Source organism: Anopheles ziemanni, chromosome 3 (assembly GCF_943734765.1).
Source record: "Anopheles ziemanni chromosome 3, idAnoZiCoDA_A2_x.2, whole genome shotgun sequence".
In the NCBI taxonomy this organism is placed as follows: domain Eukaryota; kingdom Metazoa; phylum Arthropoda; class Insecta; order Diptera; family Culicidae; genus Anopheles; species Anopheles ziemanni.
In genome coordinates, this window is record NC_080706.1 from 56,839,189 (window position 1) to 56,958,260 (window position 119,072).

The 119,072-nt window shown below is 40.5% G+C and overlaps 3 protein-coding genes across 3 annotated transcripts; all 3 read right to left on the reverse strand.

Annotated features, from left to right (window-relative positions):
- Positions 1–13,686: 13,686 nt before the first annotated feature.
- On the reverse strand, positions 13,687–33,662 carry LOC131285076 (homeotic protein proboscipedia). The gene is made up of 6 exons (XM_058313935.1): positions 33,131–33,662; positions 16,609–16,766; positions 16,283–16,376; positions 15,830–16,197; positions 14,590–15,763; positions 13,687–13,823 (listed from the first exon to the last, which is right to left on the reverse strand). Exons 1-6 carry the CDS (start codon positions 33,660–33,662, stop codon positions 13,687–13,689), a joined length of 2,463 nt encoding a protein of 820 aa, XP_058169918.1.
- Positions 33,663–53,142: 19,480 nt separating this feature from the next.
- Positions 53,143–56,536, reverse strand: LOC131285077 (homeotic protein proboscipedia-like). Its single transcript, XM_058313936.1, has 2 exons — positions 56,269–56,536; positions 53,143–54,434 (listed from the first exon to the last, which is right to left on the reverse strand). Exons 1-2 carry the CDS (start codon positions 56,534–56,536, stop codon positions 53,143–53,145), a joined length of 1,560 nt encoding a protein of 519 aa, XP_058169919.1.
- Positions 56,537–78,981: 22,445 nt separating this feature from the next.
- On the reverse strand, positions 78,982–93,517 carry LOC131288386 (homeotic protein deformed). Its single transcript, XM_058317516.1, has 5 exons — positions 92,866–93,517; positions 90,846–90,946; positions 90,549–90,732; positions 79,475–79,878; positions 78,982–79,374 (listed from the first exon to the last, which is right to left on the reverse strand). The coding sequence occupies exons 1-5, from the start codon at positions 93,515–93,517 to the stop codon at positions 78,982–78,984; spliced, it is 1,734 nt and encodes a 577-aa protein (XP_058173499.1).
- Positions 93,518–119,072: the final 25,555 nt, after the last annotated feature.

A 119,072-nucleotide genomic window follows, 5' to 3' on the forward strand; every position in this document is an offset into this window, starting at 1 on the left:
GAGCACCGGCAAGCATTTCATTCAATCGATGGTCCATTCCACTCCCCGCTCCCCATTCGTGCTTCACCCAGCTTTTGCTGTCATTGTGACGGCTACTACGTGTATTTGCCAATGTATCGAACAATAAATTGAGCTGAAGGGATCGATAGTGAGTGAACAAGTATTTATGTATATTGTGCGAATATAACAACTTTATTCGGCGCGCCAATGTAGAGCTGCTGCTTAAAACTCGGGAGAAACGAATATGATGGTGTAGGGCGAAATCCGAAGTGTAAAGAGGATGAGTTGGGATCGAGTGAGCCTGCGAGTAGAACACGTGAACGTGCGAGATATTGCAACCCCCTTGAAAACACGACCCATTCGGCTGTGTGTGGAATGTACGAATACTGAGACTAGTGGCAGATTGGAATAGAGGAAACTGCGTGATCTGCTGCCGGGCGTGGAGAAAGAACTACAGGGAAAGATGTCTACAGAGAGAATGAGAGCGAAACTGGGAACCAAACCTTAACAGCAACATGAATATGTACGCATTTTGAATATGAAGGTGACATGACAGCAAAAGATGGATTGGTGTTTTTCCTCCATTTTTTTGTCCGTTTCTTCCATCCAATGCCCGCTGAAAATGTCCATTTCAATCCTGCCAGTTGCCGGATGGAACGTTTCGTGCACAGTGGTGTCCCCGCGTAGCTTCAGAAGCAGAAGCACTAACAGAGACGCCAACTAGTGCCGCAATGGTAGCGGGCCTGTGTATCTGAACTCGATAGACGACAGAAGCGAGGGAGAGAGAGAGAGAGAGGGAAAGAGAGAAGGCTGTGAAAAGAGGGTTTTTGTCAGTATAGGCAGCCAGGAGAAAGATGGTAGTAAAAGTTGGAAAAGTTGGTAGTTCCTGAAGCAAATGTGGTGTGGTGAGGGGTAGGGAGCAGAAAGAATATGGTATTTACGGACGACGAATGTGCCGTATCCAATCTTATAATCTGCTTCTTCTATGATTCCGATTCTGACAATCATCGTAAGGATCCTAGCGGCAAGGAATAAGCGAAGGAGAGGCACCACGGTCTGATCTTGGCCATGTAGGACGAATCAGCTCAGGCGCTGAACCATTCGGGAAGAAAACTTCACCACCACGAGATTGGATGGTGAAAGAAACCTCCGAACATGGAGCTGGGACACAGATGGGAGTTTACGTCCACGGCACATGCCTGTGGTATAGTGTGGTTGTATTTTAGGCTGGCCAGAGCTCCGGTTGCAACTTCTCGCATGCCCAACACACCACGTCCCCCAAAGAAGCCCTGGCAAGAAGGGAATCGAATTAATATAGCTGTTACTGGGATCTCGCACTTTTTTGCCGCTTTAGTTGTTTTTGTTATTGCTGCTATAGTCCATGCTCGTGCAGCAGCAATCTTTCTTCTGGTGTTCTTTTCGCTGACAGCACTGACATGTTGTCGAAGAAATGTGTGCTCTCGAAGTGCGTACGGGTTATGGTTGATGATAGGTGAGTGAAAATTTTTCAGCTCGTGCTGAACGATGGAATGGAAAGAGTTTGTGGAAGCTACGAAATTATTTAAACGCAATCATGCAAATGGCTATGCGCTGATGTTTGGATAATTTTCTTTTTCAAAAATAAAACTTTTTCGGTTTTGAGAGTTTTACAAAAAAACATTACGCTGTACACGAAATGTACATTAGCGAATTGTAAAACAAAACAAATGTTTTAAATATATTATATATCAAATTGAAACGGCTTTTAAAAATTTTATGTCAGGGGCCGTACAAGGTACGTAGTTGGCTAGAAAAACAACAATTCCCCTATATTGTCAATAAAGTCATCAAGATTCATTGATAACGACAAAGTCTTTTTTTGTCCGTCCGATATGTAGTTTTTTTATTATTACAGTCGAACGTCGATTATCCGGGGCCGGATTAACCGGGAGGCGGATTATCTGGGTGTCTTGCAACTGACAACTGCACAACCGGGTTGAAATGTTTCCATGAATATCAGGTTGGTTCACAACATTTTTTTAGGAATAGTGCCAAATAAAATTTGTCGGATCAAAATTAGCAATAAAAATTACCATAAAAAAGAATTCAAACATTTTTATGATTAATCAACTAACTGAAACTGGTCAAAAGTGAACTAGCCGAGACAGGTATTATAAACGTATTTTAATATATGTTCGATTATCCGTGGAATTCGATTATTCGGGGACCTCCTGGTCCCGACACCCCCGGATAATCGGCGTTCACTTGTATTTATTAATAATTCAACGGACAACGCGGTCCCAGTGAATGTCTTACGAACTAATTTACAAAAATCATAACTTAATGTAACGAAAAATGCGGATCAGCAAGAAGTCTGGCTTTGAAAGTGTCAATAGATATGTGCAAAGGAATAACCCATATTAAACAAACAACCAGCCGTGATTATCATTCCACACACGATAATTAACTCGATAAGATTGAAAATAACATAAACCTTACAGATTGCTCAATGACACTAAATATTTCAAACTTTCCTCACTATTAATCTATACTTCTTAATGTGTGTCTATTAATTATAGATTTGTTTAATTTTCAAAATATATTGATTCAACATATATTGATAATAGATTACATAATTTTCCAGGACTGACTTTGTTTCAAACTTCTGGGTGCTGATATGTTTCTACCTGTGGAAGGTTGTAGAAAATGTTTGGATGTGCAATTGATTACCATTTTCGTTCAAGAAAGAATTCTTCTGAGTTGACATCCAAAAATCCGGAAATTGGTACCACGATGTCTTGACAGTTGGCAATTTGATGGACAGGTTCCTGCGTTTCTGATCCATCTATTTCCCGTATCTGACCAGGCAAGGGCTGTGTGTCTGTCCGTGATCTGTGTCTCTACAGAGATGATCCTAAATTCCCTAACGTATTCAATCTACATCCTCTTGGTATTTCAAGAGACTTACCTGAATTGATTGACTTATTTGTGGCTGTTTCACAATATGTTTCCTGTTAAATGGATATACAACGGGCAGAATGTTCTTTCTTGACAACGACCCTAATGTCCTCTCTCTTTCAATTCAATCGTTTTCTCATGTTATCACGGTATTGAGCTTTTCATAGTACTAAGTATTGTATGTTTTGGTGAGTATTTCTTCATTACAACAATCTAACACCGCTGGTATCGTGTATATAGTTGGCTAAGAGAGGTCGAAAGTCATGTCGTCATCGGATAATCCTTACGTTGTCCATCCTCAGGGGGCATTCGAAAAGGGTGTGTGCATGAAACGAGAAACAAGGTACGAAAGAACGTCACTAGCTTAGTTTTGTTGATAAATTTCACGGAAACCATAGAGTCAATCCTTTCCTGGTTTTCGCTTTTCCCAAATGGGCGTACGGAACGTGCGATTAGGGAATTGCTAGCAATTAGAGGCACGGTCAGCAGATTGAACCACATGTACAGCTGAAACGAAGGTCTCTCAACAAAGGAGAGTAGAAGCCAACAGGATAGTCAGAACATACCTACCAGCCTTTATTCTATGAGAAGTCAAGAGTGAGTCAAACGAAATGAGTAGGTGGTAAATGGGACGGAGTAAAGAGAAAAAAGGTAAGAAAAGATTGACGAAGATAATCTCTTAAACATATAAACACGTCAAGCTGTCGTACAACTGTCGAGACGATTGGCTTAAAATAAACAGTACGAGCACGAGGGACCGAGGAAGAAGAATGAGAATGGCAAGGGAACGTAGACGTGTTTTTCAGTGTGCATTTAACAGCATCCTCGGTATCGCACTCACTTGGTATGCTGTTGACTCCCCCGTATCAATGGATCAAGCACAGCGAATATGGAAAAAGAACCGTGGTAGAAAAGTTGTGCGATCGTAGTCTGTCGACGGATCTAATTTTTCCGAAAGTCATGTTCAAGTTATGAAAAAGTTTGTGTTTGCTCAGAACGAAAATACAAACTCAGGGATAGAAGCTATGGATTGATTGAGAAGATAATGGTCCCAAATCGGAAAAGTCTCAAAGCAGTAGTAGTTTTGGACCACATTGTTTGGGAAACATCCACAACTGATCTTGTGGTGTAAGATATTGACTGATAATGATACTGCTTATATTCGCTTAATTCTCTGGCGATTTTTTGCTTTTCAAATTCTGGAAATGTTCCATAAAATTGAAGTCCTTGCAATATAACTTAACTTCCTGTCCAACATTTCAAAGGAGGCATAATCATCACAGGTTCCGGTCATGCTTCAAGTTTCTTGTCGGTAGCTAAAGGCTACCCCGGTATGGACAGTAACACCGAGTTGATTGATCCTAATCGGATTATATCTACTAAGCCATGTAACCGTTACCTTGGACCTTACATTGTTTCTCGCATGTCCTTGACTAGAACTATCTGGCGGGTTTTATGCTTTCGGTTGAAATAGTCTCATACTTTCGGCACATTATTGAAATATTGCTTCCTGAAACATACTAATTGTCGAAAGACGGTGATGTGCGGAGGTGTTACCTTGCTGGTGTGTTCCTCCACGCCACGCCGGTATATCTAATTAACAGTCTAAGTGGTGTGTCAGCTGTCCAACGTGAGATGAAAACAGACGAAATTCAATTAAGAAGATATGAACGATAATAGGAATGATAATCCGTCGGTTACTCGCTGGTAGCTGGCCGTTCGGATGGCTATCGTGAAGATTGGCAGGCACGATGTCTTCGCCGAACTGGTTGACAAGGTGATGGACAAGAGAAAGGTTGGAAGTGGAACGGTGTGTTACGATGTGTTTGTATGCTTACGAAAGAAATAACGAAAGAACAAACGAACATAAAACAAATAAGTTTCTTCAGAACTTTTCTCGTAACTGATGTTGCGTTGCAACGAAGAAAAAATTAACCTTCCAGCTGAATGGGATCTGGAAGTGGTCAATTAGCGAAAATACAACGCCCATATTCAATGGTTGTGCAAGCAATAGAATGACGACTGAAAACAAAACCGGTACCACCGTAAACTCTACTGAAACCGGCAGCTTCCCAGTGCCTTACGAACGGAAGACTACCAGGAGAGTGATAGTAGGGCACCTCGATCCGTGGACTTAAAGAGGGTTGAGGGGACGAACAAGAAACTGTTAAAAAAACGAACTGGTTCTCCCGCTGTGTCTTGATTGCGTGTGATTAGCTGGTCCTTTTGGGAACGGTAGAATCGGTGGATACGTCCGCTTGTCCGGTGCGATAGCAATGGGTACATCACGTCATTCTCACGTCTCACCAGCGGACACAGAATCCAAAGTGACAAGTTGGAATATATGCGCGCACCCATCTTCGGTTTACACACTCGGTCGACACATTCAATTCGATTCCGTTCGACTCAGTTGGATTCATCGAATCTGTTGAACCGGTACCGGGGATGACGGTGTGTCTCTAACATCCAACCTTCTTCCGCACGTTTCTGCGATATCCATTCCTCCGGTATGTTGTTGTCTGATTCTGATGTATGTCATTTTCGTCTTTATCCAGCGTGCACTATGAGAATTACTAGATCACATGATTGGATTAAATTGTGGAAAAGTAAAATTCAAAATAATTTAAGAGTGGTATGTTGGTGTAAGCGACAAATTTGGTGATGGTAACATGCATGAATACTCTTGCACACATTTAGATTTTACAGACTACCAAACACGTGACCTTTGCACAAGCTCATTTTTGGTTTAGTCCACTGTCTTTCCCATTATGATGTATACGCTGGATGGCGTTAGATGGTATCAGGTGCACCTCCTGTTACAATCTTAACCTTAAGGTGGCGGTCTTGGAGGCGTTTGGTTGGCGCTGGCGACGGAGCTGGTCCAACCGGTTAAGAAAAGTGAAGAACAGATACAAGAATTGATATTCATTTATCTTTATCCAAGAATTAACTCGATACCCGGTAAGCTAAAAGTGATGTCGAGTGTATCGTCGACTGTCGATCTTCTGTGGCGTCGTAAGTACAGTGAGGTAAGGAATCTTCCTCCACCCGGTATCGGTAAGGGCAACAATGTGAGTTGGGTAGGCAAGGCAGGTGCCAGCAGCGGTGGATGTTCGAAGGAGAAGATGTTTTAAAGAATGTGTTTCAATACCCCGAGCTGAGGCACGGCTTAAGAATGAATTTTGTAGAGAAGCGGGATAACCGATGAATAAGAATGATGTTAAAATGAATGAGAAATAAAATATAACTATAACAGTCATTTGATTGTGTAACCAACTATGCTAAATTATGAATATATCAATTAAAGATACAAATCTTGTATGTAGATAATGGTTTTCTTTAGCAGCATAATTTGTATTTTTTGGCAATTTTTATTAATATTTCATCATTTCACTCACATTACAAAAAAGAATTAAATTCTGTATCAACTAAAATGTTTGACTGAAACAATAAACGAACCAACTAACATACACCCAAAGAATGGGAAGGTGGAAATGATTTGTCATATGCCATGGTGATCGTTAACAAATGTTCTCGAAATTTGGCGTATTGGTCAATAGTCGATTACGTGTAACCTTTAGACTCAACCACCTGATAAAGAAAAAAACCCCGTTGTATCCCATGGTTCCATCAACCCGTTTTCCTCCTCCCACTCTGACCCACCGAGTATGAACGTAGCCGAAGAAGGCCATTCAGTACAGTCCAGTAAGGTATTCAGTTCCGCCCTTTGGTGTACCATTTCTATGGCGAAGGTAGAAGAGTCCGGAGAAAAAAATGCTAGAAAACCGACGTAATGTAAAGTTGAAGTGATGGCAAACACACGCCCGTGTGGAAGAGCAAAGGTACGCAAGTGAAACAAATGAAGATGCATTTGACAAACTGATTGATTAGTTCACGCAAATCGACACGGCCTGTCAAGGTAAAAAAGTAAATGAACACCAAAAAACACACAAACGAATAAGTCACTGCGGGACCTGCAACGTCCGTTTGATGGACAAAGTGTGAACATAGATAAGCATTGCAAGGAATACAGGCTAGGGAGTGTGGGCTGAGTCGATTGTTGAGAAAAAAAAAAAAAATTCGGGTAAAGTACTGAGCTAACCCATGCAGTGCAGAGGAAACCCAGGTATACAGGGTGTGCAGGAATTCGGGATTGGATATCAGTCCGGTCGAATGTGCTTAATCATCTTCTTGTTAGCTTCTGCTGATAACAAAATACTACACGGTTAGTATTGTCAGTTCGCGCCTTCCAGGTTTGTTCGTACGCGAGGGGAACATGAAACCGCGTGGTGGACAGGATGTGTCTACACGTAACGCGTTAGGAGAGACCCAGTTAGGCGGAGGATCACGGCGTCCTGTTGTGGGGAGAGGAAAAAGATCCCCCGATTTATCAATTGATCGATTTTTTTACCTAAATCCGACAGCTTCGGCAAACCCCTATAGTAGGTTTCGACATGCGTCGAAAACGACTTACACTTACAATACCGTCTAAAGTGATTGCTTTTCTATTGCGTTCGCTTCTCGTCTCCTCGAATGATGTCGATACTGATTTTCTAGCAGTTTTATGCAAGACCCAAGAAGCTATCGTTCTTTTATTATTACACGAGCAACAATCCAAATTCCCGATATCTAGGTTAAGGAAACTGAACGGAGTTCAGTGACAAAACGGTACGAGACAACGCGGCTCGACACAGAGTCTATCAGGGCGCTGCTGTCTGTCTGAGCGCGTTCCTGATCGTCTCTCAAGAGCCATCTTTTCAAGGTAAGAAGCGTGAATTGGGTGGTCGCGCCACATTGGCTCAAGATGCTTGTCCATCGTTGATGACCAAGTTCTCCGGGACATTAAACAACAGATCTATTTTTTTGTGTGACACAATCTCGACCTACCCGTTATCATTTCTCTCACGTGCTTACTTATGTTTGCGCAAATCTTTCCTGAATAGCTTTTCTCGTGCTATCTGTTACGAGACCGATTTGTGCGTCCCATTGTTCTCGTCTTCGGGACACGGCAAGGGAAACGGTCGAGGTACTGTTTCGATCTGGCTGCTGCCTTACTGTCTCGTGCGCCATTTTTGTGCTGTATGTCAGCTTCCATGCAGATACGGCCGCTCCCTCCGCTCTCCATCAAGGGTCACTGGAAGATGAGGCATTTTTTCGGTCATATTTGTTTGAGCGAGAGAAAAGTGTGGCTAGTCCATGCGAGGCGGTAGCTTTTGCTACTTACTGGCTCTCCTATCGCGCTATTTTCTTCGTCAGCTTATGAATTCGCTTTTGGCTTTTCGTTCACTACCGTACGCCATTCGTCTCATACTTCCCTATGGGACCTGGGGTTTTCTGCAGTCATACACAATGGGGGCGAAAAATAATCAATCTTCGATTTTCATCGCTGTTGTCAAAATCAATAATTTTCGGGTATGTGTGCAAATGCCCGTAGAGTCTGGAGTGTATGATGTATGTGGCATTTTCTTCGTGCTACAATTTGGTGCGTTATGGCAGTTGTAACGTTATTTCGTTTCATATGTTCTTCTAAAAAGCATTCGAAAAACGCTCAATTTTATGATATTCCCTGTGAACGAGTAACGATGCGGAAACCTGAATTTGAACATACATTTTACCAGAAGCAGCAGAATGTTTTGAACTGAAATTCTCATACTATGTAAAAATTCCGAAAATCTACGAAATTCTCATACGTATTAAACGGACTCCCAAAAAAATTTATCAAAGTTTTTCGTTTTCCGCAGTTTCATATTTTTATTCGCTTCTCATTACCCATTTTTTAAAGCGTTTGATTTAGCATTCTCTTCTTGTCGTAACGACCTCTTGGTCATGCCGGCCCGTTAAGGGCTTACGAGACTTGTTTCCCTGTTGTACGTGGATAGTCAGTCCTCTCGTACAGGGGAGGGTCCGGTCTCGGTTGGGATTCGAACCCACGACGTCGAGGTTGTGAGCCCCGGCGCTCATGGGCCGATTTTCTAACCGGCGCTACCGCTCGGCTGTCGCGGACCCCCATTTTATATGTATATACGCTTTTTATACCCTGCTTGGCGATGAGTAGACAACTGCGATTATCTCAAAATTCCAAAATCTATTAGCTTGGGGATTAATGAAAAACCGTCTCAGTACGGAGCGTTGTTGTGGAAAGAACGACTGGAACTGTGAAGACCCTATCGTAGTTTAGCCTGGAAGATAGATATCAGTACGCTGGATACAGTACACAGGGATTAGTATGCACATTATTTACAATGTAAAATACTGCGTGGATGAAGAGGCCTGTGCTATAAGGCAGGGCTTCTAAGCTCACTGCGAGGCATATCCCGTGAGGCCAATAAGTTCACCAGCGAACCTTCGTGGGGGAAAGGTATAGATAAACATAATTGAGCGATTTGGAGTGCCCCGGGTTTTGCTTTAAACTTGTTATCACAACCGTACGGTAATGTTTGGGTTTTAGGATTAGGTATGTTTTCCAGGTTTGGATTAAATTTTGTTTTGTAGCTCAAACAGCAAATCTGAACAAGAGTACCAGATTATTGAGCTTCGGAGTGATTTGCGTTGATCACCCGATCGGTTGCAAGTATTTCAAATCATTGTTTGAGTTGGCTTTCAGTGATGGAAATAAAAGGATAAGTGATATTCACAGATAGTAAATTGTATAATTAATCGAAATGGATGAACATATTGGCTAGATACACTAGTAACGATTTAACGATGCTTCATTGGCATAATCGTTGGCATCAGCAAGTTGTAATGATGTAATATAAAGGATAATTAAATTAAAGCGAGTGTAGATAGCACACAACTCTTTTGCTATATTTAACATCAATTTCCACGCCTGATACCCGCTCATATTTTACATCTTTTGATGTCTAGATGGCGTATCATAATTAGACAAAAAGTTCTTACACGTAAGTTTTCATGTGATATAACTAAACATTTTTTTTTTCAGTACAAACAACAGCAGACAACTATTGTGTGCTCCACATTTTGCACGTATGTTTTGTATTTTTAGAAACTTTGTTTTATAAGGTTAAAAAATCTGAACACAGATATTATTTTATAGAACATTACATAAAACAATATTCAATGAACTTTTTATAATATGTTTTAATATTTCGTTTGTGAACTTCTTTAAGATTTCGAATGGTCTATTATGCGTAAGTAAAAACAATTATTGAGTAATTTGTTGGACTAAAACTACGCGCTAGCTTGAAAGCTCAACTTAGCAGAAGGATAAAGAGAGGAAAGAGTCAAATAGCGATTTTGCCATCACTCAAGTTGATACTACAATCAAGATTTTTGAGAACACTCATGTCTACGCGTTGTTTCAATCTGTGGGAGAAAATGAGGGGTATCCTCTTTCATTAAAGTTAGGGGGCCCCATTATTTTGAACTGGTATAAGCTGGGGCATATTACACCCGGAGGAGAATGATTAAATTTCTGTCACGCCAACCAGAATGAAGGGGTTGACTTTTATTCAATACTTGATGAGTCACATATTAAGGTACTTAATGAATGTTTGCTTGTTTACAAAATTTAAGTTCAACATTTGTTGTACTAGTATGTTACAGTATCACGAGGAAATCACATATTTATTAATTTTGTTTTCTTAATTTTGTTTTCTCTTTTCAATCTTAATGTAGGATCACGAAACTCATCCATTGTGCATTAACTAGCTCAACTAAACACATGCTGGGGCAATTTACGCCACCGTATTTTATAAACAATTAACATATAGACTGAGCTCCCCAAAGGATAATTTTATGAAACAAAAATATAGCCTACTTACTATGTTACTAAACCTCTTTATAGGTGTCGTTATCCCATCTGAGTTGGGTGATGGACGTTCAAAGTGTTAAATAGACAAATCTACAGATGATGGAAAATCATATCAAAGTCCAAAGTTTTATGCAACTTATTATGCAAGCTTGTTTACAACATATTTTCCTTCATGCAATCATCAAATAGTAGCAGACGTTACTACTAAAATAGTAGAATGTGTGTGTCAAAATTTGAATTGACGTTACATTTTCCTTGTGCTCTAATTTAGTAATTAATATATTGACAGACACATCACTGTGTTGTGGTGGCATTTGAGGCATACATACTGTGTTTCAAATTTTTCTCAACACAATTCATTGACAGCGGACAAGCGTTAGGGTAAGGCCCTCCAGTCATTTCCATTATGCTAAATGTGTATATACTAAAGACCACAGTTGAACGTATTTGTTTTATAAGAGCTTGTAATGCATTAGCCATACTTGCAGTATCGTCATATATCAAATAAATTTTAAAAGAAATATATAGATTCTAAAAAAATATTTAGGGAATAGCATGAAAAACATTTTAAAAACATTTTTTTTAAATAAGATCTTATAGGTAAGTCGCATTACCTTTTCCACTTTTGAATGTTGATGTAAAGTTTTTTTCTTTTTTCTTCTTTTTATTTATTTAAGAGATTTTGCGCCTCAACGGCGACATTCATCTCTATCTTAAATTAGGTTTACATTTTTGGGAAAGGTTTGGAATCATGGGATAGTTTAAGGAAAGGAAAGAGTGGGAAGTCGAACAATTTTGCGTTAATTTTAATTTAAGATTAGGTTTTTTTTCGTTTTTATTCATGTCTTTCATAAGCATTAGATTTCTTTATATATGTTAATTTCTTTCAAAAATGTGATAATGTTGTCTTCGCTTGTGGGGTCATTGATGAGGGCGGATTCGAAGTTTTGTGGGATGTTGAATTGCTGTCTAGCTGCAGCGTGGGCTCTGCATTCGGCTATGATGTGCTTGACGGTGAGCTGGCATCCACAGGTGATGCACATTGGTGGTGGGCTGTAAAAAGGTGGCTATGAGTCAGTCGGGTGTGTCCTATTCTGATGCGGGTGAGGATCCGTTGGTCGCGTGGTTTCGGTGTGTCATTCCATGGTAGTGTGGTTGGTTTGATGCTGTGAAGTTTGGCGTCGATGAGCGATCTCCATTTGCGTTCCCAGGATGCGCGTACTTCGTCCTGGGCCCAGCGAAGGAGGTCTCTCTTTGGGAAGGGTGTCTCGATGGTGTCCGGTTTCGCTCGACCTTCGTTCGCCAATCGGTCGGCGGCTTCGTTTCCAGCGATTCCCATGTGACTCGGTATCCAGCAAAGGGTGAGGTTCCGAGTGGCTAGGTGTTCGTCTATGGATTGGATGTAGGGATTAATTCGCTTATTTCGTGTGAATTTCATTATCTTTTCATCAATAAATATCGAAGAAAATGTATGATATCACTTTTTATTGAGAAAATTAGCAAGTACGTAATTTTTTACTTTTCAATAAAACTATTTATCAAATGTTTAAAGAAAAGGTTGATACATTTTTAAGCATTATTTCTATGTTTTGAAATGTGCAGGACACTTCTTTTGCTAAATCCACATGTGTCCATTGACGCAGACACTTCGAACAGAAAGATTGGACCAAAACAAGGCAAAAGAAAAAATATTGTACCAAGGCTTAAATTGTCAAAATTAACAATGATAAAGCAATATCAAAGTATAACGAATATATAACCTGAAAAAATATGTTTGATCCCGTTTGCTATTTATATTCAAAATTGAAAAATGTAAGTTGAAAATAATATCGGTGGTTTCTTAGGTTTTATGGCTTTGTTAGTTTAACAACTTTCAAAATTGATTGCAAGGTACATAAAAACGTTATCTAAACCACATCACACCTGAGAAATGGAACTACTTCAAATTACTTAAACACATTTAAGTCAATGTTTGTTGAACAAAAATATATAATAATAACAGAAAAATGGGTTTGTATTAGGATTACAATAAGTTAAACTTAAGCATTGCTGTCTCTAACCGTTGTGTTGATAATCATCAACTTTATTATGATCTCACAAGAACCACATCTTTTTTTAGTAATCATATTTGACGTGGCGAAAATTCACTATTTCCACACTAGACCATGCAGTTTTCATTTCTTTCATAAATCACATCAATTTTAAGGCTACTCACCTACAATTTCTGACTGAAAAGTGTAAAAAACATAAATTAGACTAATAAAGTATGGTTCCCGGAAAATGTGGGAAAAACAAGCATGAATCTACTGAAACATCTTAAGATATTTTTCGCGATGTTTTTTCATGTACATTTAAGTTTTTTATTTCAATAATATTGATTTAAGGTAATTTGTACACATACTGAATAGTAATCATAGTTTCACAATAGACCCATCGTAAAGATTGTGTTTTTTTTCGTTTTCAATATCTCATAGCTTAATTGAAATTACAGCCCTATAATATGTTGTTGCTTGTTATGTGTGCATTATTTATTAAACATTAGCAAAATACTAAGAATTTAGTTCTGTTATTATGGGTTGCTCTAGAGGTGTTATTCTAGTCTGGTATGTACAAAAGGTGAAGCTTCGAACGCAGGCATTTCGCAATGAATGGGAAAGCTTAACATAAACAAAAGATAAAATTCGTATTTTAAATTTCATACAATGGGCAGTATTTTGATTTTGTATATAATTCAACCGAACTTATGAAAACTGCTTCATTACGCCGTTCGATAGGTATTACATGGCTTGATACATTAGAAGTAGGTACAAACGATACGGATTCAATTGATAACACTTTCATGAAATAACTATAGTATTTAATTGCCTTCCAGCGGCGCTCCGTGTGTTTAAATGAATTCATAATTCACGGTGATTCTCCTTACTTTCTTATTTTGAAACAAATGCGATCAACGATTATGTTAGTTTGATTAAAAATTAACTTAACTGATAGTATTCTGGTGCAAAATCGTTCGCTAAATTGCTAAGAAAGTTGAAGTCCGATGACGAATTTGAGTTGTCCAAGTTGACTGTGCCTGCAGCACTAGCGGTACATATCTGCACTCCGGTATTACCTGGAAAAAAATAAAAACCCAATACATTAGCCCATTACAGATAAACAGATTATATACAGATATTAGCGGTTGAAATGTCCGTTTGCACGGGTTTTTCTCTTGTGATCGGACTTTTTGAGAATCATAAATTTTCTTTTGTTGTATCAGCGCAAATGAAAATCCGTTGCCGTCGCGGCAAATTCAAATTTCAAAATTAACCACATTGGTTGCGTTCCGGTTCCGCTAGAGGGCGAACCGGGAATGAACCGGGAAAATTATGGTTTACCGCTAGCGTCCTCTAGCTTGGCGCTTTGAAAGCATCGAACGAAAGCATTTTAATTTTTGAAATTGTTTTAAAAGGCAAGTTGTTCTAAATTAAATCTTTTAGATGTAAAATAATAAATAAATTCAGATAAATGAACTTTTGCGAGAGGCATAATATTGGAAATCGTGATTCTTCTTCGTATTAATGATAGGGAAGAAGAAACATAAAACATGTCAATGATATGAACGTTAACTTTTCGCTTAAGTAGACTAGTCTAATTCTCCGCATCATGCAGTTCCCGTTGGTTTTCGCAAAACCGCAACCATTTATAATGGAAAAGGGTCAACAAAATACAACTTTTACTAGTTTACAAAACCTAAACTAGGCACAGATTACGCTTGGCCCGGATATAGACGATACACGAGAGACCAGCGTCATTCACGATTGCACTAGCGGTTACGCTTTGTCTACCGTGCTCTTTATAGAAATAAACTCTGCTATTGCTACAACATCAGGTATTACCAGGCGTGGGAAACACGTGTGGCTCGCCGGCGTGATGCTGTTGTTGTTGGTGAAAAGGATGCAACTGTTGATGTGATTGCTGTTGGTGGTGATGATGCTGCTGATGATGATCGTGATGCTGCTGGTGGTGGTTGTGCTGCTCGTAGTACGCACCAGCACTCGGCGACGCTTGGTGAAAGGAATAGGTGTCGCAGCCTTCATTGGCGATGCCTGTCGGCACTACTGCACCCATGGTGCCCATGTAGGCAGCGTTGTTGCCCTGATAATCCATATTGCCACCTGCCCCCCCCACAACGGGTATCGATCCATTGTGATACGATCCCATTCCCTCGTAGTAGTGGCCCTGGGCACCGACTCCTGGTTTGGTGGGGTCATAGTAACCTCCTCCTACTCCACCTCCCCCAGTGCCTCCTCCTCCGAACTCGTGTTGGGGATCGTAGTCGTTAGGATAGTAATGTTGTCCAGTGGTCCCATATTGGCCGGCGCTGTTGAGACCTGTTTCACAGTTATTATAGTACAGCTGATTCTGATGGTGGAATGGCGCTTCGTGTAGTACGGGTTGCTGGTGCTGTTGCTGTTGCTGCAGCTTTGCAGCTGGATCTTGCAAGAGCGGCTTGTTGTTAAAACTCTTCATTCCAGGCGATGGACCAAATTCTCCCTTGTGCGTTCCCGGATAGCCTGCGTTGAGCGCATGTTGCGTACCACCTGCCACTGGTCCAGGTGGTATAATTGTCTTTTGATGATGCTGATAGGCTGCCTGATAGTGCACATTGGGGTCAGCCTTACCGAGGTATTCTACAGATTTTCCACCATAGTACATGCCACCACCTGTCGCGGGTCCTGTTGGAGTTGGCGATGCACCTTCGTGACTCAGTGGGCCATGGGGCAGTTTCTGCTTGATGACTCCGTACGGACCAGGCTGATTGTAGTACGCTTGAAGGTTATTGTTGTTGTTACTGTTCATCGAGTTATTGTTGATGTTTCCGTTGCTGCTCGGCGAGATGGCCGACGATGCCACAGGACTATGTGGTATGGGCGTCGGGGGCACCGCCGGTGGTCCCGTGGTGGATCCGCTATCTTTCTTGGGGTGGTACCCAACTCCTTCATAATTCTTGAACGGATGGCTACTGATCATCTTGGATGAACTGACCGTTTCCTTCTTGATAGATTGTCCCTGCAAAGGTAGCGTTTGAATTTTGAAGGAATGGTTTTCGAACCGAGTTCGGATTTTAGATCTTACGTCGGATTTTTTCTTCACTTTGGCATGAATCTCTTCCTCGTCCTCTAGACTGCCAGTTGAGGCAACGCTGGAATCAGCACTGACCGTGTTGGGGCCACCAGCACTACCGCCACTAGAGCTACCCCCACCTCCGCCGGTCGGTGTGCCAAGTTCGACGGTTGAGTTCGGAGTCATCGCTGTTGGTAAAGTGTCAGGAGAAAGTTCAGGGAAGCTGCCCATCGATTTCGCTGGTTGGCAATGTGTTTTGCGCCACGACGACTTACCGGCATTCGGGGTGCTGTTGTTCATCCCCCGCGAACTAGAAGTCGAGTCCGGTATGTCATCCGAGGGTAATTCACATCCTTGACATGATTTTTTCGAGTTGGAATCTGTAAAACAAACGTACAAAAAGGAGCAGAGTCATATGAAAGGGAAAATCAAACAGAAAGATTATGGGGAAATAGCTTCTCCTACCTTTAAGATCGTCTTTTCCTGACTCATCGTCATCCGTTTTGGAAAGCGTCTGACGCTTATGTTTCATGCGTCGGTTTTGAAACCACACTTTCACCTGTTACGTTCATCCATCCATAGACAGCATTGGCCAGTGTTGGAGAAACAAACCGCACAAATGGAATAGAAAGGAAAAATAGGCATGTAATGGACAGTTGGTGTTGCTTGGCGATGGCGGTAATTATTATGTTGGGAAACCGCTGGTGACATTAAACCCAGTAACCCGTGCGTATAACGGTGGAGAACAAAAACGGTTACAATAATGACGCGAGAAATTGTTTATTTTTTACCTGACGCTCGGTTAGGTCCAGACTCGCAGCAATTTCGATTCTCCGCGGTCGGCAAAGATACTTGTTGAAGTGGAACTCTTTCTCTAGTTCCAACAACTGTGTGTTGGTGTACGCTGTCCGTAATCGTCGCGGCAATCCATTTTCGGCGACAAATTCGGCTGCAGGGAAGACAAACAAAGGGTAAAACAAGAAGTACATAAATAACTGCAATGCATGAGAGTATACTTTTTTGATTTGATAGAAAAATCTAAGTCATAGCCAAGAGTGTGTAGGGTCAGGAATCTACTTATCGATATTTGCTTGGGAAAACCGCTTCCAAAGTTTCCGATGCCGAGAAGCTGACTACGTTGGTCATCGGGGAGGTTTGCGGCGATCGTTAAAGGGAAAGTGCGTTAATCGATTTTCGCCATTTTCACGCGACGCACGTAACACACACTGGAGGAAGCAGGAGCAAAGGGTAATAGCAAGGGGAGCATAAGCGCACTTTTGGGAAAATGTACCCCCGGGTTACGGAAGCCGCTATTGTTAAACGGTGGCAACAACAGTGGCGAGTGATAATTTATTATTCAATGGTAATTGATATTTTATTGTAATTTGATTTTCCCCGCTCGACCTCAAGGGTTATTTCCCTTGGCGCTGCCCCTAACGCTACTGGAGAGTTTTGATGACTGAACAGAGTCCGGGATGCGAATCATGCGGTGTAGCGGTTTCCAGTTTTAGTGTTGGTCAGTAAAACCCAATTGTCAATTTCCGACCGAGCATTAAAGCCATTTCGTAGTATTTGACGAGAAAAGTTACCGGGATGCTTTCAAGATTTTTACTATCCTCCAACATAGCACGCTGAACGTGAATATCTGCTGGACATGTGCTATTTGAATATTGCATCCCTGATGAGTTTCCGATCTTTGTAATTTTGTCATTTCAACATAATGCTTTATTGAACAAGTCTTGTAAGCCTGAAGACAATCGTTACGCCAGCGAAGAGCAAGGTGTTGCCTGTACGGCGAATAGCTTTTTTAACAAACTTTCCGAGTATTTCAACAATACGATTTTTTTTTAGTGTTTAGTTTCTAATTGCAAACTGATAAAATCATTTATGGGGTTTTAAAAGATTTATAAACGAAAAAATATTAGAAAATTAATACTTTATGTGCATTGAGAAAACTTTTAATTTTGTGATCTAATTACAGATTTTTGGTTAATTATACGATAATAAAAGGACACACGCAGTATTCATATCTCCAGCTCGAACAGCGACGATGTGGAGTTTTTGTTTTTGGTACAGTTACTGGAAGGATAAAAAATATGCAAACCATCACGCAGGGAAACAGATATGAAGATATTCTGCTTTTGCTGACAGCGTAATATTTTCATATCGTCAAGCAATGGTCTTTATTTAACTGTGGCACAATGACTGTGTATTATGAGTTGGCACCTTGCGTTATGTGAGTCAATCCCTTAGTTCAGCAGGGAGTTCAATCAAAACAAACAAACACACGGCCGCGAATGACCATGTAAATATGTCGGAAGTTTCATTGATCACAAATATGAGAAGTCTGGTGTCTGTCGCTTCTGAATCTATTCGAATGACTTTGCGGATTTTCAGATAGCTGCTGGGTATAGAGCATACACATCGGCCCAATTGTGACACGGAATCGGACAGAAACAAGCATAAAATGGAGATGAATCCTACCGTTTTCTGACGTACGTTGTAGTCGTAGCAAAACCCTAACGCTCTTGATAAAAAGAAAGTTTCATGTGGACTTTGCTGTTGATGTTGTCTACTCGTGTACTATCTCTTTATCTTCTGCCGATGGGGAGTCGAACCTTTAGGAATTTGTGCGCTATCATTGGGTCTGCTGAAATCATCGCTCAACATCGTTTCTGTAGCTCAGTTCGCTAGAAACAGGGCAATGTGAAAAGATGGAGAACCAGTAGCGACCACAAATCGGAGTAAATGAGTCATGATCATTGCAGGAGCGGTAGTGCCGCAAAAAGTACCGAAACTTCCTTAGGGAGCGTTTTGAAAGGAGATGCTGCTTTCCATCTGCCCATGCGGAGAAGTAAGTTTTTTCCTGAATATCATGCTTTACCATCCTGATGTAACCTTCGAACCAAAATATCATCAGGAACGAAATAATGTTCTGTGGAGGAACGCAGCATCAAGCAGTGGTTTAAACTTAGAATATAATCATATATTCTTATTAAGACTAGAATGACGAAATTAGATGCTTGGAAATGCATTTGTAGAGTATTAATGTTTTTTCGATTGAATTCGTAGGAGATTGCCAAAACTGTAATATGTAGTAGTAAATGAACCAATACAATGTGAGTTGTGTTGCATGATATGAGATTTTTTATTCGAATTGTTTCATAATGGTGTTCTCCTTATACTTCAGCGCTTGAGGAGTTGTGCATCATGAATAGGAGCTACTGTAGTACAATTTTACTGAAAGGATCATAAATAAATTATTCTGTTGTTTTTATATGCATGACTTAGAATACCTATTAAAATTCATGGATTACTTGTTTGTTATTTGCAGCCCTTAACTCAGATACCAATTGACCGATTGAATTGACTATGATTGTAAATGTTGACTTTGATTGTTTTTCCTAAATCTTTGTGTTGTGTCACACTTTGGGCGAGGGTAAGTTACAATTACCAGAAAATGGAAGGAAAGTTCTGTGGCCGTGCTTGACCTGAGCCGACTGTCATAGATATGTGAATTTTATAACGATTACAAAAAGTTCGGCATTCCCTTCACGGAGAGGAACGGTAATCTTGGCAAATTGTAACACTACCGTTTTTAAGGGTCATATACTTATCTGACAAGCGGTAGCGTAAGATTTATCGGCTTATTTTAAAATCAATCATTATCTGATCAGTATCCTGAAGCGGTGGTATGATAGCGTTCGCATCTAGCGAACCTTTACGAAATGGTGAAGAAGATGAATCGATACTTGGGTAGAAAGAACATTTCTTACGTTTACCCTGGTACTACATGCTGTCGATATTTTTATGCTTCGACGGAGGAACATGCAGGATCTTTACGTATGTGTGAAGATGCGATGTCAGTTGGAAGGCAGGAGCAGTTCGTCTTGAAAAATACATTGTGGAGCATGAGCAAGAAAAGGTAAAAAAAAGCAAAACTGTTTGTTGCGACAGTGATTCGCCAACAGCAATCCCGTCCTGAAAGACTGTCAGTCTGTGACGGTAAGTAACATTCACGGAATACGCATACATAAACACCCAAACACCGACTGTCATCAGATGACGGCGTGGAACACGGTGGCACACAGTAGCACACGGTTCGTAACGGTGGATGGAAATCGTTTTTCTAAAATGATTGATTGATCATCACATGTCAATTGTAAACAATTGATCCCCCTTCGGTCTGCATAGGACTCGGGTGGTGTGAAGCGCAAAAACGTTTACGAATGTGCATCGCTGCCTTTACGTATGTGTGTCTCACGTCGGGGCTCGATGAGGAGGATGTCTGTTTTTGTTTTTAGAAAGGAAGAGGACACCACGAGGCCGGACAACACAAGCTGACACCTGTGGTGGAAGGAGGACGATGTCACAGTGATTGGGCCCCTAGCTTATGGACCACGCCGGAAAATAGTTGAGAGAGTGAGTGTTTGATGGAAAAACATTTGGCCACTGAGATTCGGCATTAGTAGATCAGACATCGTTGCGCAGACATCGTGTTCGGCAATTCGATAACCCCCGCATGGAAGAAAGTCAGACCGAAGATCTGACCGGTGGTGACATGCAATTTGTCAAACTTCCCAGTAGTCGTGTAATGAAAGGGAAAACGGCAAAGTGGTTGAATTTGTAGAGCCGTTCAACAACGATGAAGGAATAGACGAACTTTTAGAATGCGCAACACAATCAAAACAGATTCAAGTCATTCAGATAATATGAAATTACACTCAAACACTTACAAGTCATTTTGTGTAGGGTGAAACGGATAGAAAAGGATGAGATCTAACGCCGACCCCGAGTCCCGGCCGCAACCGGCGTGTTATTTTTTAATCCGCTTGTGTCCCCAAGAAACTCCTCCTCGAATTGCAAGGAGCTGCTATGACCGTGTGGTGACCGGAAGGCAAATGTTTAAGGGCAACACAGATGCATAAATTTTAAATAAAAAGTATGTTTCCTTTCTGCTATCTGGTGGCTTAAAAGTTCTTGTCCTTTTTCCGGACTTGGGCACGGTGGTTGCCCCCGGGGGTAGCGGCGTGAAAGTGATTCGGAAAAGATTTTCCTCTATTTTTAAAAGTCATTTAATTTCTGTTGCTGTTGTTTCCTTTCCACCACGGTGCCCGCACATGATCTCTGAGGGGAAAACAGTCGTTTCTGTACCTCGGGTGTTTTTTGTTCCTTCGTTGGTATTGCTTCATTTCGTTTGCTTTCTCTACCAGAGGAAATAATGCATGGAAAACCCCTCCTCGGTGCATTCGCATGGGAGAAAATGTTTGTCAACCGTCGTAAAAATGCGGTTGCTAGCCAGTACCACCAGCACCAGCGGGAAGAATAAATTCAACCGATTGCAAAAACAATTACAGGACTGCGTTTAATATCTTTAATATGCTAAATAAACGCCAATAGTCGAAGGAGAATCAAATCGTGGTATGGAAAAATAGCGGTATGACAGTGACAGACAAAAAAAAGAAATTTTCAAAATATTGTTCTGCAATGAGGCCACCGGATTAATATGCCTAAAATAGTAATGTGCTTAAAATATTTATGCAGGATTGCTTAAAATGTTAATATTTTATAATTTATTGTTGGTTAAGAACAGCTTGTGTCCTTTGCTTGAATTAATCATAATTGTATAAATTATGCTTGAAGACCTTTTACATTTAGCAAATTTAACATCAATTTTATATTTCTGATAATTAATATCAGTTTTGAAAACTGGCTTGCCTAAGAGGGTAAGCTTAGTTCTCAATGTTTCCAATGGTGTCTTTAAGATAAGTAGAACTCCTTCGGTGGTCGGTTCCGTTCGTGAATATTTTTAAAACGCGGCTTACAGACCATTGAACGATGGCTGTCTCTCCCGCTATGGCAGAGGAAGTGACTACGCGTGAAAGGAAATCGCCGGGCATTGGGAGGGTTTCGTGGAAATGTTTTGTGGAGCCCTGGAACGCTATTGGGTGCGGCCAGAAATGCGAAATAGTAGGATAAGGCGAACGGAAGAATGACGATGAGAATCCGTGGTCGACGCGCGTGGTCGTTTCCGGGGAAAATGGGATTTTTGTTCGTTCCCCGTACTATGTTCTTCGTCTCATCATCCGCCCGCCACGGTTGGTAGGGATACTTCTCTCTCCGCAGGGCACAAAATTAGAGCATCCGGAAATGTTGAAAAAAAAAACCGATCACACACACACAAATGATTGAGAAAGACCGTGATGTTGTGAATGCTTAAGTCCTAGGTATAGTTTGCTTTACCATTTAAAACGAAAATGTACGAAAAATGCACGATAAAGTAAATTTTCATTTACATTTCAGTAAGACGTCCCCAATGTTACAAACTATCTGAACGAATAATTATATATCATCCAAACACAGGTTTAAACAAACCTATTTCTAAAACTTATTTTATTAACCAACTTCAAAGCATCCTTTGCTTGTGTAGTAAAGCATATTTTTGCAGTGATGATTATAAAATTTGGTTCAAAACTAAATGTGTTGAGTTATTACTTTTATTGCTTTGATAAGTTGCTTAAACTACACTGCTTGAGAAAAATTTAACATAATTCTATTTAGATCCATGAAAAAAAATCACTCCACTTTCCTTTAGCAAAAGGAACATTCTTGGCATTTATAAAATAAAATCTTATCGCTGCCGTTATACGACAGTTTAAAATACTTAGCGACTCAATGCTGCCAGCAATGGTAGGAGCGTCGGTTATAAAAAACAGAAGGGAAAAGCAAGGGAATTGTTATTTGAGGGTGTACGATAAGAGTCCATTTGTTTGGAAGCCGCTCGCGCTGGGCGGTAGTGAAAGCGGTTTCTTAAGTCGACGTCGTTCACTTTTTTGTGGTAATCTGCCAGCATACCTTTCGTTGGTTTTGCAAGCAATTAATGTCGGATTGATGGAAACCCTCGTCAAAAGTGCGACCAAAGATATGAAGGGAGCATTTTTCGCAGTCCGTGTAATCGTTCAAGATGGTGTACATCTGCTTTTAAAGAGCGGTTATTGGATTAAACAATTCCTCTCAAAAATTTCACCCAATTTAACGACAAAATCAAGAAAGGTGCAGTACGAAAAGGTAAAGACATACGTTTTTTCACCGTGAGTTATTAAAATTACACATGAGACGGTCTCGAAAGAGTAAGCAGCCATGCAGGACCAGGAAACATCTGCTCATCAACATATGGCGACGGAATGCAAAATCCCCAATGAATATTGTTTTTTGACCCAGGCCATTTGTTTCTACGCCAAGGCAACCCTAGCGAGTGTTAGTGTGTATAATTGATTAAGCACTTGTGGCCTCTCTTCATTCCTTGCCTAATTTTTGTTATGCCAATCATGCACGGTTTTATGACTTAAGCTACCACTAATAGAGGCTATAATCAACCGAGGTGAATTTTAATTTTCACGCCTATGCTGTTGCCTTGCGCTTTGACTCGTTTGTTGTACGGTTTGTGCCGACGGCGCTAGTGGTGGGATTGAAAAGTGTTTATCTTTCCTACGTTTTATTTCGTCTAGCTTCCAGCAAGCAAACCATGCAGTTTATACCTTGTCCGGCTAGGTAAATTGTAGGAAGATGTGCATTGGAACTGAACTTTTACTTCAACCGTCTGTGAGAGGGTATGAAGCGCGCCTCAGCAAGTGCTAAGGTGTCTAAGTCCCTTAAAAAAAATAAAACAAAAAATGTTAGGTAATTCATCAGTACTGGCGAACACCCCCCCGAGCGTTCCCTAAAGAAAAGGGCGCCGTCGGTGCAAAGGACTCGAGCCGCTTGCTCACTTGTGATCCTCCGTAGAAAGAAAAGCCGTGCGAGGGAACAAGCAGAACAAGAATCATGTTAGATCGTTAATCAAACTCATTCAAAACATTTCGTTCGTTGCTCCGATTCGGCTACACCGCAGGCAGACGTATTCAGGCCACAGTCTCTGGGAGGTACTGGGGTGCCCCGATGGTGCGATGGTGATGACGGCGCCTCCTGCCAATGTCTAGGAAGCCCTGGCGCCCTCATCGACGCTTGTGTGAGGCAGGTTTGTTTGTAAGCATTTTGTTACGATCAGCGCACCCGTGAGGAGCGGGACGGGGAGTTTCGCACTGCGGAGAGACTATTATCCCTTAATAAAAACACAACCTTATCAAATTTCAAACCGTTTAACTGTGGTGATTTTATTGATCCCCCGAGAAAACGGTCCACTGTGGGAGACAAATGATTGCTTGACCTGTCGACTTCGCACGGTGAACCTTTGATCCACCCCATTTAATACTGCGACAGCAATCGGACGATACAAATCCTCCCACAGCACTAGCATCGAGCCATGGCCATGGCCATACGGAATGATAACATAATATTTTTAAGCAGATTAGCACATCATGGTACATTTTTCTTCTGCTTCTTCCACTTCTTTTTCGACGCTTTCGTCCGATATCGAGCAAAATTGGAAGGTACTTCCCGCTGTTTTCTTCGCGTCTAGGCAATCCTCTTATCCTGATCCGGATAGCACGCGTCCTGAACAGGGAGTGGTCGCTCGTGGAAGGAATTTCCTGCCACGTGGGGTGTACGGTTATATTCTTGTTATTCATGTGTATTTATTTGATAAACACTCACTTTTTCCTGCCATAGCCAGTTGGGAGAGTATCCATTTCCTACAACTTCTGGAAGAACTTCCCTCCGAAGGGTGTGCCGTTGGTTTTGCCACGGCTTCGCGGTTTTGAATCTTGCGACTTTTTGTGCCGACGAACCGAGTTCTAGGAGAAAGCAGAATAGCAACTGTAGCGAAGGGTGGGTTGTCCAAGATGAACAGCAACCGCATCAACCACCGTAGGCACGGAAATTTAAAAAATGCTAAACCGAGCGAACAGAGCGATGATGACGACAATATAATTTATAGTAGTCATAAAATTACAATGTCAACCGCAAGAAGTGGCGATTCTGAGGCTTCACGTCTAGCTGGAGCGAAGTTTGCATAACGCACCACCATCAGAGGTTCATTTTTTTAGCATTCCAGTGTACGTAGGATAGGCAAGGAACATTTAACTTAATGCTTCACAACGCTGTTCTCGTGACGCACTCGATCTGATGTGGATAAATGTATGTTAATGGTTTGTATTTTGCATGTTAAACATAATTGTAAAACTTTTTGTTTCTAAGCAATGAATCGTACGTCTCGTAGATGAATTCACACTCCCATGGCGCAGGTTATTCGGTACTGGACTTTACGAGCATAATTTTTATCCATTACTTGGGCTTCATCACCGTCAATATGCTTTAGAATAGGGTATCCCGGGCAAAAGATAAGTGTTCTTGTTGATCTGATGGTGTAGAGGTTAGCGTTTTCTTTTGGCCACTGCCGTGAATACAGCATAGGTCGGAGAGATAATGTCGGTGGTTGCGGTTACATCCACTCCATCGAACATCGCCTTCGCTACGGACGATGGAAATGGATTCATTTTTCCGGACGATACAAGGGTTCAGCGAAATGGGAACACATCATGTCGGAAGGCGGCTAGGCGTTGAAGTTCAGAGTATCATTAATCTAGTTAAATAGAGCCAGTCAGTTGTTACCTTTTTCGTTATAGCTCGGTAGTACTGGAAGACAAATTGTTTTCGTTTTGTTTCTGCTCATCCGCTGATTCTATGCGTTCAGTTTCCGCGGGTTCTAGTTTTCTAAAGTCACATGCCCAATTACACGTTCGGTATGTGGAAGAACTATTTCATGCCTTTACGTTTGGTGTGGCTTGGAATGGATGAGAAAGAACTGGCCGAGGTGGATGGAGCGGATTGAAATGTATGGTTTCGTGCTTTTGAGTTAGCCGACAGGACCGATGTTTGTCGAAGCTTGAGGCCACAGAACTCGTCGTCCAAGAAAAACCCCAAAATGCTGTTGTAAACGCCGGTGGGTTGTTGGTTTCCATCATGCCTTAGTTTTGCTTTGGTTAACATGCCGCCTGTTGATCACGTGCAGGTCTCCATGCTTATTACTTGCTTCGCGTGTGTGTCTGTATCACGTTTGGCACAGGGACTTCGTGTCAATGTGGAGTACCAACAGACCTGAAAAATGGATTCTACAAGGCACCAGAAAATCTCTCAAGACGATTTCATGTTAGATGCCTTTTTGTGCTAAACTTCCTCCGGTACTAAGAAAACTGACCAACGGCCGCAATTATTTCATGTTTAAAAACATTATTTCAGAGAGTGGTAGCAGAGTTCCGCTCAGCAGATGATATGCTGAAGCCTATTATGATGAATTAAATGCCGTGCATGTGAAAAATCACCTCTCGGAAGCAAGTTTTTGCGGTCAAGCGGGTCTTTTTCGCTGTCTTTCACTCCACAGAATGAAACTTGTACCAGTCCAATGGCTGTTGAAAGCATCGCCGATCGCAAGTTGCGATGTGTTGAAGGGGTACATTGGGGGTAGATACTTCTCAAACGCTCAAGTTCACAGAAACGCAGTTGCGAGAGGACAAACGAACGTAAAAAATTAATAAATGGCATGTGTATGGAGGCCGTCACATGCACACATTTTCTGCCAGTTGTATGTGTGTAGCTTAGAAATCATCATTCTTTATGCAACCTGTTATTTTACTTCATTTGTCATGAGAGAACATTCCTGTCTTCAAAGCCGACATTTTTTCCATTTGCCTTTCCTGTCATGAGCTTGAGTTGGTTTTTTGCCGGTTCGGCTGCTCACAGTAACCTCATCCCGTTTCACCTTACCCCGTAGCCCAGCTTTTGGTCGACCTTTCCTGATTCTGTTATGAACTTGGCGTTTTTTCATCCAACTTCACGTTACGGTCGTGCTGGCGAGTCTTATAGATTTATTTAAAGTGTGTAAAATTCTTGAAACCAAACATCGTAACCAGAATGTCCTTTAATGTTGGAAAGGGAGTGGGAAGAATTTGAATATTGGTAAACGAATCGAATGTAGAAAATGGTTACTTAAGCTGAGCTATGTTATTTTTATTTTATAAGGTACAATAGAAATTATATTCAATAGTTTACAAGTATTTGTATTGAGAAATGTAATGAAATAACATGATTTTACGGAATGATAAAATCATCGCTGATTATAAGACAACACCCGATACGAGTTTGAATGTAAAACATGTGGATCTGTTGGGAAGAAAGAGTACATTGTGAGGGACTCCTGCAATACGTGTTACAGGAAATGTGCAAGTAGCCAATTAGCTAACATTGTGGCTTTACAGCTTTCTAGTATGGAAGAATATTATTTTGCATGTCTGAAATATTACTTTTCTGTCAACTGTAAGTTATTTGGTTAGTTGCAACACACTTCCTTAGCTTCTGGATGTTTTCTGGAATATACGATAGTATACAGTTAATTGCGTATTAATTTTGTTGAACTGTTTCTAGACAATATTCGATTTTACGGCATTTTGATTAGGTCATTCATTGTAAAGTCCTGAACATGAAAAATAAATGCAAACATAATAGCACTGTTTGCATGGAGGAAGTTCAGTTATTTAAATATAAAAATATCTATGAAGACAAGTGCATCAATTGACACCTGCGGTTTTTATTTGAGTTTCCCAGAATTGAATGCATTATTTTGGTGCATTTCTTTACAATACGAGCCAAGCCGGTTAGAATAATATACAGCGTACTACTGTGCGTGGTCTATATTGACGCCGCAGGTTGCGGAGAACGTCCGAATGAGATTGAAGAATACCTCGGTTCGCGTCAAAAGTGCACATCCAGGTTGAACGGAAGAGAGAAAAAAAGGAAAAGGTTGCCCAGCAGACGGTATATTTTTAAATGAAGACAATCATTAATCATGCTGATGCCAAATAAGAGGCTTAGAGACCGGCACAAGGTTTCCCGTTGGTTTCGGTTCTTCCTTCTTGGCGATCTCAGGGAAGATCGAAAGAACCCGTAGAATGTGCATCGTTTGGATGAGTGTGTCAGGCATTGACATTGACGTGTTGGATACGGGGCGACGTAGATGTGTCACAGGTCTGGCGAGTACGTGGCGCTGTGAGTAACATGTGTCACTAGCGTTACAAGTATTCTGCCTTATCTCGGTACCGGAATAAGTGTTCAGCGAGGTGATGCTTTGCTGTGGAATGGTGATTTAATTTTACTTTACGTTCTGATTTTTTTAGATGCTACCTTCATCATCGAATGGAGACGCGTGGTTGAAGTCAGATACAATTGTTAGGTAGATTATATCTTCCGATGAGTGATGAGTTCGTAACAATCGGGCCAATTGTCGCAGCAGCAACAATAACAGACCCAGTGAAGGCCGCGAACAGAGGCCGGATGGACGTTTGCGTATTGCTTGTATTTTCCCTTTACGTGATTGAAGTGTGCAATGCGACGACAGACATAAATGTGGTTTTATTCAAATTTTTCCTCACACAAACAAAAAGATTCCCGGATTTCACATGACCATTCCCTTCCGGTTGGCATATGAGGTAGGTTAACGTATTCCTCTCGTAGATGGTTGATCAATATAGGAAGAAGCCATGAAACAAAATTTTTGATACATAGCACGTGACCAGCTTCATTGATGAGCGCATTCGCGTATTGATTTCCTTATTGACGGAAATGAATTGTTTTTGTCGGTTTTTGGCACCCTTCTTCTGTGGTATGTGGTACCAGAGGTTTGCAAATATTTTCTACGTGTATATTCACATAGATAAAAAATGCACCTACATTCGTACTAAAACATACGACAAATTTGAAAATGACAAGACATTAAGGCATTTTGTAGATCGTATTATGCGTATCTGATAAGCATCATATGAATTTAAATTGTGACAATGTATGAAACTTAGTAAAATTTATTACTTTTTATCTCTTTTAGTTCGGGTGCAATTTTGATGATATTAGAGCTCAGTTAGTTATCTATTTTATGCAACATATAGAATGCATTGAAATCACGGATAGTATATTTCATGAGTTGACTGTTATATAGTTTCAACCCACATTAAGGAAAAAATTGAATAGGGTACCATTGATAGCAAACAAATCATGAGGGAAAAAGTATGTAGCTTTTGAACGAAACGTATGGTATTATTCTAATTATTGACAACCTGTTTTCTATACCAAGTGTCATTGAATGATGATTTTGATTTCGAAATCGTTCCTTAAACTGGTATTTTTTCCGTTCAAAACATAACAGATACGTTTTTATTGTAGGTTTTAAGATCAATGAGTGATCATATTGAAAGCATTTTCTATCTTTCAAACCTTCATGCCATGTGTTTTGAGATTGTTTTTATTGGCGATGTGACTATATCATACCAACATTAGCAAAATGTGCATACATGTATGGTAGGCTTACTTTCAATGTTAAACATATTGTTAATCTATATATTGATTGATTGAGTGAATGATTTTAACCAGTGCTATCAATAACTGAAATATAAGCTACATTTGGAGTGTCACGTAGGAAGGTTCCACAAATATCCCCTGTTAAAAATAGCTCGTCTGCACTTGCACAAGTTTAACATGCTTGATTAGACTAATACACGATGATACAACAGCTTTATTTTATTTTTGTGTTATCACTTTAAACAAGCCGTTCTTAAAGGTAGAAACCAATTCCAGTACATGATGTACTATATCTAGAAAACCTACAAAGGTCTAAAGCATAGGAAAGTGCAACAAATTTAGTGAACTCATGTTTATTGAACTGTAGCATACACACGTAGTAATTGCTGACATTTATATATTATTTTAGAAACTTTATTATTTTGTTGTGATTTTGTCAAAAACTGTAAAGTGACAATAAAATGATCGTGACGATGGAACGAGGTTTTTATGTCGAATTCCGAATTTACAGAAATGAAATCTTAATAAATTGTGAATCAATCCCGTCAAACTATACAAAATTTAACATCTTGAAATGTAAAACATATGCAAAAATACACATTATTTGAAGCATATTGGTGAATAGTGTTCAATCAATTCGAAAGTCGTAGTACATCATATTTGAAACGGATACTAGATGCCGAAAAACATTTATTGCTCTCATCATTTAGAATAGAAGAATAAAAAATCAATCTCATTTGTACTAAGTGGCATGTTATCCTTCCTGGCGAGAAAAATATTTCACGTGCTTCTCTAGTCCCAATCGCTTCAAACCGAAAGTGATATCTCAAATCATCCGGTTCTGCTACAAAACATGCGGCATTTACACGTTTATTCACACTTTAACTGCGCCTCCTGTTGTGTTTCCGAACGACGGGGGGTTGTCCTACATGCTGAGTTTCGCTCAACACGAGAGCCTTCTTCTGGTTCGGAAGCTATCGATGATACGCATTAGCGCCAAAGAAGGATAGGGGAAGCAGGTAGTAAATCATCAGCATCGGCATGGCCACAACATTTTCACACAAAAGGTTATGATGATGGCGCTATTGGAGTAGCTAAAGCGAAGCTACTTGCGAGGGAAGTAAAGACGGAAGCAACAACTTTCGTCTGGTCCGTTTCAACCATGACGCGTGAAGGTGGGTAATGTCATGTAAACAGCGCCTATTAAAACTATTACACATCTAATAAAATATTATCTACGCTATTGGACATGACAGGAATCATATGTGCTTTTCATACAGTGACCGCGAGCAGCAGTTCCAGCATCTGTATCAAATACAGAGAGTTGAATGTCTTGAATGTAGCTTTGAAACTTCACTTGAAGTATAAATTTAGAGTACTAGGGTGTAGGTCGGAATGAATGATGTGAAGATTACAAAGACAGGCAATTATTGGCCAGGGTTTGGGGTATTAGAAGAGATCCCATAGAAGAGAGAATGAAAAACCTGTCAGGGTAGGTGATTGGCAGCTCAAATCATCCATTTACTATTTATGTTGGTACCAGCATAAAGTGGTGTATTTTCCTTGCAGCGTATGGAAGTCACTCGCAGAAGGCTAGCCATAACCTTGCAAGATAATCTATGGTCAATGTTTGTTTTCATTTCATTTTCTCCACTGGTAGTGAGAGATGCTAATTTCAGGTGAAATGGGTTATTCTGAACCATCCTACGATGAATGAAACAATCAGCGTTTCTTGAAGCATATTTGAATCATTTGAGATACTTTTGTTACATTGATAGTTGTTCAATTTCAAGAATTATTTTGAAGTACTATTAAGTTTAGTTTGAAAGGCCAGGCCGGATTAATGCTACTTCAGCATTCTTGCTAGTCTTGCTCAGTACCTAATAAATAACCAGGTAACGACGCCCAACCGAGCAACGACGTATAACATTTAATGTATTTACTACTAATAGCGCGGGACAACAGACAAGGATTAACATACAATAATTGAAATTGATTGAATATGGAAGACTAACGGATAAAAGAAGTGCTAAGAGGAAAAGGTCAGGTGTGATTCCGAACTTCCTTGGAAAAAGCAAAGATAATTCAAGCATGCTTATAATCCTTCTATGCCAAGATGTTACGGATGGGGGTTACACAGATTCTTCCAGCCACCCGGACTGCGACAATATTTTGAATTACTTTTTATCCATACTAATCAATTAAAAAATCAACGTGTACTATCCTACGGATGTATACGACTAGCATATCTTGGCATGTCACGTACTTTGAATGAATTTAGAAAAAAACCGAACTGAAACCCGAATTTAAAGACTGTTTTGAGCGATAACAACTGGATTAGGGGTCAGAAAGGGTTTAAGGTGTAGAGCATAAGGTATATTTTTAGATTGAAGTATAATTTAGAAAAAATATCACAGAATAAAAAAATTAAAATAGCTGTTACATATAATTTTATTTTGTTCAATTTTACCCCTTAAACAACAATTAAATCTTGTAATGTTTTCCATGAAGTTGTGATTTCCAGGAACGGAACATTTGATTTTAAAACCTTTGAAACAGCGGACTTCAACATCACGTTTAATAACTAATATAACATGTTTTGTTGTAAGCCAGATCAGCAAAGACAACAAGTTAAACTCTCGAACGCCGGTTCAAATCTAGTTTCATAAGCACAAACCCGATCGGTGGTTTAAACTGAAGGAAAATAAAATACAAACATTGTGAAATCTTGTATAATGGACGTATATAAAACCAGATTATCAAGTAAATTTGTGGTTAGATACGGTGTTTTGAAGATTCAACTCTTTTATACAATCATTAAACACTACATACTCTGAAGGCATGCGGTTCTAATTTATTTTGTTAAAGCGGTAACACCATTTTGTATGCGTCAAATGTTCGAGGATCCTCAATTCAAGATAGTATGTAGCTTAATTTGTGAATTCTGTTTTTCGAAATAGTTATATGTTTTGTTTTACATATTGACGACTCTACGTTTGATCGCTCTAGTACTTTCTGCAAACTATTGTAAACTTTTGTAAAGCCACTATTGCAAAAACTTGTAAACTGTAACCGTTTTTATTACTGATCATTACGAGTAACAAATATACATAAAAAATAATTAAGTAGATATACTGATATTTATCAAACCTATAGTATAACTTGACGAAAGTTGATGTATTTTTGTTAAATCTTCATTTTTATAGCCCTAAGTTTTGGCAATTTTATGTGTGACTAGAATACTCCTATTATCTTCAGTTTATTAGCAAAATTGAGCTAACAGGTACTTTTCGTCATTTTTCAATCTATCTGTGCTTGCTAGGAGGAACACGGCAGGCCGGTTACGCCGGTTGAAAAATTGAATTCCACCTACGCATGAAGTGTAGTAACGGTAAGCATATGTCCGAAGAATGTCATTACACTAAGAAGGTAACCAAATCTTGTACAAAGAATTTCAGAAATAATTTTAAACGATAGATTGGTACGATTTAAGAATCGAATTCGAAAGTTTTGGAAGTGTATGTTATTTGTCATACAAAATAACCTTTACAGTTAATGATCCCATCATTTTTGAAACTGATTTCTAAGGATTTGTAAATGCATGTCATTATCTTATATAAGATAAGCCTTTTAGTCTTCAGGGTGTTCTTAGGAAGAGTATAGATTCGTATATGTCATAAGAAGTCGAGTAGCAATAATTATACCTGTATTATTTTCAAAAGAAGGACGAGTTCGTCTATATACCGATTATGAGTGCTAAAGAATTTTTGTTAAACAGCCCCCATTTTGTAATACAAAATAAGCTTGGGAGAATGATGATTCCAGGTAAAATGGTTTTGACAGTAATCCAGAGGTAATTTTCGCCATTTTATGAATTGTTAGACCATTCAGTAACATAGCAACGAAGTGGACACAACGAAAGCTACTCAACCGGAATTGTGGTGTCTACAATTATGGCTGCTAGTATTGTTGGTCAACCACTATTCGACGCTGTTCCTATATAATAAGGGTGTTCGTGTAAGGAGGACATACCTTGTGCTGTTGCTTTCCGAGCAGTTTTCTTCTCCTTCATCCAGGGGTACTCTGGTACGGACTCCAAGCTATCACTGGGGCCCATTGGGTAACCTTGCGAAATGAGTTTAGGGCTTTCGCTGTCGATATGTGTCAGAAACTCCGCCATGGAGGGTTGCGAGTTGATAAAGCCGCTTTCGTTTTGCATCCAATAGGATGTATCGGGGTGGGGTTGTTGCTGCTGTTGTTGTGGACCCTGCGGTCCCAGCTCAGCCGGTGTTCCTACGGAAAGTTGAGCCGCCGTACGCACAGTTTTATCACAGATCACTTGCTTTCGGCCGATCACCAGCTGGCCACCGCCGCCTCCGCCGGTGGTGATCGTCTGCAGCTGCTGCTGCGGATGGACTACGTGGACGCTTTGCTGGGGACCGTTGGCGATATCCGCTTCACCTCCAACTACCACCACCGCACCACTTTGTAGCGAACCGATCGCCGGAGATTCCGATTTAATTTGAGCTCCCATGTGATTTATAGAACTACACACTTCTTGCATTGCCACGTCGGAATGAAAAAGATCCACCATGAACAGGGTACTATTTGATAACACTGCACCTTTTTTTGCGCACTTTTATTTGATACGGTGTAGTTATTTTCTCGTTCGAAACATTAAAATCCTATCAAGCAGACTAAAACCATTTTGTGTGAAATTGAAATAGACAGATCACATTGTTAGCTAATGATCGACTTGTAACCGTTTAGCGGCGCGTGCAATTCGTATGGAGGACAACAATACCGATACATTTGAAAAGAACCTTCACATTATTCTATTATTTGTCACAAAACACCATTATTTCATTATCACACCATTGTCACCTATAATCGTATGAAGAACCGCTTAAATTGGATCAACTATTTCAAATTGTAATACACAAAAATAACACCATTGCCGACACTCATCCACTGACTGTGTTGATTTGTAACTGATATCTAATAAAAAAACACGGTTTTATCGCTTTAAAAACGATGTTGGCGCACAATTTACGACCCTAAGCCTCGACACAGAATACGACTCACAACAAAAGCCTCTTTGCTAGCTATGATATCACAAGGAATTTGGTTGCGACTCTGGCAGGAGCGAAATCAAATGTAACATCTTTCAACGACCGGGACACGTGTCAGCGACAACGACTTTATTATTCTACGTTACCGTCGAGAGATCTGGGGTTATGTTTCTCCTTGCGTTCACTGTCTAGCTTTTAGGGGTATGATGGTTTTCCAGCGCATTTCGCGCATTGATGTCACCAGCGATAGGAAGAGCACAGTAGAGATAAAGAACAAACATGGCCATGCAGAAGGAGGATGTTGGGCGCTACCGGAACTGTCGACACTTTTCACATCCGTAAATCATGAACTCAACTTTGGTCGTAAATAATTTTAAACTTCACAGCAAACCACACCACAAACATGGGCATATTTTTAATCCAGTGCAGATTTCCGAAGCCGTTTTTGCTCACAAGTTTTGACCTCCCTCCAAACTTTATGAAATCGATTGACAGCTATGTTTCAGTAAGAGAGGGAAGGAGTTTCTGGTGATGTTTCTTAACCCATAACTTTGTCACTGTCACTGCACACCATCACACAGCACTATATTTTATAATTTTCCGAAAACCCTGAACATCACTTCACGCTTATTCGATTTGGTTTCAAAATGATTTGGTAGCAATCAAACTTGTTGTTTACATCATATTAACAGTTGAACAAATGGTTCCACGTTTTTATTAATCAAAATTCACATGATTTTCAACCTTCTAGTTATGGTCGTTTTTAACTGTAGGCGTGAAAGTTTAACATGGCCTCAATAGATAGTAGTTTTAAAAATTAAGAATTCTCGCCGAGACGGAAGAAAGCGATTATCCAACCATGTTCCGATAGTAGAAAACGGGTAACCTCGAATTAACGTACCTCCGACAACGACCAAGGTGAGCCCTAACACGCGAACGGAACAAAAGGCTAACGTTACTGACCAATGGCGCAGGGAATACTAACATGATAACAACATGTGTTAACTTTTCCTCCGCGAGCTGCTGATCTAGTACTCGCATGACCGCGCAACTCGCAAACCACCGCACTCACAAACAGCAACAGAAGCGACCAGTAGAATACGTCTATAGACAGTTGTCTCGAGGAAGAGGGCGTTAACTAAACAGCGTTCGCTTTGCAGGAGCGAGTGAAACAAAACAAATAGCACAGCAGTCGGCCGCCAGAGTGAGTACGAACATCAAATGCATCCAAGCTTTTGACTTGGACACAGGGCTTTGAAAACAAAAAATTGGATAAACAATCTCAAAACATGAAAAATTACAGGAAAAACATGACCCACATCGTTCCTCACGCTAAGAAGAAAGCCCAGAGCAAGCTTAGATCGATACTAACTAATAGCAAACTTCATGTGAAAATGCATTGCTTGCAATAGCACACAAGCTCGCATATACACGTGCATACTCTACACGTGGTGCCAGAACAACGTCAGCAACAGCACAGCGAAACCTGGTGAAAACTGCGCAGATGCAATGGGAGGAGCTTGTCAAACGCAAATGTGTGTTAGTGATGTTTCTCTACACATGCCGGTGGATGATGGAATGTAGTGGATACTGAACGCTGGGTCCTTTTACGATTTTTTCAATAAAGAAAAGTATTAATATCTGCTTCATGTAACACTGTAATAATATTCATAAAAAGCTGTTTTGAATAAAATTTTATGAAGATAAGAAAAGTGTAAAAACTAAATTGCACAGTTTTTAAAGATTTCAATCTTAGTATTATTACACGTTACGGCATTAATTCACAAGGGTAATATTATGTTATGTTTGTTGACAATCTATCCATGATATAGAATATAACATGATTGTCGTTTCGTTTTAAAGGTCTGTTAAAACGTGGGAAATGTTTGTGGTACGACATCCCCTAGTGGGACAAGGCCGAAAGACGGTCTTTGACCGAAAGACAATTTGAATATAGATCGGATAGATTTTTAGTTAGTGTTTTTTAAAGTTTTTTTCTTAATGTATTTAGTGTATAATGTATTATATTTGGACTATTGAAAGCTAAGACTCCAGGTCAATAGAACGGTTATACTATGTAAGAGTTATTATGCACACACATTCACTATTAAGGCTTTATTAAACTTTTTTTTTTCGAAAGATCGTATAGAAATTTTTGATTTATTTTTAAGCTACAAGATTTTTCTCGAACAATTAAGAAAGGTGATTCGACATTTCCGAATTAATGTGAAAATTTGAATTCAACATTTAAAAGAACAAAGAATTTTAATGAACCCATCTCTACCATCTACCGGGACTCTATTATAAGCGGTCCCGGACGAATAGAAGTATGCATTGCTGTAGTATTAGTATCACAACTTCCAAACTGTTTTCTATTGGTAAAATTGGGCACACAAACACATATAACCGCGGTCCATGCAACATCTCGTAGCGACTCCCAAGTAAAGGCTTAAGAACATTGGCGATATCCAAATATCTTGGCAACCAACGACGTCTTTGTCGTCATTCATGCAGAAAAAAAATTGTTAAGAAAAAGCTACATAAAGTAGAAAGACAAAACCAGAATGGTAGAAATAAATCGTAAGAAAAAGGTACAGTAAAAACGTTAGAAAATGTAAGCAAAACCATAAAATGCCTTCCTTTTTCTGCTACCGGCAAGGAAGCCGACTATGAAGTTTGTGTACATTTTGAACATTCAGAGACACTCGGTCGGCGCATACTTTCTCTTTCTTGCTATCATTATCCATTTGTGGTTGAACGCCTTCATGGAACGCCGTTTTGTTTTGTTTCGTGGAACATCAAGGGATTTCGACACAAGTTTTCTGTTATGAGTTTTCCTTGTTGTGCATTGTTCTAATGTGCTTCAACAGCTTCCCAAGAGCTTAGATGTCTGTTGTCTTTTGTGTTAAGTGTTTGTAGGTTAAGTAACTGGAGCTAACAAATGTGTGGGAAAATCCACTGTTTTGGAACTAATGTATCTCAATCGGATGCAGGTTGTATCATCAATGTAGATTTGTTGAAACAGTTATATTTTGTTTGTTCGGACAGATTGGTTTGGAGCTTTTTAAAAGATTCTAAATTTTTAATCCTTCACTGAATGTTTCAAAACTTTAGCTGGTCTCCTAAGTTACTCTTAAATTCGTTGTAAAATATAAATTTATCTTTGAAAAGCATAGGCCTAGTATCGTATTTGAGAACAGCTGTTTTTTTTCTGGTAAATAAGATCAAATGTATGGATCTTATGCTAATGAGAATTTAGATTGTGGTATTTCGACTTAATAATTTTCATCTCAGATTGTAGAGCAAGGTTAGGTAAACTCAAATCGAAATAAAAAAGTAAGATTCACTTAGTTTTATGAAATTTTTGTTTTAAAAGTCTTATAGGCTGTCTACATATTTGTAGGCTTTCTACATTTGTATGACAGGTACTCAAGCTTTTTTCTTGCGTAACGACCTTGTTGGTCATGCCTCCCCGTTAAGTGCTTACGAGGCTTTTTATCCTATGTGTACGTAGTCCTCTCGTACAGGGGAGGGTCCGGTCTCGGATGGAATTCGAACCCACGCCGTCGAGGTGGTGAGCCTCTGTGCTCATTGGCCGATTTTCTAATGCCGATGGCTGTCGCGGACCTTTTTTAGCTTATGCTAGAAGAAAATTTTATAGTTTAGGTATTGTCTCATAGTATTTGAAACTCAAAAAGCTTTTCAACAACAAAACTGTTGAATGCTCTTCTCGTTTGGTGCAATGACCATATTCAATAATCTTCAAGCCTAGTACACGTTTAGTTCCTCGAACTTGGACAGTCAATCTTCTCAAAAAAGCGTGTTAGAGAAGAGGCTTGTTCGGGAAACGAACGCATGCCTCTGGAGGAGGATGTTTATGATACCCACAAATTATAAGGATAATTATTTAAAATATATATTGAAGATTTGGTTAATCAATACTTCATGGATAAATTAAGATTGTTTGTGAATAATAAATATACAATTTATAACTAAGCCTATAGGGATTTTTTTATCATTTTTCATTGATTTCATTTTTAATGTGATCAGTTTATATAATATAATAGTTTCAATGTAACAGCAGTGGCGTATTAACAAATTAGGAGGCCCCACCCGGGAAATCAAACGGGGCCTCCTTCGATCAATCTTTAGGTTTAGATTTTTACAAAAATTATATTTAAGCGATGCATCGGCCACCTAGTCCTTGTAAGTTTTTAATTTTTTTTGTACATTTATTCAAGATTGAGGTGTGTATGCAGGATTTAATTTCGTTATGTTGTTTTTTTTTCCGGGGGTCCGCGACAGCCGAGCGGTAGCGCCGGTTAGAAAATCGTCCCACGCCGAGGCTCACCACCGCCGTCGAGGTGGGTTCGAATCCCAACCGAGACCGGACCCTCCCCTGTACGTGAGGAATGACTATCTACGTACAACAGGGAAACAAGTCTCGTAAGCCCTTAACGGGCAGGCATGACCAAGAGGTCGTTACGCCAAGAAGAAGAAGAAGAAGAAGAAGTTGTTTCTTTTACTCAAAAAATTATGTGCTTTTTTTACAATTCGAGGAATAGTTAAGATTAACAAATTATTTTTAAAAGCTCTATTGATTTAAAATCATAAAATTAAAACTATGGTACAAGCAGAATGAAAATTCAGGTATTAATATATTCAAATAAACTGTACATTACTTGCTAGTACATCCTAAAGTTCTAAATAATTTTTTTTTCGGCATTTCTTATTGGCAAAGTCATCTATGATGTCTGTTGCATCAATATTATCCAAAAATTCCTGTTCGATATAAATTATTGCTAAACTAATTATAACTATTTCGTTTCATCCCTTTTTTACCCTTTTCAAAACAGAAAATAATTTTTCTCCTGAGGAATTCGAAATTGGTATTGGTAATAAGTTTTTAGAATTACCTCAATGTTTGGAAAATTGCAGGACATTTCTCTCACACGGTATAAATTTGTTAAAATTATATTATTTTAAGGAAGAAGCTCGTTTAATTTTTTTTGTAAATTTTGCAAACCAATTGCTACATTGTTTTCTTTAATAAACAATAAAAATTGTTCGATTTTATCCTCCCAACATTAATTATAATTTACATCAACGTCATTTGCTTAAACTTCTTTTAATTTTTCGCATCATTGTAATTTTTGTTCTTTTGATAAATTCAAGTCAACAACTATTTTAAACGGTTCATTGGTTTGTTCGTATTTGTCTGCTCTTTGAGTTATTTGGGCAGGTACATTATCGCAAATGCTGTAGAAGGCATTAACTCTGAAATCATTCAGATGTTTGTTTGTTCTTTTTCGAAATCGCTCTTTCGAATTCTTCTCGAAAATTCGAAAATTCTTGAAGCTTCCCTTTCGATTTCATCAACATTATTTCTGAAATTATTTACAAAATGTGTGAGAGATCGAAGTAGAATTAACCCTTTTATTATTTCGCATTCTACTGATTGTAGTGACTTATTGGTCGCATTCATTCTTTGCAAAATTATATTCCAGATTATGGTCATTAAATAAATTTCAAATTTCGACATTTTTATTAACAATGATTTTGCTTCCTGAATTGCACCCTGTTTTTCAATGTTGTCAGTAACTGTTTTATTTAACGCTTCCTTGATTTGATGAAATCCAGCTTTGAATGCTGCTATTATTTGTGTGATCCACATTGCCCACGGGGCCACCCTCGGCCGCTTAGTCTGCTTACCGTTAGAGCAGCTGCTGTCTAATTTTGGCAATGTGCGATTCGAAAACTTTTTATTGTTCAAAACAAGCAACAGTTTACCTAAGGATAAGTGAAACTCTCTAAACAGGCCCATGCTTTGTTTCAAAATTTATTTGAGGATTACCTCTTTTTAGTATCTGCCTCATGCTGTATTGACTCTATGAACGTGAATACGATTATCTTATATGAGAATTTTGAAAGTTGGATGTCAAACCTACACTCCAAGGGATGAGTTGTACATTACAACATAAATAGATAATATTCGTGCTTCCGTATGAGCCTAATATGTCGTGGAATGTTGATTTTCAAAAAATGTTCATTCGATAATATTGAATAAATGTAATTGCTCCTTAAAGCATTATTTGAACTATTAAAGTAATCCAGTTGTCTGTATCCAGTGTTCCAAGTTTAATTTTGGAAACTTTATCATTTATATTATACGCTTTGTGTTTATGTTACATACTTATATGTTTCCCACCTTGGATTTACGTATGGGTTGAAATAGAACGATGACTGAGCCGTTTGCACGACAAAACTATGGGAGCTTTCATGTATATTAAGCCAAAAAACTGAGCAACAAACCCTTTCACACATCCCCATTGATCCACATTTGCTTTCCACAGTTTGATTTTGCTAACTCTAGGTTAAGTGACGACCTGCATGAGCAATATTTCAAATATTGATTTTGCTCAAAAATCCTTGATTACAAAATAATCACTCGCGCTTGTGGGGAAAGAAAGCGTGTTCCTCTGCGTTGTACCACAGACCGAACAGAACATGTTTAATTACGTAATTTAATACTGTACAACCCGGTAGGAATCTATCCGTATGTTTCTGCTGTTTCAGGCAAGATTGTTGACGCAGCGTAGAGCAATTGATGGACGTTATCTGGGAGAAGAGGTGCGTGAAAAAAGGGTGTTAGTATCGATGACTGATGTCATCAGTAACGCACCCTAGCCGATTTAAAGTGCCATCCTTATGACGCCAGTCTGTAGTGAGTATTCGTCCGCAGAAACAAGTCCAGGAAGTGTGTGAAGAGTATGCCGTGGTCCACTGGTGTGGCAGTCTTAAATTCAATCTTCATCAAATACTCATCGTAACGTCTCCCCTTCGTATCGTTCCGAGACGCCCCACGACTTTCGCTTTTGCTGGAAACAGTCGAAAACTGTTGAAAGTCAATATTGAAGCATTTTGTGAAAAGTGATATATTTCTGTTTACTTTTCGTTAGGAAGGAAATTTAATTTGGTTTATTAATAAACCGTCGTTCGTCGGGTTAGTTCTTACTGGTAAAAAGAATTAAAGATGAAAGATTTTTCACGTGAAGTTGAAAAAATTGCTTAACTGATACTAGCCACATTTGTTTAAATTCGCAATAAAGCATATTTTTTCACGTTCATCTAAACAACATTACCAATAACTTTGAGACCCTGAAAGCTGTCACCGAAATAGTCTGATTGGATTCCAATTTCTGATTCGATTTAAGTAACCAGCATAATACGGGTTCTGTTTTAAACGAGTTTTTTGTTTTAAATTAACTTGAGTGCACGCATCCCTATCACGATTCAATTTCTGTTGGATTAGTCTACTTTTTTCGACTAGAACCAATTCCGGCAGGACTGCGAGTAATAAGCGGGATATTGAACGTAGATAAAGTATACCGATTAAATCGAAAAGGCATTTCTTGCCAGAAATCCCGGCTCAACCGCTGTTATGAGCGGAATCCACAAATTGATATTTAATTGAAGGAATCGCTACTTCTGGAGCTGTTTTCTTTTGTTTCCGGATCTTCACCGGAGTTTGGTTCATTGTTTCTGAGTTGCCAAGGCGATTGAAGGTGGATTAGATTTCATTAGTTTGCGGTTGATCCAGTCTTTACTACTTTGACCTTAAACATTATTTGAAAGTTTAACAGAATGGAATGGAAATGTTTCACAATGATGATGCCGTGGCCACTGAACTCATTTCTGTTTTACTCATAAGTTTGAGTGCGTTTAACTCCACTTCTTAACCCATCGCAGGTTGGAAGTCGGAACGACCACCCAGAGTAGATTGGCTTCATTTTTGAAGAGTATTTGGGCTTTCTGGAATGCATCCAGATGGGAAAAAATCATAATCACTCTATTCAAAAGATGTGTATACTTTTTCTCTGATTGTCGAGCATGTGAACAGCATGAATGAACGAAAGAATGAATGAAAGCATGAATGAGAAACTATGAATGAACGATTGGGTGAGCAATGGTCGAAGAGACGAATAACGACGGGCGGCCGTGAAGATCTGTAGCGAAATATGCCGAGCTGCGTCACGGTCATTGTAGTTCGGCCGAAAGAGGCCAAGAAGAGTTTCAATCTGTGTCCCATGCCGGTAAAACCGACAACAGCAAGTGGTGCAGTGTTTGCTCAATGAATTACGTATTAATTTTCGGATTGCGCTAAGACCTCACAGCACCAATGACACGCACATGACGAATGGTTTTCCATTGTTTGGCTAGTGTCGAATAGTTTATTGTTGTGGAAGCTGTGGACTGATCCACAGTCAGAATGGTCGCAAATAAATTTCAGACCTACGTTTACTTGCTCTACTTATTTTAACTGCTTGCTATTGCTACAACTATACCATATATGCGCTATACTAGTGCTATATACTAGTATATGCTGTAAAATAAATACTGGATAAGATGAAACGTTGGGTTTTTTTTCTAATTCATCTGTATCATGATAATATTCTTTTGGTGCAATGTTGTAGAAAAAAATATCTAGTATCAAAATATATTCACCTTCCTAAATGCGATTCCAAAAACCACAGCTAAGAGCTGCACAGAGTTTTTATTCATTTGATAATAGGTAATTTACTAACCGATAAATTCCTACTCACGGTCAGGGCATGGCTGGAATGAAAATTTGTTAAATGTTTAAAAAAGAAAAAGGCAGGGAGAATGTTCCAGACAGACTCTAATATGTACCTAACGAATTACCCATTGTAACGATCTGTAACGAGTTGCTAAAGAGTGCAAATGGGATTTACCGCATTTTTTTCTTCTGGCGTATTTATGCAAAAGGAATCGGGTTTCGGTCTGCGTGCGGATTGGAAGGTACGTGCAACCACATGTTTTGAATTACGGTGGACCATGTCCATTAAATTTCGTCTACCGATACGCTTCACCCTCGCGATGATCCTGTTGTTCCTTGCTGTCTTTTCCTACTCGTTGCTCAAGATGTGGGATGGGCGCGGTTCGGTTCGAATAGTCCCTTAAGAAATGGTTTACCGTCACGAGCAGCTACGAATGTCGACAGCATTCTCTCGAGGGGAATGCAAAGTAGTAACGTCAGCAAGGGAATTTGGAATCTAGGAATGGTGCGCCCGTTGGGAAAGTTTAGAAAGCATGTATAGGATCGGTTGGACGAAGAGTTTAAATGGTACACTCAGAATGGAAAGGGTTTTATCGTAATTCCGGCAATGAACACGTGTTGCCCTGGGACGTTAAGAAGGTTGGAAATATTTTAACACCACTACCACCACTAATGAATTATGGTCGAGATATGGAAGCCACTGAATGTCCAGTCGCAGGGAAACAATTTATCGTACTTAGTGTGCACGCAAAATGACCGCCTGGACCTTTATACGCCGTGCCAAACTGACCGGCTAGTGAACATTTGCGGTTTTTCTACAGCACGTTTAGATAATGAAACCCGGGCGGGATGAAACAGTCTAAAAATTATGTAGTTTAAAATTTATCTGCCCAAATCGTTGGAGCTACTTTTTCATTCCGAAGATTTCGGATTCGTTCCGTACGTTGGCCTGTGCCGAAATTCACAAACCGACAAGTGTCAACACCGGATTGTGAAAAAGATAAGTTTGTTGCGTAAAGGCGACGATACAACGAGCATGAACGAATGTTTCCGTTTCCTGTAGCACATGGAAAATGGTTCAACCAAGAAATACGAGTGGGAAAGTAGCATGGAAAGAAATATTCTTTAGTTGAATATAGAAAAAACAACCCCGGCCATCAGCAAACATCACCAAGATATACATTTTTTCTTGCGATCTGTGTAAAGATGTTGCACGCATCTCGCTAAGCGTTGATGGTGGATGTTTCGTTTTCTGTCAACTTCTGCACGGCACATGGGTTCGGGAGTGCTTCCTACCGCTCTGCCAGCCATGGAATCGGTTGCGTATCATTTCGACACGAAAAGAAATACAGCAAGATGACGCTGATGAGGAGAAATGATAAAACGGCTGCAGTTTTGCCGCTAACAATGATACCGTGGGTTGGAAAATTTCCCATGAAAATCACCGATCCCGGTTTGCAGGTCGTTCCATAGAGATTTTCTTTTCGTACTCGAAATAAATAGCGCCCCTCTCGTTTTTGGCTTCATTCTTCACTTTTCTTCCCTATAAGTATCACAGTACGCACCATAGAAGGATCGTTTTCCAACATCATGCCATAGCTATGGTAGCATAAGGTCTGTGAATCTAAGGTAAACTGTAGCGTGTTTGCGTCGGTTACCACTCTGAATGTTTAGCAAGGATCTTTTTTTAGTTGTTAGAAAGCATTGTTTGTATCGTTTGTGAGTGGCTTTCCTACATCGAATACGATACGTGGCGAATCGAATACGATGAGTGGCGCTGATGACGTACACGAAATGTTCTACCCTGGTCTTATCGTGCAACACATTTTATTTAGATTTTCACTCCCGTGCCCAGCCTCCATTCGTTGGTTGGTTGCAGAAGACCTGTCCTTGAAGCTGACTGAGGTACCCAAAAACTGGGACTTTCCCGGGTCTCGGAGCTTCCTGCCTCCACCGTCTGGGGCATTCTAAGGATGGGTGTTGTGGACGGGCGTGTTTGTATAAGTGAATTCCTGTTTCCTTATTTTCTTCCCTTTTTCTTGCACTTCCTGTAGGTTGCGTTGTTGGGTTTATTTGCAAAAACTTTTAACCTGGCTCTGCTCTGTGAAGTGTGAAGGAAGAAAGAAATTGTTCAGGCTAATGTGAAAGAACGAGGAACCGAATGACATCACATTTCCCGCATCCCTTCACTGTGGACAAGTTGAGTGGCGTTTGCGAAAGGTGGAACTAAGGTAAGATATGCAGGAATCAAGCAAACGAAGAACATAGCTGTAGCAGCTGTTGATAAAAAAGGAAGCCTCTGATATACCAACACAGTGAGCGACAAACAAGTGGAAACTTTTTGCAAACGATAATATTAGAACAGCTCAAAGCAGTGGAGGATTTACACTCATGGGGGCCCTAAGCGATAAAATAAACGGGCCCCCTATGCAATACCGTGAAACATGAGACATTTTCGCCTTGTTTATACGCTTTTCCACAAAATCAATGCTAGATGTTACTTTTCTCCTACAACCAATAAGTTTTCTGATGGATTCCTCAAAATTTGATTTTACCAATTTTGTCTAACAATTCTTATTCAAAAAATTAGGGTAGCAAAATTACAGAATTCTACTTGCCTCATTAAGATCCGTTTAAACTACTTTCTCGTTTCGTTAAAAACACATTGCTCAATTCCAGTTAGATGAAACTGTTTATTTTTTCAAGGCATTATTTTAGTCATATGCCTGATATATTCCAAAATCTTGTTGTTTTGATGCAAATACATGCTTGATTCCAATTTATTAACTATAAAACATTTTACTTCTGTTTCTCTTTAACTCTGATTATATACCAGACCATCTTTTCATTATTTCGTTGGGTTCTTCGCATTAATTTTCATACGATACGTTAAAATTATCCATTATTATCCGGTCCAACATAAAAGAAAATTGATTTCATCCATAAAAGAAAATTGATGAATTCTATAGACTATTTGTTTAAATATAAATATTGCAAACTTGTCCTTCGAAGGATCGGGGCCCCTTGTGACCTCGGGGCCCTCGGCGGCCGCTCAGTCCGCGCTCCGTTAAATCCGCCACTGGCTTAAAGGTATGATTTCTACGTCGGCCAAACCAACCATGTTGATGATAGGATTGTTCGGATAGAATAATTGATATAATGATGTTTCGAAAAAGTAAAATTATAGTTCTTAGGGCAGAGCTCAAAACATTGTAAGGATGTTACAGTAAGTTTGTGACAGATTATTTTGTGACATGAAATCGCTTTAATGTGCTATTGCAGAGCGTACGACTGTAAGTGCAAACGTCAGCGATGGCAAACAGTAGAATGCAGCTCCGCTTTCAGTAGATTGGTTGCTAGCAGGCAGGTTGGAGAGAAGGAAGAAGCGCAAAAACAGAGCGATGAAAACGCCAAACGCACAGCCGCCGACGAGTTTGTCCCGAGGAGTTCTTGCGGGACTTTGACAGTTTCCGACTTTTTCGAAACGCTGCGCGTTGTCGTCTGGCCTTCCGTCAGTCCGCGAGGACTCTGTTGTATTCGTCAGTTTCATTAGAGTTGCTGAATGTTTTGTGTACGACGAACAAAGTGGAAACACGCAAAGGGCGCAAAAAAAAACCCTCGTAGAGAGGTGAGAGGTGTCCGGGTGGTCCGAGGCATTTTCCACCAGGGTTGTATTCCATCGGCAAAGAACCGCGTCGAATGGCGCAACGATAGGAAAAACTTGCGACCGATGGAGAAGAATCGGATCAATTCCCGGCTCAGGGCGGCCGCGTTATACCTTACTGCGTTCTAGCAGCGTTTCGTCCGCGACTACAGCCCAGAGCTGTCAGTCAAAGATAGAAGAAGATTGATGATCGCCATGAATTCCCCGTTTTTTCCTTGTTTCCCCTCTGTTTATATCTACGTCAGCGTCGCCGTAGCCGTGGTTTGCTGTTGCTACTCTTGTTGGTAGGGCCTGTGGTACCGGGCCACTGACGACGGCTGTCGTTCGGGCGCTCGGGCGGTCGGTGGGTCGTTCGGTTGGCCGGGCGTTTTCCCTTCCGGCTGACGGTGCCGACCCGAGTGCCATTCGAGAGGTTGAGAGCGGCGGTATATCAACGGGCAGAAAAAAAGGGACAGGCCCCAGTCAGAACCGACGAGCCGCACGAGACGAGCGAGCCGTAAACATGGCTCGGCATATGCCGGCAGGCAAACGGGAGGGCAGTCAATCCTGCGAAACACACGGCACGACGCATCGTACGATAATAATTGAAGGGTGGGCAACGATATCACTCACCACAAACCCCTCTCGGCCAGGGAGAGACCGTGCAGTCCGACAGCATGTTCTCCAGCTCCAGGGACGCTGGCGCTTCGAGGGGTTTGAAGTTTTAAAGAACAGTTAAGAAAAAGCAGTTTTCCGCATTTGGGAAATTTAAATCCACCACCTTCGGGCTCTGGAGTGGCTGCGCAAATCGTTTCTGTCCGTCCACAGGCAACAGTTGAATTCCCCTCGCAATCCTTGCCCATACTTGGATGGAGGTTTTTATGACCGTAAAAAGAACAACTTCTCTACGAAAGGATTTGATTTGTTGATGTGTGAATCAAATGATGTGTAAACGGTCCCATGCCTCTCCCAGGATTGCCTCGTAAGGTAATGATATTGCAAATTATGTGGTGTACGGGCCGTGCAAGTGGGGTTTGCTTCAGGACTGTTATCCTTTTAAGTTAGACGTGTAAATCGCCCAACGTTGGTATAAATCGGAGAAAAACTTGACCTGTTGTTGACTATGAACGGCTTCGGGCTAGGAATCAATGTTTATCGTTTTGAGAGTACAAAAACTTGAACAATGGATGGCAGGTATATGTTTTGACTGGTTCAAATATAGTTTACGATCGATTTGACATTGAACATTTTGAAAATCTAGAAACTGCATGAAATGATAAATGAATGATTTTGATCTGATGGAAAACATGTTCGTGTGTGAGACTACTGCTGTACCATTTTGATTGTAAATGTTGTAAATCAAACCATATTTTTAGGTCTCAATGCCTTGCAAATGATATTCAATTTGTATATTCTTTGAACAAAGCGGAAGCTTTAATAACTATCCTCCATACAAACGAAACAATGTATGCAGGTCTTATGGTAAGTGCAGATACGTTCATAGCGTGCACCATAAGTGCGAAAACCTTTTTGTAATGTTTTTCATCACGTGCCAGAGATTTGCCACTTTGCATTTTTTTTCCTCCGACGCCACACCAAATCTAGCCCATCAAGTGAAAGGCCGGTTGTTGCCCTTCGTACCTTGCCTGTATCATTTGCTGTTTTGCGAAGCAATGCTGTTACCCATTAGCATGGGTTTCCATGACATACAGGTGCCGTGGGCATGAGTTTACCCCCAGCGCCAGGGAGTCTTAGTTCGGTATGGCAAGTTTGGTCTGTACTAACAATTAGAGTTCAGGTTGCACCTGTATGATGTAGCTTTGAATTTGTATGTGCTTATTGGGCTTTCTTTTGTAAGAAAAAAGGAATATGGACCCACTCGTTACCACCTTTTGGAGATGTGAATGTGACCGGTATGTGTTGTTACATGCAACGAGCCAGGATATTTGTAATTTCAGGGGCCGTTTTTTGTGATGTTTTGAGTCATTTAAAAATGTTGATGTGGATGGGGGAGAGTCTAGTTTGATATAAAAATAAGCTTCACTTCAAGAATTGTAACGATGCATTCACAAACATATAAAAACCTTATTTCAATGAAATTCCAAAATCATACTCATTATGATGAACAAAATCATTCAATTAAGTTTTGTTACTAACAATTTGTAGATTTCTGTACAGTTTTAGATCTCCATGCAATTATTTAAACGTCTCTGGCCTGATTGTGCCTATTTTCATTAAATTTTTAAATAAGCTGCAAAAAAACATCATATTACGTAAATCTGTGCACAACAGGCCAAAACAGAAACAAATGCCATTTGCTTTGGAAGGAACATTGACAACAAAAGTAAAAATGAGGGCTTGCTTTTTACACTGTTGTCTTAATATTGATGCACATACGAGACCAGAAAAACTGTAAGAAGTCTCACCACAGTTGGGGTACTTATAGTGTGTTCAGCATAAAAATGTTCTAATCTCATCCCCCACCCCGGATCAATATGGTGGTAAAACAACCAGTTCATTATAAAATTTCAGCATGGCTTTCGTTTTTCCATCACTAAACTACACTATGGGGGTGCCCATGGCGCAGTAGTAGCGCGAGGAAACACCACACCACAGGTGTGGGATCGAATCTCGAGTCTGGCACCCTCCGGTATTACGAACGGCTGACCACCGATCTATGATATACCGTCTTTCGGTCACACAAACTCTCTTCGGAGAGAGGCCTTGTCCCACTAGGGGATGTCGTGCCACATAAAAGAAAAACTACACTACTAAACAAATGGTTTGCAATTTGCTTCTGTTTTGGCCTGCTGTGTACTCACTTTTATGTTATAATGTATGCTAAGAAAAAATGTCTTTATTCATATATTTTGCCCTCTCTTTAATGTTTAGATCAAAAGCATAATTCCTGAGAATTTTCAGTTGCAAGAACCACAAGACCTCTACTTCGTTGCAGCGCTCATAAGTCTAACGTCCATTAGTACACATTATAGTAAGGTCCTGGCACAAACTAGGGTTACTTGCCAACACGATGGTGCACTGCAGTAATATTCGTAAATGGAACGGACGTAGCTATTGCCGAATTGCTCATGATGCACGGTTCAACAGAAGGATCTTACCAAGAGGCAAGAAGAAAATTGCTGCAAGCGGTTCCATTTTGCTGCAACATAGAGGCGTAGGGAATGTTTGATAAAAAATGTATGGCTCTCGTGTAGGCTGTTATTATTTGGTTCCTTCCTTTGCGGCGCTTTCCGTGTTTGGGCACAATTTTTTACCCAATCCCCCATTGGCTGCGGCGCGGCAGTTCAGCGCAAAAGAGATGGACGTAAAAAAGCCCAACGATGAAGACAATAACAAAAACGTAAACCAAACCTTTTCCACAATAATAACAATAATAACACCATCACGTGTCAATCCCACTCATCCTGCCAACGTTATTTAATTCGTCCTTCAGAACGCGATCATGGCGAAGAACATCTAGTATGCGCACGAAAGCCGCCCCAACGCCAGCACGCACATCAGGCCTGAAGGGTGTTTGCGGACTGTGTTGTGGCCAGCCAGTACCCAGGCGCACCTAGCAGTGAAACCGACCGACCTTTCTAGGCGAGTATGGAGCCGGTATTAGGTTGAAAAAGAAACTGGAAAGATGTTGGGTCGCGTCAGCGGGAATGGTCGATTGCGGCTTTCCTGTCCTTAGAGTTTAGTCGTGCAGTCGTGGGGAAGACGATTGGTAATGCTGGGAGGGATTTGAGGAGCGGCCGATGCGCCGTAGTACGGGGACCAACCGACTAGCAAATATGAAAACCGAATGCCAATTATAGGCTATAAAATGTAATGACGCTTAATGACAGAGCTCATGCAATTTAATATTTTGTTTTCCGTCTCGTTGGCAGCCTTTTTCCTTTGAGGTTTCCCATTCGATCGACCGGTGGAGTTGGAGTGGTCTGCGTAGTTGCGTGTCCCCGTTTTCTTTTTCTGCCTTCTTATGGCAGGAAAGTGGATATTTTCTCCGCCATTTCGATGTTCCGATAGGCGCGAACGTGGAGAATCATGGACGGATGAATAATTCCAAGCTATACAGTGACGCCGTTCATTTCCGCGGTGGATAAGTAAAGGGTGGATGGCGACACTGGCCAACATCGATGTGTGTCGTGAAAGTTTCCGAAAACCGTAGCCAGGGAAACAGTCGGTATGAGAAAGTCGAGCTGGTAGTCTGTAATTTTGTTTGATGTGATCGGTAGGGTTACTTTCTAGACCGATCATCTGGAGATGATCATCCAATTGTTTGCTACCTTGGAGGATAGTTTCCGGTTGGGTAACTAGTTGTTCATTGAGACTAGCCACCATTAAGGATAAATCTTTTCGAATTTCACCATAGTAACAGTAATGATAAGATTTGTTGAACTACAGTAACAACTGCACGATGTTTTGAACGTGGTGTTGTTTCGTTTGTATGTTTTTTCTATAAGACTGTAGATACTGTTTCAAATGTTGGGAAGCGAGCCCGAAATATAGACCACCCCTTTTAGTTTATTTTGTATTATTAACAAAGTCTTTAAATTAGAATCAGGGATTAGAATTAACGTGCGCGTACGTCACTTACGAGAGCTTAAGCGCTCCCTCGGTGGAGCATAATTTCCTGTTTCCTACAATTTTCCTATGCCGTTTCTGGTTATAGCAACAGCTCTAGTCAGAAAATGTTTTTCTATTCCATTTCCGTTGTCGATTGAACATGTCCTTCACTACGCGGGTTTACTATTTTCATTTTCCATTTGTACTTGTTCCCCCAACAACCACTCCACCCAATACTGATGAATAACGACCCAAGCTACTCTCAGCCACAATTCTCGTTGAACCGTGGCGGCTACAACTTCTGTTAAGAGAGAAAAAAACGATTTGTTCGTGGACTGGTTGGATTACCTCAGGCACATCATGCTCAGGGCAAGCCAATGCCAAATATTTCATAGTGATCGTATGAACATTAACTGCCAGATGTGGAATTGTCATAGAGTACTGCGTGGTATGGGCTGAAAGATAAAACCAAGTATTGAATACTTGGGAACTTGAAAATCTGACCGAAAAAAAAATCGATATCATCGCTAAAGATCAAAAGGGGAACGACTGTTCCAACGCAGCATTCATTTATTTGTTTAATTGGGGTCAGCTGTAAATTCAGTGGATTTTTATGTTACGCTTTGTGTTTCCATGAAGGAAAAAGTGGACGTCACATTGAAAAGTTGTGCATGCCGCATGCGACGGGTTGGTGAATATAGAGATTCGAGGAGAAGACTGGAGGAGCAAATTGTGTGTCGTGCAGTGTTTGATTTTGATTTGCGATCGTTATGGAGTTGTTTAGTTGTTCAACCTCGGAGACGAAATGCCTTGGAAAGAAGGAGGATATAATCACGATCAGAAAAATGTTGGTACGTTTTGCAAGTGTGCGAGGGAGAAGCACCTACCGACAGTGATTGGAGCAACCACTGAACACGAATTTTTTGTCGGAGATGATCGGGGCCCTGGAAAAGCATTGGGGGCTTTGTCTCGACGAACTTTTGCTGAATGGTGTATCTTGCCTTTTTGGGTTCGCGTGAGAACTTCACATTATACAGCGAGCTGCTGCAATTTGGTAAATTGTGAGTGTATTAAGCAAGGATAAATAATTGCAATAATAGATAGCCCAAGGGGTCCAAATGCCTTTACGTAGACCATTCTATATCTTCGTGGTATGTTGAAAACTTCATTTTATTTTAAATGGTGAGCCATTTGGTTGCAGACTGTTTTAACCTATTTTCACGTTGGGAAACAGATTGAAATCAGCTCGACGTCTACGAAATAAAACATATTCTCTGACTCGATCCCCACAGGTTACAACAGAAAAGTTTTCCCTCTTAGAACCTGAAAAGAATAAGTGTTTACGAAGGAAAATTTTCATTTATTTAAAGCTTATTTAGTAAAACACGCCTCCGCAAAACAAGGACATTGAAACTTTGTAGTTGATGTTGTGATGAATGATGAATTGAGTTGTTATGATGAATGTGTCGATCGTTCATTTACATTGTATATAGCAATAAATGATTACATCATATCATATAAGCATAACTTGCTCAAACGAAGGTAGCAATGCGGAATTTAATTTACATTTTTATCGGAAGAATGAAAATAACTCCTTATGACGTGATAGAATTTTCCAACATTTATTAATTTGAATAGAGCGATGGTATGACTTTTCTCTTCGAACGATCCCGAATCAATGAACTAAAAAAATGTACTCGAATTGAAATTCACTAATTATTGTTTATTCCTTTTTAACAATGGAAGCACTATTGACACAGTCGTAAAACATAATGTCACCCTCTAGATTAACTTGTCTAGTTAGTCTTAGTGTCCGAAATGGTACTTTGCTTTGATGCTGGTGGGAATCGCACCGCCAAGAACTGAAGACTCTTAATTCTTCACAAAATCGATTAGCCCTGTTTTTTAGAGGATAATAAAATCTTACATTCTTCCACGAACTTACGCTAAAAATCTTTTGTCATTCCTATGGCGCCATGGCTGGACCCTGGCTTTAGCTCCGTACCCGAATAAAAGACAAACGAAGGCAAATGGCGACGACGGAGAGGATTTGTGTGTTTCTTAAATTCTAATTACTCTCACGTCTGCGTCCCTTCAGGGCAAATTTTCCGGTAATAATCAGGGCAAATTTTCCCAGCTAGGGAAGGCGAGAGATATAGACGGTGTGGTTTTCTAATCTCTACAGATCTAAGAAGACGCAACCACCACCATTACCCGATGAATTTGTCGGCATTGTCGTTGTCGTGCTTGACGCCGGTGCCATGGTAGTCACATGCAAGGAAGCTCGTACCCCAGCAGGATGCTGATGTTGCTGTTTAATTGATGATGGAATGTGGTGCTTCTGTTGGTGGGCAGTCGAGAGAGTTGCGAAGCTGTTGCTGCTCTTGTTGTTATTCGAATCCCCAAGGAAAGGTGTTTGCTGTGGTTGGTTGGGTGTGTGGTGATGTTTTTGGTGGTTCCCATTGCCCCACTGAATAGTGACAGATGGTGCACTGACGCTTACGATGTTGCCGGAGGAAGCGCCCGTCTCTGGCGTTAGTTGATTAGTGCCCACAAGAAATTGAAACGGGGAATCATTCAAAGGGTTGGCTGCTATCGGTTCAGAAGATGATGATTCCATCGGGATCATAGTCATCTGGGAAGTTTCCTCAAGTGATTCATCAATCGGCGTTGTCTTGGTCGAGATGGACGGTGGAAGGGGAAGCATGCTGGACTCAAGTGCCTGGATGATGGACGGGAAAAAGGCGTAGCTTTCCAGATCCTTCAGCTCGGCGTCCGTATCGGGATCAGAAGAAAGGATTAAATCCGATTGATCCAAAAGGTCATCGCACGGTAGGGGCTCAGCATTGGAGGTTTCGACATCATTGTTCACGTATTGATACATTAGCTCTGTATTGTTGGGCAGCGAATCTTTGTATTGAAATTGGTTTTCTTTGGGGAAAGGATTCCCACTACCATTATTGCTACTGTAACCAATTATTCTGGGCGCGTAGGTGGAGTGAGCCATAAGTCTGTTAACGATACTCTGATGACCATTCCGATCAGCGTCGCTATGAGCATGATGGGGAGACGATGGCGACGACATTTTCGGTGACATCGAAGAGTCCCCTTCAGTACAGTGACAAGGGCCTTTCATCTTGTTCACATCCTTCAAGTTGGAGCTTTCTTTCTTGTGTTTCATGCGGCGATTCTGGAACCATATTTTAATCTGTCGCTCGGTCAGCGCCAGTTTACGAGTCAGTTCAATGCGCCGTGGCCGGCAAAGGTAGCGATTTGAGGAAAATTCCTTCTCTAGCTCCACTAACTGGGAGCTGGTAAATGCTGTGCGCGAGCGTTTCGTTGCTACACCGCAGCCGGAGGTCACAGATTCTCCATTGCCGGATGTTGGCGACCTGTTGGGATCGATGGTATGGGGCTGATGCATGGTCAAAACCGTTGTCTTTTCCCATTGTGAAACCGTAGTCTTGCGGTCTAAGAGAAGGAAATAAAGAAAGAGATAGAGGTAAGTGAAATGGACCTAGAATTAAGAACATGTGTTTTCCAGCCCAAATTCCTGCTTCTCCTAGTTGCGATGCCAGTGGCATGCATATCATTGTTGGGTATGAAATGGTAAATGATTTCCCTTTGCATTTCCCTTTTCAGAACGCATTTCCCATCAGGTTAAGGTGAGGCGAATCGTGCCAGCTAGAAACGGGAAAATGCCCTCCCATGAAATAGCTTTCGTCTCGACAAGGCTCGCAGAGCATTTCCTCAGCAACGGAAAGACCGAGGTGAACGAAGAGTTCAAAAGTTGGCTCCATTTGGAAAATAGCCCTCTATTCATTCGCCTATTCCACCGTGCCCATTCCATTCGCCCGTATACAGCGTGCCGTATGATTTATACTCCCGGCGTACTACACTTGGCCAACAGTGGCAACAGTGGTAGAAGGGATGAATACCGTATGCCAAATTTCCCCCTTAGCCACGAAGAAAATTGATCGAACGGTTATATTTGATACTATGCCATACGGTGTCGCAACACCGGATTTTCCGCTACGGAAATCAGATCGGCGTGTATCAGTGCCCCGCGGAACGACCCGGAAGAAGAAGCAGCCGGGGACAAATGTGGGGTAGAAAATATATGTATGAATAGGAAATTTCATACACCATCACGCCGTTTTCCACATCTGGTTAGAACGAACAAAGTTTTGTTGGGGACTTTAGTTGCTGCGAAGAAGTTCGCGGAAAGTTGTATGATGAGGAGTCAAATGTTGTGCCAAAAGAGTTCTCATGGTAGTCGTTGGAGGGTTATGAATAGAGGAAAGCATGGGGATCTTACGCAATATGCCATACGGCGGCCTTCTTCTTTGAATGGTTGGTTTATACTCCAACGAAAAACGTGAGAAAACTGAAATGCACTTAAGGGAAGTAATGATTTGGTAAAGCCAAACTTGGCGGAAGTGAATACGGATGTGTTTGTTTTCGCTTTCGTGGAAATTTTGGAGATTCTTTGTTTCCTAGACATTTAATTTATCATCAGTTTTTCCATCTCCAATACTCGTATCCTTTTCAAAGTGCGCAACAAAGTTTCATCAAATGCGTCTGGATACCGACAAATAGACAAATAGCTTTTTTAACCGTGTGCCAAGATGGGACAGTGTTTGGAATTTTCTTTCCAAAACACATTTCTAGCCCTGCAGAACAGAGTGAGAAGCGCGCTCGAATTATGAACCAACACGCCTTCAAGGATGGACGGTAAACGTCCAATAATAGTAATGAAACAGGGTGGGCTCCGAGCGTGAGGATTCCCTAGATTGACGCGAGAGTGATGAGGAATGATGATGATAAATTTGACCATCAAAAGAAATCGGCTCTTAGGTTGTGCGGTTCCGGCATCTCTTTTGGGTTCGGGTCGAAACGAGTAGTTTGGGGCAGTTGGAATAGTTGATTCTTTGGGTTTTCCCTTTTCGAATGCAAGGATGTCCAGAGCCCTAATGTCAATCTATCCCTCACCGGATGTTGGACATCCCTTTTCGCAGATCAGCGCCATTGAAGGCCTTGCATTAGAAACATGTGCAACAGGCTCGCCCTGAGGAAAACCTCAAACGACATGTTTGGCTTGATATTTTGTATCCCGTTAGCTCCTTCGCAGTCCTTTTGGGTCACTCGTTCGTGGACCGGATAGTGACGGAAGAAATTTATATCAATTACTCTAATCATTGACCACAGGGAATTACACTTTGAAACATCCATACTGCTTCCCGCTTGGTTATTTTCCACTTGATTTTTTCGGGTTCCTTTCAACTTGACGCGAACATTTACTCACCATGGGGAAGCACCGTCGATGGGGGGGAAATACCGGCTATTTCCACGGGATGGACTGTTGATGAAGTGAACTTTGACGTATAATACTCGTCGTACGTCGGTGGGGAATCTTCCAGATCGAGTAGCGAGCCGTTCGTACTGCGGTCAAGGAACGGAATATTGATCAGCTCCGTGGACCAATACTTTCCATCGTTCAGCCTGGTCGAATCGTATTCGTTGTACTCGTTCACTCCTGGATCGCCAAAAATTTCACCAATAGACGAAAACATTTTGCACGTTTCGATTTTTTTTTTAAGCTTGTGAACTTAACAATTAGTTCGCAACGAGAACCACAGAACACGAGAGTGAATTCACTGGCTACGACAGCAGAAAAGCTTTGAAACGATTTCACGTAACGAAAAGTCCTTACGTTACCAATAAGTGTTGTTCAACCAAGGTTTCGCACCGAAATGACAATATCCTGCGTAGGATGGGTCGTTTTATTTATAATTCTAAGTATCCCAAAAGATTCCCGACCAGCCAGGGTGGGTCTAGTGTACAAGAGCGAGGAAGAGAGAAAACACATTGCGGTGAAAGAACCAAAAAAGGGTACGTGTGGGTACGGCAAGACGAGGAGCAATTCGAAAAAGGATAAAGTCAAGTCAAGTGTCACCAAGGGCAAACGGTATCCGATTGGAGGAGGACCTGTACTGTCTGTACTACCTGCGGTCATAGTTGTGCCCGCCTGTCTGGCTGCTACCGGCATGTGCCTTTCCCGTGCCCACGTTCCGATAGACTCGGGGCATGGGCCAGAGAGGCAGAACCGGCAAAATGAGCTTTATTTGCAGTTCATCATATTGCGTCTTGGTGGCACCAGCGGACGGCCGGTGACACGACATTGTAAACATCGTGCCGTTCCACTCGCTCCCTCTGGTGCGATCGATGACCCGATCGCTGATACCTGGAACGTCGTGCTGCCCGCGACGGCTGGCCGATTGCCTGTGGCTGGTCGAAGAAAGCGTGCAAAGAAGTCTAGTCGGGGAACTGGGCGTCAAACGGTTTATTTACATTTAATAAGCAAAGTCAGTCGCCTTTGTTAGCGAGGCCAAGTGACCTTTGCAAGCAAACGGACCGAAAGGATATGCAGATTTTATTTGCGATGCAATTTCGCCTTATTGGGTCAGATCCCAGCGTCCGACCGAACATTTCGTTGACGTCCCGACAGTTTGACCACTGACCATCGGTCTAGCCGTGGTAGCCTATCAATAGGTGAATGATTATCGATGGCTCTATATCTTTGGTCGGCTAGTACTGTTAATGAGATTATGAAAACAAACAGTCAGTTTAAATCATGCGAATGGTGCCATCAGTTATCCGCTCAGTTTTGCTTACTATTATTTCAGGTAGAAAACTGTAGCACAACGATCTGCATGCGATGAGCTTTCTTACGAACATTCTCGATCGAGAGATGGTTATTGTTTCTACCCACTCTTTGGGTGTGGTGTAGATATATATTTTTCCCCGGAGACCGTAATCCCTGGCGCTTGCAAGGATTAGAAACTGAGGCGACTGGACGGTCGTGATCGTAAAAACAACAAACTTCGATCAATGCACCAATTCACCAACCCCTTTTTTGTGTTGGTACCATTTTATTTGGCTAACAATTGGAGGAGTTTAGCTCGTAGCGTAAAGAAGAAGCAGGTAGACGGGCGCAAACTGTCTCGTAAGAAATTCTAAATATTACAGCATCTTCAGCTCAAAACTTATCCGCCAAAGGGTAGGAGAGGAACAACTTTAGTCAATAACAACCGTTTTAGGAGCTTGAAAAAGATGTGGGAGTATGTTCATCAATTTTCGACGAAGGATATAGAAAGTTTTACCCCGTTTTATCTTGTCGTGGGTAATATGTTTTGTTTTTACTATCCAGGTTTGGGCTGTTTGGAGATTGGTGACAGGTGCTGGGCAGTTTTGGGCCCTCAAACTTGCTCTCGGAGCTAAAACTGAATTACAAACAGTGGAAAAACCCCATTCTTTCTAGTTTTACCCCATTTTTTCTTTGGGTATCGCTTTACCTCGCGAACCACAGTATTTTTCATCGGAGGATGTACTGGTTCCCATCAAGCAAGGACTGCGACCTGGAAAACAAGTTCTACATGAAAACGGGATTAAAGTTTCTTGGGGTTGGGCACACGTCGATGGCGTGACGTGACATTGGCTCATTACCAGCGGCCAATGCTGGCCAAACTCGAGCGGTCGGTTATGAACACACCTTTAATTAGTTCGCCCGAAGTGCGGTCCGCGTAAGGTGTCCGTCTGTCGACGTAGGCTCCGAGTCGCGGAAAGGTACCTAATCAGAAGAGAAGCCGACCGCGTGCCACCTCATTATTGGGAAGCGCCATCACGTCAAAGTTCCGCACGCGGCTTCGTCCGTTGGATCGTGCCCTGGACTATAGGTAGGATCTGCAAGAGAGAACGTGCACCAGTAGCCTGTCTATCCTGCACGAGACGGTGAGAAAGGCTTGCATTCTCCTAGGACTCGGACACTTCGGCGATCATAAGTTGGCGGTATGTGCGTAAGTTGTTTTTAATTAGTTCTGATTTTGGTCCGGTCTGTAGGCAGAGTCTTTCCACGACATTCCCGTGACGCGCTTCGGCACAGGTGAGGTCCACGCTGGCCAGGTTTGCATGCTAGGTCTGTCTGTCCGCCATCAAGACATCGGGTGCGAGTGTTGGTTTTAATTGGTCCTTCGTGGGCGCAGGAAGAATGGAATATTTTCCGCTTCCGATGTCAGCCGACAGCCATTGTTGGTTGGTTGTGACCGGCTGGCTACGGCAATCAGTGGAGGTGGGTTTCAGGATGCTAATCACGGTAATTAGGCTAATTGGGTAACATTCGGAAGTCGGGGGGTTTGCCGAATAGAACTCCATAAACAATTATTTCGAGATTGTAAGCATATTGCCAGTAAATTTCAATACATTTAAGTTTAGCGAGCTGTGTAAATTGTGGTGGTGTTGTTGTTCAAGCTAAAGTTAAAATTATGTGAACTAAATTTCAAATACCTTCACTTTCAAATACGTTGCTTGTTCAACTGTTTTACTATTTGAAAGTATAAAAAGAAGTGGCATAAGAGTAACGAGATTTGTCGAACTGAAGTAAGCATAAGGTAGCAAAAAAACCCGTGACTAATCCCGGACCGAAACGATCCGTCAACCGCGGAACCGCTGACGGGAACGCGCTCAAATTAATAAAAAACAATTTATTTTCATTACCATAATTAAAGAAGCGTTACACTTGCTACGTCGGTCAGTGTGAAGCAAAAGCTCCCGCGTAACTCAGGCTAGGGGTTCAGCATTCAGATAAACGGATAATGTGATACGACAGCCCGTTGAGGCGATTGGTGCGGGATGGCGGGTGCATATCGAGGACAGGGTTCTGTGCTGTAGGATTCATCAGCATTTGACCACAGAAACGATTGACCGCGAGCCACAAATCACCGGGGTTAGGACGGCATTCGACCTTGCTGAACTCCTTCGCTGATCATCCGATCGACCGACGTCCTCGGTGCACTGGTCCGTCAGTGGTTGGTGTGTTGCTCAAATGTGGAGAGAATCAGCCACAGTGTGACGGAGGAGTGAACAAAAAAGTTCTTTTGCTTTTGCCGCCCGTTTCGATGTACCGCTCGATGAGGGGTTTTTTATGTGTTGGAACCTTCCGTGCTGATCTTCCCTTTTTGTGAGTCGAGCCTCTATGACGCTCCAACCGGGAAGAACCGGCAGCGTTAGCCAACGCATCGAACCGATCCGAATTGTCCGTCAAAACGGGGTGCTTTGATTTGGTGGATGCGCTAGCGGTGTGAAGATAATTAATGATCTTCACGCTTCCACCACACCGGGGCCCCTCGGTGTGTCCTTCTGCGAGTGTGTGAATTAGACATGGCCGCATCCGAACGCGCCTATGGGCGGGAAAGCGATTGAAGCAAGTAGAAGGGAGAACAAATGTTTGGGAGAAAAAAGGCTTAACCCAAGTACACGCAAGTGAATGAAGTCATAGTCATACTAGCTTCGCCGAGCAGATCCCGAGGCCCATGAGAAGAAGACAGGTGGTAGGAGCTAGGAAGAATGATGCTGAATCATGTCGGTAGCGCCTCGGAAGTATGCGTCCAGGTGGTCCATCCGTTCGGTCCGCGAGTTTGACTAATGAACCAAGAAAATAGTAGAAAAAGTATCCTGAACTTGGCTCTACGTGAGCAGACGAAACCGAACGGATTCTAGGAAAAAAGACAGACCACCACATCGTCAGCCTCAGATCAGTCTTTAGTGAAAGAAAATCGAAAGAATTAATGCCGATGGTTCTAAGCTGTACGCAATGTTGAATCACTTCTACTACCAACTCTTGTAGAAGGAGCAGCTAAACGGCAGTGAATAGCTTTAATGGAATGTAATGACCTAAAAGGCTGGGATTTTATTTTATGATGTGAAAGATTAAAAAAAAAAATAATTTTGTATCAGAATGTGTGCTACTAAACGATAAAAATATATCCTCTGAATAACATTCAACTGTGAAATGCAAAATATTGTTTCGCAGTAGATAGTAGCATGTTGAAATTACTTTAGAGGAAAAGTGAAACCGTAGTTTAGTTGGTATTTCCATCCACACTTAAAATGTTTGCTCCTAAACTGCGTGATTTCGAGATATTGAATGATTAGGAGAGAGAGAGGACTTAAAAAGAAAGGACAAAAAAATAATATTAAAAACAACAAATTCCGCGAAGTGGAATGCTCGATTGCCATGGAACAAAACGGATCGATAAGTTGCCCTGCCCTCCATCATCCCAACCCAAGGTCTCGTCTTGGGTTTGCGGTTTTAAACAGTCGCGCTGCCGGGGCTGCTTCCTTCGGTAGCACTTACCCCAAGCCATTTTCCGCATTGGAAACGGAAGGCCGGTGCGGGTAGAAAGGTAGGGGATTGAATTATGCCTGATCGGATAAATATCTTTAATTTAAAAGCAAAACCCGCGAGGAACGCTTCATTTCACCGCGAACTGAACGGCGTGTTTTTTTCGTGTTCTTAGCTGCTCCCTATTTTTTTCCAAACGTTGAAGGCACTCCCTGCACACTGACATTTGGGCGTTTTACCGAGCGACAATTTAATGCAACCGTTTAAACGGTATAGCGTTCTGTTTGAAACACATCTTTCACTCAGTTCCGCGACGTTCTTCGCGATTGTCTTGCCAATGCAAAATCGAACGTCTTAAAAGAATAAGAAACCGATGCAATGCAAAAGACCGGGTCGAGCCGAGTGGGTGTTATTTTGGTGACGTTTATTTTTTCCCCCATTTCCACAGTCGTTCGACAGCCATTTATTCAATGCTGATAAACAGTTAAAGCTGTCCAACCAAACTCTAGTGAGCGGTTTCAACAACCAGCGAACCTAAATGAGATATGGACTGCCGGCTGATGCTACTGCGTATAGCGTGACGAGGGGAATTCAAGGCGACCCACATCCACCTCCTTCGCCGAACAAATTGGATCAGAAATCTATCGAAAATTGAGATGTTTTCGGTTTCATTTCACCACCTTCGAGATTATCTCTTTTAGTAGGAATGCTAGTCAGCCGAAACCATTTGAGAGGAAGGAAAATATCTACCGATTGTAGTGGGAGGGTAATTTTATTGGTGGTTCTTTTTTTTTTAGAATATTATCGTTTACGCCGGGCCTCGAGAATTAAACGGGATGTATCGGTATTGCATTTGGGTAGAATAATCTCCAACGCTAAAACTGTCTCGAAGCTTTTAAATAAAGCTAATCTAACCTTTCTATTTGAGTGGAAGTATTTTTGTTTGTTATTTTTTCCATTCATGTTTCAACTTTAATGTCCCTTTATAAGGGAATCATGCCAGTGCTGGTAGACGGTGGCATTTAATGCGGTTTGATAAGAAAACCGTGTAGGTTGGCATAGGAGGAAAAGGACGTCAGCATAGACGACCCGAGACCGTTCCCACCGGGGATAAGGAGTTGATATTCAACGTAAAGAGGATAATAAATCTCCAATTTAAAGGAGGTCTCGAGTGCCAATGGAGACAGGGTTTTTGCGCTTGGCCTTTGTGTTTTCTGTGGCGGCAACTATTACAGCACAACATAGCTGTGTGGGTTGTTCTGACTATGCTCGTTGAAAATTAAGGAAGTGAATTCCGTAAGAAATCTGCTCCGTAAATGTTCCCCCTGAAATGCCTAGCTCCCGTAGGGTTGGTCGATGTTTGCCGGTTCAAAAAAGCCGTTTTGTTCCGTACAAATGGCCGAGAAAAATGGCAGGGTTGACAAATAGGTTTTTTATGTGATGGTTCCGTTTATCCACATACCCTTCCTTGAATTCTTGACCTTTTGAATGGCCGGACATTCAAAATCCACCCTCCATAGTCAAATGGCTAAACTTTAGGAACGGATTGAAGCTTATCATATAAAAAAAAGTCTGGCCAAGAGAGATTGAGTGGTAGAGAGGGAATTTGTGCCCAAGACGCCTTTCGACGGGACAATGTTTGCCCTGACCAAACAATCATAAGTGTCCCTTGGGATGACATTCTATATAGCTCTTTATAGCGGGAAGACCTTCTTATTTTTTTTTCGATCAATCAATTAGCGGGTTGAAGCAAGGCGGAACTAGGGCCTTCAGAAAGCAGAAAAATATGTGAAATCAGACTCAGTTTCCTTCGCGGCTAGAAAGGGTTTAGCGAGAAAGGAATAATTCGAGTAAACAGCGCGCCAAAAATTGGGTAACATCTTCAAAACGGATGCTACAGGGTGATTATCATTCGGTATCATTCATTTGTTGGCCGCTTTGCTCTCCGGCAACAGTTGCGCAGGATGTCGCTTAATCTAATAATTACCATCGTTTGGCATTTTGTAGCACCTTGACGCGAATGACAGCCTGGAAAGAGTTCGACTATGCGGCCAAACTTTTAGTTAATTATCGGGAAGAAAAATTGTTTGTGCTAACTTAATTGTGGCACCATTAAGAATCTCACTTCAAAAATTACCCACTGCCACTGTTCAGGGTCTGGTTGCGGGAAGGATTATTATCCTGGCATCGTAAACAAGAAGGGTGGGGAATCTACTGGCATCAATTGTAAGATGTGGTGGGATTGTTACGAATATTAATGTTGGATTTCGAGTGATAATAGAAATAAATAGTCCTCAGAACGATTTTAATTTAATGATATATTGACTATTTTTTCGGGGGCAAACGTTGTATTTTATACCCAAATCTTTGGGGCACTCGGAAGATATTTTTATTTATTTGTTATTGTGGTTTGTCGAAAATCTTTGATGGAGATTAATTTTATTTTAACCATAGTTTTTCTAAAGGTAAGCGGTAAATATGTCACATGAATATTTTTTACTTTCCACGGTTTCTTTAGTAGTAATTCCATTTTAAAATCGAGGTGGTTTGTATCACTACCTTAGAAGAGCATTTAATAAAGTTTCCTATTCTGCGGTGCAGGGAAAACCGCTCTCGAAGTTATTTAACTGCCATAATTCAGAAGAGATTTAAGCGATTCGTAACGGTCTTTTGGCGATAAAACAATTAAATCGTTACAAATTTATGGGTAAATCCATTTGAAATACACCCCATGATTAGAAGGGGGAAATTCGCCCATCGTTGGTTCACATTGTCTCGTTGTAGGAGATTCCACCGGTAGTGTTCGTTTCATAAAAAATAAATTGCATCACTTCTTAGACCGTTTCCCTGTGTCATCGCGCTAGCACATACCTATTGTAATGCGAGGTGGGCAGCAGAGGTAAGGGAAAAACGGCAACGTCATTGCCAAAATCTGCGCCCGCGATGCTGGAGCCAGATGGTAGCGATTGAAAGTAGGAGAAAAGTAGAAAATATCCTACATGTGCAACTGATTGTACGCGCCGCGAATCCAGGGCCACCAAACACGGGACACATCGTGTCGGCAATGGTAGAAGAAAACCGGCGTGCACGACGTCAAAAAAGTTTTGCTCTCTTGGCCAGTGGCATATGAGAAATTGAATACTAAGCTTCGCTTAGTGAAAAGTGGGAAAAGGAACGAAAAATCACGATCGCGATTTTGAATCCACGAAACCATATCCTTAAAGCGGAATCCCGATCCCGTCGAGGAAGATGCGTAGGAAATATTCTAATTTCAAATCATACCGATGATTAATGACAACTTTATGCAAATTTACGCATTTGAATTACAAGTATATTTTTATGCTGCGAAACCTCGGCGCCCCTTGTGGAAGGCGCCCGTAGACCCACCGTTAGCACTGTTCCATTCTGGCCTTCATTGTCGCTTTGTTGCACGCGGAACCATTCGGAAGGGCGCACCGTCGGCCGATGATGGTTTGCAGATTTTCTTTTTCCAGCTTCTTTCGTTTCCGTTTGTTCCGGAGAGGATTGCGAGTCTAAGGGACACTGTGCTTCCTGCGCCTATAGAACCCGTCCCGCCGGAATGTGGCGCTCCTAAGGGGATCGGCCGACCGACTAAAGGATACACTGGTGGCATTCGCTGGGGCAGTCGGCGGTGTGTGGCAAACGGTCTGGTTTCAGGGATTGAAGGCTGTCGTTTAAATATACGACGTCAACAGCTGTAACAAAGCGCTCTGTAATAGTCCGAGAAAGAATGATTCTTTAAACAGCAGTAGTCAAAAAAGGCGCTGGTGGTGGGATGAAGCAGGATGTCTGTGAACAGCGAGGCGGTGGGCTTCGGGCGAGATTGTCTGTGAAGGAGTGTAGTGTGTGTCTTTTTATCTGTCCCGCTAAAACGGTCATTGAACATTTGAGACGAACTTCCACCGGGGGAAAGCTAAGCGAACGAGCTCGCTGGGAGGGTAAACTGGGTAGGCCTATTTCAATATATTGCACAGCCATTATCTATGGGCTAAGCCACCGAAACTTTTCAGTTGACACACCACGTGCCTTCGGAGCCCTGATGAAGGTTCTTCGAAAACAGTGGGATATTAAAAGCCGTATGGTTGTCATCAGACGACCTTTAGCTTCACATACGGTTTGTTACGGTGGTTAGAAGACTTTCCAATGCGGCGGTTCTTTCGGTTTGAATGTTCCCGGAGATGGGGTTGAGTGATGCTTGCTGGATGATTTATGAATGTTTGGACCTTTGCTTCCTTGGAGTGTGAGGTGACAACTGGAAATCTCGTCACCCAGATTTTTTTGACGAATTTCCCCACTTTGTAAATCATTCCATAACTGTATCTTTTGACCAATCGTCCTTACGAAGAATATGTTAGTCACCATTTATAGCTTTGAGTTTTCATGAATTCATGAAAAAAAATCATTGATTAAAAACTAGATACACAATAAAATGTATCTAAACAAAAAAAAGGAATCAAGGGCATTAATAATGATATTTTGTGTTCGGGCAGTATTGAAAATACAATCACGCTAAAGTGTTTTTTTATTTATTTTGCAAGTGCATGCCTGGAATCATGAAATCATGAATTCATGAATCATCATGAATTTATTGAGAAGGTCTCACGATTTCTAGTTTGTATCGTTAGTTTTAGATTGATTGACTCTGGTTCAATTTTTTTTTTTGAATCAGTATCAAATGTTTTTATCTAGGATTTCTGCGCAGTTGCTTATTCGCTTTGGATAGGCAAAGCTATTGGAAAAGAAACTTTTTCGATTCTTATTTGTTTTTTTAGTAAAGCTTATTTCAAATGAGAAATTGTATTTACGTTAAATGAAACATTGGATAATTGCATAATATTAGGTAATTGTTTTCGTATACCACACCATCATAACATCTATTGTAACACATCCATGCAAGATTCGCGAATATGAATGAAACTGCATAGTCTCAAATGCAAATGAGAACGTCAGATGCATGTTTATAATTGTTCCTTGATTCGGTTGATAGCTAATGATGTGCGATAATGTTTTTTATAAATGATCTCTAAACTGAAGCTTTTCATATTTCAATTAACAATTTGCTTATTTTTTTGTGTATCAAATTTTGCAAACTTTGTTCCATGGGAGCCGCTGCAAAACTTCTTTTTCTTATGTGATTGATTGATGTAGGTTTCGTTAACTTTTTCGCGCAGTGTCGCTTGTTCCCAAACATTTTGTAAGAATATCAACAAACTAAACAGGAGCGACGATGTTGATCGTATCGAATAATGAGATGAGAAGCTGTTTATCAAGCGGAAGACGAATACATAAGCTATCTGTACTTTTTAAGGAGCTGGCAACAATTGCTTATGATTAGCAGAAACCCGTTTACCGATCTATGAATATGCCTGTTAATTTTTTTCGTTTTGTCCAGAACTCCAATTATGATCATTTGGCAAATACTGGAGTGAATTTAAAGGTAGCAGTTAATCGTGAAAATTGTTTTTGTGTAGATATACTAAGTTATATTTTAAATGTAGTATACTAATATTTTTAAATGCTCAGAAGGCTTAAGCAAGTTTCGTCGAACCGTCACGAACACTGATGCTGCATTGTCAAATTAAAGCTTGGTTTATCGTTTCTTTTGGTTTCTTCTTGCTAAGAGTAGCATTATTCTAATCGCTCGATGATTTTTTTACCAAAAAGTAAAACGTCGAGTCCAATATCTGGAAGTGTTGTAATGGAGCCCGTTTTTGCTTCGTTCAAAATGATGGAAGCTTTTTAGCTTTTCCAAATCTGCTCGAAAAGCTAACGAAATTTTCCCGCTTGTAGCTCCCTCTGGCGACGACCTTCGTCAAGGTCGTTCGGAGAACCGGTTCGACCGGTTCGCGGACCAATCACGACGCTTCGTTTAATGTGGTCGTTGGTTGAAGTTTTAAAATGCTTTCGGGATTTTAATTTAATTAAATCAAGACGAATTTCGAGCACAGTCTTTATCACAGGTGTATTTCGTTGATTTACAAGTTGGAATATACTTTGAAAAGATAATTTCAGCGCCGAAACGTACAGTATAAAACAAATTATATGTATTTAGAGTAGACGATAAAAACGTGTGTTACAAAAATGTACTTCCTTAACGTTAACGAAAGGACTTATTGCTACTAAAAATTAAAACATTTTACCAGCTTTAGGTTAAATTACTTCACCAAAGAGTTGGAATGGCATGTAGAAAGACAAGTTGTGGTAGATACAAATGTCAGCTTGTGGTTCCAAATTCCAAGAAGGAAAATTGTTCATCGTTTAACTCTGGCGAGCTATCTCTCTTTGGCACATTCGCATGTGTCCTTTTACAGCATCGTGAAATTGAAGCATCCCATAATCCATTTGAATCAATGTTTTATTTTCTCCCTCACTGAACGCAATACACTCCCCTCAAGTCAACAAGCTCCCCTGCGTTGGTGGGAAATCTCGGTTGATGTCGTGAAAAGCAAGGATTATGAAAAGCGAGAACTAACTTACTAGTCACTGTTGACTTCAACCTAGCTCCACTGAAAAGGGATGAGGAGCCATATGTCTTTCTGACAGATACTCTGCCGCAACTCGTTTCCGAAGGCCAATAGAAACGTTGCACCCTTTGTCGCGGATCGAGGGTCACGAGATAGATATTTATCCGCGCCAGTTCCTGTCAGCTTCCGGGACCAACGTACGTCGTTTGGTGTATTCATGTGCACACGCTAGACGTGAATATGAATATTACAATAATAAAACGAATCAACGCGTATAGAAAAACATCCGCCTTTTTAGCGGGATGCCGCAATGTGCCATGTTATGTATGGCGTTTTGTGGTATTCTACAACCGTGGTTTACGTTGGTGGTGGATAAAGAGTAACAAGATCTAGTCAACGGGGAGAACGAATAACTTTATGCAACTCCCACTACTCACGGAATGGGAAAACCGGAGGTAGTAGTTGTTGGTCTTTGGTATGGTGCGATATTTTGTTGGTCGCCTCTCTACCAATGGCTTCGTAATCAAGTCTTTAAACTTCATGCGCAATGTGCGAAAGTTATTTATGAACTGTCGTACCGACAGTAGACTATGGAAAGGGAGCAGGTGACGAAAGTTAAATTTTATCGTGATTGTATTGTTGTTTGACTTTTTCCCGATTTGAAGGGTTGCATGGGATGGATTATTTGAATCGGTTTTAAATTCAACCGCAACATATGAGCCATACATTGTTGCAAATTTAGGGTCAAAGCGAGTGTTCACATTTAAAAGAAAAAGTTGTTGTACAGATTGTTATCTGTGACATCGGAAAATTCCACCTATTTTGCTTTTGTAAATTTAATTTTACGTCACATTAAAAAACTGTAAATGAAATATTTACGACATTATATGGAACATCAATATACGTGAAAAATCGTTACAATAATAAGAAATAAAATCCTATACGACAAGTGAAAATTCCTTGTAAAATCATAATAGTCGCTTTCGTTTTCGCTTATGCTCACTTCCTGCAAATCGAACCGTTTGCGATTCATTGATGAAAGCACTATTGGCATATATCCTGTGGAAGACGATGTGTTAATACACAAAGTCACACCATCAAAGATATCACATGAAGCCGCCCTGTCCAGGTGTGAGATAGGTCCAGTTTACGAAGAACAACCGACGTGCTCACAACGGTGACCTCCGGGCTCCGGGGACATGCCGCCAGGGAGCTATTGTGAGTGTTTGTAGAAGTATGTGCAATCAATCATTTTATCTTTCCCCTTCCCTTCTTACCCTTCTTCGTCGGCCAGTAACCTTTCTGAAAGATTTGTGTGTTTGTGTTCCGGACTACCGGATATATGTGCGAAAGAGCTTGCTTCGAGGATCTTCTGCTCGGCAAGATTCTGTAGAGCCTATACCAGCAAATAGATAGCAAAACGGGAAGCGTAGCCTCATTCATGATTAAGCCTTGCTCAGTCGCTGATCGACGTCCATAAAATACGGTTCCGGCCGCGACTGTGGAATCAACACGTTTGGTAGCATAAAGCGCATTTAATGTGGAACTGCCGGTCGGTGCGTGTGAGAACGAAAGGCAGTGGAATCGGAAGGAAATACAAAGATATTTTATGTCTTGACATGGTAAATGAAACAGATTTTATGGCCTCCGATAGGACATGTTGAGTGAGCATCCTAGAGCCAAAAATGGTGAGTTGAGACCGAATGCGTCCTTGCTACGACAGTTACATCGTTTACCGTGATACGAGAAGCGGGTGCCGACCTACAATTGGTTGTAAAATTTCAACCACCAATGGCTATTGCGAGTGTTGAAACGCGATCTGGAGGCTTAGATAACGTCTTTTATAATTTCACATATGTACATCCAGCAGCACCACATTTGTAAATGTGCATGAATTGAACAGCGCAATTGAAGCAGGTAGTAGTTGGGACGTGTTTTAAAGTGAAATGATGCGAGTTTAAATTGCTTTTAAAGCACGCCTCCCGTTAAAATAATGGATAAGGACACTTTAAGTGTGGAAGCCACCTTTCAGCATGATTGATTGATTGCATGAACTTGGACTCAATAGGCAAAATGTATTAAGCATCTCTATCCTACCACATGCTGGAACGATAGAGAGCCTTTGGTTGTGGCATTTATCACTGAGAAAAGAGAAAGAAAAAATATATATATAGCAGAAAAGAATGAGACACACAAGTCTTGGCATGATTTCATGCTGCCAGGATCTGTAGGTGCTGCTCGTAGATGCTGCTATGACAACGCTAACCGAAGCAAACGTATGGACAGGCTTCAGCAAGCCACAGGACTTCTACTCGACCATTGACCATCCGGAAGTACACATGGATCGATGTAGAACAAAGCATTCGAGGGCAAACGGAAGGAATTGCTCCTGGACGTGCCTTGTGGAGGCTGGAAGCTGTGAATGTTGATACGCATGCGCTTTTCAATGCCGTTGCCACAGCGTTCATGCCACAACCCAGAATGTCAGGGGAGAAGCATGGAATGGGGGTTTCTTGTGCGAAACGAGAATTTGGAACGTTATGGTTGTGTGTGTGTGATGACATCGTCTGCAGAATAAAAGTGACGATAGTATTATTTATCTTCGTTTATATCCTTTTCATTTTGGGCACCCCTAGGAGTTTCCTCTCGCACCTATGCACCACCACGATGATGCCGTGCTGATTGTTCGATTATACCGGAACACGCAACGAAATAGTATGGGTACTAGAAAAGGGCGAACATGTCGGCGATATTTTGTCACGCGTTTGACTGCGCTATAACCCGGAAGATTCCCTTTTTAATCTGATATGCTAGTGTTTGTTTTATACCTCCGCCGAGAGTTGTAAGCATTTTATTGGCATCCATGGCAAATAGTGGCAACAAACCGTGCGATCCGCGTCCTCCGGTAGGTCCAAGGGGAATAAAAAAGTTGAATTAAGTGTGTGAACAAAGTGTGGTACGTTCATGCGTGATTTGTGAAGGATTGAATCAGCTTTCAAAGATATTTCAATAATTAAGTAGCGCAGTTTTCTATGCTTTTTCTTTTCGCTCAAAATTAAATTCATTTAAGTTGCTCCAATTGACGGTATATACTTTCTAATGTCAAACCTTTTGCATGATGACAAAAAAGTTCACATATTTAAATAAAGTAAGATGCGAGTTTATCTTGGAAGAAATAAGCAACATTTCTGGGGGATGCTTTGCCAATCGTTTAGTGCTTAGTTTTCTTCTCGGTTTTTTAAAACGACGAACAGCAACTAGAACAAAGTGGCCCTCCGCGTATTCGGCCCGTTTGTGAGGCACGTGAATTTCCCTTTCATTTTCCCAAAAGGTTTGCTTCCGCTTTTCACAACGCATAAGTGCGTAAACCTTGCTCGTTTGTTTATGTGTGTGTGTGTGTGCGCGTGTGTTTGTATTGTGGTTGAACGAGATGAAATTTTTACACACGCGCGCTCGAGGGCAATGAAAAGTGAACCGCACCCCAAATTGTATGGTGGGAAAACTACACACCATTGCCCAACGACGAGGGGATGCTGCCTCCGGTTCGGTTTGGCGACCGCCGGACAAAGGGACGAGCGAGATGGGTGGTGATATTTCGCATGAAAACTGGCGGAGGCTTATCGAGATTGAACTACGCCATATCGCGTCAGTATGCGTGTTCGTGTCCGCGATTGTGTATGTGCGAGTACGGGAGGGATACAGAGACAAAGAGAGACAGAGTCACAAAAAGGACGAAAGAAGACCGAAGCTAGGATACGTTTTGCTATTGCTCGGATGAAGATGATTGCCGATGCTGGTTCTGCTGCTACTGCTGCTGCTGTGCAGAGCTTCTTTTTACCCAGCATCAACGTCGCCAGCATGGCGGCGTCCGCGTGTCTCTGTTTGGTGGTCAGTGAACGACTGAAGAACTTTGCACAATTTTACGGAACGCTTTCGTGAGAATTATCCGTCGAAACAAGAGGAAAACGGCCGCCAGAAGGAAGGGCGATTTCTGGCAATCCTCTATGGCGCTATTTGTGTGAGGTGTTGGGAAGGTGTTGCATTCGTTAATTATTTATACACTCCACCGTGAATTGGATTGTTCGAATGAATGGACGCTTTCTCTTGAATGGAGAGTCCCCCAGCTAGCTGCTTCCGGTGAATGTGTACAAGAAAAGGACGCTTTCCCCACAACGAATAAAAACTGATACGCGTGGGCTGCTCAAAAAAGAAAGCAGGGAAGGGCAATGTAACGCATGTGTCTAACCGTACTGGTGTGTTTCACGGGCCGATCGAAAGGAAAATTCTCCGAAGGGAAATAATCACTGTCCGCCGTAACGAGCTCTCGATGAATAAAAGATGAACGAAACGATTCAAAGGTGCCGAGGTGTTTAAGGAAAAGATTCATGTCAAAAGAAGGTGGTGATTTAGTGTTTACTTTGCGGAAGACCTGTTAAATAAATTAAGAATCATGGTCCATTATGATTACTTATGATTTTTTTTTTTTTCATTTTAAAGATTACATGTGTTTTCAGTGAATTCGTGCCAGCATCGAGCGAAACAGCCAGCAAATCAAGCGCTCCTCCGTGACCTACCCTGTAGTTCCGGGCTTTTGTGGGTTGAAAATCAGAAAAAGATGGAAATTCATATACACTTATCAGAAGCTCGTTTCTATAGAGGTATCTCACGGGGTGAACAATCTTCGAGAACATTCATTTTTACAGACAATAAAAATCATTCCAAATTTGGGCGGGGTTGGTAGTGTGAACAAAGAACCATAAATAAGACTCAAACAAAGGGCTTGGAAAGTCCAGCTGCGAGCTGCGTTGAATATAATAAAAGAAATATGAAACCCATTCAAACCTGTATTACTTCTGTTTTATCAAAACGTTGTTTGTAGTTTCGATTCTAAAGATCACAAAAATGTGCATGCTTTGAAAATCTCAGGTTTTTATCAAACCAAATGATGTTTTTGTGATTGTGCAGAAAAAAGCTCCCGAAAATCCTTTCTGAAGGATTTTGAGTGACCAAAGCTTTTGAGTGGTCTTTGCTTCCGTATCACTCCAGATGGCGCTCTGGAGTCATCTATTTCGAATTTCGAAAAGTAATCCTAATGGTTGCTTTCAACACTGGAGATGTTTGAACCAAATTTGTATCTTCGTTAAATGTTTTGATTCGAAGCTATAAAAATCAAACTGGCGGTTTGGCATAAAACTAGTCGCATTTTTTTTGTCGATAAACTTGATTTGTTATAGAAGTGCAAAAGTAGTAACAGTATATCACATTAGACTTTCGAAGACGGTATCCGCAAATTTTACTTGTGTGTTTTACCTCTCTTAACAAAGTTTTCCAACCATTCGTCTCAGAAAGGGTTGCTTTCCAGGAAACCTTCCCTTTTTCGGGTAGTCGAACATAACCGGAACCAACAACAAAAACTATTGATTTGCACACGATGTGTTCTTTTGAAAGGTATTTGGCCTGGAAAAAACAATTGAATGTTTAGAACTGAAACAAACCCCCGTAGCTTAGGAACCTATTTTCATTCAACTGGATTGGGCTGGAACTCAATGCAATGCACCGATTAAAAGGCAATTTCTTTCGTAAAGATATCAAAATTCGCAATGGCATAATCAAAAAGAAATTTCCCGATTTGCAGACTATTCGAAACCTGTTTGATCTATTCTCTTCCAGCAAGACATTCTTTGCAAAGAACCAATTTTTGGGTGATAGGATTAGTGGCTCGATTTCGACGAACATCCGGAAATTATTTCCGGTTACCTTCATTCTTTCCAATCCGCCGGTAGTGGCCCCATTCGGAACGGCAGGAATTATGGTTTTGACTTGGTTTTAGAATGTTTTCGGCGTTTCATAGTTCATATTACTTCGTTTCTCCGTGCCTTTCCCCATCCTTTTCAGGTAAGTTAGATTGCGTGGCCTTATTCGCTAGGATACAGCATGTCTTTTTCCTCGCTGGAACATTTTTTGTGACTATTGTTCCGAGTTTTCTTCGCTTCAGTTAGCATTTCGGCTCCGGGAAAAGGTACCCTTCCCGAGAGGATATTTCATGTGGTAAAAAAAACCTCAGGAAAAGAAAACTGCCAGGCGGGTGTGCGCTTGTGTGCCCGAGACGTTGACGTCGACGACGACGGCGACCCCGGCGACGTCGAGAGCCCCAGAATGTGATGTGGAGTGTGATCATTAATCAAATTGCAAGAAAGCAAGTAAACACAAATAGATTTCTGTTCCTGCGCTCTGTCCGAAACGATATCCCGCGCCCTCTCCCTGAGCCCCCGAGACAGTGTGTGGATATTGCAGCGGAGGGATGGCACTTGGTGGGAAAGAGAAAAATGAACTGCATGCAGCTGAACGGAAGGTCCTGTGAGAACTGGCCACCAGGGTCCGAGCCAAGTTTCGCATAATTTCGAACCGTACGTATGTTGGCTGCTGATTGGTTTTGTGCTATCGGTCCTTCGGTACCATTGTGGGTGGTGGACGGTGGCCCCATCGATTTTGAGATTGTTTGATAGGAACGATACCATACCCACGGTCGGCAAGACCGAGTATACGAAGAATGATAGAGTGAGCTTTAAATATCGCCAGGAGCTACCGTCGACTGCCACTTCCAAGAGTGCGTGCTATGTGTTGCGAAGGTGAGAAAATCCTCATTGACACCGGACCCGAGGAAAAATACATTCAAGAACGGTTGAGGGAAAAACATTAATCTTATCTCACCCATGGTCAAACTTTGCACATTCCAAACCGTTCCTCTTCTTGTGTTCCGGCCACTGTTGAGTTGATTGTCGACAGCAACCCTTTTCCCGACCTCCTAGCGATCCTCACCTGCATATATGTGTTCCCCAGAAGGATACAAACGGTCGTTTGTCCGCCGGTTCTGGTGTTGATAAGCAGTGTTATCCTTGAAGTGTGCAGTCCTCTTTTCCCCACCGAAAGTTGCTGATGATTTCGCTCGCAAACTGCCCAGTCCGGCTCAGAGTGGCTCCGACCGGGTTTCGAGCCGTCGAAAAACTGACCATCGCATGACGGCGTGATAATACATTTATAATGTTTTAATTCGTTAATGACGCGTCGCTGATCCAGTCTCTGCCGTAGGAGTGTGTTTCTGGTTGGGGTTGTGTTTGTTTTATTCTTAATTTGACGCCCAAGGCTTACTCACGGACCACCGGACGCATGTAGACAGCCGCCACGCCAGACAGTGGCCGACTGGATGCGTGCTGGGAACTGGAGAATATTCCTCGGGGGTACAATTTTGGCATTGCCTGACACGATGCAGTCAGTGCAATCTAAACATATGTGTTTTGTTTATCTGATGATTGGCTAATTGAATGTGTTCTTTTCATTAGCTCGCCAATGCAAAAGTATTTTATTCGCAATTTATTATACTTGATTCTTGGTTCAGCGAATGGATAGCCTTCCTTTGGGAGTAATTGATCAAACTGTGAGTGAACGGTGCTGCGTTTTAAAATAATAAAACATTTTCCACCAACTAGTGCTTTGAATTTTGCTTTATAACACACCATAGGTGTGTTTCTTCCAATTACCATCATGATTGTATTTGCATTGCCAATGGAGCAATGTTGTTTAATGTTGATGGCTATGAACTACACTCTTAAGTGCTAATTGATTGCAGATGAACCGATAATGGCTATGTTTACACGCAGGAGATTGGAATCTACAAATGCGAAACACGCAATACTCTGTTCCAAATAATTTTCATCCACAAAAATAAACAAACCAATTCTTTCTCTATATATTAGTTTTTGAAATCATAGAAAAACTGATCCTTCATGATTGTGTAAGTGAATCTATTCAATACGGAGACAGATTGCAGGTATATGTCAAAACTGTTATCAAACAATCTTCATATGAAAAATTATGTGTGTGGAAAGAGTGCTCTAAACTGAAACAAGTACTATTTAGCTGAATACCAGATTTTTTCCAACGATGTTACCCTCTTTCAGTGGTTTAGTCATGTGATAAAAAACTTTAATGCTGGTGGTTTTATGTGAGAGCCATCATATAATGTTTTCCACTTTTATAAAATTAGGCTTATCAAAACAATATATGCTTACAAAATCCTTCAAACATCAAATAATAGAAATGAAAGCAAACTGGCGTTATTTCATTTAACCGACTCTTTTTGACACTGGTACAGAACAGCAATAATTTTATTTTTGTAAGAAATATTCAACTTCATGTTCAACTTAAGATTGGATTTGATTTTAAAGTGACTGCACTCATTCTACCGTATTTGATTTTTAATTAAACAAATATTCCGATACTATTTCGAGCCTACAATACTCTGCGCATGATACTTCAAATTTATAAATTATCATATTTATAGAGAAGATAAACGAAGAAGATAAAAACTTTTCAAGATGGTCTCCTACATATCCTGGTAAACATGGGAGTGGTTTTCAACGGCACAACGCAGGGGTACAAAATGGCGAACCATTCTCATTGTTGACGTTCGTCCTTCGTTCCTTTTGCACCATTCTTTCCTGACGGGTAAGGTTTTTCTTTCATCCTGGTTCAGCTAGCCAGTTGTGATGGGACTTTTACTCGACAGTCTCGAACCCTGTCTGCATGCGAAAGTAGATAAAACTGACAAGAGGAGAATTATGCCAAACCCAATCTAATTTTGCGTCCTGGAAAAAGCAAAATCCTTCCCTTCGATGTGCTAATATTTGCTTTCTTCGGAAGGTTTTGCTTCGTTAAAAAGGTGCCCTGAAGAGGGTTCCACATTGAGGGGGTTTCATGAGCATTCCGTGGCAAGAGTCTTTTTGAATAGTAGAAATCCATGTTTATTCAGTTCCAGAAAGAAAACGCGAGGGTCACAGTGGACAAAATTTCCCCTAACATGTTTTCGACGAGTGCGTTGAGAGAAAAGGGCGATGCTGTTCGTGAAGTGGCTTCCATTATGATAGGAATTTAAGCAGACGACGCGCGGCCTGCCGAGCCATGTGCACGCTTCAAAAGTGTCGCCGTGTACAGCTTTCGTCTTTTTCATGCCGTTCTCCTTTATGCTGGGGGGTTAATGCTGGTGGTGGTATGATAATATTACGCTGGATTCGAATGAATTACATCTGGATGAAATGTGACGTGGATTTGACATATCCCAACGGCCTTTTTTTCCTGGGATCGGTTGTTTCCCCTCGGCCCTATCTGAAACAGTTTCCCAGTTCAATCACTCACCCGAGGGATGTTTCTTCATATTTCCACTTTGACGTGCGAGCTACAGCCATTTTGTAGTGTGGTTTGTTTCCACCGTTGTCCTGCCGGCAAAAATCAGGCCCATTTAAGATATGGAGTCGAATTTGCTTTGGCGGTGTCGCTGTTCCAATCCTTGGAATGTGATACTCTCGTGAGAGTAGTTCCGAAAAGTGACCATCGACTCCCGTCGGCTCTTTTGCCTTACCGTCACTTTTATGAGTTTCCTGCTAGGGAGCAATCCGACCGTTAAGCTGCAATTAGGTACCGAGAACGAAATGTGCCTTAAATCTCGTCCCTTCACCTTCGAACGGCGACGGAAGCGGTCTGAGAAAGGGTTTATAATCGCATTGAAGTGTGCCGTGAATTGTCGCTAGCCGCTGCACAAGATCGTCGGGCTCACGACTGGAGATCGGCTTGGGATGTACCATCACAGTGCTATTATCCTGTATTTATTTATGATCTTGCAATGGTAAAGTCAAAGGATTAACCAATTCCCAGTACTCGTACACCCCGGGGCGAAGCATGTCGATCGTAGGTAGAAAAGGACTGGACACTGGTCAATCGGCCAACGGTGCTACTGTTTCTTTTACGGTTGCTGTTTTTATATTTGCCTCGTCTGCCGGGACCGGCATGCCAAAGGGTTCGGGGATCTACAATCTGGACCTGTTGCCAAGCGACAGTGAAAGGCAATCTCACGGGGTGTAAGTCCCCAGGGGAAAATATTTATGAAGAAATAGGTTTGGAAATATTCACAAGGCATGTTTCTCAAAGCCATAATAGACACCAAAAACACACAGGCGAAATTCGAAATTATTATATTTTGCTTTATTATTCGCATGCTGTTACTTCTACTGGGCTCCTCGTTTGGAAGTATCAAACGGCTTCTCTTACCTCTTAGCTATGTCTACACCTACTTACAGTGTTATTTCCGCATATCTGTACATAAACAGAAGCAAACAAAAGAAAAATGAAGAAATAATCTTTGCCAAATGTACCTCGTTTTTGCGAGCAGAATTATCCTCACAAAAAGATCAGTTATATACTTAAGAAACCATACTAACACGATTCCAAACGGTTATACATATAAACAATAAATGGCACATTGTGCAAATTGTACAACTGGGATCATGACACTTTCTTTCGTTACTTTTAATCTAAATTTACAATCGGTTTACAATTTTGAAATAAACAAACAAACCAATTGGCGGTGGTACTTCCAAACCATTTGAGAATTATATCAGAACATTGTGCAAGATACATCGATTTCATGCGATTTGAGCTGGTTTCCTCGTCAGTCGTGTATACACATCTATGTACATAATGGATGTTTTGCTGGCGCACTTTCCTTACATAACTAAATCACTGTTTCTTCCGAATTTGTATCATGGTCGGTGTCGGTTTGTATTTTGTGAAACATTCTGCAACAAACGCATCAGGTGGAACCAAGAATCAGAGAGGGATTAGATGTTGGTTTGGTGAAAAAATATTCTGTTAAATGTTTTTGTTATAAAGGAAGAGACACAGAAAGTTAGATGAAAAATTCGATGTTATATACCTTCACAAAAAACGTTTAGCTTTTTCGTTTAATAATCCCGCTGATACACATGTGGCAACATTTTTCAATCAAACCGACACCAATGAAATAGTAAACCTATAAGAAACAAATATAAATCCTCTGCTTTCACAAACATTCACGAACCAGCAGCAATTTCTTCTGATTCTGGTGAGTGAGCAAATTTGGATATCTTGTGTTTTCTCTACACCTCGACTGTTTTTTGGTGATTGTGGTGCTGGTGTTTGGTCACTATGGTGTGCACTAATGTAGTCGTTATCGTTTACACGGGCACTAATTTGCTCTACCCTCTCACTGCATTATAAAAAAGTTCTCTGAAAAATCTACACCACTTCAAACTTCTTATTTGTCCCAGTCGCGAAACAAAAACGGCTTCCGGTGGAACATACGCTTCATTAACAATTCACCTGTGCCGACAGCACATCCACTCATTCCACTCATGGTCCTAACGGATCTTCAAACGGTTGGATTCACAATTCAGCATTTGTATTCGATCGTTTCTAAATGATGCTTAAAGTTTGAAGCAATGGTGCAGATACGAAAATGAACGCTGGAGGGCACAATATTGTCCTACAGTGCGGTTAGATCATAATCATTCTTAATACTGATGGAATGTTGCTGCTGAACACTGTTCATGTTGTTTGCGGCATTACTATTGTTATTGTTACTGGTGGCTTGTTGGTTGCTTAAATGAGACTGGTGTTGTTGCTGTTGGTGATGCTGATGATGATGGTGCTGTTGCTGCTGATGTTGCTGATGCTGATGCTGCTGATGCTGGTGCTGAGCGAGAAGATCGTTGCCATGGTTCGTGTTACTGGGTGCATTGGACCCGCTAGTTCCATTTGAATGAGGCAGCATGCCCGTGACATCGGAGGCCGAAATGTATGGTGAAGATGCATTATTGCTTGCCGGCATGCCCCCATGGACATCGGACAAACTTTCTAAACTGTCAGTACGAAGGCACTATGTGGGTGGGGAAGAAGGAAAAACAAGATGGTCGTACTTGATCAGAAGGACTTGTGGCCTGCATGGCATGAGTCCGGTGGAAGGCTTGGCTACTTACTTCATTTTGGAGACTCTGTTGCTGTTGTTGTTGTTGCTGCTGTTTCGACTTGCCGGTCATCCCCGTTCCATTCGCTTTACGGCCTTTCTTTGCGGTTCCTCCACCACCCGACTGACCGTTGGTGGTAGTGGCGTTGCCGCCAGTTTTACCCTGGTCACCACTTTTCTTCCGCACATTCTTAGTATTTGGAAGCTTATTGTCTTTCTTCCACTTCATGCGACGGTTCTGGAACCAAATTTTGATTTGCCGCTCAGACAAGACCAGCGTATGGGCAATCTCTATGCGTCGACGACGAGTTAGGTAACGATTGTAATGGAACTCTTTTTCCAGCTCCAGTATTTGGTGGCGGGTGTATGCGGTGCGTTGTCGTTTAGGTTCCATGCCCGGTTGAAACGAGCCATTTGCTAAGGATGCAGAAGAAACAAATTAAGTTTAAGTATGCTACTCGTTAGTAATTAATGCAATAATATAAATTGAAGTAAAAGAAGAAAAGAAATTCAAAACATCTACATCATTTCAATTTGATAATTACTGTTAAAACATTAAAACAGGAGGAAATCTTTATCTGCTCCAAATAAGCTTATAGTCAACTTTTATGTTAGGTCTAAAACTTCCGAATTGGATGCAAGCTTGCATCGTCTAAGATTATATTCTGAAAACAAACTCGATTCTTATCCAATTTTATCATGTGGAAAGGGAACTAAGACCCCTTTAATGTTTGACATAGATATACAGTAAACTCCCGATTTCACGCGGTATGGACTGGATCGTGGGTAAATAAATTTGTATACCATTCACCACTGTTCAAAGAAAGGTGGCATATTATTCAATTTGGTATCTCTAGTAATACAACAATATTCAATTGAACAAGTTTTGGGTGCCAATTCACCAGTTTCATCATAGCATATGGCAAACTTTGACGCAGAATATATAAAAAAAGAAAAATGAAAACAATCTTAGATAATCCGTCAACGGGTAAAATGGTGTCTACTGTATCTTTTTTCTGTTTAATTAATCAATTTTTTGTATAAAATATTTCAGACTTCGGTAAGTTGTGAGAAACTACATCTTCATCATCATGGGACACACAATTTAAGGGAAGAATCATCGGATTCGTTGTTTTAAAATTGTGTTTACAACGTTTTAAAGTAGCAGGAAAAAATATTGAATAATTTTGATAATTTATTTGAACCAACAAATCTCTAGCGAGACCGGATCGTCCACTGTATACATACACAGAGAGAACATTACAGTAAACCCTTAAATTACAGTAAACCTTGGCAGGCATAACCAAAGGCGATCGTTGGAGCATGATGAAGATGAAGAATTCTCACCGTAAACCTCACTCTATTTAACCCAGTGAAATACATTTAAACATTGCGATTCGATGCCATAGAGAAGTATGCCATAAATATGGGAAAAAATAAAAAACATACTAAACAGCCTTTTTATAAAACTCTTAATTTTTCATTGTATGATAACGGTTGTGCGAGTTCTGGGAGAAAAGGAAATTACAAAAACAAAAACTTCAATGTGTTGAAAAGAGCGAATGAAACTCGTCTTTCCTCATCCATACTGTTGACTTATCCTCTGTAGGCTCAGCCAAGGGACGTCACTCGACTGTCTATCCACGCTGCCATTGAATGACATACAAAGCTTCTCTTGATTGACGTGAAAAGTATCTGACAAGCCCAACCGCCATACTCTACCTACAGCATTCGGCCTTCTCTGCCACCATTCCAAACAACCATCCTCGCAATGCCGTGGCGGAATAAAAGACTTCACCGGCTGTATCCTCATTGGGGGGTAATCCATCAGCACACCGGGTAACAAATACTAGGAGCCCAACATTAGATTTTCTATCGGTTACAAAAGGTAGGTAAAACTCGATGTAGCCCGGTTGGGTACCGTTTACGGAACGAGCTGCAATTGGGGAACCAGCGTGTTACTGAAAGCCCATACTTCCTATTGTTTTGTTCGACTCTTTATTTTATATTTCGGTATTAAAACCGTTTCAAATGGCGCGCATCATCTGTTCTCCTCCTGACAGCTACCCGTTGTCTCCAACGATCGTGGTCAACGATCATCATATCAGCTACGGCTTTCTCGGTTGTCTTCGCGTTGTAGAAACAACCAATCCAAGCCCCATTTGTGGTGCAGCCTCACGAAAGTAACGACCTTTGGCGTGACCATACTTCAAGAACAAAATGGTTCGATGGACGATCGACAATCGGTGTTCGGTTATCGAAGCTGCAGGTTGACTGATAATTCTTTTCACTCGCCTCAACTCTCTGCCGCAAAACAGCATGCGGTTGTCGGTCTGATAAATAATAAATTACATTTTCCATACCATACATCCATAGTACCGTAAAAAGACGTGTCTTTGACCGTGCACCAATCCTCATGCATGGACCGTCACGAGACACCTCGCGTATACGTCCCAAAAGAAATAATAATTAATCATTAACGCACTAGGGCGCTTGCTTTTCCCGCCACGGGACGTATCAAACCCCACAGTGTTTGTGCGTAGTAGTGCCATTTCGAAGAACAACACAACAAAGGCAAACATCGGTGACGGTTTTCTGTTTTTGATTTCCTGTAACATGTAAAAAAAAATCCACAGAAGTGACCGTACACTAAGCAACAACCTGCCACACACCGATTCCGGTGATGGTTATCAGCAAGACCTCCCTATTTGGAGTCAATGATACGGTCTTTCCCAAGAGGAGGTCGACGTTATTAATGTGCATAAAACCACGAAATTGTGCTACCAGCCTTTAATGCCAACTACCTCAGGTCTTCCTCTAGACTCCACAAGAGTTCGTTTTCTAGTACTGAAACACGGGAAAATCCGCCAGAAACATTAACTCAATCGATCTCCATAGGTCGGAAGGATATTTCGGATACATATACATTTTAGTCACCGTTCCTACTACTACTCTTGGTGAACCGACATTTACATCGCGTCTCATACAGGCGTACGGGTGGTCATCGATCGACAGTCCCGCTCGTTCATGCTGATGACCGTGTATTGCTGAAGTGTCCAATGGGCGCGACATGATGATCATTAATCTTGTTCGTACTACGCTGCCCAGCAAAAGGCTTAGCGACGAGCCGCGGCTTGAAACGAATTGAGGAAACTTAGCCGTTACTTGGAACATATAGCAAACGAAAGAAAAAAGTTATTACATCGAAATCATGCCGAAAATACATTTGTTTACGATAGTCGAATGATGTATAGCTTAGAAGACATGTGACACATTACAATTAAACAATATAGAAGCTGGTTTCTTCTCGGAAACGAGAGCGAAAGTTGACACCCTTGTTTGCTGCCATCAATCCCGAGTCAGAGCCTTGCAAGATTGGTTCGTCGATCTTAAAAGAAAAGGAAAGGCCAGGGCTTGAGGAAACTTTTCGCAAGCGAAAGTACCTTGGCACAGTTAGCTGAATTACATATGCTGGCCAGATGGAATAGACTGACTCGACGTAGATCACTGCCTCACCGACTATTTTTATTATGATGCCTTAGCAATGGCACAGTAACACCGTAACAGTTGGGCATCGTCGTTGTGCACTGGTGCAGGTTGCCGTAATATTGACGCGAATGACTTGCCAGTTTTACGACCCCGCTCGTCTCTTCATTAGTGCCAGTGCAGCGTCGCGATCGATGGGGGTCCACACTGCACTTTAGGTGCAATTCTGCAACACTAACTTTTCGCTGTAAACCTTCACACGTACGGCGATTGGATACGTCTCAAAGAGGAACTGATCGGCAGGCTATCCACGGTTACCCGAGTGAAATAAGAGGCAGCCAGTGGGGGTTTAGAAAAATCACATCAACATTCACCGGTTCCATCGATCAGCGTTCGACGTTGAACGGGTCGCCGAGAATTTTATTATACTTTTATTCGTCTCCTTCTACCTTTATGGTCGAACCACCCGCGAAGCGAACGGTTCCATAAAAAGAACCCGGTCGTGGGGCAGCTGTCGCGGGGTATGGAAAGAATTTTTCAATTGCACTTTTGTACAAAGGGTTCGAGTTCTTGGTCGCGAAAACCCCAGAGCCTCACAAATACACACGAACGCCGATGGTCAAACATGCAGTCGGTAGGTAAGATCTAATATTGCTCGAAGGAGGGCAGAGTAGAATGATTTGCAAGATTTTTATAAATGCATCGTACCCGTTGCCATTTGTTCGTACTCGTTCCTAGCGAAGTGTGTGGCGACGAGCTGTGCTCAGTATAGAAATTTGCCCTTTACTACGTGGGGTGCAAACTATAGAACTTGAAGGAATAATCGGAATGAGAAAAATAAAGGAAAATCGCAAACACTTTCCGCAAAAAGGCATGCGAAGCTAATTTACTAAGAAATAAGAGGAAAGTGAAGGCACAGCGGCCGGAGGGACGGGACGTGGTCACACATGCTTCAAGGTTAATTGTCCGCCACAAGGCGAGCGCAGTGGCGTCTGTTGCATCCACGATCCACCATCAGTTGCAGGAGCACGGACTGCATGTGATGCAATTGACGCCTGAAAGGGAGGCTAATGAATCGGCACGGATTGGCAAAGCGAATAGGCTATACCTGATCGACTAAGAAGGGCGTTCGAGCACAGGGTGTAGCTCGCCGGTGGTTGTCGGACTTAGACAATCAGTGCCGTTGAGAATTCAGGGAATGACTTCAGATTAGATTTATAAATCGATCCATGAAAACGAAATAGTCATTTTCCGCCATAAGACGAAATGATGTAATGATAACGTTTGATATTGCTATTGAAAATCTTGTCGGTGTGTCACGCTTGAATATGACGCTACCAAACGGGTTGCAAAGTTTATGTACAGATTGAAAAGTCTAGATCCGTCCTTGATTTTTTGTTAAATTATAATCTTCTCTTAGTATGATGCCCCCTGAACGGTGACTCGTTTGTTTTTTGATAAGAGAATAAATCAACCTAACAAATTTCTAAACAGTGTGAAAGTGAAAAAGTTTCTCCAAACAGTTATTATTCATTGTTTATGCATTTCCAACAATATCAAAATTACAGAGTTGTTACATTATTTCATGGGAAAATAAGAAAAACTGACTCAATACATGCATTGGTACACACCGAAGCGTTTGCGTGGCTTCGTCTCCCAACAGGAGCCAAACCATCGAACCAGGGAAAAATTAGAAGGCCCGCCCTTTGCGGATATTTACAAAATACCTTATTGAAACATGGGCCACTTTAGTTTCATATTTGACAAAATTGTTGAGCAAATCTATAAATGCCCTGCATCAGTTGGTATTCTCTTATTAACGCTTTCAAAGTGAAGTTGCTCCACTCTCCACTTCATTAGTATCAATATTAAAGTGCATTTCGATATAGTATATTCATCATGAATTGATAAATTGATTGTAATAATCAAAACCGCATATTGGGACATTTGCTTTGCTATTGGGAGCCATCCCAATTTCTTCGAATCATTCACACATTTTCAGCATTTTCTACTCAGTTTTTGTTACATTGCTTACGATGACTATGTAAGAATGACGCGTCATCGTACGTTCATGCGTAGTCTGGTCAGTGTCGATGCCTCGGAGTGCCATGTCATACCGTTGTTAGCTCAAAGCCTGGCACGATGTCTGCGGGGCTGCAGCTCTTCAGAGCGCATCATCACACTTCTTCTGTCTAGGCAGACACGAGGAAACCCGGTTCCGGATAATTCGCACCCACCGGCATAAGGTCCGTTGGCGTAGGGAATGGTAATACGAAAAGCATGACTAGTGCCATGTGCCAGTCGAGCGAGTGAACCCCAGCGCAGCAACAAACACCAACGTTACCAGGTGGAATGGATCGGGTCCCCTCGTCGTGATCCCGGTTTGGGGCTGGGGACGACGGATAATCAACCTTGTCGTCATTCACCATTTGGGTGGGTGATGACAGACCGACAAGCAGTCCGGTTTTGTGTATTTGTTTGTCTCGTTTCATCGCGTCCCTTCGTTCTAATGATATTCGTTTAACCATCCCGGTGCCACAGTGGAGATCGCTCGTAATCGATAGAGGTAAAAAAATATACAAAAACGTGAAAATGAAACGACATAAAAATGTAATAGATTCCCAACGATCGATAACTGCGTAGCTGATGGCTACTTGTTTCGATGCTGTCCCTTTCCTTTCCCAACTGTCGAACAGTCGAAACTTCATTCATGCCAGCGCCAGCTTCTTCTCGAATCCGTTTCGGTGCAGTGTTTATTAAAATAAATGTTCGATGTAGGCAAAAGAGGCTTAAGACCACTGATCACGACACATTTGAGCTTCGACGGTGGGTTGGACAGTGAGGCGACCGAAGGGCAAGGACAAACGTTCGTTAGCAGCGGACTGGTAGAGATTGATTCAAACTGTGGCTAATCGCTCCGGGCTTTACATGTTGCCACAATCTAAACCAAATCGTCTACACTAGAAATGCAGGAAACGGCTAAGCTAAGCTAGGACTGGTTTGGGAAGTTTCTATTTTCAATACTTTCTATCTATAAATATTACATTGTTTTGATTTTCGATCTTCAATAAGCCTTTTTTAGTTTACATAGCATGCTTTTGTGTAGTTTTGAGAAATAAAAAACTGGTATGGTAAGAAGCAAAATAATTTATTTTTAACCGTTATTCCATTCCCTTTCATGTGAAGATATTTAAACACATCCTAAGAAAAAACTTTCCGTGAGGATACAGCTGAAAAGTATGCGGTGCTGCGTGTTTCGAAAGAAAAGCAGTTCTTGGTGGCACCGTAGATGGTGTAGGGTGGAACGAAAATACTTCAATTTATATTCTTCATCTCGCCCAAAACGAGTCAAGAAAGGAAACTTTTTGACAGCACCCTGATTCCTTGTTACCTTACCATAGGCCACGAGTGTTCTTCCTTCTACTATTACCCACGGGTAAGGGTGGGATTGAGTCGGGGATTTTAGCAAAGTTTTTCCCTCTACATCCGAATTCCACTGCCCCGTTTGGCCAACGAGCGGCGAGCGATGAGCTCATTAAAAGTGACTGAAGCTCGACAAGTTTGACTAGTTGATGGAAAAATGATACACCAGCTTGGACCAAAACACCACCAGTTCCGTTCGGCTGGTCTTTTGCTGCTTCAAAGACAAGAAGTATCGTTGTTTATGAGGGAATATTTTCGTTTTCTATCGCGCAATGGTGCAGAGGGGCTAGCCTTTGCAAAGATTTTTTTGTTTGTAACTTTCCATTCTGACATTGATGTATGGAGCAACATTTAACATAGCTGCGCTCAAAACTTGGACTCCGCTGTAAGTTTTATTTTCTGATTGGTGATTTCTGAAACAATGGGGATTTTTTTGACTGTTTCAAATTTTTCAACAACTAAGTGACGGTTTTCTAAAAGTTTGTAATCAAATCTTGAATGTCCCACGAACAATTTTCAAATATCCTTTGGCAGCAGTGTAAAAAGATACATCCATTTCAACGCCACTGGCGATAAACAGAGCTCCCCTCACGCTGATAAACGTGACACAGAGCAAAAGATAAATTAACTGTAATCGATTACTTTGGCGTGCTATACGGCAACATAGCAGAAACCTTCTTTGCTGGTGCTCCAATGTTTGGATGAAGTTGTGATTGGAAGGACAACTGTGAGCGTCATGCCAGATGGATGGTGTAGAAGTTTAACTTTCACTTAATCTTCACCTTGTTTGGCCACAAGATGCGCAAGGTGAGAAGTGTGGATTTATCGAATTAACACCTCCTTTGCTACATGAATAAGTATAAGGTACTGTCGGGCCTCATCATCGCCTTCTACATCACCCAATTGTGGGTAATCAATTATTGTAGAGTACTTGGGGCACACGTGAAGAACCCCTTATATTTCTTTCGTCCCATGTAGGTAGCATGTGGTGTGAACATGTAAATGTGTGGTTGTTATATTGCTTTACTTTTAGACAAAAAATCGTAGGAAGAATACTATGGAAGGTACATTGAATTTATAATTATAGGTGGTATTTAAATCTACTTTATGTAAAGCTTTTAAACAACTTGAAGTAAAAATCAGGCACTGTGGAGCACTTTTCCAGAGTGGCTGCATGCTATGTATTTGAAAATGTAATCCTTAATTATCTTCCACCTTCCACCTAAATCCTGCTCAATTATGTTTCTGCTCTTGGGTCAGCGGTAGCGTGAGGATACACGCGATGAACAGCTGACAACCGAAGATATGCCGTCTTTCGGACATACTAATTCTTGTTTTTCTAACATACTGTTTATTATTAAACAGGTAATGAGATTCGGTCTTTTGATCACAGGAACTCTATTCGGAAAGATGCGTAGTCCAACTAGGGGATGTAGTACCAATTAAAAAAATTAATCCAGCTATACACTTCATTTGATCATCAACAGAATGATAAAAGTTTGGGCTTTAAATTTGAATAAATTGAACATCTGTTTACTTCATGTACTTTATCCGAGAGTTGCTTCGAACCTTACGGCTTTCTTGAGGAGGTTGAATATATTTTTCTTATATTGCATAAGAAAAGCTGTACTTATTAAGTATAAGAACTTTCAATCCTTCATACATATTTGTAGCATATAGCCTTCATGTTATTCATTAAGAATAAATTCTATAAGCTTTTCTGTTTTGCTTTCTAACTCAATTACGGAACTTTTTACGAATGGTAATTGGTTTACAGGAGCAATATCAATAGAAGATTATAAAATAATACTGTAGTTTAAAGCCACTCTGATTTCTTTGACATTTGGATTGGATTTAGATTTAGATTAGATTTCTAATTGTTTCTACAAATTCATCAACTATATCATATGATAGGTCTCTACCTTCTTTCTGTTTATTATGGCTCCCAAACAAATCAGGCCTATTGTAAATTACAAATTTCAATACTGCTTTTAGATAAATGGGTATTCATGTTGTTCTTTAATGAAATTCGGATCATTTTATGGAGTATGAAATTAATGAGGATCATTTTCATAAAGCATGTGATACGTTTTAAATCGCTCTCAAATAATTTAATTATTTGGATCGATTCAATTGGAGAGTGATGAAGGAAATAATTTAATTGCTTAACAATGCCCACTTTTGCTGGTGACCGGTGAGAATCAAGGGCACTTTGAGTCAAATCAGAAGATCCGATCGAAGCTATCGAAACCATATTTTCCCTAGGATTTAAAGGTTGGTAGGATTTAGAATAATCCATGTCCATTGAAATAATTACTTGTGCAAACCATTTTTGTGATACAACTGCCGTTATTAACACTAGAGTTTCTTGGACTTGCAACTGTATTAAAATCAGTCAAAATGTCAGGCCCGGTAGCTTTTAGTTTGAAATTCCTCGCTATTTGGAAAAATTCAATTTTTCATATATTTGGATAATAGAGATTCCCTACAGCCATGAATTTTAATGTTAAGTCTGTTTATATCAGCTAATACATGATCCATGACAAACATTTAAACTTCTTATTGTACGTAGCTATATTCTTCTTCTTCTTCTTGGCGTAACGACCTATTGGTCATGCCTGCCCGTTAATGCCTTACGAGACTTGTTTCCCTGATGTACGTGGATAGTCAGTCCTCTCGTACAGGGGAGGGTCCGGTCTCGGTTGGGATTCGAACCCACGCCGTCGAGGTTGTGAGCCCCGGCGCTCATGGGCCGATTTTCTAACCGGCGCTAGCGCTCGGCTGTCGCGGACCCCCTAGCTATATTATTCGTAGCTATATTATTCAATTCATTTCCACTCCATGAGTATTTAAGACATTGTCACAGTTACTTTTGGTCACTTTGTTTTGAGAAACCTACAACAAGGCTCAAAATCGGTAACAAAAAAGAATCCGTACACCTGGAACTCTTGACGGAAAATACCGGTTTTATGAGCGAGTTCAAAAGTATCAAACCAGTAATAATTTCTAGTTATATATGTAATGTCTAAAAGAATGATGGCAACTAGCTAATATAATTATGTTTAGGTATTTTTACCATAATTTATAATGCATTTCATGAGCAATTAAAACTATGCATGTGTAGGCCTCACATAGAAGCCTCTTAATTTAGAATATTATCCTGTACATGTTTGACCAAGAAAACCACAAATTTCAACAAATACGTGAAACAATCGAGCTAAAACGATGATCAATACCTACACAGTTCGAAAAGGATTATGGAAATTGAATACTGAAATCCCATAGTAAAATAAATAAATTACCCTGTTAGGTAGAGTCCTATTTGTAAAATCGCTAAAATACTTGCAATGCACAAAGCTCAAGTTCTTGTGTGGGCCACTTATTGTGACGAACCATAACAAATTCGTCTTGAAGAGTTCATGCGCAGGGATCAAACTAACCACATTTCAAATGATTCTTAAATAACAGGAATCAATCATTCCGGTTCAAAATGCCTCCAGTTCTGCGGGCGGCATCCTGCCGACGATAATGTTTTCTTTCGGTCGCCCTAGGGAGCAATGTTTTAGAAAAATAGTTACCCTGCGCAAACTGTAAACAAACTGCATTGTGATGAAGTTACTGATGAAGGCCATCCGTCACTACCGTTTGTGTAGCAATCGGCTAAACCTGTCGGTGTAAACTGTCCTTCGCTTGTCAAAAGGCATTCATCGCGTCATTTGTGAAGTGCCGTAAGATGCTCTGAGCCCAAATGCGACCTCAAGCCTCTGACCTTGGTTCAACAGCAGGAAACTTGAAGTGCTGCAGCAGCAACGCGCCGGAAGAGTGATAAATGGGAAGCAATTAATTTTCCTCAATACTTTCGGCTAGTTTTACTGAGCGTTTTTGGTCCTACATTTTCTTAAAATCTTCCTTTTACCTCTAAGTGGGCATACTTATAGCGACAACTGGTGGCGGGTAAGCTGTGAGATCGGTTGCAATGCCGATTGATCAGTCACGGTGATAAGTAGGTAGACTATTTTTCAAAATTCACCGAAACAGCGCAAGAGCTCCTCGGCAAAGATTGGTGTCGATTGAATTTCGTTAAAGCTTGTTATGTCGAAACCTTTTCCTCCAACTTCCCAGCTTGTCGGTCACTCTAGGAGATCAGGAATTACAGAAAAAAGAAACTTTGTACTCACCGACACCGGCAACATGGATTTTTTTCATCCAAGGATAAATGATGCGTTCTCCGTCGGTTGTTGCGTGCATCAGTTCATCCCCAAGATCATTATCCGAGTCAAGTTCGTCCAGGTCGCCATCGTTGGAGTCCAGCTCGTCGGGTGACCGGTCCAGCATCATGCGCTCTTCGTCGAGAAACTCATCCTAGAATTTGCAAGAAAAGGGCTCGGTTAGCAATTGGTATGAGATCATTTATATAGTGATCATGTTGCATAAAATGCCCACGCATGGGTCTGTACACAACGATATGATCTTACCTGATCGGAACTCGCGTCGTCACAACGCAGTCTCATACCCAGTTCTTGCAGCTGCTGACCCGCTGGAGCTGCCTCCTCTATTCGCCTATCCAATTTCATGCCTGTGGAGAAAGATCATTAAACGAAAGAATTTAGAATACATAACGTATACTACATGAAATTAAAAGTATAGCATTTGGAAAAGAATTATATTTTAAAATGGAAAATCAAATAGTTCTTAAATATGACTGTTCGCATTTCGTCTTGTTTAAGTTTCAGAATTAGAATGTTAACAGAACTATGACATTTGTATACAATATTGTTCTAAACGATAGAGTGTGGTATAATCGTAATTTGTATGTTGCTTCTACATCATTTCGTCTGAAACAAATATCTTTATTGTGTTATTTAGTTCCCTTATTTTCAGTTTCAACATAGAATAGGTTTGTTGTAACACTTTAAAATAAGCACACATTTTTATCAACGCTGTAGTTCTTGGATTCAAGTATATTAATATCAAATGATAATATCAATCATAATATCATTTATCATTTGACTGAAAATAACTGCTGCTTGAATGCCCTCATTGAGTTAGACGTTGGATTGAGACCCTTATTCGAAATCGTTCGTAAAATGTGTATTCGATTTTATTTAAATCTGTGTAAAACATTATCCAAAACTTTAATACAATGTTTCGGTAAATATGCCTGATGGAAGTGGAATACGTCTAGTAATAAGCAATGTTATTGTATTTCATATATCCCACATTCTGATTCTGAAAAGTACAGAAAAGTCTTTAACTGTCCCATGATAACATACAAAACATGTTTGTATTGTATTCGTGGCTATGTGTTGTATGGGAATACGCTTCAAGGAGGCCATACATGGTCCGTTGAATTTTATTAAAAATTAACAAAATCAACATAGAAATTGACAGTATTATGCCGTCCTTAAATTATTTCCTATGCGTGACTTAAAAACAATATTTATTCGATAAAAATTCAAATGCAAAATTAACAAAATCTGTTGTAATTTTTTGACCAGTCAATAATTTGATGTGTAAATTTAGCATAATTTGATTTATTATAAATTTGGTCATAGTTTGGAAATAATGCAGGAGGAAAGGTTGCAGCAATTCGCAACCATTATGAACTATCGTTGGTTCAATTATAAACTAAAAAAAAGGTTTGCTATAAAAGCTTTTTAGACGAGCAAAATTTGTTCTTTACAACAATATGCTAATGAATTTACATCGAGAGATAAATTCATTGATTAATTATTGACTGTATCGTAGAATCTGCCGTAGCTCTCATTTGTACAATTCGCTGAACTGGTTGAACGTAACGTTAGAAAACGTAAAGGGTCGTACTGTGTCTATATCTTTTAATGTGGCACGACATCCCCTAGTGGGACAAGGCCTCTCTCCGAAGAGAGTTTGTGTGACCGAAAGACGGTATATTATAGATCGGTGGTCAGCCGTTCGTAATACCGGAGGTTGCCAGACTCGAGATTCGATCCCACACCTGTGGTGTGGTGTTTCCTCGCGCTACCGCTGCGCCATGGGCACCCCCCTGTGTCTATATCACCCAAATATGAAAAAGCCAAATCTCTTGCCAAAATTCAATAGGAAGGGCTTATTTACAATTTTTTTTAACTAATTCATGTGTAATTATTATATTATTTTATAATATAATATATTATATCTCAAGTAATAATTTACTTGAGAGAGTAAGTAATAATTTACAGAGTTATAAACTATCATCTTTTGAAATCACTGAACACCATTAGTTTGCACATTAATGTAAGAGTATATTTTGCAACAATCATCTACCAAATGTGCACTGAAAAAGTCACTTTTTTCGTCACTTGACGAAATGAGTTACGAAAACCATTATTGTTTTATCATTCTATAGTGTCCTTTTGGTTATATGTTCATGCTGAGCTTGATTAAAGTCTAGTTAAATTCATTCATTTCGCATTATAATCGATTCGATGTGTTCGCAATCCACAACATTTGCTGGTCTCACACCGTTTGTCTTACCGAGTTCCTGCAATCCTAGAGCAGTATTGGTCACTTCCGTGCCAGCACATTGTAACGGTGCGTCCATCATCGACTGATGGCCTTGGGCCGTCGCCCCGTAGTATCCCCCATAGTAGCTGGAGGTTACGTTAGTCGGGTAGGAACTGTTGTGGTTCGGAATAGGGTTGTTCGATCCAGCAGACGGTACGGCTGTAGGAAGGGCGGCGGCAGGTGGGGCTATGGAGGCAACGGGTGCAGGTTGCATTTGCACCGGAGACACGTAGCCATTGTGTGGGTGATGCGCGTGAGGGTGATGATGGTGGTGATGATGATGATGATGCGGGTGATGGTAATAGTGTCCGGCCATAGGCGACGAATAGCCGTTATAACCCGCCACGGTTCCCCCGCCACTACCCGGCCCATTGCCGATTCCGTTTCCAGCTCCACCGGTTCCAGCTCCAACACTGACAACTCCTGCCGAGCCGGAGTGATGCAGTGAGTCCGGTTGGGTGTGGTGCAAGTATTCCGGAGTTCCGGTCTGTGTGATTCCATTGACGCCGCCGTATCCGTTATGAAAACTAGTGTAGTCCTCGCTCGGAGGGAACTTGGGTTCAAGATTTATGCCCATCGATTGAATGTGATGATGCGGATAACCCATTAGGAAGGAGCTCATTTTTCAACACCACGCGGCAATACCGACCCCTCACAAATCGCACACTGACTCACACAATTAGAAACTATCACACAATTTACGATAAACACACAAAACTTGTTGCTTCGCAGCATACGTTTCTATAGGAGCCAGAACACAAATATACGAAAAATACTTTAGGTTGCTGAAAAGCTCTGTTGTCACTAATCACACACTGTTGCACTGATATAACTGATATATAAGATGCGCTATTCGGTACACTTAGTAAGCATCATAAAATAAACATGTTTTCATAAAAAACTGTGATTAAACACCATACGTTGTCATACAGACTCTTAACACACCATACATTTGTAGCACGGAAATATACGTTCGCACATATCGCTCGAAATAACTAGATCACACGCAAATGGAAACCGCCTTTAATAACTTCAAATAATCTGTCAAGAAATGGAAGCCGACCACGTTGTGAAATTACGTAAAGTTTGGTTTAGTTTCAACTAAATTTTTCCTCAAAATTCATCAAGAGAGATAGTCTATGACGGTTGCAGAATAGCTTATAGCAAAAGCGAAAAGGAAACTGTGACTGAAACGCTGCCAGCACTCGCGAATACTTACTGCAGGCACAGCCACTTCATCATCGCACCGTGGTGTCCGTTACCATCGCCACAAACATCGAGAAATCCGTCCGTTTCGATCGACAAACTCTTTTGTTATGCAGCCGAGGGAGTCACATAAACAAGATAGATGTTGAACCAACTGAACCCTCCCCGCTGCAATGAAAAAGCTAAAAAAGATTACACGAAACAGCACTTCATACACTCATACCACGCTTCAATCACTTGGAAAACACTAACACCACTTTTGAATTTCCTCGTAACATCAGGCCACAGCGCGCAAACGCGAGAAAATCAAAAAGAAACGATTCATGGCTCCTCCTACTTGAAGCGTGAAGACCTGGTTTTATATTGGAAAGAGCGAGACGGAATGCATAGTCTTCAGTCAATTTTGTCATACAAACAAGTACAGTGTTGCCAAGAAAGAAATATTCAAAACGACAACGAAAGCTTCAACGCACTGAAAAGTATTGTAATTTGTGATGGTAATAAAAAAACTCAATACTATCATATTACGATACGAAAACTCTTGAATTCGGTAATATGCATCATGGTTCTTGAAGGTGATCATAAAAAGAAATTTAAATATAGTTCCTTTTAGAACATGGGTGGATTGAACTTATTCTAGTTGAAAGCCATAATGGCCATTGAGTTATCTTTTGCTATTCCTGGTTATCTTCTTTTGCCACTCCAAACAAGTATTGATTAGTTTGATTAGAAATAATAGTAACTTGCAGTAAATTCATTCTAACTTAGTAAACTTTGAAGAACAAGCACAAAATGACAAATGTATGAATCTAATGAACAACCGCGACAAAAAACAAACGACAAAAATGGTTCCCCTAAGATCGCTATTGTAAGTAGCCACACCCTCTTCTGTGAAGGTAATTGCAAGCATCTGATCCCGGTGTCTTCCAGAGTCAGTGATGTTTGAAACGCAAAATCACAGAACGCACATGAAAGAAAAACTTCTGACTAGATTTTTTAAGTACAGATGTAGAATGAATATTTGGCTTCACAATTTAATAAACAATAAAACAGAAATGTTAAAAATTATGTGCAAATTACCCAGAGAGAAAAAAAGAGTTTCAAATGTTCCCACGATAAGAGCGACGCTTCGGTAAACTATCAATCATCCACATCGAATCGTTTCAACCAGTTCATCTAATAAAACACCTTCGCACATATTTCTGTGTTTCTTTTCGACGGTTTCTTCATAACAATTCCGCCAATGAATGTCATTTAATTTAACCAATTTGTCATTTGGTCACTCCGGTCTCTGCCCAAAGGGTACATTTACTCCACACCCTTGGCTTCGTAGCCAGACTAGCGAACGCTACGAGCAAGAAAATATAATCGCTGAAAAACTGTGAAATCATTAATTTTCTGTTCGCATGCACACATACAACAACAAATTGTCGAAAACCGTTGGGGTCTCCTTTAAGCCATCAAAAAAGTAATGTAAAAAAGAGGCAACACCACCATGCGGAATAATGAGACGAACCAACAGGTGATATGGTTATGTTGGTGGTAGTGATCGTCGAAAACCTGGCAGTCAAATGGCCACCTTCCAGAAAAAGATGAAAAAGATACCCTCACGCAGTCAGAAACGGAAGCCCTTTAGAGTAACCTCGCCAAAAGCCGACGTCGCGGTACCAAATATTTATCATTTGAACTGATAGTTTGTGTTTTTTTTTCATCGGCATGTCATAATTATTACTTTCCATTTAGTGGCCGACTGGTCGGTAGCGGCCAACGCCCCAAAAACACGATCATTGCCTCTTCCGTTACCTGCCGTCAGTTAGCCGCGTAATATATGATGTTTTAATGATATTTTAAATTTTAAGGTGGTGTATATTGGAGCAGAAAGGATGCACTGCTACAATGTCGTGCAACGCAAGATTGAGGTTGATATTTTAGCACCTCTTATAGCTTCGAGGTAGGAATGGAACGTCAGGCCTGTGTGTTGCACGTCAGTTAAATTTTATCGTCACCGTCGACATATTCAATTTTCAAGAAACAAATAGTAATTTGATTTATTTATATAATTTGTTTGTTTAACTCCGTATTCTGTTGATCTTCCAGTTGAATTAACTTTTATCCTGCAACCATTAAACACAACTATGATTTTTTACTCGTTAACAAAATTTACCAGATGTACTGATAGCGAAAGTCAATTCTATCAACTTTGTTGCACGGAGATTTCCTCGAATATCAACAGTAGAAGAATATATAATCTGAAAGAAGTTAAAGAATATCTTCAAAATTATTAAGAAATTACATTACTGACAAAATGAGTGATTTAAAGGCGAAATAAGCAGAAGAAGTAGCAGAAAATTGGAATAAACTGAACCTTGCTTCCGATTGTTGTAATGGTAAAAGAGGCGAAAAGAAACATGGTAAAGTAGAAATTAAAACAATAATTATAAATCTGTCTATACTAACAAGTTAAGACACGATGAATTGATGTCCAAATCCTTAATCTTTCATTGCTGTCAACAACACTGGATTTGGTTTTTTTGTCTTCACTCCCCTCCATGCAATGGCACTTACTTACGTTGTCAGAACTCACAACAAATAAGTATATTTCTGCAAATCAAGCAAATGAACACATTTGATACCTTTCATGATTTACCATTTATTTTGCTTATTTTATAGGCTTATTATCTGTATTCCTCATTCTCGGTACCTATCGTGAGGTGATCGTCGAACATAATGAAATTGCTATGAAATTTTCCTTGGCTTAAGTAACATGTTCAAGAAGAATAATACCTTATTCATGACGTGGCATTTTTATTTCATTTATCGGCCACAAATACTGATCGATGGATCTATTTACGTTTATCTCGATACGAATCTGGAACTAATCATTTGATCATCAGCAGGGCTGGATAAACCTCAAATTGTTTACCATGTTAATAGAGCGAGTCAAAGCGAGTGTCTTAGAGAATGATTGAACGATCAATGCTGTAAACTACGATAGCGCCAGCACGATGATGTTGCAATAGTGCACAGATTTTCACACCTTTCTTCATTGATAGTACCGAAACAATGCTGTAACAGATCGCTAAATGTGTGTATAAAAAGCAACAAGGCACTTGCCGTAATAATGTTACACGAAGATCAAATTTGACACAGTATCCTAAGAATGTCCATCGACTACCATTTCTGTCAATCAGGAAAAAATCAATTTTTATGTAGAAAATGACTAGATTTTTCTAGAAATTTGAAGAGAAAATGTGGTATCAACTGCTGACCTAGCTAAAAGTCGTGAGGAAGCAGTCTGTGAAGACGCATTGGAATTTAATCTTTAACTGGTCACAAATGGCTTCTTGTGAAGCGATTATTCTCGAGCGCTGTACGAGACGAGTGGTGTTTGTGAAGAATTTGGTCAGTAGAAAGATTGACAGGACAAGAACGAGGATCATCAAGCAGACGAAAGCTAAATAAGGAATGTAAAGATTGAGAAAGAAAAGGTATGATCGGCAACGTAAGAAATCCGTACGGTTAAAGGTCTCACACTAGCAATGTTTTTAAAAACACATTACATTAGTAATACTGAAAAAGCATAAAAATGTATCAGCTTCATGTTCAATGATTAATGATTTCGTTAGTTTTCCTGTGTCTGCTTATTCCACCGGCCTTTGAAAACGGACTCGTGTTCGATGGTTGGGTGGTTTTTCTGTTTCTGTTTCGCCTTTTTTTATTGTACGAATCCCGGTCTGGGTTCCTTGTACGTGCGCAAGGCATACGTATGGTAGCGATGCCTGAGTCGGGATGTATTTTTCTGAATTCCCCGTTTTAGGATACGGCGCTGACGGAGTACGTTTTCCCCCTTTTTGCTAGCGCTCGTTTAAACCCAAGTGTTCGCCTTAGCCTTGGCGGTGATGTGGTTCAGCACGGCACATGAAAAGAAAACTCTGAAGGTGTCCCGGAGGAGGTGGAAAGGTGGAGTGAACTGTTCAACGAAGCCCTACCGGACAATGCGGCTGTCATTCCCATGTAACGTGCCCTGTGTCCAACCGATCGAAGGAAATTTAGTCTCGGCAAAATACTCTGGATGTTGTGGATGGCATCTGGGAAATAGAATTCATCCCAAATCCGAAATGCAAGCAAAATGGCGTTGGTAATGGCGGTGATGACGCAGAGTGATGAATGGTGACGCCATCACCACCATCGCTCGGAGCCCTTGCGTATTGATTGAATTGAAATTCGACAAGCATCTCTGACAAAATTGGGGAAAACAGCACCAACAGTCACACATTGCACCAGTGTAAGCGTATAAATCTGCCTTGTCTACTGCTTATTGAGTAAGATCGCTATATTGTAATGGTCTATTTGGGCTGATGCGATCTTTCTAGAAAAAATGTTGGAAGTTTGTGAGTCGAACAAAATCAATTCTTTCACAGAAGGGGGATCTTGATTACAATACCAACATTTAATTGAGCCCAGCTAGTGTACACCGTCCACACAAAACACTGAAATAAAGTTATCTATGTCTAGGGACTTACAGGGAGTTGAATCCTTGGCTTCTGTCTTTATTATTCTCACTTCTTTTCTTTTTAAAGCAATCCATCAAGAAGTAATCATGTGCTCAAAATTATCAGATCGTAAGCTTAACTCCCTAAAGGATATAAATAAATATACTGATTCATTTGAGGATATAGGATTTTTTTTTATTATTCATTTTCAATTTTTGATGTTTTTAGTTTCTAAACAACAATCGTAAACAAAACAATCAATATTTCATGAATTTACCATAGATAAAAGTCATTTTTTCTGTGGTGGGAAACATCTTTATGTTTGTATTCTCTCTGAAACTCGAGCTTATAAAAAAACTCAGGAAATTTGACATTACTTAAACATTAACTTAGTTAATTTGTTGGTTGTGTATTAAAGTCTTAAAAAACACTTTTATAGATAATTTTTTGGATATCCATTCTATAGTTTTGTTTATCATTTTCTACAAATAGTTTTGAAATGGAATGCTACGAACGTGTAAGATGTAGATGCAATGCAACTTCTCTCTTCTTCTTACGAGACCTTTTACCCTATGTGTACGTGGATAGTCAGTTCTCTCGTACAGGGGAGGGTCCGGTCTCGGTTGGGATTCGAACCCACGCCGTCGAGGTGGTGAGCCCCGGTGCTCATGGGCCGATTTTCTAACCGGCGCTAGCGCTCGGCTGTCGCAGACCCCGAGCAACTTCTCTCTATATTTGTTTTTTTTTTTTCAAATGTATTTATGGTGTAGTTCATATGTATGTTTTACTTGTTAAACAGAAACTAATCAATTCCCCCATATACTGATAGCTTTGTTCCTCTCGCGATCTCATCGTAAACGAATACTGAACAGCTCGACGAATCGATTTAATAAGATGTGGGACTCAATAATTGCAGATCACCGAGTTGTTATTGCTTGATCTCGAGTCTTGGTTGGTCGATTGGTCTACCTGGTTCAGTCTTGCAAAGTGACGACGACGACGAGGACGACGATGTTAGCGAAGATGACTTCTGTGTGCTTCTTTCTCATCCAAATAGCGTATCATCGGGAGGAGGTGTCTGCAGAATTAAGGCCATGAAAAATGCATATCATTCCTAATTTAGATAACCGAAGCTGATAGAAATCGTACCGATTCGGTAGAGCTGAACCGTGATGATAATCGTGTTTCGGTGGTTGCGATCACTGCCCGGACAGAATGTTGAGCCTCACGAACGGGAAGGGCCATGCTTGTAAAGTTGTTGTTAGATTGAATCCAAACCTTCTCCGGGAGTCAAAGGCAACGTAAAATAAAAATAAAAAGAGTTCGGACAACAATCAGAAAATCAAACGAACGACTCACATCCACGAATGGCTGCGGATTGGATCGGTCGGTTATTTAAATATGGAGATGAAGCGTCTCCACATGATTGCGATATGAAACTAGCTGCTGCTCCTGCTGCAGGTTTTGGCTTCCAACACCGTCCCGACGCTGCATGAGGTGGCTAATTTGAAATGACTCGGCAGAACAGTAGGGAAAGGAGACAGGGAATGAACTGAAAACCCAATGAGCGTCATCGCTGCGTCCCCGTCGACGACCGGCCCTATTATGGGTCGATACGGAGGACGACTGCTGGCTCGAGGAAACAGCAGCAAAAGTAGCGACACCACCAGCGCAGCAATCAACGAGGAGTTCCTGCCTGTACCGTCGTCCGAGGCACCATCGGCGCAGGCGGTAGTGGTAGTCATGAAAAGCCGCCACCATGGCCACTATGTTTACGAGAGCCCGACCCGAGAGGGAGCGAAGCCGGCGATGGACCCGCTGCAAACAGCAGGAGCCTTCGATCCAATACGCTTTCCTGCAGTGTCATTCCTTTGCAGAGGCTCTCTGGTGTACGCTCTCTGGGGATCCAACAGCGGAACCGTTTCGGCCCGGCAGGGGCCTTTGGCGATGGTGCGGGTTGTGGCGCTGGACGCCATGCGAACGTCAGCTGTCCGTTGAGCCACGGAAATCAGACAACCCGTTAGCGGAAAGAGACGAATCAACCTAAAGTATGAAAGGGAGAGCTACAAATAGCGAGCCGATGGTCATGATGATGGCTGAGAAAGGATTTATATTGAGATTTGTTTGATTTTCTCAGTAGCATTTTTGGCATTCCATTTCAGAACGCTCCTGTCTTGGGATAGTACGCATTTGGAATATGGAGTTGCACTTCATATTTGACATCCATTTTTTTTGTCTTATTGAAATCAACTCTGCTTGTGTACATATTTTATGTTTGTACGATGAAACATTAAGTGAATAGAACTTGAAAGGAAGCGCTTATTTAAAATGGTGGATTTCCATTATCGCGTTTACTTTCCCCGATCTCGTCAAATATTTCTAACCCGAGGAACAGCATAGGAGCAGCAAAATCGAAAATAAAAACAAAAACGGGTTTACTTTGTTCTAGTTGTTCAAGTTTTTATTTTTTGTCTCCGGTTGGCAAGAGAACCACAGAAACGGGAATGAAATGACCGCTTATCACTAGCTTTCAGCAATGTAGAGTTCAGTTCTTCGATCGAACCCTTGTTGATGCAGCTTTAGGAACCATTCTGTTCTCTAAGCACTACCCTGCATAATGTTCTTTTCAAATCTGACGGACAAAGCCCGATCCCCCGAAATGAGATATTTTGAAACATTATATATGAATTATAGGTTTGAAGACGGATATGGAACAACTCTGGTATCGTCATAGTAAAGAATGTACGGTGCTGATATTGATATCGGTCTATTTAGAGACATCTTCTAAAGTATTGCAATCAAGGTTCCAATAACGCTTCAACAGTCGAAGGCTCGACAAGCGTTCGTTGATTCCTCCGGATCCCCTTATGGTTTCGTTTTGGTAGCCATTAATTACATTTACATAGTACAGTGGCCAACGGGGCTGACATTAGCCTTCGAAGCCCACCTAATTCTGGCATCCAGGGCGAAGCTGTCTTTGGTAGGAATCCAGTGTGATTGATAACACTCGGTGAACTTTAGGGAACAGTTTCTTAGGGTTAAACCTAACGCTGGACGCCTATATACGGTGGAACGAAGTGTACATGGCCAAGGTCCGGAGGTGGCTAATTAGTGTGGTATTTAAAGCGGCATCCTTCGTGATTGTAAGATCTTGAACGCCATGCCTAATGTTGGACGAATTAAAAGCAGACCAACATTCGATCCAAGGTAGCATAAAGAATTTTTAAATATAAAATAAGCTCAATGCAACGCAAAAAAGGTCGAAGAAGTCAGCAAGATGGAGGCGAGAACCTGCATGCGTGTAAAGAAAAGCGAGCCATGTTCACTCGTAGATAGCATGGGCTGAAGAGAGCAAAAACAGATATCTCGGTAGACGTAAAATCGGGTGGTGAATCTAAATGAATAATAAAAGATAATTAGTTTTCAATCAATCATAGCCTTCTCCTCCACTCAGCTAGTCAAAAGCAAGGAGCTAACGGAGAAATCGATCATTCCTTCTTACCCTTTTGTAACGGACGGACCAAGCGGCCATTCTGCAGCTCAAATGCCCATGCTAGCGTACACATATTTTCTCTAGCCTCAAAACATCGTTTAGCTTTGGAAGTATTCAAGAGAGATTGGAGACAAATATATATATTTTGACAGCAGAGTATATTGGTTACACTCAACCGGAAAGCAATATTAGTCCCATGGGATCAATTTGCATTTGCCTTGCTTTAACATGTGGAACGTGCTACAATCGTCTTTAATTTGGAGTCGAAGTAGTTGAAGGTTTGTTAAAAAAAAGTCACAATCTCAATTTAAAAAATGATAGTGTTGTTGTTGTATATTTTTGGTAACGTAAACATTAGCAACCATAGGGAACATAACCATCGAACGGGTAGAAAATTTGGTTTTGAGTTTTAAAACTTTGCTTCAGCATTCTATAACCGACAGAATTTGTATGAAGATAGTTTGTAACTCTACCCTCTACTTTAGCTTGCGCATTAATTTTTATAGTGTTTATATAATTTACTGTATTGCTGCGAATTTATTAGATTTTTGGCATTTTACCAGCTATGTTTATGTTGTATGAATAAGAAACAAGTTGCCACAGGTTATCGATTATGACGGGTTCAACTATTTATTGACATTCATCGCTGCGTGCACATTGCTACTTTAACAGTAGCTCTAAGAACAAACCGGTACCAGGTGCTACCTTTACTTTGATAAAGATCGAATAGAAATGAAAATTATTCCCCTTTTCTCCCTTTTACTCGGGTTTTCGTCTGAAATGTCCTCGTGCCTGAGAATGAGTGATCGCGCCAAAGTTGGAAGTGTGTATTCTTTTTCTTTTCAATTGTCACATCTGCGGAGGCTGGAGGGTGTAAAACAGGTTTACTCGATTGTCTGATTCGGCCTCTGAAGACCGATCATTTTCATCCGGTTGCGTTGAAAGCTCGAAAGCGTGTTAATGTTTCGATTTTGGTAATCGAGAAGGAAGGACACCGGGAACCCTGTACCGGTCTTATCATTTGCGGCAGAACTGCTGATTGCTACCGGTAAAGAATCCAAGAACTTCTTATAAAAATATCTGCTGGAAGCAGGAAGTGGGTGATGTCGGATTAAAATCGTACCGAGCACATGGTACGATCTTTTGACGATCGCTGCATCGAGATGGGTTACTGGAAACAACAGACGAGTGAGGTTTGAGGTTCAAAACCATGTCACTGGGTGGAGGAAGAGCTGGTAAAAACAAAACCCTCTCCCCGATGGGTGTACCGTACTGTAAACGAGTGGGACGAAGAATGAGTGATGATGTGACACAGGTTTTTAACATTTAATATTTATTAGGTGGTCTCCGATCCGACTCGCCAACGGTGGCATCCACCAAATCATTCATCCATTCATCTGTGCGGCCCCAACAGCAGCGGTGACACAACGGTGTGGTCCTGTTTGTGAGACATTGGTTTGGATTGGACGAGGCAGTGTGGTGTGGAGGTGTACAAGGGATTGAGTGGATTTTATTTTAAATATTTGTATCTCTTCTTTTGGAGCCGACCAGAAGCTCAACCTGCCCGACGGGGACCAGTATCGCGGTAAGCCAGCCGCCAGTCACTGCTACGCCGACGGTCGTTCGTTTTCTGGGCTTATCTGGTTGCCCGTCAACCAGACTCACGGTCCTATCGTTGACGTCGTGGTCGGTCCGTTTGCCGGCAATGGAAGTGGAATGGCTGGGATAAACCATGCTAGACTAGAAATTAAAATATGATTTCGATATTATCGACAATTTCGTTTCCGCGAGACTCGCGCTCCCCGAGACGACGACATAAACGAAAGAGTGGCCAGCCAGGCTGGTGCACAAATTGGCCATTGAACGTTTGCAAAGCCACAAATGCGACGTTGGTGGTGGCGATGGTCGTTCGGCCAATCTTCCAAACGAATACTCGTCCGACTTCTGTCGGATGTCGCTGGCTTTGATGGATCCGTGCTAGGTCTCGACAGTGGAGGTACCTTATCAGGAATTAATTCGGATTTGATTAAACGCGCACGGTACGACTTGAGAGGATATGCTCGAAAAAGAGATGCCGAGAACAACCGGATCAGTGCGAGTCCCATTCCGAGGAGCATATCCGGGGAGAGGTTGCTCGCTCGACCGTCAGGAAGGAAACCGAAATCGACTCCATTCATCCATCAAACCAAAATCATCAGCGTGTTAGCTCTCATTGACACGGCGCGAGTAAGCTTTTCTGTGACGCGAGTTGGCGTTGGTGACACTGAAAAGCGGGATGCCCATGTGAAACGGGGTGGTCATGTGGTTTGTGTTCCGTGCCATCCCGCCAACTCACCGACACGCCGATGAAGCTGACGATGATGATAGACCACGCGCTACGTACGATAAGAAACAGGTATTGAAACTAATACCAGTAGCTCCGGTAAGTGTGTCCGCTGCTACGAGTTTTGGGTCTAGTTTATTTCGGAAGTAACCAACACTGATTAATTACGAACTCAGAATGCCTACGCAATTCAACTCAAATTAAAACGATATGTCAAAAACTCTTGTAGCTAAATCGATGCAGATTCGTTTTTAATAATGATGGTTTTAACTTTTATAAGTTTATTCAGGTCAGTAAAACACACGTTTTATTTGGGTATGCATTTGAATAAACTGTTAAGTATGGTGCTTATGTTAAGTTTACTTTAATAATAAACTAAGGTTTTGAAGTTCCAGATATCTCAACTAGGCTGGTTTTTGTATTCGTGTTTCTAAGAAGTAGAATTCCAGAACATATTTTTTTATAAGAATCATTTACAAACTCAATTTTACTATATTTAAAAATATATGCAGACTCTCTAAGCTGTTACTTTATCGCTTCGCATTTTTTTTGAATTCATGATGTTGATTAATTGATTCGAATTGAGCAAGAATCAATAAGATACATTGAAATTGGATAGTAGCTTCGCCAAAACATATGGGAACGAAAAAAACATCACAACTGCATAAATATTTCACCTTCAGCTTGGCATTTCTTTTAACACTTATCACACTGTACAGCTACGTTAACGGGGTGCTGGGTTTAATTAGACTCCAAAAAAGCTGTAGTCATCTTGTTTGTAAACTCCATCCCACAATTCTGCCCCATCATCGATAGTCTAAGTGTTTGTTCGCTACTTTTAAAGCAGCTACCGTAATTTTGAACCAGTTTATCAGTTTTCCCAAAAGCGATTGGATAACAAATATGCTCCCCATTCTTGAAGTAAAATAGTACCTCGAGTGCACGTGCTTCAAAGTTATCTTTCTGCGAGGTAGCAATCCAAACAAAAATCGTTACTATGCCAAAATGCCGTCGGGCCGTGCTCCAAAGGGACAAGACAGTTTAGTTCAACAAAAAGAAAACAATGACAGTCACGACCTCCATGCTCCACAAAACTTTGGTCGAATTTGGCTGTGAAGAGAATTAAAGAGGCACAGAAAACGTCGTGCCAGACGTAAACACTACTGATTGGGAAAAAGCCTCTACAAACACTTCGACACAGAACAATCTGAATTTAAATGAGACAATTGTAAATCAATTAATTTTACTTAAGTATGCTATTAAAAATCTGTCCGATGTTAGCAGCTCCCGTTCCCGCCTACGATAGCCAAAGACTCGCGTGGCTTCTCTCTGAAAAACGCTAAAAACAACAAGCAAAAAGAAACGGAGGTTGAAAGGAACCCGTTTTATTTGACTGGATTGGTCCAGAAATGTGTGTGGTTCATCTTTTCCTGTTTTCATTTTTATTGACGATGATTTTTGTGTTTTGTAATGTTTGAACGAAACATTTACTTTCTTTTTTCTGTTACCGACCATCAACCGAGCCTTTTCACCCGTTTACTACGACCGCCGAACTAATCGACTATGGACAATCGATAAACTGCTCACGGATACGGTAACTACGAGTTTGAGGCTATAGCTGCATGAAGCAAATCTTGTTAACGCCATTAACGATGCTTCATTATTTACATCATTTTTGGTAGTAAATTATAACGTTGTTTTAATGATCTTCCAACAAAACAGACTGCTGAAGTACACAGTCAAAAAGCATTTAAGAATATGTGTGAACCACCTTCACACAATAGTAATTGAATACAATTAAAACAAATTGCTAATAAGTTTTGGTAAATGTTCGAATACTAACAGAAAAATGGGGTTCTCTTCGATTTCCAACCATAACAAACCGAACCGCAATAAGCTGTTGTCGTTAGACTGATGTTTTGAAAGTTCTCTTTCAAATTAAAGTTAAAACTATACATATTACAAAAACATTTCTCTTTCAATCCCAGTTTCTCTCGGAAAGTACAAATCATGTTCGACTGTCACAGTACATAACTTTTCAGTCTCACGGTCGATTTTGACAAATGAACCCCCAAAAGAATGGTCTTTTCGAAACAAACAACTTTGTTCCGAGCAAGATCTTTCCAACTCTTCTACTTTTTGAAAAAAGCTGATCGTGGAAGCCACGACCCGGCCCCGACTTCTGATTGGTCCCCGAACCGGTCGAAACGGTTCTCCGAAACGGTTCACCGAACCGGTTCTCCGAAACGGTTCTTGAAGGTCATAACAAGGTCATAAATCGTAAATCACCGGGGTCTGTTCCCAGCGAACCGGTTACGCCGTAAATAGTCCTGGCGCCATCTAGTGGGCTCACTAGCGTCATCTGGTGAGCGAAGCCATGTACTACTCTAATTCCCGGTTCGAACCGGTTGGAAATTGGACCGCCGCTAGCGCCATCTGGTGGCCTCACTAGCGTCATCTGGTGGCCTCAGTGTGATCTTTTTCAATTATGGCATAAACTTAACGAAAGGTTTGCTATAGAAAGTTTGCGCCCTCTAGGGTGAAAAAGTATGTTTTTCGAAAAAGTTGCCACTCACGGCACTCACGGGACTCGCAAAATGGCGCGTCAATTGTTAAAAAAGAATAGAAATAAAACACAAATGCCACTTTTTTCATGATGCTGAGCTACGAACACGATGATGCTTTAAATAATAAAACGTGTTTTTTATTGGTTAATATATCCTCTTTCGTGTGAGTACTGCCACTACCACGTTCGTATTACATTAAACCAATCATAACAAGCATTATTCATTATATTGTTACAGTAGCTGTATAAAAACTAGCGCTTTCCATTTTCATGAATCGAGTTTTAATTTGTTCCATGCCCCAATCATTTTGATTCAAATCACATCAACAACCTTTGAAGCAATGCAAAGCTATTCAAGGATAGGAAACATTCGTTATGCGACATTTCGTTCGTTAAACAAGAATATTTTCATAGATTTGCATTGAACATAACTATTATTCAACTGTATTTCAATCAGATCCACTTCACAAATGACCTAAATGAGATCTTAATTACGTTTCAAGTAAGTCAATCATTCAGCCAATGATTTTCCAACATAATGAAAGAAATGAAAATAGTGTATTTGGCGTTTGTTTTATTGTTTGTAAATATTTATGGAATATGTGATGCGTATAATCAGATGTCAAGATAAATTCACCAATCAAAGCATAAGAACACTTTGAATACTTGTTGTTCCCCGTGAATCATCAAGGTTTTATTATCTAACATCTAACAGTTTGTACTATGTACTGTGGTGGTGCATATATGGTTCTACTTAAATATTGCACTTAATTCATGACAAACGCCTAGCCCCACTATTGTTTCAACATTCGGGTTTGTGTATATAGATACCGTATGATCTAATTCTTTTGCGAGTTAATCGTCTTCCAACTCACAATGTTAAATAATGTGTTAGTTATGCAGTGAAAGCAACTTCGTCTTACATATATAAAATAATAGAAATATTACATAAACATAAAAAAATATTCCACTTTTTTTGCTCAAGTCAATCGATTTTCGTCCTCCTTGATGTTGATAAGTTGTAACAACCTCTAGAAATTACAATCCTCGTTCTGCACTTAGCATTTCCTAAAACGAAAGTCTATTTTTGGCAACTACGAAGATTGATTAATTTAAAATATATGGAGGACATCAGATCTAAATAAACATTTAATCTTTCAACTTAAATCATGTATAAAATTTGATTCATAATCATAGAATACTATAATATTTATGGAATCGCATACGGATTTGTTTATTTAACCATCGTTAAATTTGTCGTCTAGCGTCCAATTTCGATGAATTGAATGCATTTGTCAATCTTTTTTTTTCAAAGTAAATGGTCGTTATAATCACTACAAACGATCGTTTCTCCCCCATGCTAATTTCCAGTTAATCTCTTCTTCTCTTCTCTTCTTCTCTATATCTATAAAAATGCATGTTTGTATGTTCGTGATGCTAAAACTCAAAATCGGTTGGACCAATCTTGATAACGTCTTCATATGATTTGTTCCTTTTTGTCAAAGGATGGTTTAGGAAAAAAGAGAATTTGAAAATTCCTAAGGAAAAGCCGGTAAATAGGAAAATTCGGTAAAAACGGCTTTTTTCCAAATCAAAAGTAAAAAAACCCTTCCATTTTTAACGAAAATACAAAATGGCTGAACTTATTCCAACGGAATCTTTTGCTGATTTCTTCCTTTTGGTCATTTTAAGGTTTTAGAAAAATGAAAAGTTTGAAAATTTTAAAGAACAAGCAAAAACATCAGAAAACTCGAAAAAAGGCTTTTTTTCATAAAGTAGTATTCAAATTAATAATTTTGAAATACGAATCTTATCTTACATACATTACCTACATCTTGAGCGAGATGAGATCAGCAAGTATCAAATGGGACGATATGGAGAATATTTTCTTTTGCAATTCATGAGCGATTACCTATTGTTGTGCATCTCGCAGTTCATTTGGAGAATGGTCAAAGAGTGTATTTCAACCTAGAAAATGCAGTACAACGAGCCGAAACACAACCAGCAACAACTTTGACGAGTTTTGTTTTACCTGCGCCAGCGATCCTTTTGCAAGAACATTAGTTTATTCGGAAATGCCTCGATATTACTCATGGAATGCATCGTCAAAGAAATGGTTACGTAGAAAGCGAGGCTAACCAGTAGACGGTAATCCAGTTGTGTTTTCAACTAATGCATTAGGAAGAATATACACAATCCACCCAAAAAACGATGATTGCTTCTATCTTCGGTTGTTGTTGGTCCAACATCGTTTGAGTCATTGCGTACCGTGAATCGTATCGTATGTTCAACTTTTCGAGAAGCATGCCAGCAGTTAGAATTATTGGAACATGATAATCAGTGGAATCAAACAATGGACGATGCCATGCAGCTGCAGCTGCTTCACATGCCACTGAAGTTCGTACACTTTTCGCGAAGATCATTTCGACATGTCAGCCTTCAAATCCGCGCCAACTATAGAAAACGTACAAAAATGACATCGCCGAAGACATTTTACATCCCATTCGAGTAACAACAGGAGATTTCGAGTTACAAATGAACGATAAGATCTACAATGAAGAATTGGCGTTGATTGAAGATTAGTGTTTGCGTATAAGTGGCAAATTATTGACAGAAATTCATATGCCAGCGCCAAATCGCCAAATCCAAGACGTATTGAATCGTGAGTGCGCATACGACATAAAGGCGTTGGAACAACAAGTTCTAAGAAATGTCCCACTTTGGAACAAGCAGCAAAAGAGTGCGTATGATCCATTGGTGAAGGTTATCGATGATGGAAACGGTGGGCTATACTTCCTGGATGCGCCCGGCGGAACTGGGAAAACGTTCTTAATATCCTTGATTCTGGCGGCAACACAATCTCAAAATCGTATTGCGTTGGCTCTCGCATCCATGGGAATTGCTGAAACGCTACTGGAAGGTGGAAGAACGGCACACTCCGCACTAAAATTACCGTTAAACAAGCAACTCAGTGAAACTCCTGTTTGCAACATTTCATAGCAATCAGCTATGGCCCAAGTATTGAAAAATTGTAAACTAATTGTGTGAGATGAGTGCACAATGGCTCACAAACGGCCCCTCAAAGCACTTGACAGAACATTCAAAGATCTTCGTACAAAAATGCGAGTGCACTTGCAACAGGATAGAAGCGCAAGAGTTTTCTCCAAAGAGCTTCTAAGAATTGGAAACGGACAGATTCCGGTTAATATATCCAGTGGATTAATATCAATTCCGACTACCATTTGCCAATTCACTTCAGCTAAAGAGGATCTCATAACTAATGTGTATCCAAATATCACCCAAAATTATGCTAACGATTGGATGAGTTCACGTGCAATATTAGCTGCGGAAAAATATAGATGTCAATGACCTCAACTGGACAATTCTAAACCAAATTCAGGGAGATTTGCGATCATACAAATCAATTGATCGTGTTGAAAATGAAGACGAAGCCGTGAATTATCCAGTGGAATTTCTGAATTCTTAGGATTTGCCTGGTATGCCGCAGCATCATTTGTAATTATTATGCTTCGAAACCTTCATGCGCCGAAACTTTGTAAAGGAACACGATTGATTGTGACGCAGCTTATGAACAATATCATAGAGGCAAGAATTTTAAAAGGGGCTTATAAGGGGACCGAATGTTTAGTTCCTAGAATTCCCTTGAAATCGAACGATATGCTATTTCAGTTCAAGCGAATTCAATTTCCAGTGTATCTTGCATTTGCGATGACAATCAACAAGTCACAAGGGCAGTCGCTGGAAGTGTGTGGCTTAAATCTAGAAATGCTTTGGTTTTCTCATGGCCAGCTATATGTTGCATGTTCACGCGTTGGAAAACTGGCATCATTGTACATTTACGCACCCGAACAAAAGACTAAAAATGCATTCTATCAAGGTGCGTTACAATAAAAGCAATAAAAAAATCACAATAAAATGATTTCCAATATAATGAATTCAAATTTCTTCTCTATACAGTTTTTTAAAACAAAAATTAACATATCTCACAGGTAGTAAGCTTCAAATTTTAGAATATTAGAAACTGCATAATTATTTGACGGGACGAAGTTCGTCGGGTCAGCTTGTAGGTCTATGAAAATAGATCATCGTTTATCCATGGTTAAAATTTAAAAAATCCGCATGCGATTCCATCTTATGTATACTAAGCATAGACCATGCCTGAAGAAGCATTTTATGCATTCATTCAAGACTAGTTCTACTTGTTTTTTTAACAGGTGGTTTAAAAAACACAACAATATATTTTTAGAATCTTTTATTAATTTAAACTGATCGTTTGTGGAAGGGTCTCCTTTCTAGTTTCAGTTCGACAACATTAACATTGTAGACATTAATTGTCTACATGAGCTGGAACTAGAGAGGTAATACGAATGTTACGCCGAGTCAAGTTGAACTAACTACTACCGTCCATTTCTTGCCATTGAGGAACGAAGTCGATATAGTTTTTCATTTATATCTACTGTTAAACATGGCATTTTACATACAGAAAGTTTGGTTCTTGGTAACCTTGAAAGTAAACTTCGGGGTATAAGTTAAAAGTCATTATAAATGCCACACAATAGGGTCAAAATCCTTTTCTACGTCAAATGGTAAGTACAATGTAGATTACCCTGGGTTTATGCTGTTTCTAAATAGACTTACTGTTTGTTGTAAAATGTGTTTTATCTTTTAAAAACTAACTAAATCAGGAGCAATCAATGTTGAAGAAACAAAAATAGTGGAAATTCAAGTTAACTTTTAGTCATCATATTAAGCAAAATTTTCAATTGAAGACCATGCTATGCAAAGCAAAATTGAACATGTGCGGAGTTAAATAATTTCAATGCACTTTTTTGTACAGTGGAATAAGGAAAATTGATCATTAATCTTGAACGAAATGTGAATTATAAAACATACATTATGCAGTAAAATAAACTGTGCATAGAAGAGGTTGGTTCCAACCTAACACATTTTATTGAATATATTCCTTAATGCGTGTATCATGCATATATCTTTTAAATGCAACCATATTTTTATGCTTTCTATGTTTTGCTGTTGCCATAAATAAATTTTAGTGCATATACATTTATAAGTCGGGTATGCATTATTTCTGTTTGATACTATCGCAGGACCATTCTACTCCATAAGAACACATTCTCATACAAAACCTAGCACTGTTACGAAGTACTGATTAGTTATGAAATTCATAATTATCTTTTGTATATCAATTGTAGCAGCGTAGTTTTTTCGTAAAATTAGACTGAACAAGGAGCCAAGTAATACGTTTCATTGCATTATTTTTCAAAAACTAAACTTAAAACGTTTGTATACATCTTCAAACGTAAAAATTTTAATTTGCAATTTAATATTGCTAATATTATTATCGTTTTAAATAACTATAAATTAAGCGATCATTACCAATCTAACAGAAGATGTTCTGGTCTTTACATAATGAATGATGATTGTTTCCTGAAAAATTGTAGATATATTAACAAATATATGACTTGATATCGATGTACTTACAGATAGTTTCTATGTTTGATACGTCATTTAATTGACATAATACAAATTTTGCAGATTTCGTCGATTTTCATTTCTGCGACATCCGTTGTTATCAAATGTTCCACACAAACCTCTCTAGAACCGAATTTGTCGCTTTTTAAAATTCAAACAAATTCGGATCTACAGGGTAGATGTAGAACATAAATCGACGAAAAAATCTACAAAGGCGCGATGGCGTTTGAGGCTTTGATTTTCATACTGTGGACAACCACATCATTTATCAGTTTGTCAGAATCATCTATACGAACAGCGTCAATTTTGTATTGGAAACCTTTGCTGAGGAGTAGCTGCAAAGAACGATACAAATCATAATAGAATTAGCCTGCGTTTCATTTAAACTAAATTTCGTACGTTTATTTGCATTTAAAGCGGTATGTTTGGAATAGAAGCGAACTAAGTAAAAAACTCGAAGGGAAACCTATTAAATCCCCAATCAATCCAAAGATGTGTGTGTAAATGACACTCATACCAGCCAACAGCGGCTGGTCATTGCTGAAGTAAAAAGAATCGAATTGCTAAAGAAAAGATAAAAACTATTCTTTTTCCCTCTTTGAAAAGGACCTCGTCGCCTTCCTACTTTCTCACAGCCTTCCAACAGGACTTTCCTCGAGCATGGTCGAGGAAGGATGAAAGCGTATCCCGGCAGCTACATTCAAGCGACAACTGATTGCAAAAGAGCATAGGGGAAAACGGAGTGAAGGTTAAACGAGCGTCCGGGGAATTCTAACAATATACTAGGGCTCTTACCCTAACTCATGTTGTGCTCGAGGAGAGGTGGCTCAGCAGGTTCGTCCCCTTGGTTTTTTCATGGTCTTGTTTGGCAGTCATTTTCGTGACTTGCTGAGTGGTATTTGTGCACCCGGGTGCCAAGAGGGTTGGTGAAATGGCCACAAAATGATTGAAGGCCGATTGACAGGATGCTTTCCGAGGACGGTACGAAGTTTGATGCGAACCGTTTCACCGCTGGCAAATGGCGCTTTTTCCAAACATTGACAGCTTGAAACTTGTGTTCCTAAGCCTGCAGCAAAACATGATCGATCATGCAGTTCCAAATATCTGTGGATAAAAGACGTAGTTTGTTTGTGATAATAATTATTCGTGTAAATATTTTGTCATTCTTGACAAGGGTTCACTTCCGATTCTTGTTAATTTGATTAGATAACCTTGTTAACAATGTTTTCTCTCAACAATGAGTATATCTGTTCTTGCATATATTCGTTGCATTATACAGGGATTGCGATGCAGCATAATTTTTTAAAGATGTATTACAAATGTGTTGTACGCTCGATAAAAAATATGAAACAAATAATAAATCCTTGCCCAATCAACACCTTTCCTGAAGCATCGAGAAGTGATCAATATTCATCGAAATTATGCGAGCTCATCAGGATCTTCGCAATTTTTCACCATCGCACGGAAATAGGAAGGCGAAAGGGTGGTCTCGCAAAGTGTTTAATCGCCCAAATCCTTACAAGGAAAGGGCCGTGATTGTCACTGATTGTCGTCCTCCTACGAAGCACGAATAGCAGGACAAAGACCGTGGGACCGTTAGTGAAGGCCGTAGATTTCACGTTAGAGAGGGGAAAGTATCGCATCGAGCCCATTTTCTATTACCGCGCATGTGTCCTGACGTTCGCTGGGATTCTGTAGACGAGGGTCGATTTTTTATAGTGGCTTTTATCTAGGCGCGGCTATGCTGGGAAACTGTGACAGTATTGGTGCCGCTGAAGGAAGCGTTTCTGTTGAAGTGATAGTGAACAGGGGTCGACAGAAGCGATGATTGCACGCTGTCGCGGTAGTAGTGGTGATCTGAGGTAATGGTAAAATTTGCCATTCTCCTTTGAAACTGAAACACGGCTCATGGTAGAAAATAATAGCCAAGCATATTTCGGTGGAAAGCAAGCGGACGATAAAAGGGACCACGGTCTTTGGCTTGCCTAGGGCCTTGGGAGGTTCAACCGCTCTCTTTTCCGCTATTTTTCGCCGACGAGAGTCGGAGCCCTAGGAAGCATGCCTTTCCAGGTAGAAAACGGGCCTGTTGGGGAGCACTTTATGACTTTATGCGTATCTCTGAGGCGCAGTGAGTTTTTTACAGCCAAATAAAGTGATACCGAAAAAGCTGTATAGATTCTTTTTTTTCTTCCACTATAAACTAAAATGTTTGTTTGAAAAATGTATGAGTTCAGGTAATACTGCAATAGAAACGTAAACACAGCAATGCGTTTATTGTTATTTTCAATTAAAACATATTTTACTAGTCAAGTTTCGAAACATAAGAAACATTCGCCTATCGGACGTCATAGATTCAAACAGATATCGAATTGATGAGAAATTAGATCATAAGACACAATTTGTGGCGCTGAAAAATGGCACGTGACTTGCAGGTAAATCCTGTTGAGAAGGATTATGTTTTCTTCATCCGCTTTACACCTTTAAGCGGTTTTCATGAGAGCTTATCTGTTACTTCGGTTTGTTTACCAACTTTTGATGTTTATTTGGTTGATAGCTACCGCTTAAGAATCAGTTTGAAATTCAAATAAGCCCAAAAGCACAAATAGGTAGTTTAAATAACAGTTTTGGATAGCCTCCACAAACAATTGGCATTAGGGCAACATTACCGGCTTTATAAAACCTGAGTCAAAAGGCACATAAATTTTAACAAATGGACTTGAGTTGAAAACATTCTCTTTGCAATCATTACAGCATAAAAATTGTGTTATCAACTTGACCTATTAATGAACTTTAAAATAAAAATTTGTATTTACTAAGTCCATTCCTTTTCATTTCGTTTGTATGAATTTAAACAATGCTAGTCATTAATGTTAAGCTTTTAGAAAGCCCATTCATTTCTAAGGCATATTATCATTCTCTATGTTCAATAATCCTACTAAATTGAATTCGTTTCTAAAACATAGTCTTGCAAACTGTAGCGCGTGCGCCTTGCACACCACTAAAAGGCCCAACCAATGTATGAAACAAAAAATCTGAATTATGAAAAAGGTTTGAAAAAGTTAAATTGTTAGTATGATATTTTAGTAGAAAGCGTTAAAATAGAATGTTTTGTGATGTGCATGATTAATTTTTAAATGTAACTACCGAGCATTTGTTTCTTTGGTTTTCATTCCAAGAATGATGTACAGGAAAAACAACCAATCGGTTGATATTTTCTACTTAATCTTTAACTTGCTGGTTGCTAACGTCCTAAGCAGTAAGGTGAATACCGCAAGAAGCGATGTGCTAAATGATTGCTCAACAAAATTTGCTCTTCCTATCTTACGAAACCCGCTCGACAATTCAGTCGTGCGCACTCCAATGCCCCATGCCAAAGGCAACCCGGGAATCCATCGATGTAGAGGTGAGAAATGTACGGAAAAACCATCCGCTCGTAGCAGTCTAATGAGAAAAATCAACATTACACACGACCGCGTGATGGTCCGGGTTTCATGATGTAGACACTGAAAGGTAGATGCTCTAATTCATCGTGGGCACAGTATTTCACACATTGCGCTAAGCGACGAACGTTGTCCAAAGACTTTATATGAATGTTTGGTTGTTTGAATAAAATTTGCATAATTTAAAGTTGCCAAACTTCTTATACACTTCATAACATAATAATTGGTGATGTACTCTACTAGGATTACATTGCAAAAAGTCAAATAAGAAAAATCCACTCACAGACACCTTGTTGGAGGTGGTGAAGTTTTCACCTGGTCATCATTAATTTAAATCAAGTTAAGACACCGTCGACAGATTGATGACAATATTGTTGAAAATCGTATGATATGATAATTGATCCAGTGTATGTTGGTGTTGCTATATAGCTTAATTCTCAGTGTGAGAGAGTTTATGTATAGAGTGCAAAAGGGACTGCTCCTTCCTTCAGCGGGGTTGCCAATTTTATGATAGTAGTAGTAGAGTGACTACAAATGTGTTTGTTTTTATGTAAAATCAATATCACGACCGAAATCACAATGCTTCGGATCAGTGAACATCAGAACATTTTAAGAATATATATAATGTTACGTGTGCTTCAAATTGTATACACATATCATTACATTATTAGCCGTTCAAGTTTTTCAAAAAGTACCTTTATATTAAAATATTATACTGGGCGTGTTGGGACAGAAAAGATATGAGCGAGAAAAATAATAAAAAAGGATAACATATTTAACAGGGAGCAAGTAAGAGGACAAAATGGGTGCTGCACATGCGTACTTTTGGTGTGCCTTATACCACTACTAAAGGCCAAAACGGTAGGCTCTGCCCGAAGGCTTGTAAAAAATACCTTTTCAGGATTGAAGAGCTCTGTTCCAGTAATGTCACAAAACAATAAAGTTCTTAATGTGTTTCCCCGGGAGAGATAGAATCGTTATAGGATGCTGAAAAAGCGTAGCGACAAAACTAACCAAACAGACCCAAACTAGCAGGTATCTCGATACAACCGAGCGTAAATTATCGACCAAATGTTGGATGTTTTACACTGAAGAAAAAAATGAATAACATAAAGATAAACGAAGGTTTAAAAAGTAGTTGCTTCAACTTACATAGACTTCTTTCGCCATCAAGCATTTGCAAATCACCAGATCGGATAATTTCACAAGAAGGTCATCACTGGAACATCGTAAGCATCGTGAACTGTGCATGGTGCATGGATGGTAGGCTTCCGTAGACTTCACTTTCTGATGCCAATGCAACGTAAATTCGTTCTATTAGGTTGAAGTTACTGTAACATTCGTTCACTAGCCCATGCAGCTTAGCTTGAAGCTGTCTGTTTCGCTGCTTTCTGATGCCATCCAATATTAGTTCTTTAAATTTGGCAAGGTCCTGGCAAAATCAGCGGTGCGTCTTAAACTGCAGAGAAAATTGAAGGGTTTACTTGAAATACTATGCAGGCAAATATGATTACGAGGGGTTTTAAAACACTGAAGAGAACACTGGATGGTTTAGGAACTCCTTTTGCAACTTAAGTTACGATGTCTCACGGTTGCGTGGACTGATTTGTCCTCGGTTGGCGGTGCTGAATGCTAGAAGTCAAAAAATCAACTGAATGTTGGCAAAACGGTAAAGAGATATATCACCACAAAAGCAACGCGAGAGTCTATTGCTCTCTTTCTCATCCAACCGTTGCTGTCCTTTTCAAACGGTACAGATGAAGATCGCTTTCGGTTGTGAATGTAGGGTTGGTGCGGGACTTTTGGCCCACTAGAAGGAGATCAATTATCACACTGATTTCAAATAAGAATGAGCCCTAACCTTTTTCATAGTGTTAAAATCGATTTATTATAGTCAAATACCAATTTTGGGAGTATCAATGGTTTTGAGAAAATTGTTAAAATTTGCGAAGCTGTCACACTTCAAGCCGATAGTTCGCCCAGCTTGAAATATAAGCAACCATTGCGTAACAACATCGGAAGTAATGTTTTTCTTAGGCTTTGCGGGTTTTTAGGAAATATCAAAACATTACTTTAATTTTTTGAGCTCGCAAAATAATTTTAATTTCGATGTAAAAGTGGGACAAAATAGTTGCAAAGAAATTTGGTTTCGGCTGCAACGGAAATTTCTATGCATTCTGACTCTGACAGCTGATTGTCAGAATTTTTCTAGACGAAAATGCGATCATCGTGCAAAAAAGTGGATATTAAAATCAAAGTAAACATTTAATCTGACTAGCTCCTGATGCTCCTGTTGGTGCAGATGAAATTTTAGTTGTTCCTTCAACTGTTGCAGTTGCCGCTCCATTTATTGTTGTTGTATTTGCATTTGCTATGACACCTGAAATGTAGTAAAAAAACACAATTGAATAAGTAGTCGACAATTTTAAATGAAAATCATATTTTAATACAATGCGATACAAGCCAACAACCAATATTTGAAACATAAACCATAGTTCTACCAAACAGCGGTTGTTGTTGTTGTTGTTGTTGTTGTTGTTGTTGTTGTTTGGGTTTTATTTGTTGTTGCATAAGTTGTTGTTGCTGTTGTTTCTGATGATGCTGCATCTATTGAATGTATCGGTCACGTTGATTAGGCTGTTTTTGTTGTTCCTGTTCTTGTAATTGATGATAACAATATATTTATTCGTTCCATTTTTTCAATCAAAAGAAGAACCCCCACACATGGGGGTGGCTACACGCACAACCCTTTGAGTCGCTGAGGATAAAGTACAAGTGGTCGCCACTAAAAGTGTATATAGCACGTCAAGTCTTACTGAAACTATTTGCTACCATTCTTTGTAGCGAGGGGAGCATGATAGATTATTTTTGGACCGATTTTAATACAAAAAGCAAAAACAAGAATATTTTAAGCTTACCACCTGCGGTTTCGGTTTCCCTGTTGGTTCAGGTTGCACCTTCACCTGTGGTGTAATATGTGCTTTCAGGGACATATTTACTTGTTTTTACTTTTATTGCAAAATATTCGTTACTGCGTTATCACACTGGCCACAAATGGTGGCAAGGCAAAGTCACTGGATTGTCAAACGAGAATGACGTTGGAGTGGCTGGGGTTCCGTTGGTGAAATTAGCTTTCTCATATCAC

What these genes read in the sequence shown, in the direction of transcription:
- LOC131285077 (XM_058313936.1), bottom strand. Translation starts at nt 56,536, where the DNA reads ATGTTTTCGTCTATTGGTGAAATTTTTGGCGATCCAGGAGTGAACGAG. An exon ending in ATCGACGGTGCTTCCCCATG is followed by an intron (nt 54,435 to 56,268) that starts GTGAGTAAATGT and finishes TCCTTCTCTTAG; the next exon opens with ACCGCAAGACTACGGTTTCA.
- LOC131285076 (XM_058313935.1), bottom strand. Translation starts at nt 33,662, where the DNA reads ATGCAAGAAGTGTGTAGTTCTATAAATCACATGGGAGCTCAAATTAAA. An exon ending in AAGTGAAGAAAAAATCCGAC is followed by an intron (nt 15,764 to 15,829) that starts GTAAGATCTAAA and finishes CTACCTTTGCAG; the next exon opens with GGACAATCTATCAAGAAGGA. An exon ending in ACACGTGTTTCCCACGCCTG is followed by an intron (nt 13,824 to 14,589) that starts GTAATACCTGAT and finishes ATTTTTTTCCAG; the next exon opens with GTAATACCGGAGTGCAGATA.
- LOC131288386 (XM_058317516.1), bottom strand. Translation starts at nt 93,517, where the DNA reads ATGAGCTCCTTCCTAATGGGTTATCCGCATCATCACATTCAATCGATG. An exon ending in ACGACGCGAGTTCCGATCAG is followed by an intron (nt 90,733 to 90,845) that starts GTAAGATCATAT and finishes TGCAAATTCTAG; the next exon opens with GATGAGTTTCTCGACGAAGA. An exon ending in AATCCATGTTGCCGGTGTCG is followed by an intron (nt 79,879 to 90,548) that starts GTGAGTACAAAG and finishes CTGCATCCTTAG; the next exon opens with CAAATGGCTCGTTTCAACCG.